This window comes from Spinacia oleracea, chromosome 1 (assembly GCF_020520425.1).
Source record: "Spinacia oleracea cultivar Varoflay chromosome 1, BTI_SOV_V1, whole genome shotgun sequence".
Classification (NCBI taxonomy): Eukaryota; Viridiplantae; Streptophyta; class Magnoliopsida; order Caryophyllales; family Amaranthaceae; genus Spinacia; species Spinacia oleracea.
The window spans coordinates 119,874,398-120,018,576 of record NC_079487.1 but is presented as its reverse complement, the minus strand read 5'-3'; the positions used below and the strand labels follow the sequence as shown (position 1 = coordinate 120,018,576).

At 35.1% G+C, this 144,179-nt stretch overlaps 7 protein-coding genes and 8 long non-coding RNA genes across 45 annotated transcripts in view; 7 read left to right on the top strand and 8 right to left on the bottom strand.

Annotated features, from left to right (window-relative positions):
* The first annotated feature begins 9,047 nt into the window (after nucleotides 1-9,047).
* On the top strand, nucleotides 9,048-10,398 carry LOC130471965 (uncharacterized). Its single transcript, XR_008932199.1, has 3 exons — nucleotides 9,048-9,577; nucleotides 9,671-9,829; nucleotides 9,914-10,398. It is a non-coding gene; the product is annotated as an uncharacterized lncRNA (long non-coding RNA).
* A 1,369-nt stretch (nucleotides 10,399-11,767) lies between these two features.
* Nucleotides 11,768-13,581, top strand: LOC130471963 (uncharacterized). The gene is made up of 3 exons (XR_008932198.1): nucleotides 11,768-12,504; nucleotides 12,602-12,900; nucleotides 13,448-13,581. It is a non-coding gene; the product is annotated as an uncharacterized lncRNA (long non-coding RNA).
* Nucleotides 13,582-15,828: 2,247 nt separating this feature from the next.
* LOC110779855 (uncharacterized) lies at nucleotides 15,829-21,820 on the bottom strand. Of its 6 annotated transcripts, none has more exons than XM_056842311.1 (5): nucleotides 20,867-21,820; nucleotides 19,708-20,661; nucleotides 18,941-19,460; nucleotides 16,256-17,421; nucleotides 15,829-16,101 (listed from the first exon to the last, which is right to left on the bottom strand). In XM_056842311.1, exons 4-5 carry the CDS (start codon nucleotides 17,416-17,418, stop codon nucleotides 16,092-16,094), a joined length of 1,173 nt encoding a protein of 390 aa, XP_056698289.1. In that variant the 5' UTR covers nucleotides 17,419-17,421; nucleotides 18,941-19,460; nucleotides 19,708-20,661; nucleotides 20,867-21,820; the 3' UTR covers nucleotides 15,829-16,091. The 6 variants fall into 6 exon arrangements, with proteins under 6 accessions (XP_056698289.1, XP_056698286.1, XP_056698291.1 ...); XM_056842308.1 differs by having other exon boundaries at nucleotides 19,708-20,866; nucleotides 21,014-21,820; XM_056842313.1 differs by having other exon boundaries at nucleotides 19,708-20,599; nucleotides 20,867-21,819.
* A 7,756-nt stretch (nucleotides 21,821-29,576) lies between these two features.
* On the bottom strand, nucleotides 29,577-31,603 carry LOC130471967 (uncharacterized). Its single transcript, XR_008932200.1, has 2 exons — nucleotides 31,547-31,603; nucleotides 29,577-29,951 (listed from the first exon to the last, which is right to left on the bottom strand). It is a non-coding gene; the product is annotated as an uncharacterized lncRNA (long non-coding RNA).
* A 1,385-nt stretch (nucleotides 31,604-32,988) lies between these two features.
* LOC130471923 (uncharacterized) lies at nucleotides 32,989-39,502 on the top strand. Of its 6 annotated transcripts, XR_008932176.1 has the most exons (10): nucleotides 32,989-33,518; nucleotides 33,642-33,706; nucleotides 34,344-36,542; nucleotides 36,677-37,166; nucleotides 37,280-37,391; nucleotides 37,487-37,667; nucleotides 37,763-37,930; nucleotides 38,143-38,243; nucleotides 38,914-38,986; nucleotides 39,207-39,502. It is a non-coding gene; the product is annotated as an uncharacterized lncRNA (long non-coding RNA). The 6 variants fall into 6 exon arrangements; XR_008932181.1 differs by having other exon boundaries at nucleotides 36,677-37,391; nucleotides 38,143-38,192; XR_008932177.1 differs by having other exon boundaries at nucleotides 36,677-37,391.
* Nucleotides 39,503-40,386: 884 nt separating this feature from the next.
* LOC130471921 (aminopeptidase M1-like) lies at nucleotides 40,387-45,857 on the bottom strand. Its single transcript, XM_056842280.1, has 14 exons — nucleotides 45,508-45,857; nucleotides 45,261-45,406; nucleotides 44,907-45,009; nucleotides 44,272-44,458; nucleotides 44,082-44,175; nucleotides 43,815-43,968; nucleotides 43,629-43,733; nucleotides 43,414-43,530; nucleotides 43,211-43,324; nucleotides 42,435-42,617; nucleotides 42,026-42,281; nucleotides 41,817-41,938; nucleotides 41,635-41,732; nucleotides 40,387-40,588 (listed from the first exon to the last, which is right to left on the bottom strand). The coding sequence occupies exons 1-14, from the start codon at nucleotides 45,733-45,735 to the stop codon at nucleotides 40,402-40,404; spliced, it is 2,094 nt and encodes a 697-aa protein (XP_056698258.1). The 5' UTR covers nucleotides 45,736-45,857; the 3' UTR covers nucleotides 40,387-40,401.
* A 15,099-nt stretch (nucleotides 45,858-60,956) lies between these two features.
* On the top strand, nucleotides 60,957-64,075 carry LOC130471916 (uncharacterized). Its single transcript, XM_056842275.1, has 3 exons — nucleotides 60,957-61,114; nucleotides 61,427-62,715; nucleotides 62,817-64,075. Exons 2-3 carry the CDS (start codon nucleotides 61,453-61,455, stop codon nucleotides 63,654-63,656), a joined length of 2,103 nt encoding a protein of 700 aa, XP_056698253.1. The 5' UTR covers nucleotides 60,957-61,114; nucleotides 61,427-61,452; the 3' UTR covers nucleotides 63,657-64,075.
* Nucleotides 64,076-64,737: 662 nt separating this feature from the next.
* On the top strand, nucleotides 64,738-68,542 carry LOC130471918 (uncharacterized). Its single transcript, XR_008932172.1, has 3 exons — nucleotides 64,738-65,327; nucleotides 65,993-67,734; nucleotides 68,282-68,542. It is a non-coding gene; the product is annotated as an uncharacterized lncRNA (long non-coding RNA).
* Nucleotides 68,543-70,665: 2,123 nt separating this feature from the next.
* On the bottom strand, nucleotides 70,666-73,152 carry LOC130471911 (uncharacterized). Its single transcript, XM_056842270.1, has 2 exons — nucleotides 71,093-73,152; nucleotides 70,666-70,938 (listed from the first exon to the last, which is right to left on the bottom strand). Exons 1-2 carry the CDS (start codon nucleotides 72,112-72,114, stop codon nucleotides 70,929-70,931), a joined length of 1,032 nt encoding a protein of 343 aa, XP_056698248.1. The 5' UTR covers nucleotides 72,115-73,152; the 3' UTR covers nucleotides 70,666-70,928.
* A 5,357-nt stretch (nucleotides 73,153-78,509) lies between these two features.
* Nucleotides 78,510-83,121, bottom strand: LOC130471913 (uncharacterized). 2 transcript variants are annotated; one of them, XR_008932171.1, is made up of 4 exons: nucleotides 82,313-83,121; nucleotides 81,007-82,165; nucleotides 80,240-80,759; nucleotides 78,510-78,720 (listed from the first exon to the last, which is right to left on the bottom strand). It is a non-coding gene; the product is annotated as an uncharacterized lncRNA (long non-coding RNA). The 2 variants fall into 2 exon arrangements; XR_008932170.1 differs by lacking the exon at nucleotides 82,313-83,121 and having other exon boundaries at nucleotides 81,007-82,294.
* Nucleotides 83,122-84,943: 1,822 nt separating this feature from the next.
* Nucleotides 84,944-87,281, bottom strand: LOC130471907 (uncharacterized). Its single transcript, XR_008932169.1, has 3 exons — nucleotides 86,491-87,281; nucleotides 85,973-86,036; nucleotides 84,944-85,161 (listed from the first exon to the last, which is right to left on the bottom strand). It is a non-coding gene; the product is annotated as an uncharacterized lncRNA (long non-coding RNA).
* A 4,681-nt stretch (nucleotides 87,282-91,962) lies between these two features.
* Nucleotides 91,963-102,811, top strand: LOC110795123 (uncharacterized). 13 transcript variants are annotated; one of them, XM_056842255.1, is made up of 14 exons: nucleotides 91,964-92,788; nucleotides 92,923-93,637; nucleotides 93,733-93,913; nucleotides 94,009-94,176; nucleotides 94,394-94,438; nucleotides 95,160-95,232; nucleotides 95,857-95,907; nucleotides 96,391-96,509; nucleotides 96,723-97,075; nucleotides 97,896-97,983; nucleotides 99,834-99,908; nucleotides 100,040-100,193; nucleotides 100,947-101,733; nucleotides 101,836-102,811. In XM_056842255.1, exons 13-14 carry the CDS (start codon nucleotides 101,665-101,667, stop codon nucleotides 102,670-102,672), a joined length of 906 nt encoding a protein of 301 aa, XP_056698233.1. In that variant the 5' UTR covers nucleotides 91,964-92,788; nucleotides 92,923-93,637; nucleotides 93,733-93,913; nucleotides 94,009-94,176; nucleotides 94,394-94,438; nucleotides 95,160-95,232; nucleotides 95,857-95,907; nucleotides 96,391-96,509; nucleotides 96,723-97,075; nucleotides 97,896-97,983; nucleotides 99,834-99,908; nucleotides 100,040-100,193; nucleotides 100,947-101,664; the 3' UTR covers nucleotides 102,673-102,811. The 13 variants fall into 13 exon arrangements, 10 of the variants coding, with proteins under 10 accessions (XP_056698211.1, XP_056698201.1, XP_056698233.1 ...); XM_056842250.1 differs by having other exon boundaries at nucleotides 94,394-94,489; XM_056842247.1 differs by having other exon boundaries at nucleotides 94,389-94,438.
* A 1,715-nt stretch (nucleotides 102,812-104,526) lies between these two features.
* LOC110795120 (uncharacterized) lies at nucleotides 104,527-111,081 on the bottom strand. Of its 8 annotated transcripts, none has more exons than XR_002535204.2 (9): nucleotides 109,922-111,077; nucleotides 109,801-109,840; nucleotides 109,248-109,297; nucleotides 108,463-108,548; nucleotides 107,944-108,133; nucleotides 107,758-107,847; nucleotides 107,516-107,608; nucleotides 106,444-106,931; nucleotides 104,527-104,926 (listed from the first exon to the last, which is right to left on the bottom strand). It is a non-coding gene; the product is annotated as an uncharacterized lncRNA (long non-coding RNA). The 8 variants fall into 8 exon arrangements; XR_008932151.1 differs by having other exon boundaries at nucleotides 107,944-107,993; nucleotides 109,922-111,075; XR_008932149.1 differs by having other exon boundaries at nucleotides 107,944-108,548; nucleotides 109,922-111,080.
* A 15,412-nt stretch (nucleotides 111,082-126,493) lies between these two features.
* Nucleotides 126,494-128,408, top strand: LOC110795119 (scarecrow-like protein 23). The gene has a single exon (XM_022000102.2). The coding sequence runs from the start codon at nucleotides 126,656-126,658 to the stop codon at nucleotides 127,844-127,846; it is 1,191 nt and encodes a 396-aa protein (XP_021855794.1). The 5' UTR covers nucleotides 126,494-126,655; the 3' UTR covers nucleotides 127,847-128,408.
* Nucleotides 128,409-135,432: 7,024 nt separating this feature from the next.
* Nucleotides 135,433-144,179, bottom strand: part of LOC110795118 (uncharacterized) — a 9,272-nt gene continuing 525 nt past the window's right edge. The window contains exons 2-7 of the mRNA XM_022000101.2: nucleotides 141,165-141,280; nucleotides 137,551-141,069; nucleotides 137,231-137,461; nucleotides 136,990-137,148; nucleotides 136,660-136,818; nucleotides 135,433-135,963 (exon numbers count right to left, since the gene is read on the bottom strand). Of these exons, the coding sequence (XP_021855793.1) occupies nucleotides 135,730-135,963; nucleotides 136,660-136,818; nucleotides 136,990-137,148; nucleotides 137,231-137,461; nucleotides 137,551-141,069; nucleotides 141,165-141,248 (4,386 nt within the window). The 5' untranslated portion in view covers nucleotides 141,249-141,280 and the 3' untranslated portion in view covers nucleotides 135,433-135,729. The remainder of the gene's footprint in view (nucleotides 135,964-136,659; nucleotides 136,819-136,989; nucleotides 137,149-137,230; nucleotides 137,462-137,550; nucleotides 141,070-141,164; nucleotides 141,281-144,179) is intronic.

The window sequence follows — 144,179 nt, the reverse complement described above, 5'->3', positions numbered from 1 at the left end:
AACATTGTTACACTCAAGTATTGTAATTTCTTATCTTTATGAGTGATTGATTTTAATTGTGAAAGAAAGGCAAGAAAGTATAGTGTGGTTTGTTTGTTGTTTCATCATGTGTTGAGTGGGAAGTTGTGGTTGTGGTCTTCATTTGTGGTTGACCATGGTTTTGCTAGGATTTATGCTCCCCAAAGCCAAGGCTTTAAGCTCACGTTTTACCCAAATTTACCGCACCTCTACCTAAGCCTATCATTACAAGCTTTGAAGACCTTCCGACCTTTGTGCATAGAGTCATATTAATGTGAAAGTAGTTGTTTATCAATGCAAGTTATGACATGACACATTCCGAGTCGACTACTAGGTTGAGTGCATGTTTTTCTAGACACACGAGTGTTGTGAGTTTGGGAGGGCATTGTACACATATATGTTGGGAGGGGAGCGAACGGGTACATTTTTTATCCGCCACATAAATGAGTGACGAGTGTGTGAGCACTAGTCTTGAATTCCATTGTACACTTGTGGTTCGCTTTGCGTGACGATTGTTGAGGTGGATTGGCGGTTGAATGAATTTGATTGGTTGACATTGATGCATGCTTGTTGGATTTTGCCTTGAATCGTATCCATTGTTTTTAGATGTATTTGGGGTGAAGTTGATTTATGTATTCATCGATGATTTCTTTTCTTAGGGGCAAGCAAAGATCTAGCTTGGGGGAGTTTGATATATGCGTTTTATATAGAGTTTTTTACCCCCGTCCCTTAGTACTTTTATGTATCAAACGTGCTCTTAGGAGCCGTTTCTAGTACTAATGTGTGTTATTGAGTGTGCCTTGAGTTTCAGGTTTGATTATGAGAAATTGGTCGTTTTAGACCCGTTTCATTGTTGATCAAGGCCACTATATGAGTCCGAGAAGTTCGGGACCTCCATCGTCGACTTTCGGGAGCCTTAGATGCTTATGGTTGAGCCCCGGGAGTTAGACTTGGTGATACGGGCGAAATACATTGAAGATTGCAAATCGCCCTGGAAGCTGAGGGCGAAATGCAACCATCGGGCGGAATTATAAGCAAGCCAAGTTCATCAACGCGCGCCCGATCGGGCGCAGCTCGCCCGATGCGGATCGGGCGGTCAATCTGGAGGCTTTGTGGAGATTTCGCAATCCGCCCGATCGGGCGGATTTTGGCCCGATCGGGCCGACTATCGAGTGATTCGCCCGATCGGGCGAAGCGTCGCCCGATCGGGCGACGCCAACCTCCAGCAGTTTTTCGCGTTTTTAATTCCGTTTTTAGGCCTTATTTTGGCAAAACTATATAAGCAAACTTGTTTTATTTTTGACGGACATCGTATTTTTCCAGCACAAAACCCTTAGTTTATTTTTCTAAGTTTTATTTTTCTCTCTACATCAATTCAAACACTTAGTTCGATTTATATAAAAACGCAAGCTTTCAATTTCCATTGTTCTTCAAGTCGGTATTGTTTCTTACTTTAATTTATTCTATTGCATTGATCATGTTTTCCATTATGTTAATCGCTTTGTTATTAGTTATCATGAGTGAGTAGTTTAATTTCTAGGGTTTAGGAGATCCATGAATGCATGATTGGGATTATATGTGGACTTGATTATTTGATTGATTGATTATAATTTCTATAGCTTATTATTATTGCTCGTCAATTCTGTTCGGCCGGACTATTTTGATTTGAGTTTGATTAACCTTAGATTATGCGCCGAGAGGTATAAATCTGATGTTTTTGGTCTGTGGCTATTAGATAGGAATTATTTCTAGTACGTAGCGAGAGCCCGCTAGTTGTTATATCCTAAGGAATTCATAAGATTCGAGAGATGCATGTTTTCCTAGTTATGATTGTTAATTAATTGTTATTGTCCGTTGTCCAATCCCGGTCTGCATTTATGGTGAACCGCTGCCCTAGATTCCCTTAATATTGTTATATTCCAGTTTGATTATTTGCCTTAGCTTAATATACAAACCAATCCAATTCTTTGTTACCAGTAGTCTAGATTAGTTAATTAATAGTGGAAAGAACATTGTTTCCCTGTGGATACGATCCCTGCTTCCCTTGCTACATTTTTAGTTGGTGAACGTTAGGTTTATCTTTGATAGGAGTGCGATTGAGCCTGTCAGCTAATTAAGTACGGAGTATTAAGCATCTATGAGTTTAATTCTATAACTGTTAATGGTGGAAAATATGTCTTGAGGAAATAAAGTTCAGGGTCATGTCTGAAGTTTTAGCCTTTTAGGGCAAGATTGCTGTAGAATATTTGCAATAGATGCTCTCAAGCTCATTGCGATTATAATACTCATCCAATACAATTGACATAAGCAGTCTAACATCACAAATTATCGCATTCATATCACGCTGTACTTGTGCAGACTTTCTATGTTCTTGTGCATAACATTCTTGATATACTGATTGCTGATATGATAGGAAATCACAGTTTTATTAATACAGAACGAGCAGATAACTTGCGGCACAAAATATTGTTTTGATTGAGCTACCAACTGTGATATGACATGGCTGGAGCTTATACTGCATGCTGTAATGAGATTATAATAGAAAAGCTTTGCTACCCTGCGTTGAAGCATTAATGCTCTTTTATTCTGTAAGGGCTTGAACTTTATTTTCTCCTTGTTAAAAGCTGTTGACAGTATCCTTGATAGTATTCGAGTTAGTACATATTGATTCTGCTGGAACATCATCTGATTGCCGATTGTGCATTGATAATTATTTGTTTTTTATTTTTCTCGATCCCCTCTGTTGATTCACATGTTGACAAATAAAACTTTGTCGGTTTTACTTGAGTACATCTTCAGAAGACATTTCTATTTCTTTTGTTTGCTCTAGGCTCACGTTTTGCGTTTGATTCAGTTTCTTCTTTGTCAAGGACAGGGGAAGGGGTGAAAAGTTACAAACACTACAAGAAAATGACCATTTAGCGACGGATTTTTGTAACCGTACAAATATTGGTTACTAAATTACTACCGGACAAGTGCCAGTCGCCAATTTGGTACGGAAGTATTTTCGATCCCTATTTAACTTCGGATTATCATTCAGTCACAACAATTGGTAACAAATTACCTACCAACCATACGTTGGTCACTAATTATTTACCGAAATAATTTTAGTCACTATTTAATTACCAACAAAATTTCAGTTACAAATTTCAGTCACTAAATAATTACAGAAATACTTTTTAGTCACTATTTTGATACAAAACAATTCCAGTCCCCATGTAACTACAGACACGATTTCAGTTGCAATGCGTTAGTCAAAAAACAAGGACTGACTAATTTTCTGTCACTTATTAGTTACAGTTAATTTTCTGTCACAAATTCCAGTCACAATTTTATTACTAACTAAATTTCAGTCACTAATTAAACACTGAAATACTTATGGTCCCTATTCCACTACGAACATAATATTGACTATAAATTTTCGATTGAAATAAGACATGAGTGTGCTTGTATGTGTACAATCAATACAAACATGAATTTAACCAAACAATGAACGTATGACACGGCAAGTTAACTATATGTAATCTTGTACTTCTCTGTTCCTGAAAGTTTTCCATTTCCTTGGGCACGTACACTTGCCAATGCATATTTTGTAGAGTTAATATCTCTAATTACATGTTAGGAAAAATATAAAATTTTGATATTGTTAAAATACTGGCCAGACGAAATAAACAATACCCCAAATGATTATATTTTTTTTCTTACATATTGGAAAGAAATTAAAAGAAATTCACCTACTATCTCACTTTCATCTTATTTTAATAAATTTAACTCGCTCTCTGAGCTATAACTAAATGTCGGTCAAAATGTATCTTTTAATTAAATAAGGAGGGAGTAATTTTCAAACATCTATATATACTCACTCTTAAATATAAGCTATTTGTTAATTTATTAATGGTTATATATATATATATATATATATATATATATATATATATATATATATATATATATATATATATATATATATATATATATATATATATAGTTCGAAGTATCATATTTAACTCCTTCTTAATTAAATTATTTATATTAGTTCTCCTATGAGATCGCTTACGCATAAGACTACTAGTCATATTATCATTAAGAAACATGACTATATAATGATAAAATGTAACCTTCATCCATAATATAATGTTTGTCATGTTTAATTATCATTAATTTATATGGTCAAACTTTTTTATGTTTAATTATTAGTATAAATCCTAGAAAATTAATTTGTGGGATCTCATTGGAATTATTTCAATGTAAATTTTCTAAATTTTTATTATTTTTGTAATTTTTACTAATGTCAAATTAAAATTATCGATGGTCAAAATAGTGCATTGGAGACCACATATTATAAAAAAGTGAGGAACATTATGGAATGTAGAGATTATTTGATTAGAAAGTATAACTAGTTAATAGATTATGATTATTGAACATAACTATTTAATCAGTATGTGTAATTAATTTGAAAGTATTACTTGGTAAGGTTGATTTATATATAAAACCATCAGAATATATAAGTTAATTTTTTTAAAAAATTCTTTAATATGTAAGTATTCACAAGTAATTCCTCCATTCGGTAAACTCTTTGTTTAATATCTAAGACCAAGATAATATTTTTATACTTAAGGAATATATGTTAAACTAATACTCCCTCCGTTCTTAATACTCGCACTGCGTTCCTTTTCAATTTGGGTCGTTCCTTAATACTTGCACCGCTTCTATAAATGGAAATTTTTACCAATATTATATTATTTCTCACACTTACCTACTAACCCACTCCCTAAAAAAATCATTTAAAAATTCACACTCCCACTACCCCTTACACATTTTCCACTTACTATATTAAAAAAATACCCCATTATCAACTGCCACCCATTAAATTAATAAGTCAATTCAAGTGTTTTAAACTCCGCACCGGTCAAACCAGTGCGAGTATTAAGGGATAAAGGGAGTATATGTTTTGCTACATAACCTAATACTTCATCCGTTTCGCATAGATGCATCATTTCTTTTTTCACGCATCCCAACATGCTTTTTTGAACATTAATATCTCTAATTGCGTGTAAGTAAAAATTATAAAAATTTGATATTTTGATGCCTCGCCTTGATACGAATTTAACAAGATCTCACTTGACTATGTTTGTTTTTACATAATGTGAAAGAATAATTGCCAAAGTTAGTTAATGAATAGTGTCTAAAAGAGAAACGATGCATCTATTGCGGAACGGAGGAAGTATATTATTGTTTATCTTATTTTTTTAAGTGAAATGACAATTGATTCAAGTGATCAATTTATTTCATTAAAGTAAGAAATGGGGATAAATACCACCTCGTATTTAATCACCTTTTAAGAAGGGGTTTGTTTTCTTTGTTCTACCTACTTAAACTTTGCTCTATTTTTAGTACTTCATATATTTATTTCACCATGTTACTCCTTTTACCTTAATAATTACACATTTCTGTCATATATCTTACGTTACCCACTATTGTCCATCATTTAACTACCTCTTTTTATCATATAAACACGAGACTATAATAATTGGGTACATAAAGAACCCGAAGGGAGTATAAATTTCAAAAGGAATTTTTTTTCGGGTAGGATATATGAGTCAAATCAAGACCATAGCTAACACAAAATATTACTACAAAGTACTCCGTATAAAGTAACAATAAGAAATAATTAAATACGAACTTCACAGATAGTGAAAACCCCTTAAAAACTACTCAACATAATTCCAAAAAGGGTAGCACATGATTTTTTTTTAAATTAAAAATAAAAAGGAAACAAGCAAAGTTTCCTGGAAGGTGGAACGCAATCACTCATCGGAAACAAACAGATCAATGCTAACCCACCCAACTTATGCTAACTCATCTTCCTTCTTTGGCACTCCTACTCAAGCAAGGAAGTAAAAAAATCTCATATCCCGTATTCTTCTCCACATTCAGTTGGAGATCTCCCGTAATCTTCTCCACGATTCTGAGAGGGAAACCACCAATTTTTTCCCTCCAAAAACTCTCTCAATATTTGCATTTATCAGGTTATGGAAACTGCAATTAGGTTTTATTATCTTCCCTCAATTAGTCTATCTCTCTCCTTCTACGCATCTATTCCCAAAATTATTCAAAGAAAGCACAAAAAATCACTCCGAGCAGGCGGCGCCGATACGAAGAACAACTCACGCATTGAAATTCAGGTACGTACTGTCATCTTTCTTAAAATTTTGCTGTAGTTATTTGTAAACCGATCAATTGGATGTTAGGATTAATTTCTCTCTGATTTCGACTATGTTCTTGTTGTTCTTGTTGTTATTGTTGGTTGTTATCTCACTAATTTAATCTGGGTAAGGATATTCATTGATTTTTTGGGTTTATTCAACTGGAGAATTAATCAAAATTCGGGAGTATAAGGCTCTTTAATTTATTGAAGTAATCGGCATTCAAGATTATTTAATTTTTGGCTGCATAATTAAAATTTAGAATTGTATAGAATAGGAATAGAGGGTTTTCAACTAGTATTAATTTCACTAATCTTAACTAATCGGATAGAATAGGAATATATGTTTTTCAACTAGTTTTGTTTTCAGTAGCAATTAGACCAAAATACGAGAGTCTAAGTTCCTTTAACCAGACAAACTGAACATATAGTTATTCCTTGGCTTAGTTGGTTTTGATGCTTTTCTTTTTTCTTTTGCTCTATTTTGTTGTATGCCTTGTATTAGGTTGCTTTAACATATAGCAGCTCTAACTCAAGTAATTTCTTTGTCGTTATTGTCATTTTGTGATGGTTGGTTATATTATCTCTTGTACTATTCTGCAATCTTGTGACTTTTATTGACTTAGGGGGTGTTTGGTTAGCATTCCGGTATCGGTTTGAAACAGGAATGAGACTGTTAGACCAGGTGGTATGGGTCTGGAAATTTATACAGAAAGAATACAACTTTGTTTTATGTCAAAATTGCAAAACTAGACCCAATGTTTAGTGTTGATAGTAAAAGAATTCTGTTGAATATACTTAATGACTATTTACATGAATGATTTGAAAGATGAATTTATTGTTAATAATATAATAAAGTAAAGCTTTTAACTTAAATTAAATTAGTATGTGGCATCTATAATGTAGAAACTGACATTCTTATTATGTAGTATATGTTAATAAAGTTTGTGTCTGACGGACAAATTTCCCTGAATCTTTTTTTGTTGTTGGTGTTATAATGTTCTGCAGGTTCTGACATCCTGGTATGCTTCTATACAGCCTTGTTTGTATCAGTGTGTATCACCATTGGTTGGTTTTGTGTTGACTCATTAGCTTGTTTGATGGTGTTTCACATATATGTGGGCTTGTAACAGGGGGAAGAAAAAGATGACAAATTCAATCATGTCATCTGCGATTTACATGGATGATACAGAGGTAAGATATGGAACATAGCTTGATTCAATATCTCGTTATTTTCTTTTATTTGTTAAAACAAAAGGACTTTTTTCTTGATTAATTATCCATCATGTTACAATGAAACTATGTATATAGCCAAGGTCCAATTCTTGAGTGTATATATTGATGAGCTTTGTACTTAAAAATTTAGCATCTGATTTTATTTAAACTTACCTATTTTATCAGTTGATAAGTTAGTGAATTTGTGAGTTAGAAATATGGGATTTTGTTTTGATCTGGATTTTTCAAGTAAAGGCCATTGAAATTATGTTGTCATTACCATTCTGTGGAATAATTTTGATTAGTTCGGTTCTTTTCCCATTCAGTTAGCTACATGTAGTGTTATCCCGAGTTTGCTAGGTTCTATTCCTCCAAAAAAGTAGAAGTCCCAACATGTTGGTTTGGTTCAATTTGTCTTGGCATTATTGCATTATCCTTTTCAAAGCGTGGAGTATAGTTCCTAGCCACAGTAGCCAAGAACTAATTTCCATCTTTATTTGTTGTGATTTTTCTATTGGGCTCTGCTGGAAGTTGTAATTACCAGGTATCTAACTGCAACAATGTTTTGACACTCATGGGGCTCATATAGATTCATACTGGTATTTGTAGCATCAGTTGTAAGTGTTTTGAATTCTGATAGCTAATCCGTATAGATAGTCATCTAAAATCCATAATTGATACTAGTAACATTTAGATTACCTGCCACCGAAGGTACTTCAGGAAAGACTTCCTGGTATCTCTGACTTTTGCCAGTTTTTCGGGGTTGATGTTACGTAGGAACCCATCCCAGTCTTTCTAACGACGTTTGATGGGGTAGTTTCTAACTTTAGGTTTTAAAGAATCATATTGTGTTTCTTAGTAATATTTTCTTATTTTTATGCTAAAGACTATAGTGAATCAGTTGGTGAAGCTCTAACCACAAATCCTTTCTGGATTGGAAAACTACTGCACTTGTTGTTAAGGAATTTGTAACAGTATGCGCCCCTTGGCTGATCATTCAATAAGTGCTGGGTTGTGGCTCTATTGATTATGCATTTGAGTTCTTTGCTGCTGGCTAACGTGCATATAAAGTTCATGATATTTATTCTAGAATTCTTTTCACTTCATTTAATTTACACGTCTACAACACTGCGATTATTAGTTTGTTATGGAACATAATGGTCTAGTTTCTTTTAGGAACATAGCTGAGGAAGAAAAAATGTTGATAGACGCAAATGGGAACCGACAGGTCTCTAGAATCACTCCCTTGACACTTTACTAGATAAGTAGGCTCCCACTCTTATGACAAAAAAATGTTATGAGGAATGTACTTGTAAGTTATACCATTTATTTTATTGCAAGTATCTTCAATTATCTTTCTATATGCATCTTCATATTATGGGCAGCTATTGCCTGATACACTCTTCGGGGACTTCTTTTGGGAACTCTGCATGATTCTACTTGCTTGTGCCTCTTTATGTCAACCAAAGACTTCACATGGATCAAAGGTATAACCACTTACCATGTTCTCTGTTGCTTAGTTTTGATTGGACAATAATGTTATTACTCCCTCCGTCCCTTAATACTCGACCCGTTTTGACTTTTTGCACTATTCACATAATTCACTTTGACCCTATTTTATTTATAGTGTATGAAAACAAATGTTAGTATACAATATATTGTTGGTTTCATCTTAATATATATTTTCAAAATATTAATATTTTTATAAGTTTTTATAATATGTAGTTAAAGAAATTGGTGGTCAAAGTTATGCGTTGGCAAGCGTGTCCGGTCAAAACAGGTCAAGTATTAAGGGACAGAGGGAGTAATCATTTTCATTAATAAACAACCAAATACAAAGCAGATCAAACATACAAGATTTTACCTGATTTAAATTCAAGTTGGTAGCAGGACATCTTATCAAGAACAATATGATGACAATTCTATCTATGGCTCTTGGGTTAAACCTTACAGTCTCTAGGTGTTCTTAATTACATAATAGCAGTAGTGACACAAGTGTAGTAGTGGCCTTACGCATCATGATTTGAGGTTAATTTAGTGGGGTTTTTGGTGCATTTGCAGGTCTGTATTGTTCTCTTTGCAGGAGATGATACAGTTGCTAATATGTTCCCTTTAGTCTGTTCGGTGCTAATACAGTTGGTATACTTTCAGTTACCCATGAAAATTTTTTAACTGGTAACTTTTCATCATAGTTACCCTAATGAATTTGAGAGCACACAAATTTTTTAACAGGACCAAATGTCGAGTTCAGAACAGGAGGGTTAAAACAACGACAAACTCTAAATATCTGGCCAAAGCTCTCAGTTCCAACAGTGAAAAATATCTCTCTATTTGTTTCAGGAAGTCTAGCTTCTCGATCTATGGAGTTTCTCAAAATTTTCTTTGCAGATGGTAAGGCCTCTTCAAGTTGTCAAACTTTTAAACTTTTCTTATCTCTCAATCAGTATGCTAAAGTTAATTTCTGTTGTACTTTAGGAAAACAGTGAACCTCTAAAGTAAAAGGATGGGGATTTCAGCTTTATACACTCCATTCACACTACTACAGCCCTATACTGGTTGTTAGCTTTGTACTTTGCAGCTGAAAGAAGAAGGCAACTGGTGGCGGAAGAAACAACATCCAAGAGTGGGCAATTTACTTTCTTGAATTGATTCAATCTAAGCACAAGTACATTAGCATGCCCTGTTAAGGAGAGTGTGAAGCTCTATTCTAACAGCTTTTAATTTGCTCAGTTAGCCAAATTAAAGCAATTCCATAGAGATTTTAAGCCAAATTAAAGTTGCAGGGAAGTAGGGAATTCATAGTAGTTGTTGAAGACTTTATATGTTTTCACAGTAGCTGAAGACCTTAGTTGAAGACCTTATCTTTTCTGTTTGAACTCAAGCATTTTTTTCACCATAATTGACTATGGTTAACTTTGCTAAGAGTTGTATTACCTTTATGGCTTTCAAGGTGTCGTTCTCTAGGTGTTTGTTTGTTTTCGCTTGTACAAACACCATTTTCTTTGAGTTTAATACAATGATTTTTTCACAACAAAAAGTAGAATTCATTGGGTTATATAGAGTAATATATATTGCAAATGTTATTATCCTAAAAATTCTTCGTCACCAATAAATTAAGAAAGTGGCTAATTTGCAACTGACTTTTTTAGTTAACACATTTAGTACCAATTAAGCGACTAAAATCACTTAGTCACTAAACTACGACGGAATTAGCCAGTACCAATTTAGCGACTTCTTAAACGTTGTTGGTAATTTGTCACTATATGATACAGTTACTAAATTGTCACGAGATCGTTGGTTGTTAATTTGTGACCACATGATACGGTCACTAAATTGCCGCGAAATTGGTGGTTGTTAGTTTGTGACTGCGGAATACGGTCACTACATTGTCACAAAATAACCATCACAAATTAGGCACTAATAAAGTGTCGGTCGCTACATAGTAACTAGAAAATCCGGTCACAAAATAGCGATGATTACAAATCAGTCATCAAAAAAGCACAGATTTAGTGGTTATGATTTGGTGACTGATAATATTGTCGGTCGCAAAACAAAGACAGTTAAAATTTTGCGACCAGGTCTTTAGCGACGGATCAAATCAGTCACAAATCCGTCGCTAAAGACGTTTTGTGACTGAATTTTGATATTTAGCGACTGATTTTTCCGTCACTAAATGCCTGTTTTCTTGTAGTGAAAGCTCCAAGCTCCAAGCTATTGCAATGATTTTGTTAGCAAATCGATTGTGTTTGCTGAATTTTACTCTTTCATAATTAACTTAATAATCGAAAGGATTTGTACAATTTTTATTGAAGAAATTTAAAATCTGGCAATTTTTTGTACTTGTTTTATTTGGAATGCCATTGTGGAACTGTATACTCTTTAATCATTTGGAATGCGTGGCTTCAGTTTTTCTTCATATTTGGTTTTTTGCTGTGTTGTATGCGAAGAAAATTTCCCTAATGTCGTCTTCTGTTTAAAGGGTCATATACATGTTACGCATGGGACATTAAGACTAGCATCATACAGAAAACTGAAAATCATAGAGTCGAGCAACGAACATGTCTGATGATTTTTGGTTCCCTTAATCTTCATTTAGATTTGTTTAATAAGTGTAGGCTTATAGGTATATACACTAATTTGTCTAATTCTGTAAGCCACAACTTTTAGTTCTCAGATGCATGTCTTTTTGACTTTTTCTTTGTTTTATTATCAGAGTGATCTGTCAGATTTTGGACTCTATTGATTTATTTAGGCTGGATTCATGGTCTCTCTTTGGAGTGAGGTGATTTTTTCCCTTCCATTTATCATTTTTAATCACTTAATGCTTAATCCACAACTTCATAGTGGAAATTATGGTCCTAGGGAGCTACAATTATTTTCTTTAAGGAGAGTGGTTAATAAATTTTTACTTGTGTGTTTCAGAGCTGTAATACATTATCAAATTCACTAAGTCCGACATGTTTTCACAAATGTGGTTGTTACTTGTTAGTCTGTTGGTAGAGTTTGTAATACCCTTATAGTCTATGCTTTATTTACTGTTTGAGGGCTACTTCTCATGGGTTGAGTAGCCTGCTTCTGCCTCTCCAATTACTGATAGGACAAAACAACACTTGGGCTCAACGAGAATACCTCACTGAAGAAGTCATGGCTGGATGACTGGGTCCATACGTTTAGTCTGATCGTGTTTTTTTTTCATCTTTAGCTGGGCTGATTGTTCTTTTCTTCCTAGTTCCTAGAGGCTAGAGCTGGTCATGGGCAAGGCCCTAAAATGCCAACCTATTTTGTCCCAGGTTATCTCCACTTGTTCAAGTTGAATAATATGCCCAATCTCAACTAATAGGATCAGATCTATTTCTTACTATTTACTATAACATTGTTTTTAATATCCTAGATAACAAATATCTATACAGGGTATATTGGAGAGTGGCAATCTGATGGGTGCATGAAGATTGAAGATCATTGATCTTATGAAAAACATTTTCAAGTTTTCACAGGGATAATATTATTTCACTAGTTCAGTTGAAAACTTGGAGAATACTTACTGTCTTGCCTCGGAAATTGATGCAGTATGTCTGATCTATGCTGCACATAAGAATAAGAAACTCTGTGGCGTCATTTGAATTATATAGTTTTCTTTGTTCTGAGCTCATCTATCTGTTTCAGATATAGGTTTATGGAAATAGCTTCCAGTCTTTCCTTGTTGTAGTTAACCCCAACAAGCGGGCTCTTGAATCTTGGGCTGAAGAATACAGTGTTGTATGTGATTTTAGTTCACTATGCCAGCATCCTAGAGCAAAGGCGTATTTGTTATGGAGTAACTGGTGTTATGGAGTAACTGGGTTCTGCTTCTGTTCTGGTTGCACTTGGCTTGATGCTGTTGTTGAGTGACAGATGCAGGGTTCCACTTTGAAGAGTAGTTAGATGTTCAGTCAGATGGGAAGCTGTTGTTGCAACCGCTTAAAGTTGAGTGGCTGCCTGCCTTTTCTTGCTGTTGATTCTTGTCAACGTTAACAGAGTTGACTTGCTGTGTTTGTGCCTTGTTTTTTTTCGTTTGCATGTGAGAATAAGGTCGAAGGGTGTGATTTCATTCTGGGCTTATTAATTGGTCCATTGTACTTGGTTTATGATCTATCTTAGTCTTTCATGTTTGTCTCTTCATCTGATTTTGGGTAATCAATATTCAATAGATCCTGGCCATTGAGACTCTGATTTTGTAAAGCCTTCTCCTCCTAGTTTGCTTCATCAGCTACAGCTCCCCTACTTCAAAAGATCCGGCCATTGAGAATCTGAGTGTTTTTTTTGCTTGTTTGCATGTCAAGGATAGACATAATTTCCCTAGTTCAAACACACAAATTGAATTTATTTGTGATGCATGAAATAGGAAAACCTTAGATCATGTTAGGCAAACATTAGAGTCATCTACTGAATCATAAACAACATGGTTGAACTGTTGAAGTAAATTATTTCAATGCTTATAATTTTGATGACAATTAGTTGTTTTTATTACAGGATGCTTCTTTTGGAGTGAGTTGCAGTTACATTATGACCACTTTTGGGGCATCAAGCTGGCCTAGTTGTCTAATCATGTATTCAAGTTTCAAGGGGATCCAAGGCATTGTAAAGCCAAGGGTACTTGTTTATATAACAAGGGTTATGACTTATGTAATAGTTTTGGGTCTTCTATACAAGTGATTTTGAGTTGAGATATAATTTTTTCTGTCTCATTTGTATTTGAACATCATTTTAATAAGAATCTTTACATTTATCTACGAAGTATATGTTATTGTTTATTGACCATTAAAGCTTTTAAAAGAAATTAAAAAGCTTGTTTCCCCCTTTTTCGGATACAAGTGCTTGGTGTTTTCTTTAAAACCCAAACACTTGATTCCTTAAAATCCAAGCACTCGACTTGTCAAGTGGGTTTTGATAAAATTCCAAGCACAATCACCATTAATTAAGGATATTTTCACCCAAATATTTAGCATTTTTTCTACTAGTGAATGTGATACTAAGTTAGCTTTATCAAGATAGACTGTAGATTGTAGACTGTAGTCTGCAGGCATACATTTCTACCTTTGTGTAAGAAAAACAAACTTTATGTAATTAGACGTTTTATTATTATTATTATTGTTTTTTTTACAAGAGCTACAAAGAACTTAAGTAAAGTTACTACCAAATAATCTACTCCCTCTGTCCCTTAATACTCACATCGTTTTGACTTTTTGCACGATTTACGTAATTCACTTTGACCCTATTTTATTTATAATATATAAAAACAAATGTTACATAGTAGTATATAATATATTCTTGGGTTCATCTCAGTATATATTTTCAAAATATTAATATTTTATAAGTTTTATAATATATAGTTAAAGATATTGGTGGTCAAAGTTGTGCATTAGCAAATGTGTCCAGTTAAAACGGTGCGAGTATTATGGGACAGAGAGAGTAAAAGTTTTAGCAAGATCATGTGCTCTTTGAATATCCCTTCTATCCACCTTCAAGATTGTGCTTTCTTGAAGTTGGCTTGCAATTTTCTTAATTTCCTTAAGTGTCAAGATGATGGAGATATCTCTGTTATCATTCTTTTTTAAGCTACTTTTGACGTGTATAAGAACAACGCAATATATGTAAATACTCTACTTATATTTTGCATATATTAAAAATGGTAGTATCTTACTTGACGGGTAACACACGTGCCTTTAGCTCTAGTTTTAGAACTTGGAAGTTTTTTATTCAATTTGTTGATTGCGTAATGGACGTACTAATAGGCAAACAACTCACAAGCACGGATAAAAGTAGAAAACTAATTTTAAACATAACAAAAAAAGACACGATATACATTCTCACCGTATTTTTGTAGGGTTAGAAGTTGATCTGGATAAGTATTAAATGCGGTGGCCACGTGGCCCACGTTACTTAAGTCTAATGTGTAAATTAGTCATTTAACTTTAAAATGTAGCAAATCAACCCCACAAGTATTTTGTAATGTGTAATTAACTATAATTGTTTATTTACTGGTCAAATCATCAGAAAATATATGATTTTCGCCGGAATAAAATGATGGCATAAATAATGTTTATAGTATTAGATTAAAGTTTGTGAGTTTTTTTCTTATTAAATTCTATAATGTTTCTTTCTAGCATAAATAAAAAATTTCATTTTTCTAGTTACAATGGCCGTTAGGTAATGGAGTCTATATATTCTTTCCCATCTTATTTGATGATAGTTGATACGAAGAGTCACCTATAGTATTTTTATAACACTACACTATTTCGATTTGTAAATTTTGGTATTTTAACAATTCAGATTCGAGGTTTTGGGGACATGATATATTTTATCGTACATATGTCACAATCCGGCAAAAATTATATAATTCCGATATTTGGTCGGCAAATTAACAATTGAAATTTATATACATCACAAAATACTTGTGGGGTTGATTTGCTACATTTGAAAGTTATAGGACTACTTCGAGCGTAAGACACAAGTAATGGGGCTAACTACCACATTCGCCGTATTAAAAAAGCATAGTTGGGATAGCTAACAAAGAAATAGAATAAAACAAAAATGAACTTGTAACTTTTAATATAAAAAAACGGCAGTAAGTAGTAATTGTAACTCCTAATAAAAATAAGACGAGAGTATCAAAAAAATGTTGTCGTTGTGCATAAATCTTTAATACTCTTTTTAATAAAATAAAATAAAATAATAAGATAGTTATACATATGTATAACTGTCTTATCTTATTATTTTATTTAGATGCCTATGAGCATATACGTTTGTGAATTTTACGGTAATCTATAGATCTGCGATCCGGATAACTTTTGCGATCTCGCATATTCTCTACCAATAAACCAATTTCTTGATAATCCACTAGATCTACGATCTTGGACAATAAAAATATGTATATATATATATATATATAATTAAAAAAAAGTCTCCATCAAAGACATGTAACAAAGGGAATAATATTCCTTCAATGCAAAATTATATGGTAAGACACTAAGAAACATGGAACATTCTACAATTGAAATCCAAGTATTTTGAAAATAACAACGTCTGACATAATTAGATGCAACTACAAACAAGCATCACTGTTTCTGCAAGAACAAAAAGCCACCTCCTCAAAAGCATGTTCAAAGCTGCTTTCTCACCCCTTACTGTAACATTAAAAAAAATGACTTGTTAATTGACAAATCTAAAAGATAGAACCAGAAAATTGACACCAGTTAAAAGTTCTCTTAATATAAAACAAAACAGCTACACCAGAAAGACATTTCAAAGAATAAAATAATGAAAAGATAAGAAAATTACCTTGAACTACCAGCAGCCTCATGTTGTTCTAGTCTCTTCAAAAGTGATTTCTCCATATTAAGTATAAATTCATAATGCTTTCTTGTACTATTTTCAACCGCAATCGGGTTTGCATTGTCCTCTGTTTTGGCAACTTCAATCATCCTTAAAACCTCTCTAGTCACCATATTTACCAAGATGTCTACCTCAACCTTTCCCACATCTCTCACTCGGCTCATAGTATCCTTTTGTAAAGACTCAATGCTTCCCAAAGTATATCTATCTTGGGGATATAAAATAAGACTCAGCATATCAAAAATCTTAGTGGGATCTTTAGAAGGATGGTTTTCATCAAAGCAGTCACGAGGAGGAGGGATATCGCTCTTATCATCACCAGAGTCACGGCGAATACTTAATTCTCTTATACTTTTCCAAGAATATCCAAGATCATATAATACCCAATTGCTGCTTAATGTTTCCCAATTGCGAATCAACCACCGTTGAATATTATTGAGTTCAACAACTCTATCATGATATTTCAAAACCGTATAAAACATCTCTAAAAGTTCAGCAAAACGGATACTTTCAGCAATGACAACAACTAAACTCTTAAAATGTTTCTCAGTGTTTGCAATCATTTTCCCATTGTCAATTCCCTTGAACAAATTCATCACATTATCACAAATCATACTAAAACTAAATATCCCAGGAATTTTAGTTCTATAATTGCCATCATAGCCTAGTGAATGAGCTCCTGGAAAATCCATAGTTGTATGCTCGGTAAAATCAGTCACTTTCCACCATTGTCCTTTAACTCCTACTGCCAATATATAAACTCTAGGTTTGAACACAAGAAACTCAATTTGAACATCACCAAAAACTACCAATGTTAAAATCATAAATAAACCTTGGTCACTCATCTTGTAATCAATAGGTTCAGCACATCTTAGTTTTTGACGAAACTTTAGAAGTTGACATTTCTTACCATTATATGCACAACAGTATCTCATCATTATAAGTTCAGACAAGAACTTCAAAGGCAACTTCAAATCCGATTCATCTAGATGAATAAGAAATCTATCTCTGTCTTGTACATCCTCTATATGAAATATATCACCCACTTTCACCTCTCCCTTCAGCTGCGCTTTAGGCTTATTCTTATCTTTAGAAATTTTAGGTGGCATTACCTGAAAACATAAGCCAAAACATTAATTTGAGACCTAACTGCAAAACATTCTCAAACAATATACAATTATCAATACACTAATTACGTGTTACATTAGAAAATTAATCCAATTGGACAAAAAAATAGAGCCTCTGTAACTACAGTCGGTCCCGTCCCTCCCCCGCCCCTTTTCTTTTGCATTAAAAAGTTCCCACTGTGTGGATCCAAAAGTTCAAACAACCAGAAGTTCCCACTGTTGCATTAAAGCGAACAAGAAATCTAACAACTACTACTACTAGATAGTAAAGCAATACATGAGCTGATGAGCAGAAGTTTCTCCTTAAAGTGAGAAGCATTCATTCATAACCAAATCCCCCCTCCCCCCCAAAAAAAAAATCCCAAACTTAAACAGAAAATTAACACGAAATTCTCCAAATTAACCCAATTCTGAAATAACCAGTTAACAATTATCCCACTGTGTGGATCCAAAAGTCCAAACAACCAGAAGTTCTCACTGTTGCTTTAAAAACGAACAAGAAATCTAACAACTACTACTACTAGATAGTAAAGCAATACATGAGCTGACGAGTAGGTGTTTCTCCATAAATGAGAAACATTCATTCATAATCAAATCCCCCCCAAAAAAAATCCCAAACTTAAACAGAAATTAACACCAAATTCTCCAAATTAACCCAATTCTGAAATACCCAGTTAACATTATCTACTGTGTGGATCCAAAAGTTCAAACAACCAGAAGTTCCCACTGTTGCATTAAAAACGAACAAGAAATCTAACAACTACTACTAGATAGTAAAGCAATACGTGAGCTGATGAGCAGAAGTTTCTCCTTAAAGTGAGAAGCATTCATTCATAATCAAATCCCAAAAAAAAAAAAACAATCTCAAACTTAAACAGAAAATTAACACGAAATTCTCCAAATTAACACAATTCTGAAATACCCAGTTATCATTAAAACGAACAGATCTTGCCTAGTTTAATTAAAACAATGGCCAGATAAACCCTAGAAGGAGAGAAAGACTTACTGCAGTTGTGAGCTTCTTAGGGTTTGATTTTTGTAGATAACCAAACCACAGTTGTGAATTGCCCAGCAGGGTTTTGATTTCTACTCAGAAATGGTGGTTTCAAGAGTAATTTTATTAGTAATGTGTGTAAATTTCATCGAGAGACTTGGAGAGTGGAGAGGCTGAGAAATGGTGTGAGATGTGAAAAATTCATTGCAGTGGAAATTTTTTCTTCTTTACTCCATATTAATTTACCCTACCTCTTTCCTCCATATTAATTTACACTCTTACACTCTCGCAGTAAGAAAAAGTAACTCAACAACTGCATACACTAGGACACGACTTGACAGTTGAAAACATTGACTTAGGTAAACAACCAAAAAAAATTACCCACATTGCTAATAAAATTTCGATTGTCAACCACATAATAGTCCCAATTCATTTCAATGAGCTAAAATTTCTAACAATCTCAACGAAATCGAAATTTACCAGATTGCTACCTCCTGTAATGCAACATACCTCAATCAATATTAGCAACACATTCTCAACTTATATTGACGTAACATTTGTAAGCAGCCCAACACAGGTTTGTTTGACGGTCCTTTGCACCTAGTTTTTTTTGCCAGCTATAGCCTACCTTGAGGCTTGCTGTAAGCGCATCCACCAAAGAGCTTACAAGTCCTCCTAATAAACCACCTCAACCCCGACCACGTCTTCTAAAACCACTAACTCTACCTCCTGTGCCGCAATATTCTCAGTATTATCAACAAATTGACTTGAGCCTTTTTTGATGCAATGTTATATTGACCACAACATAGCAGCATCAAGAAAGGCTCGAATCAATTTGTTAAAAAGTGGAATAAGCTGTTGATTGTCCTGTTAATAGCATCCTCCATCCTTATGGAATTGAACAAAGAAACTCTCCTAATACACTTGAAGTCGTTTATCAATTCACGGAATGGTATTAGCTCAACACCTGCATAAAACCATTCATAAGATCCCTTATCCGATGGCAATACATCTCCATCTCCATCTCATCCTGCATCAACAAAAAAGACTGTTAGTTACTACTAAAAAATTATAGAATATTACTACTAGGAAAAGGCCAGCCTCTCAATTGCTTTCTTTCTCATTTACAGTGAGTTTTATCCAGCATGACACGACCACCCAATCTGGATCCCCATCACTCCCATTATTACCCGGTCATCATTACTGTTATTATCATCATACTTGTACTAAATTTGCATTAACAAAAAATACAAAAATAATCAAAGAGCAGGTCAAACCAGCGATGACCAGGTTGAATACGAGAATCAGGCGAATCACTAGACTGGTACGGTTGGCACAAACTCTTTCCCTGGCGGGTCTGTTGCTGTTGCTTTTGCTGTTACTGGTGTTGGCATTTGCTCTGTTGCAGTCGAGTGAATGCTCTCTTTCTTCTTCGCCATCAATGACAGTTCCACCCCAATTACAAATTAAGTGAAACAGTTGGCACCAATGGTTTCGTCTTTGTGGTTTGTCCTCAACCTCATGAAATAACACTCCATTCATTTCATTATGAAGCTCCTCTTTACTCCCTCTCTCTGTTTACTCTTTACTCTTTTTTGAAAAAAAAAGGGAGCCTTGGTAATCTCACCGCTAAATGAGCAAAGGCATTCATCCTCAAGCAATAGATCCAAGGAAGTTCTTCCAAATCTGCCTGCATTCACAGGCTTCACTACGTTCAGTGCATCGCATTGGAGTATTACTTGATTGTAGTTCAATCTCTTAGCCAAATGGAGCTGCCATCGCCTCACCCATTCCCACCTTCCATCAATGGGTAGCAATCTAGCAGCTAAATGGGCCACGGTATTTCCGGACCTGCGTACATGAGTGCAAGAGAAAGAAACAAAACTTTCACTTAGACTACAGACATCTCCAATGATCAGATCAAAAGGTGTTGTTCCAATTCTTTTATCACACACAGCCATCACTATTTTGCTCGCATCACACTCACTAAGCTTCATCCCAAACCTTGCAGCCATTGCTTCTGTCAGCTCCACCCTCCAGCAGGCTTTGTATCTCCTCACCCCAACAGCAACAACCTCCCCGAATTACAGCCCCAAGAGCCACCATAATTGCTGCATAGCAGGAGCATGCCAGCAAGACCTCGAGCCCCCCACCTGTTCCTTTGGCTTCCTGAACACAGCACAAGCGTATTCCTTGTAGTCATTAACAAGTTTCAGAAATCCCACAATGCCCTGTTGCAGGATTCATTAAACACCACCGAATTTCTAAACGCCCACGCTACTGTCATACAAGCTAGCAGTTCATCTTTATTCATTTTTTAGGCAAGCCAAAAAAAAAAAGAGCGCTAGGAAAGAAGCCTTGGGCGCATCCAAAATCATAAGAGCGATTTCTCCCACACATCACTAGAGGGACACAAGAAACAAGAAGGAGAAATACCTGCATCCACACAATTTGCAGTATGTGATAGATGGTTTGAAACCAAATAGGATGTTCGTCCACTCAGCAACGTCACACGGCTTATACGGAAATGACAGCAACAAGTTAAATCCAGGGATGCCTCAGAAAACTATTTTTTATTCTTACCTTTTGATCTGAGCTTCAAGCGTCACTGCAAAAAGGAGAAGCTACCAAACTATGTAGTGATCGAGCCAAGATATATCGATTTGCTAGCATTGCCGGGAAATGATGATCATCCATCAATGTGTCAACAGGTATCATGATGCTTTCGATTCTTCCCCTTCTCCCAGTACCAACTACTCCGTACCAAGTACTATATGACAAAAAAAGAGGGAAACCCGATCCTCGTGACTACCTCTGCCAAATAGCACAGCCACCATAATGGCCGCAGCTGCAGCCGCGGCTAAAACACTAAAACTTCAACAAACAGACCACCAGAAAACAGAAATCGGTCAAGTTTATGGGATCTTAATTGGAATCTTCCATGGTGAAGAATGTAAAATTAAATAAAGGACACACAGATAATCGTAATCGTAATCGTAAACACATGCAGATCAAATAATTGCAACCATCATCTCTTTGCTGCCGCCGTAATACTTCCTCGCATCATCAGATTGTCTTTTCATCTCAACACTCCTTGTATCATCATCATCAGATGTCCTTCCATCTCATCATTCCATCATCAACATCGCGTAATCGTCGCCGCGGCAAAAGGATCGCCGGAGTTGAGAGGTCTTGGTGGAAGTGGTGGAGGTGCGTCATGTAACCCGCCACCTAGTCAAGGAGGTGAAAGCGGAGGATAGTCTCGACTTGACAAGATAGAACGTCGGCGGGAGAGACGGTAGAAGCAGCGGGGATTACGAGGGAAGGATAGCTTTGAGTTTTGAGGAAGACTCGTTCCAGATCTGAAATTTAGAACCCAATTTGAGCAAGTACAGTTTTCTACCTATTTATAGCAAAAGAATCTAGGGTTTTCTGCAACTAGGCCTCATTTTTATTTTACTTTTCTCCAAAATGCTAATGTGACGTTATCGTGTGGGGACACAACCATCCTCCACCTCCTAGTTTTTCCGGATCTCATATTATTGCGTCCTAATATCCGATTCGATGATCTATCCCGAAATATCCGATCCGATAAAAAATACGGTCGGCAAAAATATGTGATTCGTTTAATCCGGATTAAATTCGAAATTTCGGATGTCCAATCCATTTTTAAGGTTTGGATTATTCTTGCCTATACTTGGTCCACAATAATATTAGTGTGGATCCAAAATTAATAGTTTTCTCTAGCACATTTTTACACTCATAATGACCTTTATTATTTATACAGTAACTATAATAAATTAAACACCAAATTTAGACATAGTAACTTTTTTGAAGCATAGTAACCATATGTTTTTAAAAGCGAATTGTGACTTAAAATCACATTATTCAAGCACAACATGCATCAACGACACTAATTTGATATTTTTTTCACAATAATTCTAATAAAATGCCAAAATAAATTAGGAACAAGTTGTTGACTTTATTTTAAGACATGGTCCACAATCACTTTAGTGTTGACCAAGTCCATTTAAGAATTGGTGTTAAGGTTTCGAATATTTCGGATATCTACAAAAAATAAAATCGGATTTACGGATCAGATTCGGGTCAACCTTTTTTATTTTTGGATATCCGGAATATTTCGAAATTTAAAAAAAAAACAGTAGAAAATTCGAATAACTCGAACCAAATTTAAGGTTTTGGATATTTTGGATCGGTTATCCGAAAAAAATCAGTATAAACGTGATTAATTTTATACATTTTTTAAAATTCGTATAGTTTTCGAATTTTCGAATACCCGGTCAAAAAATTTCGGATTCGGATCACATTTTTCCTATCTGAAAATTTCGGATCGGATTCGATATAAGAAATTGAACACCCCTTGTCAGCATAAAATGGGACTGCAACATTTATTTGACGTTATAATATTGCAAAAATGGAGTTGCTTATTGTTTTAACGATTTTATTTATTTATTTTAAAATACATAATAGAGAACGGTTGTAACACCCCGTATTTTTAAGCCTGTTTTATTATTCTGTAATTACGATTATTAACGTAATTACGTCCTAAATTTTCCGAGCTATTTTAATAATCCTACTTATGTCTATCTATTTATTGTGACTTAATATCAATTATTTAAGCCCAATTTATTTTTCATACGATGAGTCTGCTCTTTCAAGCCAACTTTATTGCCCAAAATCTGATTTCTATTTCATCTTTATTTCTATTCTAAGTTCATAAATTACTATTTTGCCATTATATCAATTGAAAAACCAAAGACCCATTTTTCTTCTTGTTCCTTCTCCATACGTGTAACACCCCGACCTCTAAATCACTTATTTAATCATAATTAGCAGCGGAATTAACCTAATTCGGTCGGGACATCACCCGCCGTAACTCCCTCTTGGGAATTACAAGGCAACTATCGATCATAAGCTATTAAACTCCAAAATTCACATAATCATCCTTCTCAATTCCTTAATAAAAGTACGAAACTTAATCAAGAATCTTTACTTAAACTTGTTACAACTTAACATTAACTTAAGTGAACTTGGTAATAGTGAAATCCTCGCCACTACTCGTTTCCGTGGTCCCCAGCATTACCTAAAACGGAAAACAAAACGGTGAGCCGAAGACTCAGTAACAAGTTACCCTAGCATCGTAACATCATTTCAATTCATTTTATTTAATAAACAGGTAGAATAGAATATAGTAAAACATTTAATAAATCAACATTTCAGAAGCATCATTTCGAAAATATCATTTCAGGAACATTAAATTTCAGGAACATCGTTTCAGGAACATTATTTCAGGATCGTCATTTCATTAATCTTTTTCCTTTTAACATTATTATTCTGGTCGTCAGGACTTTACAGGAAAACATGGTAGGACGTCTCCTACTGTAATACCCCGTATTTATGAACATATTTTATTAATAATGATTAGCTTTATTAGCTTTTAAAGCATCTTAATTTGAACTTTTAAATTTTATTTTTATAAAACAAGTGAAGTATATTTCGTTTATATTTATTCTTTCGGTTATTTAAATTGATATTAAAACGTTTTGATTATAAATTATATTTAATTCCCTTAAATTTATCGATGAACTAAATTATGATTTTAAAGTGAATTTAACATTTTATAAGCAGAAATTATATTAAGTTATATTATTTAATGATTTTAAAGTTATTACGATTTAAGTTTAATTATTTTCTAAAACTATAACAAATTTTAAAATTATGATTTTGAAACTTAGCTCGTGTTAGTTTTATACGAGCAATTATTTTTCTAAAACTTGTTATTAATTAATTGGGCCAATTAAGATTATTCAAGTCCAAGAAAATTCCAAGCCCATGTGATTTAAATCTGAAATTTTATCACAAAAAGAAAAGGAAATATAAAATTGCACATCCATCCCCATCATCATCAATCTCACGCATCATCATCATCTCCATCACACCACTCCTTCAATTCCATGATGATACCTTGATGCACCATACATCTATGGAAGCTTCTTGCAATTTGCAAATTCACTACTACTTAGCTTCTTCTACGTGTAAACACCTAAATCAAACACCATCATCAAGCTCTCTCCACCATATGATGCACCACCCAAATCATCCAATCAACATTGATTTTCAATCTGATTTCTCACACCATTTCACCTATAAATAGAGCAAGAACTTACCCAAATTCATTCACCAATTCAATGTTATACTCAAAGTTTCAGTTAATTTAATTGAAGAAAAGAAAACCAAATAAAAATCTCCCAAATTCTTCTCTGCTTCTTGTTGTTCTCCTCCGCCGGATGCACCGCCGCGCCAACCACCGCAGCCAGCCTTGCCGCCCTCGCTCAGCCTCCTGCTCCTCCCTCCTGCTCGCCGTCCTCCCCCCACCACCATCGCCTTCCTCCTCTTTCTTCCTTCTCCTCTCGCAACCCCCAACTCCCTGCTCCCCTCTTTCTCCTCTCCGTCGGTCCCCCTCCTCGGGACTGCTTCGCTGCTCCGCCGCGTCAACCACCACCACCCTGCAACCCTCTCTCCTCCTTCTCTTTCCATCGCTCGCTCCTTCCTCTGCCTCTCCTCTCTCGTAACTCTCTCCTATCCCCTCCCTTCTCGCTTCGTTCCCACCGCAAACCACCACCAACAAAACCCGCCGCCATGACCACCTGTAGAACCGCGGCCACCTCCTCCCCTCCCGCCTGCTGTGCCGCCCAATCTAAGCCGTGCAACCACCCACGCAACTCCCTTTCTTCTCCTCTTCTTTGTCGTGCTCCTGCTATTGAGAGACCAAGTTGGTCTTTTGTTTTCTTTTTAAACCAATTCCTAAAACAATCAGTAAATGAGTAACCAAAAGTCCATTTTCTTGACCCATTAATGAGTAAGTTGGCCCATTCACCTATTCTCTATCTTAATTCCTATATTTTACTCATATTTATTTATATTCAAATATTTATTTAAGCTATTTGATTTGTTTTCACATTTTATTGTTTATTGAATTATTATTTCTAATAATGTTATATTAATTATTATTATTATTATTATTATTATTATTATTATTATTATTATTATTATCATCATTATTATTATTATTGTTATTATTATTATAATTGTTACAATTACTATTATATATCATTTTACTATTTTTAAAGTAAATAAAATGGACTATTCGTTATTACTTTACTTATTTGATAAAGTCGTTGATGTTTTATATATTCTAACGATGTTTTATTTATTCATTATTATTATTAATATTATTATTATAAAACATTTTCCTATTTTTAAAGTAAATAAAATAGATTATTCATTATTACTTTAATTATTTTATTATTATGAATTATATTTACAATAGGCTATACTATTTTCATGACAAGTTTAACATGAATATTTGTTTTCAGACTAAAGTAATTAATGTCGTATTTTACAAAATAAGCATATTTCTATAATATTAGTAACTATTTTAAAATAATTATATTAGGTAATTGTATTTGTTTTAAAAGAGTTTTCTTATAACATTATAAAATGTTTTCTTAAAGTGAATTCTAAAGTTGGTGATTATTTAGAATCTAAGGGTAGTTCGATGATAGGTTTTATTATAATTGGTTCGAATAACTATTAACATCGTGATTAAATTCTTACATTACAAGATTCGTTTCTCGGAATTCAAGGCGAACGATCCATTAAAGTTAATGAGTAAGAATTACTTATTGCGGTATAAGGTAACATCTATTGCTAACACCCACAATCCCCTTCGCAAATGCGTTTATGGAAATGATTTATGAATTTGAGAAATGCTTTATGATTTACAACCATGTTTATGATATAATTCTTGATTGGATTGTGGGATGCCTTTTGATTTCAATAATGATTTTATGAAAGTATTAATTATTTCAATGAGCTTTAGGAAGCATGATTTATGATTACGAAATGATATTCTGTCAACCCATGAATAAGAAACGAAACATGATAATGAAAAGTGAAAGACAAGGTTCTGGCAGTATTTGATCTGTTCTGTTATGTTCTGATTCTGATTCTGATTATGGTCGTGCACGTACCCTCGTACCCCGCTACCCCATGATGGGTAACGTCTGTTTCTGTCTGATTATGATGGTACGATCTGGTGGGAGACGTCCTACATTCTGTTCATACTTGCCAGTAACCATGAATGAATATTTTGAATAAATATAATGGAAAACTATTATATTTTATCTTAATTGTTTATCTTGAATTGCAAAAGATTTTATGAAATGATTTGCAAAAGGTTTTACAATATTCTACTCTCCTTCTGTTTGCAAATAAAATGAATTGAAATGAATTTACGTTGTTAGGGTAGTTGTTACTGGGCCTCGGCTCATGATGTTGCTTTTGGTTTTAGGTACCGAAGAGGACCACGGGATGGATTAGTGTGAGGACGTATCACTTAAAGCAAGGTTACTTAGTTTAATAAGTGAGCTTCACTAGTTAATTATGTACTAAAACACTAGCTTTAATTCTAAGAATTATTATGGTTTGTATTATGACAATTTAGTTAATATCACGAGTCTTTTATTTCATTAATCTTAGTTTAGATTAATATTGAATTATGCGCCTTGTATCTCTCAATAGAGAGGTACGGCATGTGACGCACCGACTAAACTAGGATTCCGCTGCTAATTATGGATTAATTAACTTAATAAAATTGATTAGAAGTCGGGGCGTTACACCTACGAACAGGGGAAGCCAGTGCTTCATAACAGGGGGAGTCAATGCTCCATAACAGGGGAAGCCAGTGCTTCATTTCAGGGGGAACCTTGGTTCCATATCAGGGGAAGCTAGTGCTTCTTATCAGGGGGAACCTTGGTTCCATATCAGGGGAAGCCAGTGCTTCTTATCAGGGGGAACCTGGGCTCCATATCAGGGGAACTTGACCAGTTCTTAAACTTTCATTTATCATGTTTACATTTCTTTTAGTTGAACATTAATCAGGAAAATCTCAATCATTCAGGGTGGTTCAATAAACCATTAAATCTCGTTATTTCATAAAATCGTTTCTTTCAGAAATTAATAATAATTCATTAAATCAATACCTTGCATAAAGCTGCATTATCATAAAACAATTCAATCAAATCATACTTGTAATCCCGCAATTCATAAAACATCATTATAAAACATCAATCATTCATAACATCATTCATAAATACATTTCGAAGGGAATGCGGGTACTAGCAATAACCGTTACCTCAACCGCAGTTTTTATACTTCCTGTCCGATGGATCGTCCTTCCTGGGCCCCGAGTCCAATTTCTTTCAAAATATTAAATTATCGAATTAGTATTAAATCGACAAATAATTATAAAATCGATATTTTATAAATATTAAGTTTATAAATAATGAATTTATAAATAACGTATTTTAATATAATTTCATAATTTAATGAAAATATTATTAAACGAAATTTTAATCGAAATATATTTATATATTTCGTAAATCGATTTTCATGAAAATATTATTTAAATTTCATATATTAACGAAAATATTATTTAAATCAAATTTTCAGTATATATATATATATATATATATATATATATATATATATATATATATATATATATATATATATATATATATATATATATAATCATCATTTAAAAATCCATTTTATTTCAAGGCTTAAGTAATCATTTATTTTCATAAAATATTAAGATTAGTAAGTATATGGACATGTTACCTAAATTCACTTGAGCTATTGGGCTAAAAGGAAAGTTGGGCTTGCTTGAATAATTAAAGGAACAAAGTTCCAATATTGGAACATGTTTCTCGCGGAACAGGGCACGAAGCAGGGGAGAACGGACGAAGGGGAAGGAGAGAGGGAAGGGAGGAGGGTGGCTGGCGGCACGGCGGTGCTGTCGAGAGAAACCCGTCAAAAGGCGACGGTGGAGGGTGATTTGCGGCGGCAGAGCACGAGGGGACGGAGGGGAAAGACACGAGCAAAGGCGACAACAGGGGAGGAGGTGTGAACCGAGGAGGAGATCGGGGAGCTTGAGGGAGGAAGTGGGTGGTTCTGGGCGGAGGCACGCCGGGTATTGGAGCGGATATTGGTTGGTGAAGGTGGTTGGAGTGGTGGTGGTTGCGGCGTGGGTGGTGTAGAATGGCAGAAAAGGGGAGGGAGACAGGGGAACGGGGCAGGGGATGCGTGCGGAGGAGGGAGAGGGTGAGGGAGGTGTGATGGTGGTGCTGGGTGGTCGGGAATGGGGCGCAGCAAGGTGGTGCAGCGAAGGGGAGAAGGGGACAGCAGTGGTGGCAGCCACCGGTGGTGGTGGTTCGATCAAACAGGAAAAAAAAGGGGAGTAAAATTGATTTTTAGTTTTTGAAATTCAACTTGAAATTGGAGCTGATTGAATGAAGAATTGGGGCAGATTTTTGCTCTGATTTGTAGTTTTAAGTAGAGTGAAAGAGAAGTTAAGGTCCTTGGGGAGCAAGGCATGAACAAGGACCGAATTGAGGGAAAGAGAGGAAGGAAGGAATTGCTTCCTTCTACCTGGTACACGTGAAGAGCAAGGAAAGGAAAAAAAAATGAAGTTTTTGTTCTTTTAAAGCATTTTGTTGTTTTGTCATTTTACTTTAGTTAGGCAAAAATTCAGAAAATTGATTTCTATTTTTAGGAAATTAATTTGAATAGAAATGTTTAAATAAAAATTTAGTTTTAAATAATCCTTTATATAAATATCGTTAACGAAAAATGAATTTAGTTTCCGAATAAATAAGAATGTTTTGAAATTATTAAAAATCCGAAATCAATTACGAAATAACTAATATTTAAAAAGTAGCTTAAACTCGTAAATTTGAAATTAAATCATACAATCTGAAAATTAATAAATAGTGTAACAATATTTAAAAATTCAAGCGAAATAAAACTTCGTTAATTAAAAATAAAGTTCGAACTTTAGGATTTAAAACGATTTTAAGCTAAATAAAAATAATTAAGCCTAATTAACCGAGTTTTAAAAATTCGGGGTATTACAATACGTGTAAATGGAGAGCTTTGCCACCAAGCCTTTGACTTTCCTTTATCTCCAAATTCTGTCCAAATGCATAGAAAAGCCAATTCATCCTTCTTCATTTTTGTGTGGTAAAATTTCGGATAGCCAAATGTCTAAACCATTTCTCAATTTCATGACTCACCATGTCAATAAAGCTTTATAAATAGCCTTCTAATTTTCAGTAATTTGGAAATTGCAATACCAAAACCCAATTAAAAAATGAGTAAGAAAAATAAATAAACCATTGATGAAACTTGAAGCTTTTCCACTATTTTCTCTCTCCTCCGTTTCACCACCGCGGCGCCACCTCCCTCGGCCACCGCTGCTACACTCCCTGCCGGAGACTGTCTCCAGTTGACGGCCGACCACCATCCTTATCCGGCACTATTCGTGGCCATTGTTGCTGGATGCGGTGCGGTGTTGTTGTTGTTGTTGTGCGGCTCCCTATTCTTTTCGCTGCTATGCTACTGCTTATTGCTTTATTGATCTTTTCCAAATAAAATCCTAAGTATAAAGAGGGGTTGTTAGTGGGCCATGATAATTTTAATGAGTTAGCAAGTTATTTTGTGGGCTTTGACTATGAATACAAGAAACTAGGGAAGGCCACGTAAGTGTAAGTGTCCTAAACTCCTAATCTAGTGGTCTTTCCCTTTATTTTGGTAGAATGAATTTTATTAATTCCTATGTTTACTTTGTATATTGTTGAGGTTTTTGAGTTTGATTAAAGGAATTGAAAGCAATGGTCAAGGATTATGGTATTTAAGTTGAGCTTCGTACTAAATTAAGCCTACGGAATTACGATCGAGGTAATTATTATGTCTAGCATTTTATTCTACATGTCCGTATACGTTATGTAATACTTATGTCCAGCAATTATGTTTATGTCCGTATGTGTACTATGTGAGACTACATGATTTTTATGTGATTTATGTGCTAAATGATATGATATATGTTTATGATTATGATCATGATGATATGTTAAAGTATTTTATTATTTTATGATGTTAAAGACGTTGTTCGGAAATAATTATGATATTTATAAAGTTATTTTAAATAAAGACGATGTTGCTTTTGTCGGCCTGGAAAAGTGAACTGAACTAGTAAATGGGCAAGTTACAGGTGGAGGCAAGTTAAAGTCAAAGTTAAAGTTAAAGGGAAACAGTTCCCCCCTGAAAAGATGTAAGAAAAGTCCCGCCAAAGCCTGTACTTGCCAATGAGCTGTAAAGGAAATGATTCCTTGCCGACACGGTTTTCAAGATAACGAGATTAAGTTAGTTGTTTCCGAACAATAAATGCTAATGATTGATATGTGCCAAATGATTTTCAAAATAAAACCGTTTTGACGGGTTGGAGTAATATTACTGAGTTTTCCGCTCATTTTTGGATTTTTCCTGTGTTTTTCCTGTTTTCTATTTTTATGATGATGTACAGGTTCGGTTATGGAGCTCAAGTTGCTCAAGAGGAGAGTTATTACTGGAGTTGGTAGTTTATTACGGGGATATCGAGATGAGAATTATTTATTATGGAAATCCTGTTATTGAGGTTGTTATAAGAATATTGATTTATATTTATTTATGGGAATATTGTATTGTTATTTAAGGATTATTTTATTTGTGGGCCCATACCCACAGGTCCCAGGATTAATTATGCCTAATTCCGCTGCTAATGATCAGTTAAATACGGTTTATTACCGCTAATTAAGGAGCCGAAAAGTCGGGGCGTTACAACGGTGGTTCATAATAACTGTGCTATATGCTAATGGAAACGAGGTAGTATATAGAGCAGTTGTCTACTGCAACTGTTACCTATTTTATTGTTTATTTAACGGTTAAATATGATAACCGCTCTATATTCCTTCTCCATTTATTGATTTTAGGCAGGGTATATAGAGAGCACCCTTCTCAAATTAACCACCGTAATGTATGACCAGACATATAAAGCGCCTCTTCCAACCGCTTTATAAACTTTATAAAGCGTTGAGCAGGAGAGCGCCTATAAGACGCTTTATAAAGCCTATTTTAACAGCTCTATATTCCTATTTTTGTAGTAGTGAATCCGTGAGTGAATATAACTCAACCATGTTTAAAATTACTTCTCACCTGAAATTAAGTAGAGAGAAAATTACTGGTGCAGATATGTTAGAAAAAACATACTCCCCTTTTCATGCAAACAATGTTGTCCTGCAAACACAGTATCGAGAAAAGGGTTTTAAGAAATATTCTGAATTGATATCTTGTCTTCTCGTGGCTGAACAAAATAATGAGTTGTTAATGAAAAATCATGAAGCACGCCCTATTGGCTTAACTCCATTCCCTGAAGCGAATATGACATCCTATAATGGGAAAGAATTACAGAAAAAAGACCATGCCATCAGCAGTGGTCGTGGCCAATGGTGAGGTCGTGGGCGTTGATCGCGGAAAAACTAGGTCGTTACTAGTCTCTCCTAATCAAACAAATTACCTAAACTAACCACTAAACACAAGTAAAGCGGTAAGCAAGGGTCGGAATCCACAAGGACTAAGGTGCGCTAATTTATGCTAATCGAACAACAAGCTAGGTCGAAACGAGTTGGAAAGTCAACTAACCAACTAAAACTAAATCAACTAAACTAAGAAATCAAAAGTAAACGAGATTAGGGAATGGGTCAAACAACAACAAATCATGGATTGAACCTAAGAGAATTGAAAACGGGGAAGATTCACAAGCACTACATGATAAGCGTTGAATTCACAAATAGCTCCAACCATCTTCCGACATGCGAGCAATTTTCCTAAGCATCAAGGATGAACTCCTGTTCTACCCTATCATACCCGGGGTAAATCAAAGTCCTAATTCAACTACATAATCAAGTTTAGGTCTTTAATCCCTTTTCAACCCAACTAGACTACTCCAAGCAATCATGGAACACTTAATTGATCAAGTTAAATGCAACATGTATTGAAAATGCCTAAACATGTGTAACACCCTTCATTTCTAAAATATTAATTAATTATTACTTATTATTTTTAGCGTAAAAAAATGCCAAATTTATTTATTTCTTTATTTATTTTACACCTAATATTATTAGTACGTAGTGTGGTTTTATGAACCATCTTTTACATAATAAGTATGTATTTTTGTAAATTGATTTCTGAAAACTAATCTTTAATATTAGTATAACTAAGACGTGAGTAACTAAGTCACAATTCAATCCTCTTTTACAATTCTAAAATCAGAAAATTGGGCAAAGTAACTGAAATTACAATTGTGCCCCTAAGTCAACCAATAAAAGAGCAAAGTCAACTCCTCCTTCTTCCCTTCTATGTCGTGTAAGCAGCTCAATGAGAGCATGAAAATACTTCACAAGTGTCACTTAGAAAACAATATTACTCATCATTCCATGCTTACTAAGCAAATTCAAGAGTATCCAGTTTTTCTTTTTACAATTTCCTACTCCATTTTCTTAATTCCCATGGTATTAAAGGAATTCTAAAACCACTAAAATGAAGTCATTGCTTACGTTTTTATGCTATTCCAATACCCTATAAATACCCATTGAAGCTGATCATACTCCTCACTCCATCAAGCCTCATTTGAGTCATTTCCCAGCAAATTAAACCAAGTAAAAGTATCCCCTTTAAACCCCACATTCCTCTCTGTTTCTACGCACCACCACCGTAACACCGCCTCCTCTGCAACCTACTTCCACCACATGAATGACTTGCTCCCACTCTCGATCACCATGTACGACCACTAACCTCCGATATCAAGCTTTAATTATAGCATTCCGTTGTCGAACCCGAAACCCGAACTCACTCCTCCCATCTCTTCTGGAGTACGACCACCAAACGTTGCTACACGGACCATCGCCGTTCTGCCTCCCTTACTTCTGACCACATGACCTCCACCTTAGAACTACCTTTGTACCGCCTCTCGCAAGTCCTAATTCCTAAACTACCTCCCTCATTTTTCTGTTCGTGGTGGTTAGAAAAGACCAACGTTGGTCTCTGGATTCTCCAATTTGGAAACATGTGCACCTAAATCCTAAAAAGTCAACTCTTGTGGGCCTTACTAACTAATAAGACATAACGTGTAAGTGTATTTCATTTTGTTTCATTTATTTTACGTAATGTTTTATCAAAATGATTTTAAACTAGTTGAAATATAATGGTATCTATAATTATTAGTTAACAATTTTACATTCTAAATTACAAGTATAAATGGTATTCGGAGCTCGGAAGAACGGTCCATCAAACGGGAAGTATAAAACTACGGTTGAGGTAACATCTATTGCTAACACCTACAATCCCCTTATGGAATGTGTTTTATGAGATTATGAAATATGTTTATAATGATGTGTTTTTATTGGATTATGGGATATGAAATGTATTTATGAAGTGTGTTATAAATGATGATATTTAAATATGTTTATGAATGATTTTATAAGATGATGTTTATGAGTTATTAATAAGATACGAAACATGATAAATACAAGTGTAACCGGTTCTGGCAGTTAGTGGGGTTACTATTTCTAGGTCGTGCACGTACCGCCGTACCGCGGGACACCCAACAAGGGAGAGTGCTCCTTGAGGGTTACCGCAAGCTAAAAAAAGAGAAACTAATTAGGTACGGGCGTATGTCCAACAAGGGAGAGTGCTCCTTGAGGACTATCGCAAGGTGGGAGACGTTCCGCAAGGCTAACTTGTCAGTTACCAGGTAAAATGAAGATTTTATGAAAGATAATGGAAACTATTAAAGTTTCAAGTTATAAATGAGATTTTATTATGCTTTTATGAAAGTGATTTACTATATTCTATTCTCCCTGTTTGCAAAGTAAATAAAATTAATTGAAATGAATTTACGTTGTTAGGGTAGTATGTTACTGGGCCTCGGCTCACGATGTTGCTTTTGTTTTAGGTACAAAGAAGATCATGGGATGCCTTAGAGTGAGGATGCAACCATCAAATTCATGATCGTTTTTTAGTAAAGATAACTATGTCTCACTAGTAATAATGGATGTATTAATTAAACTCTAGTTTAATTGCAAGAAATGAGTTAGACTTTTATATTAATATTTAATCAATGTTAGGAGTATGTATTATTAAAGTTTATTTAGTAACTTAAGAAGTATTTTTTCGCCTTGTATTCCCGCGAGGGAGATATGGCATGTGACGCTCCGACTAAATTAGGATTTCCGCTGCTAATTAAACATAATTAACCTAATTAATGGTGTTTAGAAGTCGGGGCGTTACAACATGTACTCCCTCCATCCCGGAATACTCGACCCGGTTTGACCAGCACAGAGTTTAAGGGACTTGAATTGACTTATTTAATTTAATAGGTAGTAGTTGATAGTGGGATATTATTTTAATATAGTTAGTGGGAAATGTGTAAAGGAGTGGGGTTGGGGGAGAGTAAGGGTTGAATTTTTAATTATTTTTTGTATGGAGTAGGGAGTAGGTGGGTTAATAGGGGTAGAGTGAGAAATAATATAATATTGTTAGAATATTTCCATTTTTAGAAACAGGTCAAGTATTAATGGACGACCCGATAAGGAAACAGGTCACGTATTTCGGGACGGAGGGAGTAATAATTTAATCATGAAAATCCCTAATTTCCATTCACAAGCACTCAAACCAATCAATGTTGAGTTTTCACCAAACCCTAATCAATAAACTACTCAATCAACATAAACACAAAATTTATAGAAATTAACAATTAAAAACATGGTTCTAAACAATAATAAGAACTAATCTAAATATGAATCATTAAGCTAAACAAAAAAAAAATTGAACTAATTAAAACAATAAATGAAAACAATAAATAAGGAGAGAGAGTAAGAAATTGTTCATTGATTAATTGGTTGATCCTTCCATACAAGTTGTCACCCTTGAATTTCAAAAGCCCAATTTTTCATTGATTTTCCCTCCACTTTCTCTCACCAAAAACTAATCTTATACCCTGAACCCTAAGAAAAAGACTAATTATGTACGGAGTACATTTTTTTTTGAAAGATAAGTTTTTTTATTTTATTTTAATAGGAAAGATCGTAGATTTCAATTCTACGACAAGAAAATCGGGTACCCAAGTGGGTGACTAATTATGTACATTGTAAGTTTTTTTAACCCAAATATTGGTATTTATACTAAGGCCTAAAAAAAAGGAAAAATAAATAAAGAGAAAAGAAAATAAATAAAGGAAATTAAAACAAAATAAAAGAAAAGAAAAGAAAAAGAAAAAGAAAAATCTAAACTAAAGTACTGTAAAACTAATTAAAAGAAGAAAATAAGAAATAAAAAAATAAAAAGAAAAAGGAAAAGCCTTAAAGCAACTCTAATGGTTACAAAATGGACCTGCTCACAAAAAAATGAATATGTGAGCAGGTAGCCCACCATTGGTACAACAATGACATAAACAACTCAAAAAATCTTGTAGCTATTTTGGGCTACGTAGCTCAAAAATAATATAGCTCAAAAAAATAAATTATTTAAAATAAATATTATAGGGAGCTACAAAGTATTATAGCCCACCAATATGATAAATTATAGTTTTAATCAATTATAGTTAAAAATTTAATGTGGCAAATTTAGCCACAACATATTGTAACTCACCATTTGACAAATGCTCTTAAACAATGAGAACCTCACAAAATCAAAATGTATCCGACATTTTGAACCAGAACCCCCTTTTGTTGTTTTGTCTTTTTTCGCCCCCTTTCCCCTTCGTCCATTTTCGTCCAAATTAATTGGGGTTTTCTTGCTCCCTGCTTCACTGCGCCTCATCTCCTCAATCATCATCCTCGTCCGTCATCATCTATCAATCATCAACCGTTCATCAGCTTCCATCATCAATCATCACAATCAATCATAGGCTTCCGATTTCCAATCACCCAACCCCAATTCGAAGAACAAACAATCACAACCTTTCACTCTTCAATCAAATCGCAGCCTTCAAATGGAGTTGTACGGCGAAAAATCGAGGGCACCAACAATGAACCACCAAGGCAAGCACGTGACCTTCATTAATTCCGTACAAGAACTCGACCGCCCAAATGTTCGGACGAACTGATAGTAGGTCCGGTCGAACTTAGTGGTGGTTTGGGCGAACTTCATTCAGGTTCGACTGAACCTCATACAACCAGGAACTCTAAATTTTCGGTTCGGTCGAACATAATTACGGGTTCGGTCGAACTCAATTCCTCTGTTTTTGCTCTGTTTTTCTGATGTGATTTTGTGCGTTTTGTTGCGTAGCTGGTGTTGTGCATGGTTGTGTTGGATGGCGGCGGTGATAACAGTATTGTTGGTGTTGCTTGGTGATGCGTGGTAGGTTGCGATGAATGTACGGTGGAGATTGGTGTTGGAGGAGCAGCGGCTGGGCAGCGTTGAGAGATGAGAGCTGCTCCGCGGTGGCTATTGTGTGGTTGAAAGATGATGGGCGCTGCAGTACTTTGTTTGTGTGGCGAGTAGTAGAGAAAGGAAGAAGAGTTGGGTGGTGGTGATGGATAAGACAAGAGTGGTGGTGTAGGCTAAGCTATGCAATGTTGCACCATTCTTGGCAGCAGTTTGGCCCAAGTTTTGAGGCCCACAAGCCACGAAGTCCATAATCCAATTCTTTAGTGAAGAAATTACTTCTCTCATGCGTGATTCAATTTCTTTTCCCTGTTATTGAAATATGGTGCTAATTATCACTTATCATCAGGTTGTGTGAAGGTGGAGAGTTGCTGGATCGAATATTATCTAAGTAAACAATGTTCTATTCAGCCGCGTTTTCATGATGTTATTTCCAGAAGCGTTAATGTCAAATTTTTGTTACATAAATGTTCTAATGTTAATTGCTTTTGTTATCCAAATCAGAAAGGATAGCTGGTATTAAGAGAAAGACGCAGCAGTGGTGGTGCGTCAGATGTTGAAAGTCGCTGCTCAGTGTCACTTACATGGTTTGGTTCACCGTGATATGAAACCTGAGGTAGATTTTCATCTACATATTTGAACTTTAAAATCCAACTTGATCGAACTATGACTGTTATTAATGTTTGATTCCGACGTGTTTCTTGTCTGCAGAATTTTCTTTTCAAGTCGCCTAAAAAGGATTCATCTTTAAAGGCCACAGATTTTGGACTATCAGGTTTCATAAAACCTGGAGAGTAGAAAAAATTAACATCAATTTTGGATAATTAGTTCTCTTAAGCCTAGTTCTGGAGGATCCTATGGTTCATCCTTTATGAGTGTTATCCATTTAAAGGTGTAAGAACCAGTGAAATACTCATCTTTGTTATGACTGCCATATGATTTGCTTCAAAGTTCTGATGCTTCTGGGCAAAACATTTCTTCTTGCAGGGAGAAAATTCATAGATATTGTTGGTAGTGCCTACTATGTGGCTCCAGAAGTACTAAAACGAAAATCAAGTCCAGTGTCCGATGTTCGGAGTATTGGTGTCATCACCTATATATTACTTTGTGGCAGACGCCCATTTTGGGATAAAACTGAAGGTGGTGTTTAAGGAGGTATGTTAAATGTGTATCCTTCTAAAATATTGAGTTATTTCTTTCTATATGGAGTACATCGAATTAGGGTTTTGTTTCTTGCTTTTAATTGGCGAACCCACTTTCTTGCTTACAAACGCTGCCTTTGAATTGGAGGCCGGTAAATTGTAATCAACTGCCAGAGAAGGTAGTCGTTCATGAGATTTGAAGCTTATTTTGTTAAATGTATGTAGGAAAGATTTAAAGTTGAGACGGCTCAGTAGTACAAGCTCGCTACTGGCAGGTATTTGGAGTCTTCATTTTAAACAGAGGAAGAATATTTGAACTCTCAAGGGTCAGTTGTTTCTCTTTAACCAAAAGTCGCTGATGTAAACTTAGCACATGAGTTCGACAAACATTGAGTCTTAGGTGAATTGGTGATCATAAAATCGACATAATAGATAGATGCCACAGTATTTGATATATTAATAGAAGACCTTCAACAACAAAATCATTCAGATATGAAGCAAAGTGAGAGCATCAACAATGATACCAAAAATCATTACTGCTACGTGATACGGGATTTGCAATCAATCTTAGATTTCAACATAATTGTCTGGATACACATTTGTAGCCTGAAATGAAGAAGGCCTGACATTTTAAATTTTAAGGCATTCTGATAGATGGACCTTAGATTTAACTCATATTTTTATCCTACCTGACTTTTAAGGTGTATCAGTTAGTGTCAAACTCTGTTTAAGTGCCCTCAACCAGAACATAGGCTGAGTTTGAGAGGATAGCAGACAATAGAGCGTCCACAAGTTTTCCCAGAAAATCTTTGATCTACAAAGGAAACTTGACATAAACAATGACTTACCAGAAAATCTTTGATCTACAAAGCACACACTGCCATATGATATGACTGAACTTTTTGCAAGATGCTGTTTGAAAGTATGAAATTACAGAACTTCTTCAGCAATTAATATTTACATTTAATGATCCTTTGATGTCGCCTTCTTTTTTAGGATGTCTCCAACGTTGGCAACAATACCAGTGCTGATAGGTCTTTACAGAGCCCTTTCATATGTTGCTAATGAGGTAATGCAGTATTGATCATGGGGTAGCTAATAACTCTCGGCTGTGATATTTTTCTTAATATTGTTAATTATAGCTACAAACCTGCATTGGCGTGCTAGCATTTTGAAAGTTAGCGCTTTACAATTAATTTTTCGGGCACTTGCATCTTCATTCCTACTGACTGACACTTCTGATCTAATCTTTTCTACCAACCGTGCAATGGATGATCACATCAAATCAGGGTCTTTAGATTATGCCCACCAACTGTTTGACGACTGTCTATGTGAGATGTTTCTTGGAATTTGCTAACTTCTGGGTACAAACGCTATGGAGATGTTGTTTCTTGGAATTTGCTAATTTCTGGGTACAAACGCTATAGATTACCAGGGAAAGCATTTGAATTTTATTCTGAAATGTTATTTCAAGGTTATAGACAAAGCCCATTAACGTTTTCATCTGTTATGAGCATTTGTAGTAACACTGGTTTTTTGTTTGAGGGGACTCAAGTTAATATATTGTATAGTGATTTCACTTGGATTTTGCGGGGATTTGTATACTGGAAGTTCTATTGTTCATGTTTGTACGCAAATGGGGTTTGTTTATGATGGGTTGAAAGTTTTGGATGAATGTCTGAGAGGTATGTTGCTGTTTGGAATTTGGCTTTTCGAGGATTTTGTAAATTGGGTACAGTGGGATGAGATTGTAAGGTGATTTCCTAGAGTTAAATTTGATGGGGTTAAGTAACTTATGTTGAATGATCTTATGGCATTGTGTAACAGATATAAAAGCCACGTCAGCATATTACCCATAGTAGCAGGTCATTGTCTAAAGAAGCTCTTTAAAAGAAGATATGTCCAAAAGGTTGTGATATTCTTAGTCAACAAAAATTCAGCCCTTTTTTAGCAGACCGTTTAAAGGTTGTATTTTTAGAATCAATTTTTCCTTTTTATTCTTACTTGTACATTAGTCAGCTTTTTTTTAATCTAAAACTAATAGGCTTTGGAGATGTCAAATTCCCTTATTTGCTAAAGGAGTTTCAGTTTTATTTTTAAGTTTGAAAGCTTTAGCATTGGTTGAACAGTTGTTTGAGAAGGGTAAAAGGTAGACTAAGGGTTTCCAAGTGCAATCTTTTTAATCTTTTTAACCCGGAGCTTGACTTAATTTTTGGTTTAGTACTTTCTCCCTCCCTCGACCAAAATGTGTTTTCTTACCTAACATAAAGTAGTTTATAATTGGATTTCCAAAATGTACTAAGGCGGAGTGATTGAAAAAGCAAATGATCCAACAACATTTTATAAAGCATCTTTTAGTAAAATTGTGTAAAAATCATTATTACAAGAATTGGGGCCATGTAATGCATATTTCAGGACACACAGAATAAATAATACTCCGTAAATGTGATGTATACATGTACAAGAGGAAGTCAGTTTTATGCGTTACACTACCTTTCTGGTATCAGGTGGTAGAAGCGGTGAATCCCTGTCAGCACAGAATGCGTCAAAACGCCTAATAGCTTCATTTAGGGTATTCTCGTGCCCAAGCTCAGCAAGCACAGTCAGCAGTTCCCCTCTCAACATGGCATCCAAGTGGCTCTCACCGGACTTAGAATCCCAGCCAAGTTTCCTGCATTATATTTAAAAAGAAAATAATCAAGAAGAAAATAAACAAAGTCGCAATTGGCTAAAGCAGAGCCAAAATCAAACTGTTAACAAATCCACAAGCATTGATGAGTTGACTCTTAATAAGCATGACATAAGCATAGAAAAGAAAAAAGACAGCCAGAAAACTAACAGATTCAGAATTCATATCAAACTACCCCTCAACAAACTAATGTAGTTCCACACTCTATGCCACACAAGCTCAAAAAAACCTTCAGCAGAAAAAGAAATAATCTTTTCCATGGTTGCTTAACTAGAAATGTCTCCTACTGCTCAAACAACAGTGTTAAGATCCATCAGAGTTCAATGCGCACAGAAATTTCTCACACGAAATGCTCCATATTGAGTTAAACTTCAAATTTGAAGTAATTGTCAATATACCACACAGCTCTAAGCAACACAGAGAGAAAGACCTCTATTCTTAACTACTGAGCCATCCATATCTGTGGTTAAATAAAAACCAACTTTTGCTGCTACAAGGTAGCATGGTTAACTCTGAAATTTCATGATAGAAGAAATGCTTTTTCGCCCTCGTTTACGACTAAAATAGTGTACAATGTTGAAGTTTTTTTCTATTTTGCATAGTTGTTTATTTTAGTGATTTAGTTCATTCATTTTAAAGCTCTCCAGTAAATTATAAATTGATTACTCAGAATACTACACTGCTACGCACCATTTAAATCCACTGTTTCCCACGTTTACCATTCTCTCGCATATTTGAAAAGGACGTATACTAGACTCTCTCTAAGAATTACTTAGAGAATCAATTTTAGTGGACAATGAGCCAAATGAACAACAATTTGAGGTCATTAAAATAAGCTTGCTTACATCGTCAAAATCTATAAGTAATAGAATAAGACCTAAAGTAAAAAAAAAAAAAAAACACAAAACAGACACATCTTGATTCAACTATTTGCATAAGATAATCATAAATGTAACTGTAGTGTGCTATGCATAAATGAATGAACTCATTTTGAGCTCATATAAATGGTAAACGTGCAGGATACTCACAGTGCAGGATTCTCAAAGAGGTTGATGAAGAACTTTCTGAGATTATCAACTAATTCAGGTGTGGCGTCAGCAACTATTCTCATAACTTTGTAGCTAATCTGAGGAAACGAAAAAAAAAAAAAAAAAATTAGCATTTCACACAATTGAGTTGCTTCAGTAAAAAAAAATGATGGTTAAATTACATTTATCAAATTGGATAGAACAGTATATTCGGTTTCCTCTCTGAATGATGCAATCAAAGTCAACAAATTTATCAGAGATTGCTGACCACTGGTACACAGGGCAAACAAATCATCCAGAACACCTGTTGGTAAGAAGTTTAATGTCAAACAATAACAGAACTATTTATATAATAGAAATGACACAATAAAGCCTGCACAAACAAACTTACCAAATCTATCAGTTGCAGACAATTGGCCACTCTCTATAGCATGTCGAAGTTTAGCTCCAAGTTCTTCATCATATTTCACTCTATAAAACCCAGTCTGGTCCACATTAAGCTTAACATAAGCAGCATCTTTGATACCAAGACTTCCAGACTTCTCTTTCAGGAGATAACTGTAACGGTTATCGTAGGATCCGCAACATAAAGTGATTGGGACAATCCATTGGCTATCACTAGGGGAACCGCTCAACAAAAAGTGTGACTGTCATCAATTACACAATGTTAGATCTAGAAGTTATATAAGACATTAACAAGGAAAAGTCCAAGTGGTTGGTAATTAATTAATTTCTTGTAGTGGTAGCGCACTAGACCGAAAGTAAAAAAAATTACGAAGTATAAATTAAGCGCATTGCACCTGTTCTAAATCGAGCTTCTCGTCTTTGACCCTCACGGAAACAACCGTATATCCTTTCTGCTGTGTCCATGAATTCATTAGTTCCTTTACTGGTTCACCAGATACCTCCTCAAGAACAGCCCATAGGTCTTCAGTCTTTGCATTTGAGCAAGCATATTTCTTTATGTAGCATGCCAGAGCTCTCTGGTAGAAGAATTTAGTTAAACATAAGTCAAACCATTAAACTTTGAAAGAAAATGAAGATAGAAGATACCAATATCAGGATGTCTAACCAAGCAAACATGTTAGGGAGACCAAAAGAACTTATGACGGAACAAAGCTACATTAGAAAGCCATGCAATGATGTGTGAAACTATTACAATGAAATCGACTTGCAATCAAAATTATTTCCATGGAATCAGCTTGAAAATTGTTTTCATCTGGGTATTTCGAGCATTTTACGAGCGAAGATGAAATTCTTCAACGCCAACCAATCCAATTCTATACTATGCCAACCCGTGTCAGTTAAAAAAAATAGAATTTAGAATTTTTCAAAGAAAAGGAATAAGTGAAGCTCAGATACTGGAAGTATGATGTTCTGAGGCACATGCACCAAACTATGCGTTCACTTGGGTGCATATAAGAATTTTCAGCGAAAAAAATAAACGGTATTTGAGTTTAACTGGAAACAACATGCAATTCCTAGAACAAAACAGAAAACAAGAAGTCAAAAACATATAGCAAATTCGGAAATTATACAGACACTCGGAAATTATACAGACACAACAGGAGTAAACCTGAAAAGTATCTGCCCCAATATAACTTTGAAGCATCCTGATGACAGATGCGCCTTTCCTGTAACTGATGGCATCAAATATTTCATCAATTTCACTAGCATGATTTATCTCCACCTGGAAATAAGACACAACTTTAGCATTATAAGTTGAATTTTTCAGATACTGATACACCTAAACAAGCAAACAATAAGTAAGAGTAAAACCTCAATAGCATGTGATTCAGAAAGACCATCCAGCCTAAGCCCATCAGTAGTCTGGTCAAGAAATTGAGTCCAAATATTCCATTCTGGAAAAATAGCATCAGCGGCTAAGTAGGATACCTGTGGACAGACCAATAATAATAAAATAATTTCAGTATTTAAAATGCTGAAATTTTCAGTTTAAACAGAACATTGCTTTGATTATAAATTAAAGTTACCCATGTTGCAAATCCCTCATTCAACCACAAATGAGTCCACCATTCCATAGTCACGAGATTTCCAAACCACTGATGTGCTAATTCATGAGCAACCACGATAGCAACCTTAACAGAAGAGAATTCCATTATTGAACAGACAGAACAAATAATTTAGTGATGCCTCAGCCAGCTAAGCAAACTAATTACCCTTTGCTTGTTAGCAGCAGCGGAGTGCTTCTCATCATACAGCAATGCATTCTCACGATATGTGACCAAACCATAGTTCTCCATGGCACCAGCAGCAAAATCAGGAATCGCAATCATATCCAATTTGGGCAAGGCGTAAGGCACATCAAAATACCTTTTAAAAGTGTGAACAGTATTATAATAACAAACAGATAAGAAGAAACATGGGAAAATATATACGTAGTAGTTTGGAATCAACAAAGAAAAGACAGTGTGAGAGCAAGTTACTTTTTATATAATTCAAGGGTCTTAACAGCAACCTCTAAAGCAAACTTCCCTTGGTCTGACTTGCCAACTTGACAATAACATCTAACTTTAATACCTGCACAATAAGAAAGAAATGTGGTCATATATAAAGATCCCCTGAGGCGTAGTTCATTAAAAAACAGTAGCACTACAAGCAGAATTCCAGGTATACCATCAGATGTGCTACTTTCCACAAAATCAAACAAACCCACAACTACAGCAACCAAGTATGTCGACATGATTGGTGACTCCTCAAAGTAAACAGTCTTAAGATCTCCTTCTTTCTTTTCTTCAATGACAGGCATGTTGGAGAGTGCTATAAGATTAGATGGAACATCCAGGGTAATCTTGAATGTAGCCTGAACAGAAAAGAGATAAACAAAATTCATACGATAAATAAGGAGCTGTAAACAGATTGGCGAGCAAATTAAAGTTTAAACAAAACTTGAACAGACTGCATCACTGCAAACAACAATCAAGAATTCCTAAGACTTGGTAATGTTAGCATTTTTGACAACTTAGTGTTTACCTACAAATCGATATCACTAGTAGCAGGAAAATCACCAAACAAATAGTTATGCGCATAATCACAGTGATGACACAACCCAACTCCATTATTTTCAAGGAATTCTTCTGATTATTGTTCTAATTGAAAATCTCTAACCCTAAGTTTAAGTGCTTCTGTTCCGAACAAAATCCTTGCATAACACGTGATTACATGAACACAGCAAACGAATTCAGATAGTTGTAAAGCTAATCTAAGCAACCCTAAATGAATCAGCAACAAAAGAAATAGAAAGTAAAAACCTTGGCTGCTGGTTCATCCCAGCATGGAAAACATCGCCGGGCGTCAGCTGGCTCAAATTGAGTGACTGCCATGTTCTTCTTCTCCCCATTGATCTCATACACACTGAACATAATTTCAAAAAAAAAAGCACTCAAGGATCAAACTTTAGCAATCCGGAAAACTAACAGTGTGACAATGTAAATGGAGTTCAATCGATACATTGCATGCCAAATCAAAGTCCATGCAAAAGGCCAACTAATCAATCCCTTACTTTTAATTTTAAAACTTTCTGCAATACCAAAGACACATAACAACAATAAAAAATTAAGAACCCAATTAAAACATTAACCATTTAATTGAAAAAAATCAAATACCTTCTATAAAATCCCTTCATTTGATCATTTAGGGTTCCTTGAAAGGAAGTATTCAAAACCCAAATTCCAAGCGGAAGCTCCTCCGCAAATTCAACAATTAATAACTCATCTTCTTCAATCAATCCCACTCCAGAAGCTCGAAGTTCCTAAATCAAATTTTAAAAAACAAATCTTTGTTATCCCAAAAACAAAAATGAAGATAACACCCAAAATTTTAAAACAATTCACATTGGAGAGCGATCATCACCTGAGAAGATGACTTGGGTTTGAAGGAAACAGATGAAGAATCAACATTGAGATCGGCAGCATTGAGTACAAGGTATTTAGTCGATGAAACGACGTCGACGTCGATTGAAACGATGCCATTGAATATGCAGGAATCAAGGTCGGGTTTTAGGCGGATATCGTAGCGTTTAGGCGTTGCGAATTTGGGGAGACGAGGTTTGCCTTTGAAGTCTGAGTAAGGAGATGCCATTGTTTTTTCCTACTTGTTCTTGTGGAGTTTAAGTTTTCTCTCTCCTTTGTTCTTCAAGTGAGTAGAGAGAGCAAGAGATTCATGTGAAAATTTGAGAAGGTTAATTCATTGAGTTAAAACATAAATTTGGGGGTTGCTTTTCCCATTTCTCACCGTTTGGATCAAACTTTTTTTTCACCCACCTATAAAACATTTTTTGTCAAAAATTAACTCATAAATATAAAAGATAAATCCCTTTGATTAAAAGATTAGACCCTTAGTTAAAGTTTTATATGGCTTGTTATAATTTGTTTCGCGTTAAACAAGATACTTGAGTCATAAAATGAGAAATAAGTGGATATTGTTACAATCACATACATCTCAATTGTACCTTAGACTTAAGAACAAATCGCTTGGAGGATCGACAAGAACACACATTTGAAACGAGTTTAGTGTACGAAAAGGCATATTGGGTTTTGTATTAAAAAAACAGAGTCGATACAAGAGTAGATTACAGAGTAATATAGTACAAACAACAAAGAGATTAAGGCTACGTTTGTTTTGACGAAAAACACTTTTCCGGAAATTTATTTTCTCATATTTGTTTTGTTAAAGGTGAAAAATAATTTTCTCAATTATTTTCTCAAAGGTGCGTGGAAAACAACTTTCTCTAGAGGAAAACCAACTTCCTCTGAAAAGAAGGAATGCCGCATTTTCACTCTAATCCCTTACATTTCCTTTTCTCTCATCTCATTCCCACTTTTATGTTATGTTTCTTTGTAATTTTTTCTTACCAGTAAACAAACAAATGAAAACTATTTTTCGTTGATGTTTTCCCTTGAACATTGTTAAAAGAAATGATTTTCCGTTGAAACAAATGAAACCTAGTAGGGAGAATGTGTTGAAGTGAGGTAGGAGTAGATCCTAGAAGAAGTATGAGTTATATGCGTGAATAGATAAGTGTATGATAATTAGGATGATAAAAAGGTATAGTACCTATGCGCGTAAACAACAAATGATTACACACCTAATTGCATGTAAGAGTAACTATTATTTCCACTTGGCTAATGACAATAGGAAGGAACCCCAACTAGTGGTAAGTGTGAGATTTGGATTAAATTTCCAAGAACCTAAGAGGTAAACCCGATGCAAATTGCTCTAGGTGTATTATGAGGCGCATTGAGGGATTTAAATAGATGACAAGTTGCTAATAAACAGATTGACATAAAGGAAATTTGATGCAATTTGAGGAAAATTTGTGAAATTAATTGCAGTTGTGAACCCTGAAAAAATCACGTAAGTAATGACAAATTGCAAAAAAAGAAAAAGAAGTTGACAAGTGTTTAGAAGAGGAGGATTTAAGGATATAATTCTAATTTACCTAAGGTATGAGCCAAATTAACTACTCCGTAAGAGTGTTAGTAAAACTAATCTAAGAACAAACCCTATACAAGTAGGGAAGAACACTCTCATTGTTTTGAGCTGGTTGCTTTAAAGAGATTTTTTGAGCTATATAGTTGCTTTCATTCTTACACAAATCTTTTAAATTTCCTCCTTCAAAAAAAGTCTTTTAAATTTCCAGATATCATTATTTGCTTTAAATTAGTTTTATTTATATTCATGTTGTAGTTAACGGTAAGTTAACTTGACGGGAAGTAGAGTTGAGGTACTAAGGGATGAAAAAAAGAAAATATAAGTTCTAAAGGTGAAAAATTAAAAGGTGAGACCCCAAACATTAGCTTAACTCTTAATTCATTTATAAATTTTATAAGATGGTGGCTAAGATAGAAAAAAGATCAAAAAATTATATGATGGAAAATATTAATTTGAAAATCAAGGAGTATGATGTCTAATCGGTCGGGTAAATACGAAGTATGATGCCTGGATCGTGAAAAAGCATGTTAGATCGATTTCCATGACAACCTAGCCAAGGACGCCTTAAACAATATAAAGGCCTTGTGCTAAATATGAAAGTGGACCTCGAAATTTTAATATGCCAAATTATATGTGTTAAATGCTTTTCTTGATTTGTAAGTAAGTAATTTTTTTTAATACACTACATTCTAACACAAAAACACAAAAAGAAATATACAATGAAATTTAATGAAATAGAAATACAAAAAGTAGCACACATAGAAAAACATAACTTATAGGGGTGAGGCTACCATTGGGCCTAAGTCGCCATCCCCCCAACCCTTACTCAGTTACTTGGGCCCTTAAAAAAAGCTAAGTCAATCAACAAAAGCAAAAAGCTTTGGGCTTTAGATCAGTAGCCCCCTTAATTACATGCTATAATAAATTAACAAATGATATTGTGTGCACTAAGTTTGTGAGATCTAAAGATTTAGATTCTTAGAATAAAGAGATTATGTCTTATAAAAAAACTCCACCTTCACAGTAATACAGAATATATGTTGATTATGTTTTCAAAATACACACCCATCGTCTTTAAATATACGGATTTTTCATGAAATACCCCTGAATTTTGGCGAAATTCACCAAATGCCCCTCGACTTTCAGAAATTCATAAAATACCCCTATTTCAATACTTAATGTATCAAATACCCTTATGACGTCATCAATCCTAATTAACCCATTTAACTCACCCATTAACCCATTTTTTTCCCAATTAATCCACTAAACTCCTAATTAACCCATTTTTTCTTTTCTCTCTCCCCCACTTTTTCTTCCAGTTTCTTCCATGGATCTCCCACCTCCACCAGGATGGTCGAATTTCCATCCGCCACTGTCGCCGCCAAGCAACAATAACAACATCAGCAGCGACGGTGGAAGCAGGCCGGCGACTAATTTTCTTTGTTTTTCGGCTGCACCACCAACTCATTTTCTCTCCTTCTGTCGCGACAAGTCCAACTCCATCTACCCCATCAACGCCATCAACAACTCCGACTAAAATTCCCAGAAAAGGGTGTAAGCAAGAGAGGCTCAAATCTGCATTTTATCAAAACAAAAGAGGCTCGAATTGGGGGAGAATTTTAAGGGAGAAACAACCTTTTTTCTGTTTGATGTTATTGTTTGCTCACTTTCTTTGAAGTTCTTCGTTCTTCAATTTTCTCTAAATCTCTTCTAATTTCTCTTCGAATTTTGTTTCAATTCTTCGAATTTCTCTTCGAAATTCCTCAAATTTCTCTTCGAATCTCTGGGGTTTGTTAAATTGATGAAATTCGTTAAATTCGTTCAATTGCTTTGACTTTTTTGTGTGATTAAATATGATGGAATTTGGTTTGGCTTCGATGGAAAAAAATGTAGTCATGATTTAATGGTGAGCTGATGAAAGGAGGAAGGAGGAAGGAAGGAGGAGAGAGAGAAAAGAAAAGAAAAATTGGTGGGTTAGTGGGTTAATGGGTGGGTTAATTAGGTTTGTTAATGGGTGAGTTGATTAGGGGTGTTAATTAGGGATTAGATGGGTTAATTAGGCGTTAATTGGTCGATTATAGGTATGATGACGTCATTAAATATATTTGTTGTATTAAGTTTTGAAATAAGGGTATTTGGTACATTAAGTATGGAAATAGGGGTTTTTTATGAATTTTTGAAAGTCGGGGCATTTGGTGAATTTCGCCAAAACTCGAGGGTATTTCATGAAAAATCAGTTAAATATATTTTGATGTTTAACTCTTCAACTTTTTTTGTGTACTTAATATTTACTCCGTTTAATATACTTCCTTCGTTCTTATTTAGTTGACATAATTTGACTTTAGCACTATTTATACTCTTTTTAACTGTTTTTTTTTATGCATAAGGTTAAATCTAGTCATGTGAGACCTTGTTAAATTCGTCTTGATAAATTTTTTGAAAATATCAACCTTTTATAATTTTTTCTTTTACATAATAAAAGATATTAGTGATAAAAAAACTATGCATTGACAAACATGACTAAAGAAATACTCTGTATGTCAACCAAATAAGGACGAATGAAGTATATACATAGTAAAAAGTACCACTCGTACTATTTGTGAAAAATATAAATTTATGCGATTGTTTTTAGTCAAATAACTAGTGTGTGGCCCGGGCGTTGCCCCGGGTTTTGACTTTTATTCGGATTAATAACCTTCCCAAGCTGAAACTCCACGCTCTATTACCCCGAATGCATGTAATATGTTCTATAATTATTCAACCACTTACTCGTTATTACGTTCTATTACCCTGAGTTTTTTTTAAGGCTTAATCTAGAAAAGTAATTATTGTACATTTATAAATTGAAAAGTAATAATTGTACATTTATAAATTAAAAAGTAATAATTGTACATTTATAAATTGAATAATCATTTCCTTTTTTTGCATTCACTTCTATTCGATTTGTTGTTTATTGTAAAAAAGATCATAACTGTTTAAATAGAATATATAACACAAGTTGTGGTTGGTTAAGATGGTTGGACGATGAACTTTTAACAAAGAGGTTTGGTGTTCGATCCTTGCTTACATGTTTTTTGGTTGTCAATGACATGTCATGATTCTGATTAGTGGTGACGTGGCGTAATAAGAAGAGGTATACGTGACACGTATACGTTCTTAAAAACGCCTTTTAATATATTAGTATAGATTGTTACTAGGAAAAACGCTAAAAGTGATTATATATAAATTCACAAACTTCTTTAAAAAAAATAGCTAAAAGTTTGTTAACAATCTTCAAATGGACCCCGTTAATGACCAAGTCTACCTACGTTCCTGGTAACTTACCAATGACCTAAGCCCCTCTAACGAAAAACTATTTACCAACTTTTAAAATTTATTAGCCACTCCCTAATCCACCTTATCATAATCCAATAACTTTCAATTAAAAAGAAAATGAATTGTTTTATATTTTTTTAAGGAAAAAAGAAAGAAATTTTAGAGAGAGATTGAATATTAGGCGCTTTGATTTGGAAATAATGAAGCATATTTAAAATAATAATAAAGAAAGTAAGATTGTTTTTCTTACAAAAATAGAATCATTTTTCTTAACTTAAGCAATGTAAGAGCAACTCCGATGGTTGTATTTAGGGACTTGCTTGCAATTTCCAAAACTTTCAAGCAAGTAATTAAATCATTGGAGCAATTTTGTTAAATTAGCTAGACAAAGCAAATTAGCTCTACCAATCTAATTAACTTGGGAAAAAACAACTTCTTTTTCCTAATTAATAGCAATGTAAACGTAAGAATTGAATAAAAAAATTAAAATAGGAAGTTAGACAAAAATCAAGCTACTTGCTAACCATTGGAGCATGTTGTAGCTATAAAATGTTGTTGCTTGAAAATTTGATGTGGCATACCGAGTTACAATGATATTAGCTAACCATTAAAGATGAGCATCTACAACGGCAATCTAATTTCTAAATTAGCTTGTCATGCCACATAAGAGCATCTCCAATGGTTGTAGCTAGGGACTAGCTTGCAATTTTTAGAAATTCTAAGCTACTAGCTTGACCATTGGAGTTCAAATGATGAATTAGCTTGGCCAAGCAAATTAGCTTAAACAAACTAATTTGCTAGAAAAAAATTGGCCAATGAAATAATATTAAATAAATTATATTTAAAATATTGATTGACAAATATGACTACATAATATAAAGCTAGTAGTTAACCATTGAGGTACCAACTACCTAAAAAGGAAAATAGCCAGATATATTATGTGGCATGACAAGCTAATTTAAAAGTTAGCTTACCATTAAAGATGTTCTAATATTTCAAGTTACTTCCCTTTCTAGCTAGTTAGTAACTTAGTACCCTAGTGGTTAGCTATTAGTTTGATATTTAATGTAGTCATATTTGTCAATCAATATTTTAGTTTAATTTAATATTATTATTTCATTGGTTTGCTTAGCCAAGCTAATTTATCATTTCAACTCCAATGGTCAAGCTAGTAGCTTAGAATTTCTAAAAATTGCAAACAAGTCCCTAGCTACAACCATTGAATATGCTAGAATGTTGGAGTAAATATTGCAATCAAGGATAAAAAAATGAAAAGAAAAAATGAGGCATCCCTCCCACATTACACACAAAAAAAAAAACTCTGTCTTATAATAACAGCGAAATCACATAAATTTCTAACCTGAAATAAACTAATAAATACTTCAACTTATTGTTACTCCACCCTTTTAGAGGGCGTTTTGCAACAAATTTTGGAATCATGTAAGGGTTCGGAATCATCTAAACCCCTACCTAGTGTTTGGTTTGATTTTTTTTCAAATCTGAAACTTAAAGGCCACCCCTAAACCCCCAAGGTATCTGTTTTTCATGCCTATGGGGAGTTGGGTTTGGGAGAAACATCCACTCTTGGAATTAGAGATGGCCAATGTGGTGGGTTGGGTGGGTTTGGTAAGTCTCATGGGTTTGGTGGGTTGGGTGGCCAGTTGACACAAGATCCGCCTCAGTCAAAATTAGGGTGGGTCTGGTCGTGGATTGTATTGGAAAATATGGACATAGTACGTGATGGGTCGTAGATTACGTGGGTTGTCACAGTCCTAAAGAATTGCGGGTACTACCAGAACATACTTCATAAAATGTACATATTACAAACACCAGTATTGCACGGTTGCACCCTATATATGTAGCAATGTAGCATAATACTCGTACTACTCGAAAGATCAAATTTACATTTTAGCCTAAGAATACGGAGTATTACATTAGTGGGTGCTACCAAGAATATTCAACAACACCATACAATGGAGAATATCCACAACTTGTTTAACCAAGTTTGAAAGAGTAAAGTGGAGATTGGAGAAGTGCCAACCAAGAAATAGCTAGCTATGTGACCTGTTACTTGTTAGCCAGCAACAATCCAGTCATTAACGTACAATTCAAAATATCTTTAAAGAAACACACAATCATATAACGCCACGCCAGCTGTACAATACCAATACCGACTTCCAGATCCAATTTCAAGTCGGTTACCCGCAACCTCGCTCCCTTTATAAACGCAACCCTCTTCTCTCTCTTACCTAACTGCCATCATTCACGTATAATCAAATCACCAGCCGTCAAATTAACAAATCTCTCACTTTCTCTCTCCTCAACAACAACAACAACAACAACAACAGCAACAATGGGTGGTTTTGAGAAGCAGGTCAAGGAAAGAGCTCAAGGATTGAAGGTTCTCTTCAAGAAAGGTGTCAAAGTTGTTGGCGATTACAGTAAGAAAGGATGGTACAAGGTCAAGAATCTTCGCAAGTGATAAAAATCAAAGAATTTGATGTTTTGATTTTGTTTTTGTGGGTGGTGGATTAATCGGATTATTGTAGTTTGTAGATTTTAGGGTTTATTGATGAGGTTGGGTGTTTTGGATGTTTTTGTACGGAGTAATACATAATTTGACATCGTATTAGATCTTATTGATTGAATTTGTTCTTGTTGAGTAATTGATTGAATTTGTTCTTTTCGAGTAATTGATTGAAATTGTTCTTTTTGAGTAATTGATTTTTTTTTATTTTTTTTGAGGGAAATTTGAGAAATTGATTGAATTTGTTCTTTTTGAGTAATTGAGATTACTCTTTTGCTATCTTTTATCTATCAATGTTCAATCTATGTACAAAATTACTCGCGGTTCACCCCAATCAATATTTCAGATATTTTGTTTACTTTGTTTGTTTTAGTAGAGAAACTGAAATCCAACCTAGAACACCAAAATCCATTGGATCAAAACCTTAACCACCATTCCAACAACCAATCACGGTTACTGAAATGGCGATGCGACGGAGCTGCAGTGTTGATAATTTTTTTTACTAAGGTCTATGACGTGTATCCGGGGTAGGGTCGGTCTGTCCTGTTGTAGACCTGTTAAACGGGTCGGGCCGGGTTGTCCAAAAAATCATTTTCGAGTTCGGGTTGAATTGAGTCGATTACTTTCGAGCTTGGGTTTACAAATAGTTCTTCAAGATCCAGAACTTTCGGGTTCGGGTCAACCCAACGATTTGAGAGATTTTAAAACGCGCATTATATTTTCATTAATTTAGGTGTAAATATAAAAAATATGAGCACATGTTAACAAAATTTCTACAGAAGTTTATATTAAATCAAATTCAACCATAAGATGGCGTATAATTCAAATTAAAATCATATTACACACTACAATAGTAAAAACGTGTTTATTATGCTTGATTTTTCTCATAATTTCATTTTGTTACTATAAATATAAGGAAAAATTACTTTAAATAATCCAACCTTTCGACGATTTTCCGTTAATAATCCAACATTTGAATTATTATCTAATAATCCAACATTTGCACCCCATTAACTTTTATTAGACCTAAGTGACCGGGAACCGGTAAAGAAGGTCAACTTTTTTCTTTTAGTTTTTTTCCCCTAACCTCCTTCCTCCTAATTCCTCTGCCTCCATAGCCATTTTCTGATATATCTTCTTCTTCCCTCCCAGCTACTTACCTAATCAAGATATTGGGTCAAATTTGGAACTTGCTAACTAGGAAAGGAGTTCAAAATTGAAACATGAGTTTCGGTGATTTTCACAAAGCAAGGAACAATGAGAAGAGGGTGGAGGTTCGTTCAATGGCGGCAAGGGTGGAGGTTCGTTCAATGGCGGCGACGCTCACTTTCTCCTATCTTTTGTGTCATGTCATACAAAGAAATTTAAGGGGGTAATTTGTTATCAATTTCTCAATGAAAAACCCTTAATAAATCAATCACAATGTTTTCTACCAAAAATGCAAAATTGCGTGATTCAAACTAAAATAGTCAGAGCCAAAGACTCCTAATTTTCGCCGACGAGGTGATTTCTTGTTGTTGAGTTTTTCTGCTACCTCGCACCACCAACCAAAGTTCAATTGGCGGCGAATTTCTACTCTTCACCCTATCTCTCATCTCCTCACCCCTGCTACAGCTGTTATTGTTGTTGGTTGTTGGTTGTTGGTGTTGTTGTAATACTTGTTTGTCGCTCATTGGTCTAATTACTCTTCAATCGTTCAATTGGAGGTGAAGAGAAAGGGGGTTGTGGAAGGGAGGAGATAGAAAGGGTCAATAGAGGAGGAGGGGTTTTTTGGTGTGTATAGGTTGTCAATGGGTGGAGGAGCACTAAGCAGCAACTGTGGTGCATGGAGGAGGTGTTGTGGTGGACCGGAGGGTAGGAGAGACGGGGTCTGTACTCTGTAGGAGGAGTAAGAGGATGAAGAATAAGAAAAATAAAATAAATAAATATTCTAAAAGGAAGAGGAAAGTAATAAAAAGAAAAAAAAACTTGTGACCAATGGTTTCTTGACATGTGTACAGATTACCTATTATTTTAGGTTGGTGACCTGTTGGGTACAATTAAAGTTAATGGGGTATAAAGGTTGGATTATTAATTAATAATCGATAGGTTGGATTATTAGCGGAAAATCGTCAAAAGGTTGGATTATTTAAAGTAATTTTTCCTAAATATAATGATTTTCAATCGACCGGGTCCAAAACGGGTTCGGTCGAATTTTGACCCATTACTTTTCAGGTTGCTCAGGTTCGATAAAATCGGGTTATGGAACGCAAAATCTTGTTCAAGACCCAGTATTTTCGTGTGAGTTTGGGCTAATTTTCGGGTCAGGTCAATTTTTGACAGATCTAACTATATGTAACGCCCTATAATATTTAATTTAAATAATTAAATTAATATTATTTCATTAGTTTTTTTTTTCCCAAACAAACAAGCTACCGAGGAATCAAACTAATGAGTCACACTATGTCCAGGATTGTGCCAACTACCGAGGAATCAAACTAACCAGTCACACTATGAAACTTTGGGAGTGGATTATTGAGCAAAGATTGAAGAGAACTGTAAAAATTTCGGAGAACCAGTTTGGATTTATGCCTGAGAGATCGACTATGGAGGCCATTCATCTTATAAGGCAACTAATGGATAATTATCGGGATAAGAAGAAGGATTTACATATGGTTTTCATTGATTTGGAGAAGCGTATGATAAGGTACCAAGAGAAATTCTTTGGTGGGTATTAAGTAGGATGTGAATTCTGAGGAAGTATATTGATATCATCAAGTACATGTATGAGGGAGTTAGTACGAGTGTGAGAACTAGCGTTGGTAAGACTGAAGAATTCCCCATTACGATTGGAGTGCATCAAGGTTCCGCACTTAGCCCGTTTCTTTTTGCTATAGTCATGGACGAATTGACGAGGTCAATCCAAGATGGTATACCCTGGTGCATGATGTTTGCAGATGATATTGTGTTGATTGATGAAACAAAAGAAGGAGTGGAAAGTAAGTTGGAGTTATGGAGACAAACTTTAGAATCTCGAGGTTTTAGGCTGAGTAGAAACAAGACGGAATATATGGAGTGTAAGTTTAGTGGAGTCCAAGATAGAGAGATAGGGACGATTACCTTAGATGGGAAAATTGTTCAAGGCTTTGAAATGTTTCGGTATTTAGGATCTATTATCCAAAAAGATGGAGAATTGGATGGCGATGTGGCCCGTAGAATCAAAGCAGGTTGGTTGAAGTGGAAAAGTGCCACGGGGTTCCTATGTGATTCAGGCATGCCTCAAAGATTGAAGGGAAAATTTTACAGCACGGGAATTCGAATGGCTTTGTTATACGGCACAGAATGCTGGGCAGTGAAACATTGTCACGTGCACAAGATGAATGTGGCGGAGATGCGCATGTTACGTTGGATGTGTGGGCATACAAAAAAGGATCGTTTGAGGAATGAGATTATTAGGAAGAAAGTAGGGGTTGCACCGATTGAGTTTAAGATGATGGGAAATCGTTTAAGATGGTTTGGACATTTAAGCAACAGATCAAATGATTCCCCGGTTAGGAGGTAGAAGGGTGGCAAAGGGATAGAATTGCAAGGGGTAGGGGAAGACCTAATAAAACTTAGAGGAAGGTGATTGAGCACGATATGAGCTTTCTTGGGATTGAGGAAAATATGGCGTTGGATAGGACAGAGTGGAGGGAGAGAATATACATTGATGACTTCATTTGACTTATAAAACTTCAATGTTTCTGATTCTCTTTATTTTTATTTTTACTTTTTTTTTTTTGAAAAGAATTTTTTTTTTTTTTCACATGCTATTTTGAAATGTACTTATTTTACTTATTCATTTATTTTAAATTTTACTTATTTTTTATTATCTCTTACAATATTTCTTCTATAATATATGGAAAATTTGTCAAATACAACCTAATAAAGTTCTTTATTTGCCAATTACAACCTCAAATTTTTATTTTTGCCAATTACAACCTTAAACTTATATATCCATTTTAAATTACAACCCGAAATTATTTTCCGGCAAAAATCACCGCAAGATGATGCCATAATGTTATTAAAAAATCAAAAGGTTGGACCCTAACCTTTATCCTGGCTTATTATTTGAGTGATAGTATGGTTAACGGTAGGTTAAACTATGATTAACTGACAGTAAAATAAAAACGAGGTCCCAAAAAGTGAAAAAGGGTTGAAGTCAGTTAAAAAACCAAAAGTTTGGACCAACCTATTTTAACTCCACAAAACCTCGTTTTATTTGTGTTTACTAGTTGAGTGTACGTGTGTTGCACATGATTTTTTTTAAATAAAACAATAAATATTTTTTGAGTAACATTGATGTTATTTTCACAAAAGTGATGTACTTCAATATTTTAGGAAAAAGAAACTAATTAAAGAAAATGAATATCTCTGGTATGAATTATTTATGAGATTAATCAAAACTTGACAATTAGGTACTCGATCCGTATATGGTCGTTACGTATAATAAAGTTCTAAAACTTATCGAAAGCTTGAATTACATTCTACATTGTGTTGCTCAATGCTAAAGCTTTAAGTGAACCCGAAATAGGCCTATTCAAAGTTAATCGATTCATTTTAATTTAATCGGTAATTCCATCAGTTTTGACAATTTGTACACGATGAATCCACTCCTTACTTAAATACCCTTAACTATACAGAGTAATAATTATATTCATTTAAATATTTAGAATTGTGCGTATATATTTGTGTATGATGTAATTCTATGCCAGACAAGCAAAAACAATGCAAAAGAATTATTAATCTGAAAATGTTTTTGACGCGTGATAATAAGATAAATCAATCATACACTCTTGATTCTTGAAGTCTTGATAATCATACTCTTACATCATAACTAATTTTTTTTAATATGGTTTAAAGTAATATGGATTTGGCCATATACTTATTATAAGTTTTTAAGGAAAGTGAGTGTCATAGAGAACTTTATAGGCATCCAAACAAAGCTAAGCATGTCATTACATTGACGAGGAGCAAAATTGGAAAAAAAAAAATACGCAAACTAGGGGTGAGTGTTCGACTTTTGTAAGTAATAGAGAAACGAAAAAGAATAAGTAATAGATAAAAGATTAAAAAACACAAGTGTTTATATTAAAAAAAGGCAAATTTGCCAAAAAGGACATTTTATAACTCAAATTTTGCGAGAAAGGACCTTATATAATTTTTTTTTTGTGAAATCACACCTTAATGTATTTTTTTGCGAGAAATGACCTAAGGGAAGATTCCGGCATTGACTGAGCTTTTCCGGATATTGACTTGCGCGTGACCAACACGTGTGGCTTAACTTGGACAAAGACACTGATTTTCCCGAGTCTTGAATTTTCAAATTTGATTTTATTTCGATTTTTTATCAACTTTAGATTTTAAAGCTTAGAACTTTGGAGAAAAATTGGATGTGGTTAGCAAAATAAAGCCACACGTGCTTCTCACGTGCAAGTCAATGGCCGGAAAAACTCAGTCAATGCCGGAAACTTACTTTTGGTTGTCTTTCGCAAAAAAAAATTAAGGTGTGATTTCAAAAAAATAAAATTATACAACATTCTTTCTCGAAAATAAATAAATTACATTAAGGTGTGATTTCACAAAAAAAATTATATAAGTCATTTCTCGCAAAATTTGGGTTATAAAATGTCATCTATATATTATACTAAAAGAGAGGAAATCAATGTGGTGATGACAAATGTCACTCATTGATTCGCCTCTCTTTTAAATAGAAAATAATAATTAAAACACTTAAATTAAGGAAAAAGTATTATTGATTTTCACTATAAATCTAAAGATTCTGTTGATAATAAACATACTAAAATATTTTCTGGCTCTTTTCCCCTTCCTAATTAAACAAATAAATTATACGGAGGATATACTTTAGTTCAACACCTTATTACGAAGTATATTTTTAAAAGATATTATTGCTAAACTAAAAAATATATTTTATAATTTATGTATTAGTAATTAGTAAACATTAAATGGAATTACTACGACATACGGATTATATGTGAACGCAACTGATATGCTTCATATTATGTCCATGCAAAACTAGATATTACGATAACATTAATTTGTGATATAACAAGATAAGACAGGTGAGCATAGACATACATATAACTTAGTAAAATTTTAATTTTGGATTTTACGATTTATATTAAGTACGATTTAAAAGTTGATGAATAAGATAAATTTTTAAATGGGTCAATTCAGTTAAGAGGGTGTAGTTTGCCATTTTTTAATGAATATTTGGTCGAATAAAGTTGGTAAGTACATTTGATCTACTAATAATATATCATATTGTATCATATTTGGGGTGAAGGGGCAAAGATGATTTTGATTTCTAACTCCATAAGCCAACATAGACTTTATAATGGTTATATCTTATAATTAAGGGTTTATTATATTGTACGTTGTAGTATTTTATATTGTAACAAAATTATTATTAATATGTTTGCAACGACAAAAATAATTTTTCTATGTTAATGTAAAGGATTGTAATATCCCTTATATATAAAATTTTGTGTAAAATTAACATTATGATATATAAACCATGCATCACACTTGATATGGGTGAGTCCAGACTTAATTAATTTATTCTAAGGACGAAGATAAAGATAGATTATTGACTAATATTGTCTAATAAATAGAGATTTGGTGTTGGTGAATAGATATGAGGATAACGTGTACCAAGCCACCTTGGTGGTGGGGCGAGTTTGAATTATTGGATTTGAGAACCCGAATCCTCACCCAATTCTAATTATATAGGTCACATTTAGATATTTTCATCAATATTATAGCTAATAAAATCAATTTTAATAATAAACTTATGTCAATATATTCAAAAGTAAGATGCATGAAAGAAAAAGTGACGTATTTAACGAATATAAGGACGAAAGGTTATCAGTGGGGCGAGTTTTTTTTGGGTTAAGAGGGTAACGGGACGAGGATGCATGAATTTTTTATTAGCCTCGCCCGCCTCCTCTTATCATTCAACTAATTTATCGCGAATCTTTCAAAAAAAAAACTATTAACCTACATATTATAATGTTTTGTTCATTTACTCTAATCAGACAATCAAATTATAGAAGACTCTATAATAGAGTTTTAAATTCATAATTCTCTTACCAAAACAAAAAATGTTGATTCTGGGGGTGGGTTTGAGGCTGGTGTAGATACACGGGAGGATGATTGAACGTGGATGAATTATATTGTTTACCCTTCAGGAAAGGGATTGGGTGGGGTGGCCCGGTTGGTACTATTGTTCCTATTGTGGGTGGCGAGGAGGGGGATAAGATCTTAGGTGGTTACGAGTGTGGAGGTCCCTCCCCGCCCCAAAGTCATCTCTATCTGAATAAAGTAAATGGTACGGGTATGCGTTAAATGATCGTGTAATGAGGTAGTTAATTAAGACGAACATGAATGAGATTGGGGTTTGGTACCATACCAACAGTTGGTGGAGGGGATAAAAGTTTTACGCGGGTACGGTTGTGGAGGCTCCGCCCGCCTCAAAGTCATTTATAGTCGAATAAAATAGACGGAGGAGGTAGGCGTTAAGTGATAGGCTAATGAGATAGACGGCGAGGGAGTATTAGAGGAGTATGACTACCGAAGTATAGGGTGGATGAGAATAATTTTATATTTGACACGGGTGATGAAATGGGACGAAAACAATCATATCTTTGTACCCTTATTTGTTTAATTTTTTTTTAATAAATAAGACATTAACAACGTATTTTATCCATCATTAATTTTTAAATAGAAAATATTTATATGCTATATTTTTTTTATTTATTATAGATTGTCTGCAAATACATTTTAGATTTCATGCAAATTTAATATTAGGATTATAAACTGTGCAATCGCACGGGCACTATACTAGTTTTTAACTAATTTTCCTTAAAAAGATAAAGGAAATTTATCAATGAGTTGTAAGATTATGGCAATATAGAAAATAATAAACAAACTGGGGGGTATAGTGGGGAAAAAACGATGCAAAACTTAAAGAAGAGTTGGGGCTTTTATATTTATACTAAGTAGAGGATCTATTAAAGAAAAACAATGAAGCAACAAATCGAATTCAGTATTTGAAACCCTAGAACTTTGAAAGAGTGAAAGGGGAAAACTTAAATTAATTCGACAGGAAGGAGGAGAGAGGAAGCTGATGCTCGTCTGAAACTGGTAAGCTTATTACTTTCTCAATTACAGTTTTTGTAATTCTTGTCGCACAATTTTGTGTTCCCCCTCACCCCGACAATTCTAGGGTTTCCGCCTTTCCCTGCGGAATTATATTTGTTGCTTGATTGATTTCTTTCTGGGTCTTTTGTTTTTGCTAGAATTTGTTGATTTTGCGAATATATTCATTTTATTGGGCTGGGGTTAGCTACCAAGAAATATATTCTTCAATAGAAACGATTGTTTGTACCTGAATAGATGATTATTCATTCCTATTTTCGCAATTATTTCATTTGTATGTTTATTTGCATCAATTAGGTGGAACTTGCTCTGTTTTGTTCGCCATGGGTTCAAGGGTAAAAAATCTAAAGAATTTTGGGGAATCAGTTTCTGTAAAAGACCCAGTTTTTGTAAAAGATGCAAATTCTGCAAAAGATAAAGTGTTGGAGAGAAGTGTTTCTGGAAATGGCATAGTTACTTTATTAGACAAAAACGAGGAGAATATCGAAATTGAAAGGGGATGCTGCAATCTGCAATTATCAGTGGGTATGAGCACAGATGAACAGAAGCCACTCACTAACAGAGAACAAGAGCGAAAGAACAGAGAACAAGAGCTAAAGAAAATGGCGGAATCACTTGAAGCCATACAAACTGATCCTTGGGCCTGCCATGGTTATGTGCATGTTAGAAGTGAACCAGTGTTTGAGGTTCTATCAGTGAATCTTCGCAACAAAAGCAATACCCTATCACACAGCAGCAATCAGTCATGGGAGCTCTATGGTAATATTGATGTCTATGATGCTAGTGAACGTAGTAATAGGTACATTCTCTTTGAACGCACTGAGCAAGATGAGCCAGAGCTTATCCCTTTTGTTGGTGGTACCTTAAGTCTAACAGGGCCTGATGATATAATGTCAATGGACAAACCAACTGTTCTTGTTAATATTTTGGATAAAGTTTCAGGCAAAAACCTTATCTTTGGGGCTGCTCCTTTGCTCAAGACAACTGATATAGTCAAACAGGATCATCAGTTTGAACAATTTCGGAGCATTACTCTATCTGGTACTGGCTGTTCTGCTGAGGTGGAGTACTTGGCATTGACTTTTGGTATGTTTGCCCAAGTTGAGGTTAGACTTTTTAAGTCGCGATTTGTGGGAAGTGAGAGCGATGAAGAGGAAGAGGTAGAGGAAGGGGAAGGTGAAGAGCTTGATGTATATGGGAAAATTTCTGCTGAGTATAAACTTTATGGCTCTGAAAAGCAAGTCCATAGCGTTACTCTTTTCGAGATTAAGAAGGGTTCTAATAAGCTTGGACAAGTAATATTGGGGTCTCCTATTTCCCTGTCTAGATCAGTGGTGGCTGTTCCTGCATATTCAACTCTCACAATTTCTGTAGAAGTATGGGATGGTGCTAAGAATGAGATAGTTTTCGGGGGAAGTTGTGAGTTTGAAACTGATAACTATAGCAGGGAGCAAGACATCATTCGTGGTCCAGATTGTTTACATGCTCAAGTGTTTACTGAATGGAGGGAACCATTTATGCTGGATAAATCATATAACAAAATGGATAGGTTGGGATTGAACAATGTACGTCACTTCTCAATCCCGGTATGTTTTTTTTTCACTTGTGCTTTCTCATTTTTCTTAGTATTTGATGATGTACTTTTTTCTGCTTTAAATTGACCTTTCTTTGTCACTTGTATGTTCAGACCAACCCAGGAGAGTTCACGGCACATCGAGAAGTCGAGGTGTTCTCTATATTTATAGGTCGGCCAAATGAGCAGAAGTTAAGTCTCCATGGCATGGTTAACTTTTACGGCAGTTGGCCTCCGATTAATATCTTTGAAAGGGACAAGAATGATCCCTATATATTGTACCCTGGCTGCAACTTATTACCTCTAAAATTCCCCAAGTATCTTCTCTCACCGGGGGACTTTTTTGGTATGTCAGTAAACCTTGAAGATGTTGAGGGTCATGTGTCGATCAAGGGAGACGTGGCGTCGAGTACTGCATTGAATTACCGTTTGAGTCCTTGGCAAGATTGCCTCTTGTGTTCTGTTATTAAAGGTGCAAATCATCATTGCTTTGCATCTGTTCATTACACAGTCTTCTCGTTTGCAGTTCACTGTGTACTTAAAGTTGGTTTCCTTTTCAAGGATCATCAACATTTTTCTGATGCTGATGCTGATGCTTGTAGCAAACTTCATGGGAGTATCGTTGCTCGCTATAAAAAGTATGGTGACAAAACATCTTATGAAAGATTATATTTCAGGAGTATACTTTTTGAGAGGACTTTGGAAAATCCTTTAGAAAAGACATGTAAGGATTTTGAGATGGAGCTTTCGAAACCTGTGGTTGTTGTTCCGTATGATTCTTCCTTGTTTATAGACGTAGATTTGAGTTGCCGATATGGTGGTTATACTCACCTTATAAATGGCACTAGAGAATTTCAAATTGGCATTGGTGTTGGTGATGGTGTAATAATTGAGGGAGATAAAGTTGGCATCAATATCACTATGGCATGGAGCCGACCTAGATTTGTTGCTTAATTTATAGTATTAGTTTTGTTTCTCATGTCGTTTGTAATAACTTTCTTTGTACGATGACTGTAGTAATATGATATTCTGACATTGGGCTTGCTGACATTTGGAGAAGGATGTCAAGTGCAAATGTTAGGGAAGACTATGAAAAAGAGATGGTGCCTCAACAAGCTGCTTGATTGCTATGGGTTGCTTTTGGACAGGATGAAGTACAATGACTATCATGCTAACTGCTCTAACTCCACCTATTTTGGGTTTGTATTATATAAAGCTACTAGGCTAATTATCTTTTCAGCCATAGCTCTGTTTACTGGTTTTTGGATGCTAGCTATGGGCTGCTTTTGCTGCTTTGTAAGACTCTTATGTTTGGGTTGTGAGGTTTTTAATACCTCTTAATATATTTCCTATTTCTGCGTAAAAAAAAAGAAGTAATATGATATTCTTATGAATCTATGATCACTGAAGATCTCCTATATATATAATATATATTAAAAAAACCGCCAAGTCTTTCATTTTGCGTAATTTTATACCCTTTATACACCTACTCCTTTGCTATTTGCATGGTTCTTCATTGACACTGCCAGATTGCCTTCCATGTGTTTATTTTCTTGAGTTTGACGGTTAGGTTACTTGACACTATCAATTCCTTCTTCCTTCTCAAGAATTGGTTAGTTCTTTGTCGCCGACCCAATTAACCGGCTAATTACCTATCTCTGTTGAACTCATCATATTGTCTGAAATCAGTAAATCCTCTTGCCATAAAACAAAGTTATTGTTTTGGGTTTGGTCCGATTTCATCAATTTTATCTTACTATATGTTTGTTTTGGGTTTAATCCAATTTATCAAGTTTATCTGATTTTGTGCAAATTTATTTGTAGGATTGTTTCATAAACGTAAAGTGATAGATAAAAATTGTGAATTTTGTTAGATTGAGTTTTGGGGTTATTAGTACGAAGTATATGTTAATTATATGATTTCTAATTTTTTTCCGCTTTGTCTCCCTTTGCATGTGAAATCCAAAGCAATTTGCATACTATACTGGCTCAAGTGCTCAACAGGTACAATTGCGTTGTTTAACAATTGGTATACAATTTAATTTTTGTTACATTTTGAAGTGATCAATTTTTTTTTGCTGATTGTTTGCTTTGGAATCTCTTTCACGTAGCATGATTTATGGGTTTGTTATTTATGGTTTCCTGGGTTCATACTTATGTCATGCAATTATGCAAGTATTGGGTGAAACAGGGAATTCGGAAATAGCTTTTGTTATCGTTGGAGTAATGTTGTGTACATTCGACTTCAGAGCAGGGTAATTGGAAATAGCCTCTGTTATTGTAGGGCTAAGGTTGTGTACAAATGATTCGCCTTAACCCGGCCTAGGCGAGAGTACATTAGTGTAATGGTGTTGGAACATTGGGTTGAGCTAAAGAGTGTGTGTTTTTTGATTGGTTGTAATGGTGCAGATATTGGCTGGCCTCTTGAAAATAAATGATGGGAATGTTTATGTTAAGAAGCCAAAAAACTTTGTATTCCAGAACCCAGATCATCAGGTCATTTGTGGGTCTCATGGCTGGCTTCTTCTGTATGAATAAGAGTTGTGATGTTTGTGCTTGGTTTTGTTGCTGCATTAGTTAATGACCTCATCTTCGCGAATTCGCCATTTGATGCGTGATCATGAGGTAATCTGCATGAGCCTTATTATATGTTAGTACTTGAATTGGCTAATCTCTATGTGAAGAATCATAACTATAATACTGGGGAAAGTGCATGTCTGGTTTTAGACACTAAAATATGTTACACTTGAACTAAGACCAAAGATTTACTTGACTTCCTGGATTTACACATACATCTGAAATCTGATACTGCATTGTGATGCCTCGTGTTTTCGAGGTTGAAGGTTGTTTATAGTTTTCATAGTCTTCTTTGAGACATATATGATCTTGGTAAATGGAACTTTGGAGAGAATTGGAAATTGACTTGGGCTTGTTAATGAGGTTTATGATCTAGGTACACCTTTATTTGATTGCAAGTTAGGAAGAGAAAATAAGCATAAAATATTTTGCTTAGAAATCTTTGAATACAGTAGTAGTTGAAATTTTGAAAGTTGTCATTTCAAGCCAATTCTAAAAGCAGGGACAGATTAACATGGTCTGAACTTGTGCCATGACATAGTGGGATATATGATCTTGAGGCCGGAGTGAAATTTTTTCCTTCACCCGTTAATTGCTTCCCTGAACTTCTACTACAACTTATTACCTTTAATCTGAAATAAATTTCTAATGCATGCCTATATGGATCATTGCTTGGCTGATTAGAAATTAATGTTCATCATGGAATTTTGCAGGAAAATCCTCAAGTTGGTGGTGTTAAAATCTCGTGAATAACAGGTACCAAGTATTTGTCACCGTCTTTATTGGATTGGGATTTGGGATTGTAATACTCTGTGATATGAATGCGGTAATTTGTGATGTTAGACTGCTTATGTCAATTGTGTTGGATACTCTTTAATCATTTGGAATGCGTGGCTTCAGTTTTTCTTCATATTTGGTTTTTTGCTGTGTTGTATGCGAAGAAAATTTCCCTAATGTCGTCTTCTGTTTAAAGGGTCATATACATGTTACGCATGGGACATTGAGACTAGCATCATACAGAAAACTGAAAATCATAGAGTCGAGCAACGAACATGTCTGATGATTTTTGGTTCCCTTAATCTTCATTTAGATTTGTTTAATAAGTGTAGGCTTATAGGTATATACACTAATTTGTCTATTTCTGTAAGCCACAACTTTTAGTTCTCAGATGCATGTCTTTTTGACTTTTTCTTTGTTTTATTATCAGAGTGATCTGTCAGATTTTGGACTCTATTGATTTATTTAGGCTGGATTCATGGTCTCTCTTTGGAGTGAGGTGATTTTTTCCCTTCCATTTATCATTTTTAATCACTTAATGCTTAATCCACAACTTCATAGTGGAAATTATGGTCCCAGGGAGCTACAATTATTTTCTTTAAGGAGAGTGGTTAATAAATTTTTACTTGTGTGTTTCAGAGCTGTAATACATTATCAAATTCACTAAGTCCGACATGTTTTCACAAATGTGGTTGTTACTTGTTAGTCTGTTGGTAGAGTTTGTAATACCCTTATAGTCTATGCTTTATTTACTGTTTGAGGGCTACTTCTCATGGGTTGAGTAGCCTGCTTCTGCCTCTCCAATTACTGATAGGACAAAACAACACTTGGGCTCAACGAGAATACCTCACTGAAGAAGTCATGGCTGGATGACTGGGTCCATACGTTTAGTCTGATCGTGTTTTTTTTTCATCTTTAGCTGGGCTGATTGTTCTTTTCTTCCTAGTTCCTAGAGGCTAGAGCTGGTCATGGGCAAGGCCCTAAAATGCCAACCTATTTTGTCCCAGGTTATCTCCACTTGTTCAAGTTGAATAATATGCCCAATCTCAACTAATAGGATCAGATCTATTTCTTACTATTTACTATAACATTGTTTTTAATATCCTAGATAACAAATATCTATACAGGGTATATTGGAGAGTGGCAATCTGATGGGTGCATGAAGATTGAAGATCATTGATCTTATGAAAAACATTTTCAAGTTTTCACAGGGATAATATTATTTCACTAGTTCAGTTGAAAACTTGGAGAATACTTACTGTCTTGCCTCAGAAATTGATGCAGTATGTCTGATCTATGCTGCACATAAGAATAAGCAACTCTGTGGCGTCATTTGAATTATATAGTTTCTTTGTTCTGAGCTCATCTGTCTGTTTCAGATATAGGTTTATGGAAATAGCTTCCAGTCTTTCCTTGTTGTAGTTAACCCCAACAAGCGGGCTCTTGAATCTTGGGCTGAAGAATACAGTGTTGTATGTGATTTTAGTTCACTATGCCAGCATCCTAGAGCAAAGGCGTATTTGTTATGGAGTAACTGGTGTTATGGAGTAACTGGGTTCTGCTTCTGTTCTGGTTGCACTTGGCTTGATGCTGTTGTTGAGTGACAGATGCAGGGTTCCACTTTGAAGAGTAGTTAGATGTTCAGTCAGATGGGAAGCTGTTGTTGCAACCGCTTAAAGTTGAGTGGCTGCCTGCCTTTTCTTGCTGTTGATTCTTGTCAACGTTACCAGAGTTGACTTGCTGTGTTTGTGCCTTGTTTTTTTTCGTTTGCATGTGAGAATAAGGTCGAAGGGTGTGATTTCATTCTGGGCTTATTAATTGGTCCATTGTACTTGGTTTATGATCTATCTTAGTCTTTCATGTTTGTCTCTTCATCTGATTTTGGGTAATCAATATTCAATAGATCCTGGCCATTGAGACTCTGATTTTGTAAAGCCTTCTCCTCCTAGTTTTCTTCATCAGCTACAGCTCCCCTACTTCAAAAGATCCGGCCATTGAGAATCTGAGTGTTTTTTTTGCTTGTTTGCATGTCAAGGATAGACATAATTTCCCTAGTTCAAACACACAAATTGAATTTATTTGTGATGCATGAAATAGGAAAACCTTAGATCATGTTAGGCAAACATTAGAGTCATCTACTGAATCATAAACAAGATGGTTGAACTGTTGAAGTAAATTATTTCAATGCTTATAATTTTGATGACAATTAGTTGTTTTTATTACAGGATGCTTCTTTTGGAGTGAGTTGCAGTTACATTATGACTACTTTTGGGGCATCAAGCTGGCCTTGTTGTCTAATCATGTATTCAAGTTTCAAGGGGATCCAAGGCATTGTAAAGCCAAGGGTACTTGTTTATATAACAAGGGTTATGACTTATGTAATAGTTTTGGGTCTTCTATACAAGTGATTTTGAGTTGAGATATAATTTTTTCTGTCTCATTTGTATTATGAACATCATTTTAATAAGAATCTTTACATTTATCTACGAAGTATATGTTATTGTTTATTGACCATTAAAGCTTTTAAAAGAAATTAAAAAGCTTTTTTCCCCCTTTTTCGGATACAGGTGCTTGGTGTTTTCTTTAAAACCCAAACACTTGATTCCTTAAAATCCAAGCACTCGACTTGTCAAGTGGGTTTTGATAAAATTCCAAGCACAATCACCATTAATTAAGGATATTTTCACCCAAATATTTAGCATTTTTTCTACTAGTGAATGTGATACTAAGTTAGCTTTATCAAGATAGACTGTAGATTGTAGACTGTAGTCTGCAGGCATACATTTCTACCTTTGTGTAAGAAAAACAAACTTTATGTAATTAGACGTTTTATTATTATTATTATTGTTTTTTTTTTACAAGAGCTACAAAGAACTTAAGTAAAGTTACTACCAAATAATCTACTCCCTCTGTCCCTTAATACTCACATCGTTTTGACTTTTTGCACGATTTACATAATTCACTTTGACCCTATTTTATTTATAGTATATAAAAACAAATGTTACATAGTAGTATATAATATATTCTTGGGTTCATCTCAGTATATATTTTCAAAATATTAATATTTTATAAGTTTTATAATATATAGTTAAAGATATTGGTGGTCAAAGTTGTGCATTAGCAAATGTGTCCAGTCAAAACGGTGCGAGTATTATGGGACAGAGAGAGTAAAAGTTTTAGCAAGATCATGTGCTCTTTGAATATCCCTTCTATCCACCTTCAAGATTGTGCTTTCTTGAAGTTGGCTTGCAATTTTCTTAATTTCCTTAAGTGTCAAGATGATGGAGATATCTCTGTTATCATTCTTTTTTAAGCTACTTTTGACGTGTATAAGAACAACGCAATATATGTAAATACTCTACTTATATTTTGCATATATTAAAAATGGTAGTATCTTACTTGACGGGTAACACACGTGCCTTTAGCTCTAGTTTTAGAACTTGGAAGTTTTTTATTCAATTTGTTGATTGCGTAATGGACGTACTAATAGGCAAACAACTCACAAGCACGGATAAAAGTAGAAAACTAATTTTAAACATAACAAAAAAAGACACGATATACATTCTCACCGTATTTTTGTAGGGTTAGAAGTTGATCTGGATAAGTATTAAATGCGGTGGCCACGTGGCCCACGTTACTTAAGTCTAATGTGTAAATTAGTCATTTAACTTTAAAATGTAGCAAATCAACCCCACAAGTATTTTGTAATGTGTAATTAACTATAATTGTTTATTTACTGGTCAAATCATCAGAAAATATATGATTTTCGCCGGAATAAAATGATGGCATAAATAATGTTTATAGTATTAGATTAAAGTTTGTGAGTTTTTTTCTTATTAAATTCTATAATGTTTCTTTCTAGCATAAATAAAAAATTTCATTTTTCTAGTTACAATGGCCGTTAGGTAATGGAGTCTATATATTCTTTCCCATCTTATTTGATGATAGTTGATACGAAGAGTCACCTATAGTATTTTTATAACACTACACTATTTCGATTTGTAAATTTTGGTATTTTAACAATTCAGATTCGAGGTTTTGGGGACATGATATATTTTATCGTACATATGTCACAATCCGGCAAAAATTATATAATTCCGATATTTGGTCGGCAAATTAACAATTGAAATTTATATACATCACAAAATACTTGTGGGGTTGATTTGCTACATTTGAAAGTTATAGGACTACTTCGAGCGTAAGACACAAGTAATGGGGCTAACTACCACATTCGCCGTATTAAAAAAGCATAGTTGGGATAGCTAACAAAGAAATAGAATAAAACAAAAATGAACTTGTAACTTTTAATATAAAAAAACGGCAGTAAGTAGTAATTGTAACTCCTAATAAAAATAAGACGAGAGTATCAAAAAAATGTTGTCGTTGTGCATAAATCTTTAATACTCTTTTTAATAAAATAAAATAAAATAATAAGATAGTTATACATATGTATAACTGTCTTATCTTATTATTTTATTTAGATGCCTATGAGCATATACGTTTGTGAATTTTACGGTAATCTATAGATCTGCGATCCGGATAACTTTTGCGATCTCGCATATTCTCTACCAATAAACCAATTTCTTGATAATCCACTAGATCTACGATCTTGGACAATAAAAATATGTATATATATATATATATATAATTAAAAAAAAGTCTCCATCAAAGACATGTAACAAAGGGAATAATATTCCTTCAATGCAAAATTATATGGTAAGACACTAAGAAACATGGAACATTCTACAATTGAAATCCAAGTATTTTGAAAATAACAACGTCTGACATAATTAGATGCAACTACAAACAAGCATCACTGTTTCTGCAAGAACAAAAAGCCACCTCCTCAAAAGCATGTTCAAAGCTGCTTTCTCACCCCTTACTGTAACATTAAAAAAAATGACTTGTTAATTGACAAATCTAAAAGATAGAACCAGAAAATTGACACCAGTTAAAAGTTCTCTTAATATAAAACAAAACAGCTACACCAGAAAGACATTTCAAAGAATAAAATAATGAAAAGATAAGAAAATTACCTTGAACTACCAGCAGCCTCATGTTGTTCTAGTCTCTTCAAAAGTGATTTCTCCATATTAAGTATAAATTCATAATCCTTTCTTGTACTATTTTCAACCGCAATCGGGTTTGCATTGTCCTCTGTTTTGGCAACTTCAATCATCCTTAAAACCTCTCTAGTCACCATATTTACCAAGATGTCTACCTCAACCTTTCCCACATCTCTCACTCGGCTCATAGTATCCTTTTGTAAAGACTCAATGCTTCCCAAAGTATATCTATCTTGGGGATATAAAATAAGACTCAGCATATCAAAAATCTTAGTGGGATCTTTAGAAGGATGGTTTTCATCAAAGCAGTCACGAGGAGGAGGGATATCGCTCTTATCATCACCAGAGTCACGGCGAATACTTAATTCTCTTATACTTTTCCAAGAATATCCAAGATCATATAATACCCAATTGCTGCTTAATGTTTCCCAATTGCGAATCAACCACCGTTGAATATTATTGAGTTCAACAACTCTATCATGATATTTCAAAACCGTATAAAACATCTCTAAAAGTTCAGCAAAACGGATACTTTCAGCAATGACAACAACTAAACTCTTAAAATGTTTCTCAGTGTTTGCAATCATTTTCCCATTGTCAATTCCCTTGAACAAATTCATCACATTATCACAAATCATACTAAAACTAAATATCCCAGGAATTTTAGTTCTATAATTGCCATCATAGCCTAGTGAATGAGCTCCTGGAAAATCCATAGTTGTATGCTCGGTAAAATCAGTCACTTTCCACCATTGTCCTTTAACTCCTACTGCCAATATATAAACTCTAGGTTTGAACACAAGAAACTCAATTTGAACATCACCAAAAACTACCAATGTTAAAATCATAAATAAACCTTGGTCACTCATCTTGTAATCAATAGGTTCAGCACATCTTAGTTTTTGACGAAACTTTAGAAGTTGACATTTCTTACCATTATATGTGTTATTGGTCGTTTTGTACGACGTGAGGTCGACGCTGGAACAAGTCATCGCAAGTCAGTCCGTCCTCGGATCCTATTAAGGAAGCAGTCAAGGTTGGTTCCTATATTCAAGGAGCCATCATCTCCACTATATGCTTGTTGGACAAGGTCAAGGAAGCTAGCAAGGGTCAAACAAACAGTTAGAGGAGATCAAGGGATCAGTTGAGAGTATCAAGGAATAACTAACGGCATTATTCTGTCTTCTATGCTTGACCTAGTACTATATAAAGACCATGAATCCGCAATGAGAGGCCACTTCCAATCTCCATCTAGAACGCCTACAATGAAACCCACGCTTCCCATGTTCTGCCATTTACTCCACTAACACACGTTATCCGAACGGCTACGGTATATATATATACTATCCCTTCATGCTCCTAGGATCCGATGGCTTTTCCCGTAGCTCCTACAACAAATATAAGCTAGCCTTCCTCTTATCTTCCACATGGGTATTCCATCAAGATATTAACCATTGTCGTTCATCTTTAGCCAAGGTATACTAAACCAATTACACTCTCTTTATACACCTACCCTTGCATTAAGCCTACTGCCCTATTATAAAGCTCTTTCACAACGAGTCTTCCCTGAATGTCTCGTCCGCTTACGTACTCCCACAATATTTGCCACACCTACTTGTGTTTACCCTATTATATTAGCTATATTTACGTTCTTGCGAATATACAATGTAATTGTACTCAGTAAGGCTTTTTACGCCTATTACTTAGTGGATTGGTGGACTCATGGCCACCCGCGGTTTTTATCCCTTTCGGGTTTTCCGCGTCACCATCTCTTGTCTTGTCTCTCTTTATTTCCGCCCTTTATTTCATGTCATTTACATACTTTATTTTATCTAGTCGTCTATGTCCCAACCAAAGGTCGTCCATACGAAATTTGGCATAAACAGTTTGGCGCCGTCTGTGGGGAGATGGCTAGATTTATCTTCAAACACATATCCACAAATATCCTCTCAAACACAATATCCGACCCACTTGGGTTCACCAATAAAGTTGTCGCCAGGCTATGGATTGTTGTCATACTTTGTCGCCACCATGAGATGGAGCTACGTCAGGGCACATGTCGTCAACATGACAGGTGTCGTCGACGGGTCAGGTGCCGTCGACGGGTCAGGCGTCGTCGACGGTCAGGTGTCGTCGACGGGTCAGGTTTCGTCGACCGGTCAGGTGTCATCGACGGGTCAGGTGTCGTCGACGGTCAGGTGTCGTCGACGGGTCAGGTGTCGTCGACGGTCAGGCGTCGTCGACGGGTCAGGTGTCGTCGCCAGGCTCGTTAGTCGATGGAATATAGAATGACGTCAGGGTACATGTCGTCGCCAGATCAGGTGTCGACATCAGCAGGTGTCATCGCTAGAAGTGACGCGTCTGAGTGGTCGAATTCAACCTAGATGATGCATATCGTGACAACAACGACACCAACGCTTGATGACATCGAAAATAGGTACTAATATTTATAATATTCAACTCTAATCGTTTGGCCTCGTTTTCGAATACGTGACAGGTTTCGGTCTAGACGTCACGGACCATCATGCAGATGTCACCACAAACAAGATACAATATGAGTTGTCTCGTACCTTGATAAGATCTCGAGACGATTTAACACTTGACGTCGCGAGAAGTATGGTATAAAACTCAACCCCAGTGATTTTAATTTAAACTAATATTGTTTCTAGTCCTTGTTGTCACTAAAACAGATGCGAACACGTGACGTCATCCACCAATGACATGACGTCAACATAGTTTCATCCGACGTGACCTCCACATCAGTCGACGACGTCTCCAAAAACGAAGGCGACAAATGGAGATTCAACAACAAATTGTCGGCAATACTAGATTTTGTGGCTAACTTCAGTCCAAGTATCAAATAGGAGAATTTGTAGTTGTCCTGAAGTCGCCACAGGGGAGCATATAGTATACTCTATCTCATTTAATTTTCATATAGTATACTTGATTTGCTTTTTATATAGTATACTTTGCTTGTTTTAATTTCCAAAAGCACTTTCAAATATATGCTATAAGTTGTTATCCTACTTTTTGTACTAACGTCGTCACCACTTGTCGTTTGATCATGTCGTGTCGCCAAGTATTGTCTTGTTTACAGGTATTGACGTGTCGCTTGGCTAGGTCATGAATACATCAGGCGACCGACGTTAGAATGCAGGTGACAAGGTACTGTCTTGTCTACAGATACTGACGTGTCGCTTGGCAAGGTCGTGAGTAAAGTAGGCGACCAACGTTAGAAGTGTTACACGAGGTCACGACACAACATGAGGTCACGACGACACAACATGACGCCACGACAGCAAGACGCGACCATTCTGGTTACCCCTGTGACGACAAGAAGTTTCTCGGTGTTAAACATGGTACGTAGAAGTGATTATCGAACATCTTTATTTTAACAATATATTTCTTCGTAAGTTCGCCAACAGATCGTTGATTGATACATGAATATCAATGGGGGCTAAAGGTACGAACATACTTTCGAAGTGAGTTATCTTTTATTTATAATATACACGTATTGTCGCTGCCACGTACATCGCAGATCGTGAGGGTCATCAACACAATCGAATGGTATGAGTGACTCAATTCATTTATTAATGACGTCAAAATTTTATAAACTAACACCTCATATCCTATTGAAATTTTCTCATATATCATCCGTGATAACTATTTTTCATTTACTAACGACATGCCGCGACTATACGCGTTAGTATGTATATTAATGACAACAGATTACCTTGATCATGACGGTATGCCCCGACGCCACGAGATGGCAATGACCGATGACACGACGCCACCAGACTACCGAGAAAGCTAAGGAAATCGGAATGTCGAATAATCATCATCAATGACCATGATGACACATGAGTAACTTCTAAACTATTTTTCACACACTTTCTCATTTCAATTCATTCATTGTTGTTCTCTTGTATTAATATGTCTCGTATCCAACGTTCATCAAGTTAAACTAATAAATTTTTGCATCGCACCATGAATGTCTCAATTTTTCTAATGACTAAACCATTTTATCAAATCGTTTTGAGGTAATTTGACTTGACACATGAGACGTTTAGAGGTTGCATCATGCTGGCACGCATGTACGAAGTCAAATATAAACGAACGTCATCATATCTGTGGCCGACTTCAGTCATGATATCTTCCTAAAGCCGCCACAGGGGGGCAAGATAGTACATACTCCCGTTCAGTTTAATATACTTGTTACAACTTTGAAGTTTAACTGACGATGTGATACAATTTATTTTCATGATGATCTTGTCGTAAGATTTTGGTAACAGGTACGATGCTAAGACAAATGTACGAACACTGGGGGCTCAACCACTATCACATGTCGAAATAGGCGGATAAAGAAAATTCATTGGGTTTCCCAAAGACGACAAGTGATAAGACGTCAACCGATTAACAAGAAAGGTAATTTATAAAGAGTTCACATGTATTTGAATTTACGACATATTGTAATGTAAGTTTGTCAAATGATTTTACCAAAGACGTTAAGAAAAAGTCCACTTCTTAAGACAGTATAAGGAATTCACATTAACCATATGTTCTTTCTTGCGCCACATTGCGAGGATCAACCAATAAGTCGACCAACGTTGGAATGGACAATGTCAAGACCAGCGATGCGTCATCATTCAACATGACGGTACGACGCCAGATGTGACGACGATGGTACAAGCGATGGCAATGATCTCAGGAACGAAAACAAGATCGGCGACGAGAGGTGTCAAGACATCAGGACAATGCTGTTGATCGTAGAATCGTCATCAAGGGACAGTCAACGACTCGACGTAATTTCGTTACATGAGCCCATATTAAGTAATATCTAACACTTACTTCGTGCGTTAATTAATTTATTACATTTTTTACTACACTGCGATTAAAGTTCAATTTCAGTTTTCGTTATTTGTCGCATTGAATATATCTTTCCAAACGCAATTATATTATATTTATGTTTCATCTTATTCATTTGAAAATCAACGCTAACATCGCATCAAGCGAACGTCCACCTCTACCTTTTCTATCCTCAATAGATCACTTGTTGACGATATCACCAACGACAACAGCAACGAACGACATCATCAGAAGACGACATCAACGAACGACGCTATCAACTACAAGCGACGACGTCTCCATGGTCATAACCCTTAAACTTATTGGATCCCAACGACGACGTGTCTCTTCTAAGTGCGACCACTACACACGACGCAGGTACTATTTATGTGCACATAGCTTCGTTCTTTGAGTACCTTACAAGTGACATTTATTCCACAACGAATAATAGATATAGCATAAACAACATTTTAAGCTAACAACGTGTATGCACCCCCGACACTCGTCCAAACGGCTAACCAATCGCCAAATATAAAATAGCAAACTCACGTCTTTCCTCCTCAACACTGACGAAAAACAAAGCAAACCCAGAATGCTCAAAACCTACTTAAATTGATGTTCTAAAAATCCCATAGGCTAAAGTCTTATGCCATAGACTACACCATCAAAACATCTTATCCCTTGTCCCCATGTTATAGGAAACCTCACAACCCTTCGAATATTCTTGACATTCGTCATAAGGTTGCTTCAAATCATTCACTCCATTCACCTGTAACTTCAACTTAGTCTCCTGCTACCTACCCTCACACGACATTACATCCGACTAAAATAATTCGACATTATGCCCAATCGACGCAACTTCCTTCTCTAAATTCTTCGCATGACTACGAACAAACGAAAAGGCTTATATCGCCTGCATACGATAGATGTCACACAACAGCGACAATAGAGGCACGCCTGTAAACATCAGATGACCGACTGAGATACAACAGTTAGCCATGGCGCCTGTAAACATTAGACGACAGACTAAGATACAATCGTTGGCCATGACGCCTGTAAACATCAGACGACAGACTAAGATACAACAGTTGGCCATGACGCCTGTAAACATCAGAAGACAGACTAAGATACAACAGTTGGCCATGACGCCTGTAAACATCAAACGACGGACTAAGGTACAATAGTTGGCCGTGACGCCCGCAAATATCAAACGACAGACGAAGATACAAAAGTTGGCCATGACGCTAGATACCTAACTAACGTTGTGTCTCAACATATATGTTTTCGCACAGGTTTTTTGAGAATTACATTCTGTTGTCTCACGCTCGTTAAGAGGAACGATTCTTTCACAAGATGTCAGGTTTACGTCTAATTAAGCTAAGGACACCAACGCCAACATGAAGACGCCAATATACGCATGATGACGTCAAGTGCTGTCAAAAATCATGGATGACACCAAGTTGCGACGCCACTGATCAAGATTAAGTATGGAAGACGACGGACAAGACGAAGACAATGACAGATTAGCATCGACATCAAATGAACGCGGTGACAGACTTTGAAGATTATTTTCCTAACTTTCGACTCCCTACAATTATGAAAATGGGGGCTATTGTTATTGGTCGTTTTGTACGACGTGAGGTCGACGCTGGAACAAGTCATCGCAAGTCAGTCCGTCCTCGGATCCTATTAAGGAAGCAGTCAAGGTTGGTTCCTATATTCAAGGAGCCATCATCTCTACTATATGCTTGTTGGACAAGGTCAAGGAAGCTAGCAAGGGTCAAACAAACAGTTAGAGGAGATCAAGGGATCAGTTGAGAGTATCAAGGAATAACTAACGGCATTATTCTGTCTTCTATGCTTGACCTAGTACTATATAAAGACCATGAATCCGCAATGAGAGGCCACTTCCAATCTCCATCTAGAACGCCTACAATGAAACCCACGCTTCCCATGTTCTGCCATTTACTCCACTAACACACGTTATCCGAACGGCTACGGTATATATATATACTATCCCTTCATGCTCCTAGGATCCGATGGCTTTTCCCGTAGCTCCTACAACAAATATAAGCTAGCCTTCCTCTTATCTTCCACATGGGTATTCCATCAAGATATTAACCATTGTCGTTCATCTTTAGCCAAGGTATACTAAACCAATTACACTCTCTTTATACACCTACCCTTGCATTAAGCCTACTGCCCTATTATAAAGCTCTTTCACAACGAGTCTTCCCTGAATGTCTCGTCCGCTTACGTACTCCCACAATATTTGCCACACCTACTTGTGTTTACCCTATTATATTAGCTATATTTACGTTCTTGCGAATATACAATGTAATTGTACTCAGTAAGGCTTTTTACGCCTATTACCTAGTGGATTGGTGGACTCATGGCCACCCGCGGTTTTTATCCCTTTCGGGTTTTCCGCGTCACCATCTCTTGTCTTGTCTCTCTTTATTTCCGCCCTTTATTTCATGTCATTTACATACTTTATTTTATCTAGTCGTCTATGTCCCAACCAAAGGTCGTCCATACGAAATTTGGCATAAACAATATGCACAACAGTATCTCATCATTATAAGTTCAGACAAGAACTTCAAAGGCAACTTCAAATCCGATTCATCTAGATGAATAAGAAATCTATCTCTGTCTTGTACATCCTCTATATGAAATATATCACCCACTTTCACCTCTCCCTTCAGCTGCGCTTTAGGCTTATTCTTATCTTTAGAAATTTTAGGTGGCATTACCTGAAAACATAAGCCAAAACATTAATTTGAGACCTAACTGCAAAACATTCTCAAACAATATACAATTATCAATACACTAATTACGTGTTACATTAGAAAATTAATCCAATTGGACAAAAAAATAGAGCCTCTGTAACTACAGTCGGTCCCGTCCCTCCCCCGCCCCTTTTCTTTTGCATTAAAAAGTTCCCACTGTGTGGATCCAAAAGTTCAAACAACCAGAAGTTCCCACTGTTGCATTAAAGCGAACAAGAAATCTAACAACTACTACTACTAGATAGTAAAGCAATACATGAGCTGATGAGCAGAAGTTTCTCTTTAAAGTGAGAAGCATTCATTCATAACCAAATCCCCCTCCCCCCCAAAAAAAAAATCCCAAACTTAAACAGAAAATTAACACGAAATTCTCCAAATTAACCCAATTCTGAAATAACCAGTTAACAATTATCCCACTGTGTGGATCCAAAAGTCCAAACAACCAGAAGTTCTCACTGTTGCTTTAAAAACGAACAAGAAATCTAACAACTACTACTACTAGATAGTAAAGCAATACATGAGCTGACGAGTAGGTGTTTCTCCATAAATGAGAAACATTCATTCATAATCAAATTCCCCCCAAAAAAAATCCCAAACTTAAACAGAAAATTAACACCAAATTCTCCAAATTAACCCAATTCTGAAATACCCAGTTAACATTATCTACTGTGTGGATCCAAAAGTTCAAACAACCAGAAGTTCCCACTGTTGCATTAAAAACGAACAAGAAATCTAACAACTACTACTAGATAGTAAAGCAATACGTGAGCTGATGAGCAGAAGTTTCTCCTTAAAGTGAGAAGCATTCATTCATAATCAAATCCCAAAAAAAAAAAAACAATCTCAAACTTAAACAGAAAATTAACACGAAATTCTCCAAATTAACACAATTCTGAAATACCCAGTTATCATTAAAACGAACAGATCTTGCCTAGTTTAATTAAAACAATGGCCAGATAAACCCTAGAAGGAGAGAAAGACTTACTGCAGTTGTGAGCTTCTTAGGGTTTGATTTTTGTAGATAACCAAACCACAGTTGTGAATTGCCCAGCAGGGTTTTGATTTCTACTCAGAAATGGTGGTTTCAAGAGTAATTTTATTAGTAATGTGTGTAAATTTCATCGAGAGACTTGGAGAGTGGAGAGGCTGAGAAATGGTGTGAGATGTGAAAAATTCATTGCAGTGGAAATTTTTTCTTCTTTACTCCATATTAATTTACCCTACCTCTTTCCTCCATATTAATTTACACTCTTACACTCTCGCAGTAAGAAAAAGTAACTCAACAACTGCATACACTAGGACACGACTTGACAGTTGAAAACATTGACTTAGGTAAACAACCAAAAAAAATTACCCACATTGCTAATAAAATTTCGATTGTCAACCACATAATAGTCCCAATTCATTTCAATGAGCTAAAATTTCTAACAATCTCAACGAAATCGAAATTTACCAGATTGCTACCTCCTGTAATGCAACATACCTCAATCAATATTAGCAACACATTCTCAACTTATATTGACGTAACATTTGTAAGCAGCCCAACACAGGTTTGTTTGACGGTCCTTTGCACCTAGTTTTTTTTGCCAGCTATAGCCTACCTTGAGGCTTGCTGTAAGCGCATCCACCAAAGAGCTTACAAGTCCTCCTAATAAACCACCTCAACCCCGACCACGTCTTCTAAAACCACTAACTCTACCTCCTGTGCCGCAATATTCTCAGTATTATCAACAAATTGACTTGAGCCTTTTTTGATGCAATGTTATATTGACCACAACATAGCAGCATCAAGAAAGGCTCGAATCAATTTGTTAAAAAGTGGAATAAGCTGTTGATTGTCCTGTTAATAGCATCCTCCATCCTTATGGAATTGAACAAAGAAACTCTCCTAATACACTTGAAGTCGTTTATCAATTCACGGAATGGTATTAGCTCAACACCTGCATAAAACCATTCATAAGATCCCTTATCCGATGGCAATACATCTCCATCTCCATCTCATCCTGCATCAACAAAAAAGACTGTTAGTTACTACTAAAAAATTATAGAATATTACTACTAGGAAAAGGCCAGCCTCTCAATTGCTTTCTTTCTCATTTACAGTGAGTTTTATCCAGCATGACACGACCACCCAATCTGGATCCCCATCACTCCCATTATTACCCGGTCATCATTACTGTTATTATCATCATACTTGTACTAAATTTGCATTAACAAAAAATACAAAAATAATCAAAGAGCAGGTCAAACCAGCGATGACCAGGTTGAATACGAGAATCAGGCGAATCACTAGACTGGTACGGTTGGCACAAACTCTTTCCCTGGCGGGTCTGTTGCTGTTGCTTTTGCTGTTACTGGTGTTGGCATTTGCTCTGTTGCAGTCGAGTGAATGCTCTCTTTCTTCTTCGCCATCAATGACAGTTCCACCCCAATTACAAATTAAGTGAAACAGTTGGCACCAATGGTTTCGTCTTTGTGGTTTGTCCTCAACCTCATGAAATAACACTCCATTCATTTCATTATGAAGCTCCTCTTTACTCCCTCTCTCTGTTTACTCTTTACTCTTTTTTGAAAAAAAAAGGGAGCCTTGGTAATCTCACCGCTAAATGAGCAAAGGCATTCATCCTCAAGCAATAGATCCAAGGAAGTTCTTCCAAATCTGCCTGCATTCACAGGCTTCACTACGTTCAGTGCATCGCATTGGAGTATTACTTGATTGTAGTTCAATCTCTTAGCCAAATGGAGCTGCCATCGCCTCACCCATTCCCACCTTCCATCAATGGGTAGCAATCTAGCAGCTAAATGGGCCACGGTATTTCCGGACCTGCGTACATGAGTGCAAGAGAAAGAAACAAAACTTTCACTTAGACTACAGACATCTCCAATGATCAGATCAAAAGGTGTTGTTCCAATTCTTTTATCACACACAGCCATCACTATTTTGCTCGCATCACACTCACTAAGCTTCATCCCAAACCTTGCAGCCATTGCTTCTGTCAGCTCCACCCTCCAGCAGGCTTTGTATCTCCTCACCCCAACAGCAACAACCTCCCCGAATTACAGCCCCAAGAGCCACCATAATTGCTGCATAGCAGGAGCATGCCAGCAAGACCTCGAGCCCCCCACCTGTTCCTTTGGCTTCCTGAACACAGCACAAGCGTATTCCTTGTAGTCATTAACAAGTTTCAGAAATCCCACAATGCCCTGTTGCAGGATTCATTAAACACCACCGAATTTCTAAACGCCCACGCTACTGTCATACAAGCTAGCAGTTCATCTTTATTCATTTTTTAGGCAAGCCAAAAAAAAAAAGAGCGCTAGGAAAGAAGCCTTGGGCGCATCCAAAATCATAAGAGCGATTTCTCCCACACATCACTAGAGGGACACAAGAAACAAGAAGGAGAAATACCTGCATCCACACAATTTGCAGTATGTGATAGATGGTTTGAAACCAAATAGGATGTTCGTCCACTCAGCAACGTCACACGGCTTATACGGAAATGACAGCAACAAGTTAAATGCAGGGATGCCTCAGAAAACTATTTTTTATTCTTACCTTTTGATCTGAGCTTCAAGCGTCACTGCAAAAAGGAGAAGCTACCAAACTATGTAGTGATCGAGCCAAGATATATCGATTTGCTAGCATTGCCGGGAAATGATGATCATCCATCAATGTGTCAACAGGTATCATGATGCTTTCGATTCTTCCCCTTCTCCCAGTACCAACTACTCCGTACCAAGTACTATATGACAAAAAAAGAGGGAAACCCGATCCTCGTGACTACCTCTGCCAAATAGCACAGCCACCATAATGGCCGCAGCTGCAGCCGCGGCTAAAACACTAAAACTTCAACAAACAGACCACCAGAAAACAGAAATCGGTCAAGTTTATGGGATCTTAATTGGAATCTTCCATGGTGAAGAATGTAAAATTAAATAAAGGACACACAGATAATCGTAATCGTAATCGTAAACACATGCAGATAAAATAATTGCAACCATCATCTCTTTGCTGCCGCCGTAATACTTCCTCGCATCATCAGATTGTCTTTTCATCTCAACACTCCTTGTATCATCATCATCAGATGTCCTTCCATCTCATCATTCCATCATCAACATCGCGTAATCGTCGCCGCGGCAAAAGGATCGCCGGAGTTGAGAGGTCTTGGTGGAAGTGGTGGAGGTGCGTCATGTAACCCGCCACCTAGTCAAGGAGGTGAAAGCGGAGGATAGTCTCGACTTGACAAGATAGAACGTCGGCGGGAGAGACGGTAGAAGCAGCGGGGATTACGAGGGAAGGATAGCTTTGAGTTTTGAGGAAGACTCAGTTCCAGATCTGAAATTTAGAACCCAATTTGAGCAAGTACAGTTTTCTACCTATTTATAGCAAAAGAATCTAGGGTTTTCTGCAACTAGGCCTCATTTTTATTTTACTTTTTCTCCAAAATGCTAATGTGACGTTATCGTGTGGGGACACAACCATCCTCCACCTCCTAGTTTTTCCGGATCTCATATTACACAAATTCTTATTTACAAAGGGTGTACAATAAATATTGTACACCGGAGTAAAAGTTAACTCAAAATGTTTAAAAGTTAAGCTTATATATGTAAAAGTTATCTATTTTTTAGTGATAAATTTTTTCATTTCAGTAAAAACATATTTCTTTAAAACCACTAATAATGTATAAAATTAATCATTTAATCATTTCTATCAAATTTTTTTTTACTAATATTAAAGTTAATCAAAGCTAGGTTAAAGTTACGAAAAAATGGGTAAAAGTTATCTTAGTGTACAAAAAATTTATTGTACACCTTGTACGCGCAAGACCTTTTGCTCATATTATTGCGTCCTAATATCCGATTCGATGATCTAACCCGAAATATCCGATCCGATAAAAAATACGGTCGGCAAAAATATGTGATCCGTTTAATCCGGATCAAATTCGAAATTTCGGATGTCCAATCCGTTTTTAAGGTTTGGATTTTTCTTGCCTATACTTGGTCCACAATAATATTAGTGTGGATTCAAAATTAATAGTTTTCTCTAGCACATTTTTACACTCATAATGACCTTTATTATTTATACAGTAACTATAATAAATTAAACACCAAATTTAGACATAGTAACTTTTTTGAAGCATAGTAACCATATGTTTTTAAAAGCGAATTGTGACTTAAAATCACATTATTCAAGCACAACATGCATCAACGACACTAATTTGATATTTTTTTCACAATAATTCTAATAAAATGCCAAAATAAATTAGGAACAAGTTGTTGACTTTATTTTAAGACATGGTCCACAATCACTTTAGTGTTGACCAAGTCCATTTAAGAATTGGTGTTAAGGTTTCGAATATTTCGGATATCTACAAAAAATAAAATCGGATTTACGGATCAGATTCGGGACAACCTTTTTTATTTTTGGATATCCGGAATATTTCGAAATTTAAAAAAAAAACAGTAGAAAATTCGAATAACTCGAACCAAATTTAAGGTTTTGGATATTTTGGATCGGTTATCCGAAAAAAATCAGTATAAACGTGATTAATTTTATACATTTTTAAAAATTCGTATAGTTTTCGAATTTTCGAATACCCGGTCAAAAAATTTCGGATTCGGATCACATTTTTCCTATCTGAAAATTTCGGATCGGATTCGATATAAGAAATTGAACACCCCTTGTCAGCATAAAATGGGACTGCAACATTTATTTGACGTTATAATATTGCAAAAATGGAGTTGCTTATTGTTTTAACGATTTTATTTATTTATTTTAAAATACATAATAGAGAACGGTTGTAACACCCCGTATTTTTAAGCCTGTTTTATTATTCTGTAATTACGATTATTAACGTAATTACGTCCTAAATTTTCCGAGCTATTTTAATTATCCTACTTATGTCTATCTATTTATTGTGACTTAATATCAATTATTTAAGCCCAATTTATTTTTCATACGATGAGTCTGCTCTTTCAAGCCAACTTTATTGCCCAAAATCTGATTTCTATTTCATCTTTATTTCTATTCTAAGTTCATAAATTACTATTTTGCCATTATATCAATTGAAAAACCAAAGACCCATTTTTCTTCTTGTTCCTTCTCCATACGTGTAACACCCCGACCTCTAAATCACTTATTTAATCATAATTAGCAGCGGAATTAACCTAATTCGGTCGGGACATCACCCGCCGTAACTCCCTCTTGGGAATTACAAGGCAACTATCAATCATAAGCTATTAAACTCCAAAATTCACATAATCATCCTTCTCAATTCCTTAATAAAAGTACGAAACTTAATCAAGAATCTTTACTTAAACTTGTTACAACTTAACATTAACTTAGGTGAACTTGGTAATAGTGAAATCCTCGCCACTACTCGTTTCCGTGGTCCCCAGCATTACCTAAAACGGAAAACAAAACGGTGAGTCGAAGACTCGATCAGTAACAAGTTACCCTAGCATCGTAACATCATTTCAATTCATTTTATTTAATAAACAGGTAGAATAGAATATAGTAAAACATTTAATAAATCAACATTTCAGAAGCATCATTTCGAAAATATCATTTCAGGAACATTAAATTTCAGGAACATCGTTTTAGGAACATTATTTCAGGATCGTCATTTCATTAATCTTTTTCCTTCTAACATTATTATTCTGGTCGTCAGGACTTTACAGGAAAACATGGTAGGACGTCTCCTACGAACAGGGGAAGCCAGTGCTTCATAACAGGGGGAGTCAATGCTCCATAACAGGGGAAGCCAGTGCTTCATTTCAGGGGAACCTTGGTTCCATATCAGGGGAAGCTAGTGCTTCTTATCAGGGGGAACCTTGGTTCCATATCAGGGGAAGCCAGTGCTTCTTATCAGGGGGAACCTGGGCTCCATATCAGGGGAACTTGACCAGTTCTTAAACTTTCATTTATCATGTTTACATTTCTTTTAGTTGAACATTAATCAGGAAAATCTCAATCATTCAGGGTGGTTCAATAAACCATTAAATCTCGTTATTTCATAAAATCGTTTCTTTCAGAAATTAATAATAATTCATTAAATCAATACCTTGCATAAAACTGCATTATCGTAAAACAATTCAATCAAATCATACTTGTAATCCCGCAATTCATAAAACATCATTATAAAACATCAATCATTCATAACATCATTCATAAATACATTTCGAAGGGAATGCGGGTACTAGCAATAACCGTTACCTCAACCGCAGTTTTTATACTTCCTGTCCGATGGATCGTCCTTCCTGAGCCCCGAGTCCAATTTCTTTCAAAATATTAAATTATCGAATTAGTATTAAATCGACAAATAATTATAAAATCGATATTTTATAAATATTAAGTTTATAAATAATGAATTTATAAATAACGTATTTTAATATAATTTCATAATTTAATGAAAATATTATTAAACGAAATTTTAATCGAAATATATTTATATATTTCGTAAATCGATTTTCATGAAAATATTATTTAAATTTCATATATTAACGAAAATATTATTTAAATCAAATTTTCAGTATATATATATATATATATATATATATATATATATATATATATATATATATATATATATATATATATATATATATATATATATATATATATATATATATATATATATATAATCATCATTTAAAAATCCATTTTATTTCAAGGCTTAAGTAATCATTTATTTTCATAAAATATTAAGATTAGTAAGTATATGGACATGTTACCTAAATTCACTTGAGCTATTGGGCTAAAAGGAAAGTTGGGCTTGCTTGAATAATTAAAGGAACAAAGTTCCAATATTGGAACCTGTTTCTCGCGGAACAGGGCACGAAGCAGGGGAGAACGGACGAAGGGGAAGGAGAGAGGGAAGGGAGGAGGGTGGCTGGCGGCACGGCGGTGCTGTCGAGAGAAACCCGTCAAAAGGCGACGGTGGAGGGTGATTTGCGGCGGCAGAGCACAAGGGGACGGAGGGGAAAGACACGAGCAAAGGCGACAACAGGGGAGGAGGTGTGAACCGAGGAGGAGATCGGGGAGCTTGAGGGAGGAAGTGGGTGGTTCTGGGCGGAGGCACGCCGGGTATTGGAGCGGATATTGGTTGGTGAAGGTGGTTGGAGTGGTGGTGGCTGCGGCGTGGGTGGTGTAGAATGGCAGAAAAGGGGAGGGAGACAGGGGAACGGGGCAGGGGATGCGTGCGTAGGAGGGAGAGGGTGAGGGAGGTGTGGTGGTGGTGCTGGGTGGTCGGGAATGGGGCGCAGCAAGGTGGTGCAGCGAAGGGGAGAAGGGGACAGCAGTGGTGGCAGCCACCGGTGGTGGTGGTTCGATCAAACAGGAAAAAAAAAGGGGAGTAAAATTGATTTTTAGTTTTTGAAATTCAACTTGAAATTGGAGCTGATTGAATGAAGAATTGGGGCAGATTTTTGCTCTGATTTGTAGTTTTAAGTAGAGTGAAAGAGAAGCTAAGGTCCTTGGGGAGCAAGGCATGAACAAGGACCGAATTGAGGGAAAGAGAGGAAGGAAGGAATTGCTTCCTTCTTCCTGGTACACGTGAAGAGCAAGGAAAGGGGAAAAAAATGAAGTTTTTGTTCTTTTAAAGCATTTTGTTGTTTTGTCATTTTACTTTAGTTAGGCAAAAATTCAGAAAATTGATTTCTATTTTTAGGAAATTAATTTGAATAGAAATGTTTAAATAAAAATTTAGTTTTAAATAATCCTTTATATAAATATCGTTAACGAAAAATGAATTTAGTTTCCGAATAAATAAGAATGTTTTGAAATTATTAAAAATCCGAAATCAATTACGAAATAACTAATATTTAAAAAGTAGCTTAAACTCGTAAATTTGAAATTAAATCATAGAATCTGAAAATTAATAAATAGTGTAACAATATTTAAAAATTCAAGCGAAATAAAACTTCGTTAATTAAAAATGAAGTTCGAACTTTAGGACTTAAAACGATTTTAAGCTAAATAAAAATAATTAAGCCTAATTAACCGAGTTTTAAAAATTCGGGGTATTACAATACGTGTAAATGGAGAGCTTTGCCACCAAGCCTTTGACTTTCCTTTGTCTCCAAATTCTGTCCAAATGCATAGAAAAGCCAATTCATCCTTCTTCATTCTTGTGTGGCAAAATTTCGGATAGCCAAATGTCTAAACCATTTCTCAATTTCATGACTCACCATGTCAATAAAGATTTATAAATAGCCTTCTAATTTTCAGTAATTTGGAAATTGCAATACCAAAACCCAATTAAAAAGTGAGTAAGAAAAATAAATAAATCATTGATGAAACTTGAAGCTTTTCCACTATTTTCTCTCTCCTCCGTTTCACCACCGCGGCGCCACCTCCCTCGGCCACCGCTGCTACACTCCCTGCCGGAGACTGTCTCCAGTTGACGGCCGACCACCATCCTTATCCGGCACTATTCGTGGCCATTGTTGCTGGATGCGGTGCGGTGTTGTTGTTGTTGTTGTTGTTGTTGTTGTTGTTGTGCGGCTCCCTATTCTTTTCGCTGCTATGCTACTGCTTATTGCTTTATTGATCTTTTCCAAATAAAATCCTAAGTATAAAGAGGGGTTGTTAGTGGGCCATGATAATATTAATGAGTTAGCAAGTTATTTTGTGGGCTTTGACTATGAATACAAGAAACTAGGGAAGGCCACGTAAGTGTAAGTGTCCTAAACTCCTAATCTAGTGGTCTTTCCCTTTATTTTGGTAGAATGAATTTTATTAATTCCTATGTTTACTTTGTATATTGTTGAGGTTTTTGAGTTTGATTAAAGGAATTGAAAGCAATGGTCAAGGATTATGGTATTTAAGTTGAGCTTCGTACTAAATTAAGCCTACGGAATTACGATCGAGGTAATTATTATGTCTAGCATTTTATTCTACATGTCCGTATACGTTATGTAATACTTATGTCCATCAATTATGTTTATGTCCGTATGTGTACTATGTGAGACTACATGATTTTTATGTGATTTATGTGCTAAATGATATGATATATGTTTATGATTATGATCATGATGATATGTTAAAGTATTTTATTATTTTATGATGTTAAAGACGTTGTTCGGAAATAATTATGATATTTATAAAGTTATTTTAAATAAAGACGATGTTGCTTTTGTCGGCCTGGAAAAGTGAACTGAACTAGTAAATGGGCAAGTTACAGGTGGAGGCAAGTTAAAGTCAAAGTTAAAGTTAAAGGGAAACAGTTCCCCCCTGAAAAGATGTAAGAAAAGTCCCGCCAAAGCCTGTACTTGCCAATGAGCTGTAAAGGAAATGATTCCTTGCCGACACAGTTTTCAAGATAACGAGATTAAGTTAGTTGTTTCCGAACAATAAATGCTAATGATTGATATGTGCCAAATGATTTTCAAAATAAAACCGTTTGGACGGGTTGGAGTAATATTACTGAGTTTTCCGCTCATTTTTGGATTTTTCCTGTGTTTTTCCTGTTTTCTATTTTTATGATGATGTACAGGTTCGGTTATGGAGCTCGAGTTGCTCAAGAGGAGAGTTATTACTGGAGTTGGTAGTTTATTATAGGGATATCGAGATGAGAATTATTTATTATGGAAATCCTGTTATTGAGGTTGTTATAAGAATATTGATTTATATTTATTTATGGGAATATTGTATTGTTATTTAAGGATTATTTTATTTGTGGGCCCATACCCACAGGTCCCAGGATTAATTATGCCTAATTCCGCTGCTAATGATCAGTTAAATACGGTTTATTACCGCTAATTAAGGAGCCGAAAAGTCGGGGCGTTACAACGGTGGTTCATAATAACTGTGCTATATGCTAATGGAAACGAGGTAGTATATAGAGCAGTTGTCTACTGCAACTGTTACCTATTTTATTGTTTATTTAACGGTTAAATATGATAACCGCTCTATATTCCTTCTCCATTTATTGATTTTAGGCAGGGTATATAGAGAGCACCCTTCTCAAATTAACCACCGTAATGTATGACCAGACATATAAAGCGCCTCTTCCAACCGCTTTATAAAGCGTTGAGCAGGAGAGCGCCTATAAGACGCTTTATAAAGCCTATTTTAACAGCTCTATATTCCTATTTTTGTAGTAGTGAATCCGTGAGTGAATATAACTCAACCATGTTTAAAATTACTTCTCACCTGAAATTAAGTAGAGAGAAAATTACTGGTGCAGATATGTTAGAAAAAACATACTCCACTTTTCATGCAAACAATGTTGTCCTGCAAACACAGTATCGAGAAAAGGGTTTTAAGAAATATTCTGAATTGATATCTTGTCTTCTCGTGGCTGAACAAAATAATGAGTTGTTAATGAAAAATCATGAAGCACGCCCTATTGGCTTAACTCCATTCCCTGAAGCGAATATGACATCCTATAATGGGAAAGAATTACAGAAAAAAGACCATGCCATCAGCAGTGGTCGTGGCCAATGGTGAGGTCGTGGGCGTTGATCGCGGAAAAACTAGGTCGTTACTAGTCTCTCCTAATCAAACAAATTACCTAAACTAACCACTAAACACAAGTAAAGCGGTAAGCAAGGGTCGGAATCCACAAGGACTAAGGTGCGCTAATTTATGCTAATCCAACAACAAGCTAGGTCGAAACGAGTTGGAAAGTCAACTAACCAACTAAAACTAAATCAAATAAACTAAGAAATCAAAAGTAAACGAGATTAGGGAATGGGTCAAACAACAACAAATCATGGATTGAACCTAAGAGAATTGAAAACGGGGAAGATTCACAAGCACTACATGATAAGCGTTGAATTCACAAATAGCTTCAACCATCTTCCGACATGCGAGCAATTTTTCTAAGCATCAAGGATGAACTCCCGTTCTACCCTATCATACCCGGGGTAAATCAAAGTCCTAATTCAACTACATAATCAAGTTTAGGTCTTTAATCCCTTTTCAACCCAACTAGACTACTCCAAGCAATCATGGAACACTTAATTGATCAAGTTAAATGCAACATGTATTGAAAATGCCTAAACATGTGTAACACCCTTCATTTCTAAAATATTAATTAATTATTACTAATTATTTTTAGCGTAAAAAAATGCCAAATTTCTTTATTTCTTTATTTATTTTACACCTAATATTATTAGTAGTGTGGTTTTATGAACCTAATTAATGGTGTTTAGAAGTCGGGGCGTTACAACATATACTCCCTCCATCCCGGAATACTCGACCCGGTTTGACCGGCACAGAGTTTAAGGGACTTGAATTGACTTATTTAATTTAATAGGTAGTAGTTGATAGTGGGATATTATTTTAATATAGTTAGTGGGAAATGTGTAAAGGAGTGGGGTTGGGGGAGAGTAAGGGTTGAATTTTTAATTATTTTTTGTATGGAGTAGGGAGTAGGTGGGTTAATAGGGGTAGAGTGAGAAATAATATAATATTGTTAGAATATTTCAATTTTTAGAAACAGGTCAAGTATTAATGGACGACCCGATAAGGAAACAGGTCACGTATTCCGGGACGGAGGGAGTAATAATTTAATCATGAAAATCCCTAATTTCCATTCACAAGCACTCAAACCAATCAATGTTGAGTTTTCACCAAACCCTAATCAATAAACTACTCAATCAACATAAACACAAAACTTATAGAAATTAACAACTAAAAACATGGTTCTAAACAATAATAAGAACTAATCTAAATATGAATCATTAAGCTAAACAAAAAAAAATTGAACTAATTAAAACAATAAATGAAAACAATAAATAAGGAGAGAGAGTAAGAAATTGTTCATTGATTAATTGGTTGATCCTTCCATACAAGTTGTCACCCTTGAATTTCAAAAGCCCAATTTTTCATTGATTTTCCCTCCACTTTCTCTCACCAAAAACTAATCTTATACCCTGAACCCTAAGAAAAAGACTAATTATGTACGGAGTACATTTTTTTTTGAAAGATAAGTTTTTTTATTTTATTTTAATAGGAAAGATCGTAGATTTCAATTCTACGACAAGAAAATCGGGTACCCAAGTGGGTGACTAATTATGTACATTGTAAGTTTTTTTTAACCCAAATATTGGTATTTATACTAAGGCCTAAAAAAAAGGAAAAATAAATAAAGAGAAAAGAAAATAAATAAAGGAAATTAAAACAAAATAAAAGAAAAGAAAAGAAAAAGAAAAAGAAAAACTAAAGTACTGTAAAACTAATTAAAAGAAGAAAAGAAGAAATAAAAAAATAAAAAGAAAAAGGAAAAGCCTTAAAGCAACTCTAATGGTTACAAAATGGACCTGCTCACAAAAAAATGAATATGTGAGCAGGTAGCCCACCATTGGTACAACAATGACATAAACAACTCAAAAAATCTTGTAGCTATTTTGGGCTACGTAGCTCAAAAATAATATAGCTCAAAAAAATAAATTATTTAAAATAAATATTATAGGGAGCTACAAAGTATTATAGCCCACCAATATGATAAATTATAGTTTTAATCAATTATAGTTAAAAATTTAATGTGGCAAATTTAGCCACAACATATTGTAACTCACCATTTGACAAATGCTCTTAAACAATGAGAACCTCACAAAATCAAAATGTATCCGACATTTTGAACCAGAACCCCCTTTTGTTGTTTTGTCTTTTTTCGCCCCCTTTCCCCTTCGTCCATTTTCGTCCAAATTAATTGGGGTTTTCTTGCTCCCTGCTTCACTGCGCCTCATCTCCTCAATCATCATCCTCGTCCGTCATCATCTATCAATCATCAACCGTTCATCAGCTTCCATCATCAATCATCACAATCAATCATAGGCTTCCGATTTCCAATCACCCAACCCCAATTCGAAGAACAAACAATCACAACCTTTCACTCTTCAATCAAATCGCAGCCTTCAAATGGAGTTGTACGGCGAAAAATCGAGGGCACCAACAATGAACCACCAAGGCAAGCACGTGACCTTCATTAATTCCGTACAAGAACTCGACCGCCCAAATGTTCGGACGAACTGATAGTAGGTCCGGTCGAACTTAGTGGTGGTTTGGGCGAACTTCATTCAGGTTCGACTGAACCTCATACAACCAGGAACTCTAAATTTTCGGTTCGGTCGAACATAATTACGGGTTCGGTCGAACTCAATTCCTCTGTTTTTGCTCTGTTTTTCTGATGTGATTTTGTGCGTTTTGTTGCGTAGCTGGTGTTGTGCATGGTTGTGTTGGATGGCGGCGGTGATAACAGTATTGTTGGTGTTGCTTGGTGATGCGTGGTAGGTTGCGATGAATGTACGGTGGAGATTGGTGTTGGAGGAGCAGCGGCTGGGCAGCGTTGAGAGATGAGAGCTGCTCCGCGGTGGCTATTGTGTGGTTGAAAGATGATGGGCGCTGCAGTACTTTGTTTGTGTGGCGAGTAGTAGAGAAAGGAAGAAGAGTTGGGTGGTGGTGATGGATAAGACAAGAGTGGTGGTGTAGGCTAAGCTATGCAATGTTGCACCATTCTTGGCAGCAGTTTGGCCCAAGTTTTGAGGCCCACAAGCCACGAAGTCCATAATCCAATTCTTTAGTGAAGAAATTACTTCTCTCATGCGTGATTCAATTTCTTTTCCCTGTTATTGAAATATGGTGCTAATTATCACTTATCATCAGGTTGTGTGAAGGTGGAGAGTTGCTGGATCGAATATTATCTAAGTAAACAATGTTCTATTCAGCCGCGTTTTCATGATGTTATTTCCAGAAGCGTTAATGTCAAATTTTTGTTACATAAATGTTCTAATGTTAATTGCTTTTGTTATCCAAATCAGAAAGGATAGCTGGTATTAAGAGAAAGACGCAGCAGTGGTGGTGCGTCAGATGTTGAAAGTCGCTGCTCAGTGTCACTTACATGGTTTGGTTCACCGTGATATGAAACCTGAGGTAGATTTTCATCTACATATTTGAACTTTAAAATCCAACTTGATCGAACTATGACTGTTATTAATGTTTGATTCCGACGTGTTTCTTGTCTGCAGAATTTTCTTTTCAAGTCGCCTAAAAAGGATTCATCTTTAAAGGCCACAGATTTTGGACTATCAGGTTTCATAAAACCTGGAGAGTAGAAAAAATTAACATCAATTTTGGATAATTAGTTCTCTTAAGCCTAGTTCTGGAGGATCCTATGGTTCATCCTTTATGAGTGTTATCCATTTAAAGGTGTAAGAACCAGTGAAATACTCATCTTTGTTATGACTGCCATATGATTTGCTTCAAAGTTCTGATGCTTCTGGGCAAAACATTTCTTCTTGCAGGGAGAAAATTCATAGATATTGTTGGTAGTGCCTACTATGTGGCTCCAGAAGTACTAAAACGAAAATCAAGTCCAGTGTCCGATGTTCGGAGTATTGGTGTCATCACCTATATATTACTTTGTGGCAGACGCCCATTTTGGGATAAAACTGAAGGTGGTGTTTAAGGAGGTATGTTAAATGTGTATCCTTCTAAAATATTGAGTTATTTCTTTCTATATGGAGTACATCGAATTAGGGTTTTGTTTCTTGCTTTTAATTGGCGAACCCACTTTCTTGCTTACAAACGCTGCCTTTGAATTGGAGGCCGGTAAATTGTAATCAACTGCCAGAGAAGGTAGTCGTTCATGAGATTTGAAGCTTATTTTGTTAAATGTATGTAGGAAAGATTTAAAGTTGAGACGGCTCAGTAGTACAAGCTCGCTACTGGCAGGTATTTGGAGTCTTCATTTTAAACAGAGGAAGAATATTTGAACTCTCAAGGGTCAGTTGTTTCTCTTTAACCAAAAGTCGCTGATGTAAACTTAGCACATGAGTTCGACAAACATTGAGTCTTAGGTGAATTGGTGATCATAAAATCGACATAATAGATAGATGCCACAGTATTTGATATATTAATAGAAGACCTTCAACAACAAAATCATTCAGATATGAAGCAAAGTGAGAGCATCAACAATGATACCAAAAATCATTACTGCTACGTGATACGGGATTTGCAATCAATCTTAGATTTCAACATAATTGTCTGGATACACATTTGTAGCCTGAAATGAAGAAGGCCTGACATTTTAAATTTTAAGGCATTCTGATAGATGGACCTTAGATTTAACTCATATTTTTATCCTACCTGACTTTTAAGGTGTATCAGTTAGTGTCAAACTCTGTTTAAGTGCCCTCAACCAGAACATAGGCTGAGTTTGAGAGGATAGCAGACAATAGAGCGTCCACAAGTTTTCCCAGAAAATCTTTGATCTACAAAGGAAACTTGACATAAACAATGACTTACCAGAAAATCTTTGATCTACAAAGCACACACTGCCATATGATATGACTGAACTTTTTGCAAGATGCTGTTTGAAAGTATGAAATTACAGAACTTCTTCAGCAATTAATATTTACATTTAATGATCCTTTGATGTCGCCTTCTTTTTTAGGATGTCTCCAACGTTGGCAACAATACCAGTGCTGATAGGTCTTTACAGAGCCCTTTCATATGTTGCTAATGAGGTAATGCAGTATTGATCATGGGGTAGCTAATAACTCTCGGCTGTGATATTTTTCTTAATATTGTTAATTATAGCTACAAACCTGCATTGGCGTGCTAGCATTTTGAAAGTTAGCGCTTTACAATTAATTTCTTCTGTAATCATCTGTGTGCTTTATACAGATTTTTCTTGAGCTTATTTTGTAATGGTAAACTTTTGGTTGTCTATTTTATGTTGTCAATCATCCTTTGTCTTTCCATGAGTAGTATCATTAGTGGTATCATGCGTGCCGATCATGGAGATATAGGAAAGTGTTAGTGCTGATGAAAATATGATATAATGGTATGATATAATGGACCCAGTTGTTGATAGTAATCTGAAGAGGGGACTGCAAGAACTTAGAAAACTATTTTCATTTGCATTTATTGTGTTGACCAAGAAAACTATTTTGGGCTGTGGGGGATAAAAAAAAGACGCTCTGATATGCCTCTTGTACTTTGAATCGTGCTATTCACATATGATAGTGGGATTTCAGTCCTAAGATTGTTACCGTGCAGTAGACTATCATGGAATCAGTTCAATGTTAACTTAACAAAATAAAGTTTGATTTTATCATTGTTTATGAATTGTAAGACATTTGATACAGAAATGTGCTTTCATGGGAAAAAGGCATTGATTTCATTGGCGCCCAAATCAGGTTAGATTATGTGATTATTGTTAAGTTATTACCTCTTCTGTATGTTGTTTCCTTGCCCCTCTTATTATATGTTGTTGTCCTTTTTTCCCCCTCTCCTATGGTTGATTGGTTTTTAAGCAATAGACAGAGGTTTAGACGTTTAGTTTCCTTCTCTACTGGTATAGGGTTTTATTTCGGTTATTTTAATAGCAATGTTTTAATGTAGCAATGTTTTATTTCTGTTATTTTAATAGCAAGGTTTTATTCCTTCTCTACTGGTGATCCATAGTCTCAGGATCCAGTTGTGCACGATAATGGGGTTATGTACATGTTTATGCAACACAACAATGTGTATTGTATTATTGTTCGATTTTGATTTCAAGAAGAAAAAAAACAATGTGTATTTACTTATTATTGTTCACCAAGATATTGTGTATTATTGCTCGATTTTCATTTTAAGAAAAACCCTGCTCGGGTTTTTGATTTGAACTTGTTTGTGTGTAGAAAACTATGGGGGGAAATTTTGCGTTTGTGCTCACCACCATTCTACTCGATCTCTTGAATCTCCATTCTGGAGCTCTTGTGTGCTGAATCTCCATTCTGAAATGCTCACCACCATTGATGTAAGGGTTCTGCTGCTTGGTCAAGATAGAATCTTATAGTTGTCATTTGAATATTCTTTATTCTGTATTGGAACTCGCAGTAACAGAGATGAAAATTGAAAGACCTACCTGTGTGGAAGATGTAGTTTCCTGCAGATGTGCTATTAGCTTGTGATGGTTGATTAGTTGTTATTTTCCCCAGAGATGGCTCATTTATTGTTTGTGCATTTACAGGTTTCTTCAGTTCGTGCAAGCAAGTCAGGTGATAAAAGACTGAGCATATTTACTGGAACAAAGACTCTTCACTTACGCTGTGTGTCCAAAGAAGATAGAGCAGCATGGATTGAGGCACTGTTAGCTGCAAAAGATCTTTTCCCCAGGGTGCGCTCAAGCAATGATTTTTCTCCTGAAGACATTGTTCTGCCAACAGATAACCTTCGACGAAGGATGTTACAGGAAGGTGTTGCCGAGCCAGTGATTAAAGATTGCGAGTCTATTATGCTCGTAGAAGTCTCTGAGCTGAAGAATCAATTTACAGCTCTTCAAGACACACACATCTCTTTGCTGGAGACTTGAGACGGTTAGAGGTATGTAACAGAATCACCCAACTTTAATAAAACTGTCAGGTTATTTGGCTATTATATGCAGTCTAAGAATTAAAATTCTCCGTAGTAGGATTTTGCAATTCTGTGGAAATAAATGGTGTGGTACTATGACAATATGACATGATTACTTTTAAAGTGGTACAAAAAACCCTAAAGATTTATATTTTTCTTTTATAGACAACGAATCCTCTTACGAAGTTACCATGCATCTCCCTTTTCCTTCCTGCGTTTGTGTTTTAGCTATATTCTTTTAACAACTGCTACTATCTTCATATGTGAGCTTTTTCTTTTGTGGATCAACCTACCAGAAAATACTTTGCTTAAGAGATCCTCTTTTGACTAATAGTTGCAAGTTCATACGTATATCCTTATTCGCTTACATTATATCTTCCAAAGTATCTTGAGTTGTGGATAGTTTATTCAGTGACTTTTCTTTCCCGTGTTCTCTTTTCCATGATGTGGATTCCACTTATTGGGGTTTGATCTTTGAGTTAGTTTCAATAGTGCATTGGTCTTCTAGGGTAATTAAATTGTTATCGAGGTTACTTTTCTCAATCATCACTAATCCCTAACTCTGATATTTATGTTTCTGGCCAATATCACCCAGGCATTAGGAGGCATTAGGAGTATGTTTTTACTGATTGGTGAATTCAAGTAGAGTAAAAATTCTCAAATTTAACACAGTCTAACTTTCGTCTTCATCATTTTGATGCAGTTAAGCCATGTTGCAAGTTAATACTTTTTTTGTTTGTTTTCAAAATGGTATCTTAATGTGAGATATTTGTATTTCTCTGGATTTCAGAGCGAGAAGATAGAGTTGGAGACAACTGTTGTAGATGAAACAAAGAGAAGAGATTCTAGTTGCGGGCAAGGAAATAGAAGATTTAACGGTTAGTTGTGCACTTGTGCTTTTACTCTATTCGCCCCCCCTTCCCCTTAATTATTCTTCCTTCCAGTCTCACCTGTGACTCCAGCTGGGTGAGAACTGAGACTTGGGACAGCCAGCAGTAACTCTTACTGTATTGTATTCTTATCAATTCTACAATAATTGCATGTATCTCTCCTTGTTTTTTGTGAAATATCTTCTGAAACTACCAGTTCTCGGAATTTTTTGCCGTTTGCACCTACAGTTTTATGGTTTATTGTTATATGTTTTACAATATTCTTATATGTTTTTCTGCCTTACTATATTCTTATATTTTTTTTGCTAAACATGTCCATACTGTTGCATAGACTTTCCTTTCAAGTTTTAACTACCTGTTTAAGAAGGTTATACAAGAGTGATCTGTCTGTGTGTATATGGGTATGACAGTAGGTTGAGACTTTTTAGCTTTCCCCAAGAGTGATCTTTTATGCCATGATTTATGCAGTTGGCTTCATGTAGTTTGGAAAGATTTATGTGCATGCCTTGGTTAGGTTTTGAGAGCCATTGTGACAAAGAATGTTAAACTACAGAAAAACAAATGAGAAAATGTAGCATTGGTTGTACCTTGCAAGTTGCAAAGTACGACCTATTTTTGATGAAAATAACTCTATATATAGTTTGAATCAATGCAAATAGATTTTTTTTGCAAAATAACGATTAGTAGAATCACACACATTTACAACATCTTTAATTATTTTACTACAACAACTCGTGAGAGACTGAAAAGAAGCTAGAAAACATTATAGGTACTATATTGCTTGCTGACATACTTTCACTCTTTACACATTTTGTGCTCTCTAAGACTACCAAAGTAAGCAGCCTACATCTATATGCAGCTATGTGTTCAGAAAGTCCTAACATAATTTGGCACCTTATCTGACATATAAATTACATCACATCAGATTCACCATGACAACTAGTGATGTAAAATGTGCATTGTAAAATGTGAGAAATAGAAACTTGAATATCATTATGGAACAGAGAAGTATGTCATGAGTTGAAATACTATCCCTCATGACAGAAGGAAAGGTTAATATATGAAAATTGGGCTCATTTCAGAGTGCTGAAGGCCTAGAAATGTTGCACTTGTTTTATTCCATTGTTTTCTTGTTTGGAAAAGCTTCTTTGGATAGAGAATGCTGATTCCATCGGTCAAGTGTTGGAGGAGGTTAGAGCTCTTTATGGCCTTCTGATAAACCCCGCAATATCATCTTTTCTCCAAATGCAGCCTATGTTTAGATGTTTATTGCACGTAATTCCCATATTCTTGGGGCCACGAGTTTTGGGAAATATTTGGGGCAAGTATTGTTAAAATAAGGAAAAATGATTAGGTTGAGCTCTGAGAAAATACCAAGGACAGGATTAGAAGGTGTAAAACTGAATATATTCTAATCAATTCTGTCTTTAACACCTTTCTTATGTATGCTAAGAAACAAAGTTGCTTCCTTTGTCAACTTTGAAGGACATTGAAAAAACAGAACTTCTAATAAACCTTTCTTCTTCCTCTAGTGCTCTTTTATATCCGAATACCTTGTGGTAAAGCAACCTTCATATTCATCCACTGTAAGCCAATAACAAGAGTCAATCTATTCATATTTCTTACATTGTAGTCTTTATTTTCTGAAAATCTGAGTCGCTCCATATGATGAATATGACAATTAAATCCAATACTCATATTAAATTAGCAATTTGACCACAAATTGGTTGATAACTAAGATTTTCAATATGAACATACTTTCTTTTGTTTTTATTTTTTTTTGCCTAAAAAGTACTTTCTTAAAAGTAGTTTGATAATTTGGCTATATTTGGTTACAGGAAACAATGTTCATGCTCAATCTTGGAGACCACAAAGAGTCGAGGAAATTTATTTCGGAACAAAGGGAATACCATGTGAACTTTCCTCCCCTTTTCTTATATGTGAATGCTATAATATTTTCCTTATCTCCAACAGAAAGAAAGGCATTTTTTGTTTGTAAAAGTTTTTTTTATCATTCCCGTAACTTTTTGTCTATTGTTTATAGTTGTGAGGGTTAGTGAGGCTATAAGTTGGAAGTGAAGGTCCTGGAGTAGAGGACAGAAGGTCAGAGGTTCTTGTCCATGCAACCTAAGAACAATATGTTCGCAACATTCGAGTACTACTTTGTACTTTTGAAGGCTCTGAAGTAGATTCAGTTGGTAAGTAGTGTAAAAGGCAATATTCCATCGCGTATTATTTTGTTATTCTGCACAGCCTTTATTAAAAATACCGCCCTGTGTATTTTGATCACTCTTCTCATTTGCTGCTTCTGATTGTGGACAATTAACTATAAGGGCATGTTTGGATTGGGTGTAATGGATTATGGGGGTAACAAAAGTCAAACCACCATAATAAAAGGACAATGAAGGTGAATTGAGGTGGTGGCAAGGAGGGAGGTGTGGTGGTATTGTGATGAGAAGTTGTGGTAGTGGTGGTGTGGTGAGGAGAAGGGAGGGAGGGGGAAGTTATTACCTCCCAAATGAGGGTAATAATCACCCTAGTGGGATGGTGGGTAACTATTCCTCCCATAATGAGGGTTTTTGTTTCCCCTTTCCTTTAATTTTCTTCTTGCCAAGACTAGCTTGTTCTCTTTGCCACCACTTCATCCCCTCATCATTACCTTCAATTACCTTATTTTTTTAGTTTGACTTTTATTACCCCCTTAATGCATTACCCTCAATCCAAGCATGCCCTAAAAGGGAAAGGTACGGCTTAAATGCAAGTATCGACAATCTAGCTTCCTTGATTGTCTTCTATTACATTCTTTCACCATCATTTTGTTCCTGTTACTTTAGTAGCCTGGTTTGTAAAGGCTACCAGGTGTCGAGGACGAAGATGATATTGTGCTTGCAATTGATTCTACCCTAACAAACTTGTAATATCACTGCTTTTTTTTCTCTGTATGTGCATAGGGAAGGCGGTAAAAGAGGCCTGCTGATTGCATCTTTAATCTCTAGAACATATGGACAAACCAACTGATGATATAATGTCAATGGACAAACCAACTGTTCTTGTTAATATTTTGGATAAAGTTTCAGGCAAAAACCTCATCTTTGAGGCTGCTCCTTTGCTCAAGACAACTGATATAGTCAAACAGGATCATCAGTTTGAACAATTTCGGAGCATTACTCTATCTGGTACTGACTGTTCTGCTGAGGTGGAGTACTTCGCACCGACTTTTGGTATGTTTGCCCAAGTTGAGGTCAAACTTTTTAAGTCACGATTTGTGGGAAGTGAGAGCGATGAAGAGGTAGAGGTAGAGGTAGAGGAAGGGGAAGGGGAAGGGGAAGGTGAAGAGCTTGATGTATATGGGAAAATTTCTGCTGAGTATAAACTTTATGGCTCTGAAAAGCAAGTCCATAGCGTTACTCTTTTCGAGATTAAAAAGGGTTCTAATAAGCTTGGACAAGTAATATTGGGGTCTCCTATTTCCCTGTCTAGATCAGTGGTGCCGTTCCTGCATATTCAACTCTCACAATTTCCGTAGAAGTATGGGATGGTGCTAAGAATGAGATAGTTTTCGGGGGAAGTTGTGAGTTTGAAACTGATAACTATAGCAGGGAGCAAGACATCATTCGTGGTCCAGATTGTTTACATGCTCAAGTGTTTACTGAATGGAGGGAACCATTTATGCTGGATAAATCATATAACAAAATGGATAGGTTGGGATTGAACACTGTACGTCACTTCTCAATCCTGGTATGTTTTTTTTTCACTTTGTGCTTTCTCATTTTTCCTAGTATTTGATGATGTACTTTTTTCTGCTTTAAATTGACCTTTCTTTGTCACTTGTATGTTCAGCCCAACCCAGGAGAGTTCACGGCACATCGAGAAGTAGAGGTGTTCTCTATATTTGTAGGTCGGCCAAATGAGCAGAAGTTAAGTCTCCATGGCATGGTTAACTTTTACAGTAATTGGGGTCCGATTAATATCTTTGGAAGGGACAAGAATGAACCCTATATATTGTACCCTGGCTGCAACTTATTACCTCTAAAATTCCCCACGTATCTTCTCTCACCGGGGGACTTTTTTGGTATGTCAGTAAACCTTGAAGATGTTGAGGGTCATGTGTCGATCAAAGGAGAAGTGGTGTCGAGTACTGGATTGAATTACCGTTTGAGTCCTTGGCAAGATTGCCTCTTGTGTTCTGTTATTAAAGGTGCAAATCATCATTGCTTTGCATCTGTTCATTACACGGTCTTCTCGTTTGCAGTTCACTGTGTACTTAAAGTTGGTTTCCTTTTCAAGGATCATCAACATTTTGCTGATGCTGATGCTGATGCTGATGCTTGTAGCAAACTTCATGGGAGTATCGTTGCTCGCTATAAAAAGTATGGTGACAAAACATCTTATGAAAGATTATATTTCAGGAGTGTACTTTTTGAGAGGACTTTGGGAAATCCTTTAGAAAAGATAGGTAAGGATTTTGAGATGGAGCTTTCGAAACCTGTGGTTGTTGTTCCGTATGATTCTTCCTTGTTTATAGACGTAGATTTGAGTTGCCGATATGGTGGTTATACTCACCTTATAAATGGCACTAGAGAATTTCAAATTGGCATTGGTGTTGGTGATGGTGTGACAATTAAAGGAGATAAAGTTGGCATCAATATCACTATGGCATGGAGCCGACCTCATTAATTAGTACTAGATTTGTTGCTTAATTTATAGTAGTAGTTTTGTTTCTCATGTCGTTTGTAATAACTTTATCTGTATGATGAATGTATAAATATGATATTCTTATGAAATCTATGATCACTGAAGATCTCCTTTATGTCTAGATTTCCTTGTGAAAGATGATCTGATCTGTGTAATCGTGCTGGGACTTTCCGTATAAACAGTGGCGGATCTTATAGGAGGGCCTGTAAAAAAAGTTAAGAGGGGGCAGAACGAAAATTACACTATAAAATATTTCGGCCGCAGGGACAAGGCCACTCCAAATGTAGGGAAGATCCACCCCTGCGTATAAAGACGTAGTACTACAGTTAGAGCTGTCAAAACGATTACTCGAGTCGGGTCCGGGTCTGGTCATCTCGGGTCTCGGGTCATGATTTGGTCGGGTCGTGCCGGGTCATTTTATCACCGGGTGTAGGTCGGGTTCGGTAAGGTTGAAAATTTGTCGGATCATGTCGGGTTATTTTTCCATTTCGGTATAGGTCGGGTTCGGTTCGGGTTCGGGTCGGGTCTTTTTCTAGTAGGGTAGAATTATGGGTTCGGGTCTTAACGAGTCGGGTCAAATACGGATCGGATGATTACCGAGTCGGTTAAAATTCAGGTCGGGTTCACTATCGAACACAGGTTAAGACCGGGTACGATAGCTATCAGGTCTAGTCAAGTTTTAACCTTATAATTAGCTTTTATAAATTTGGTTTAACGCTTTTCACTTGTTCTAGATTAAGTAATTATAAAAAAAAAATACTAACTTGATTTATGTTATTATTTAGTTAGGTCAATGAAAAACCGGGTTGTCAACAGGTCGCGTAAATTCAGGTAACGGGTTGTCACGAATTAAGTCAATAACAGGTTCATCGGGTTATAATCGGTTTCGGGTTGACATCGGGTCGGGTGTTGAATCGGGTTCGGGTCATTTTTCGGTCGGGTAAGCTGACTCAGTTTTGTTATCGGTTATCTTTCGATCGGGTGTCAGGTTCGAGTCCGGGTCATGTATTAACGGGTCGAAATCGGTCGTCGATTTTAACGGGTTGGATACGGTCGGGTTACGGATTTCCTATTTTAACAAAATTTCAGGTCTCGGGTCAGGGTCCTTAAAAATACAGGTCGGTTCAGATTGATTTCTCGGATCGGGTCAATTTTTGACAGCTCTACTACAGTACTTGTGGAACTGACATCAGAAATGCACCCTGTGATCTTTCTGTATGCATGATCTCGTGTCTTTGAAAACAAATCTCAGTTTGAGACTTTGTGCAAAAGAAAACATCACGTTTTGTTGTATTCACCATGGCACTTTACAATGTATAGGAAACAATCACAATGAAAACAAAATCAGTCGACCCTGAACATCATTGTGGAAGATTTATGTTCTGTCAAAAAGAAAGTTGCTGTAAACTTACAAATTTGGATTCAGTTAATAATAATAATAATAATAATAACTGGAAATACATATGTAATGTCACTGACTGACTGTTTGATTTTGCATAATGTAAACCAGATGTTACAACAATTAATACAGTAGTGATATGTGTGATAAACTATACTTGCTCCATAAATAAATAACCAAACCAGAAATCAGTTACAATCAGTACGCCAACTCATGCAGGACTCATTCCATAGTGATATTGATGCCAACTTGATCTCCTTCAATAATAGTCACACCTTCACCAACATCAGTGCCAAATTCGAATGCCTTAGCATCCCTTAAGAGATGAGTGCAACCGCTTGATTGGCAACTCAAATTTACTGCAACTAGTTGTTGGGCCGTGCGCTAGTGCGCACGGTACCCCAAGGTATGTAAAATAGTTTTGTAAAATCCTTACGTGAAAGACGAACACTTATGTTTTAAGGTAAATGTTATGTTAAAGTTGGATTTACATGTAATAGATAATAAAGTTGGATTTACATGTAACAGACAATACAAAACCATAAATATGTTGACAATGTAAGCCATCAATTTTAGAGGCACGATAAACACACATAATTCGAGCAGTCTAGCACAGAACCGAAATCAGTCACTGTAGCTTAACTACTGTCATTACAACAACAATTCGAGTCAGTGTCGCGATCCCCGTGTCCCTGCCAAGTTCCTTGCATCCCTTTGTGGCTCTACCGACAATTTACAACACCCCGTAGCAACATCTCTCTCTCCCCTCCTTCCTCCCACCTCCTCCAAGTACTGTGACGCAAGTAAGCCCTGTGTCCTGCGAAGTTCCTTGCATCCCTGGATTGCATAGTCAAACCATACTGCTAAGACAACACCATGACACTTTTGATAAAACAAAAAAAAATCATTTATTTTCTACATCTATGCAAGAAAACTGCAAGTATGAGAACAACTCATAGATATCTCTCACAAACCAGCCTAAAATTATAGCAAAGATTCTGATAACATAACATATGGAATACTCCACCTCACAGCATCACTAAACAATTAATTATAAAATAGGTAGCGGGTCTATAGCTTCACAGTCAAGAACATGATCAATCAAGCCTCGCCATAACTAATGCAGACATGAGACAAATGATCCCTCACCCCGCTTAGCCGTGACCCTCGTGTCAGACACTCGGCTAGGATTTTACTTTTACACAACTACTAAAACAGGACCATAAACTTCAGTTTAATTTATGCACAAACTTACTAAAAGATTAGAGACATCCAACATTTACCGAGAAGGTCTAAGAGTAAAACACAATCAACGAAAGATCATTGCATAGATTCTTGAACTAAGTTCTACCATCAAACCGCTTAATTAGGCAGAAAATCAGTTTAACTCCCCTCAATTTCTTAAACTAATTTTTACCACCAAACCTCTTATTAAGATAAGAAGACATTCATATTAACAGACAATTCAGTTTCTGGACTTCCGAAACAAAAGCTTCACAAGTGACACAAAAAGGAACACAAAGCAACAAAAAAACAAAAACTGGGAAACTTAAATCAACTCAAAATCTCTTTAATTTAGAAAGATATAACCAAAAGTAGAATCTATTCAAATCAAAATGATCCCATCTATGATAAAATTAACAAATTCGTACAACAGAAACAACTATATTAACAAGTGCTCTCCATCTCGTCCTTCCTCCTCACTCCCTCTCTCTCCCTTTCACTCGTCTTTTACGGCTTTGTAGGTTTAGAAAGTCTTTCCCTACTTGATCTTTTACCCTTCCCATAACTCCATCTCACACTGAATATTTATGGTTTGCGTATTTCATAAAGTCTCTTTCTACTTGCTTGTGTTTCTGTTTATCTCTAAAACAAATCGTACTTCTGAAATAAGTCTCTTAAAAGTGCTCTCTAACTCCTCATCCCTCTCCTATGTCCCACATTCTCTCCTCTCTTGCTTGTCTTCTATGGTTTTAGAAGTTTTATGAAAACTCTTGTATGTGTGACATGTTTATGATACAAATCCAAGTGTTCTAATTTTCTTTACCATTAACAAAAACTTCAAGCAACTTAACTGAAACTATAAACAGAACTGAACTCTTAACCCTGCATGATGGCATATAATCATCAAAGTAGCCATTTACCAAATATGCGGTGAAGTAAAACTTCGCAAAATACAAAGAGAATTCTGCTTAAAGAAAATTCTAAGTTCTTATGAGTTATTTACATTGAGTGACATCAATCATATTCTACAGACAACAAAGTATATAAATCCAATTATATTTTTAAAAAAAACCTAAATGCATCTGAGCTGAAAATAAAATGGAAAAGAAACGAGGAAGGGAACAGTTTACCTTTTAAGACCCTGGTTGCACTCAACAGAAAGCGACTTGAGTTCCTTGGGCTTCTGTGCAATGGCTGCAGGGAGATCCTAAGACGCCTCTTCCCGAGAGCTTCTGCTGGCCTCGATCTGTAATCTCCCTCTCCATGCAGCTCCCTTTTCATTCTCTCAATTCAATCAAGATATTTTTCCATTGAGTGTTGGTTCTTGATGAAGCAACTGCATCAATTGATAATGCAACTGACACAACCTTCAGAAAACAATTTGAACGAGTTTGCTGGCTCCATTGTGATCGTTGCAGCCACAGGATACCAGCCGTGATAGACTGCACTACATTTCTTTCCATTGGTGATGATAAGTCTTTCTTTCCTTTCAACTTTTCCAAACTGGTTATCATTTTTTCTTCTGGCTCTTCCGGTTTCTCTTCCTCTTCTTCCTCTTGATTTTGTCATTTTCAGGTTCTTCACTTTTGTTTGAGGATCCATCATTCTCTGGATACTCCTGCACTTCAAATAAAGCTTAGTTTTAAAATCTGAAAGTATCAGATGTGTCATAGGCTCACACCATGACTTAAACGTAAAAGACACGTTGAACATCAAATTGGAGTTATATGAGTTTTATTTTAGCAATAGACTATGAAACAAGGTATTATGATAATTGAACGGCGGCTGCTACGGGCTCTTGGAGTTCTAGGGTTGGGGAGAGAGTAAAATGGGAAAGCGAATTGAAATAATTGGAGGGTCTGGGAATTAGTCAAGGAGACTTTGAGGTGAAGTGGAAAAGAGAAGAGGATAAAGGGAATGAGAAATTTAGCCAAACAAAAAGCATCAAAGGGAATAAGACCTGCTCATAAAGGGATGTAGGATTCGTCAAGAAAAAGTAGGTTACAAGTTTCTGGATAGAAGTTTAAACCAGGTCCACTAAATTAATTATACCATTATTAGTCTTTCTTTCAGCACCTGATGTTGAAGGCCTGTGGTAAGACAAACTAAGCCAACCACGATTTTCAGTAATCAGACTCCGGACATGCATATAAGTGTTGGAAACTAACAAGTATGAGATTCTAAAACAGAATCAATTCTTACCTGACAACACATCAACCTGGAAAAAAGCTGTTGGAGGGCTGGCCGTTGGTCCAGTAACTCCTCAGAGGCCCATAGCCGGGTTATACCGTGTACCTGATAAGCAACTAAGCTAATTAAGCACTATTGTCATTTTGTGATACTCTATTTTCATAATAACTGTTCTTCAAGTAAAACACACATAGTAAGAAGGGTTAAAAATGACGTAGGGACATGATCAAAATATACTCAACAAGTCTTCTTACCTTACTTGCACCCGCTCAAGATCTTGTTAACCACGCTGCACTCTTTAAGGAAGAGTGCATATTTACGAACCCAATCAGAACAACCCCAAGCTGCATTGAGATTTCCATATCATGGATGCTATCTTCCAAAGTAATATATATGATCTAAAGAAAGGAAGTGGGGATGGTGTGGGAAACAGAGGGTACCTAAACGGCTTGAATCATCCTTAAAATTCGAAATTCGAAGAACATGCCCCCTGTGTGAGTAAGCCAGGACGGTGATTTAATGAAATGAATGATATACAAAGATTTCCCCAAAATTGTGAATAAATTTCACCGAGCAAACGACGAAGGATGAGAAGTGACTAATCCATTCAATTAAGAAGCCAAGTATCAACTACAGAACAAATCAACCACAAAAGACAATCAATCAAACAAACCAATAATAGCCAACTCCCGTGGGATAGATCTGCAAACCAGAAGGAAAGATAAAGGACGGAATACAATGAAGGAAGCCAAAACACACAAAATTGACAGGAAAGATATAGAAATGGTTAGGAATTCATTGGCAAGAAGTTTCAGTCCACTCAAATCCACATTTCTACCACAAAATCAAACATTTTAACCCAAATTAACAAAATTCCAGAAATCATAAATAATCAAGAAATACATCCTTTAATCAAAGATCGGAATTTAAAACCGTAAAGAATGAGAAATGGGGTATACTCTGTAGGAGAGGACATTGATGATGACCCACTGAAAATGTTCAAATTACCGTAAAGCCCCAGATTCAGAGAACTTGTGATTTGTATCTGTAGTGAGCACAGAAAGAGAATCATTCACTAACTATTATAATTAGAAGAAATCAATGCTTAGCCAAGATAAATGCAAGAAATAGTTAGTCCCAATCCAATCTAATTGTGAAGTTCTGCTACTATCCACTTGTATCTTAAAATAAATACAAATTGAGCTGAATCGAAGAAGAAGAAAATTAATACGGAGTAATAATAAAATATTGTAATCAAAACTTGAAATATACTCAAATCGATGAAACACTAAATACCCAGATGATTAAAACATCCGATGAGGCAGATCAAACATACCCACATGAAACTAAACATCGATTTCGTTATCATCTTCACCACACACATCATCAAAAAATTTGCATGCCCAAATCAAAGAACCTTAAATACGAATAATCTCATACTTCCTCCATTTTTTTTATTATTGCACCATCTCTATTGGGCACAAGAATTAAGAAATGAGGTAAAAGTTGAGAGATTGACAAAAATACCCATGTGATTTAGTACAAGTTTTGATGAAAAGAACAAGTTGGGTTTGGTCCCCACCACACATATAAGGATAGAAATGTCATTTCATGGGGTAAACTTACTAAAAAAAAAGGAAATGGTGCAATTAATATGCAACTTCCGAAAAAGGAAAATGGTGCAATAAAAAAAAAAAATGGAGGAAGTATACAGTAAAGAAGAAGATTGAGATATTAAAGATACCTTGAAAGAATTTTATTTTTGTCTCTGTCCATTGAAGATACCAAACCAAACTGAGGAGAGAGAAAGAAAATGGTTCACGGGGAGGAAGGAGATAAAAGAACAGAAAGGAAGTGAAGAAATTAGGTGGAGAAGGAGGCGGGCAGAAATGTGGGAGAGGGTGGGGCGGTAATTCCGCTCTTCTTAAGAGAAATTAAGAAGAAATGTAAGGGTGGGACAAGCACTGCGATGTTTCGAACATATCTGGGCGACATACAAAATGTCATGCCTTTAATATCACAACCAACAACAAAAGTGATTACATTCAGCAAACATAAAGCCAAGAACAATAAGCTTTTGTCCGCATAATTAATAGTCAATTTGGTTCAATAGAACAATTACAAACAGACAATTGCAGGTAAAACATGGATTTGAAAGAATCAACAATGGCATTACAATTTAAATACACCGAAACGATAATCCTGATTTTCCACACAAAAATTTTAGAAACCAGAAACAAATCGTACAAAAACTTCAAAATAAATGAATACATTCAAGTGAAAAATGGAAGAAATACCTTTAGCAGTAGGCGCCATTGATGCTCGAACTGATAAACCCTAAAAAATGAAGAAACAAAAATCAATAAGAAGATGCAAACGATTGAAAAAGAAACCAAACCTTGAATGAGAAACACGAACCTTCCTCAACGCCATCCAAGTCAAATGAATGCGAGCCCCGATCCATCACATTTTGAAACCCTAATCTTTCGCCTCAAACTCTCTCAAAGTCATTTGAATCAGCAAATTAGAGTATTTGCGGAAATCGATTTGTGCAATAAAAATGAAATCAAACCCAGAGAAAGATAAAAGAAAGAGAATTTTTTTTGGTACCAAAGCCATGGGAGAGAAGAGGGCGGAGGTACCAATGGCATGGGAGGGGAGAGAGGAAAGCAGAAGCACGAAGAAAGAAGTAAGCATTTTTCTTTTTGCAGACAAAGTCATAAGGTTGAGGTCGTAATTCATGAACGAATTCAAGGGCAGGCTCGTAACTCCACTATTCTTTAGGAAAATTGGAAGCCATCTCTTGCTTTTAAAAGGGTTAGGATACACAGCAACGAATTACGCGGAACACCAACCACATTCCTTAAAAGTTCCATGTCAAATTCCTTACATGGCACTTGTAAATAATTTTCTTCAAAAAGCACAATCCGGTAATATAATTTCTCATAAGACATTTTACGCCCATATTTACAATAGCTAGCAACAACATTACCATGAATTTTGCAAAAAGCATCAGCAAAATATTCACCATTGAAAAGGAAACGGATTTTTAGCGTGGCTTTCAATCCATAAGAGAATACAGTGTAATGAATAAAAGCAAAGTTATTCTCTTTTGCACGTCTAATAACGGAGCACAAAAGGAGATCACGCCAATGAGTTAAACCTTTATCTATTGCAAGAGTTGACCAAATTATCCCTTTATCTATTACATTGTCAACTTTGTAAAATCCTTAACTTTCCACCACTTACCTTTAACTCCCATAGCTGTTAAAGAGCAAACCGTAGTTAAATTTTCTGAATCAGGTCAAGGAGAATTCCATCCAAATCAGGTTACTAAAAAGAATACTTATCTTCTGAATTTAGGGCATGTTAATGTTTCTTTTAAGTATTTGGAATTAATCCTCTTTTCAAGGCACTCTATTGCCTATGAAGGCCGAAAAGTGTGATGTTATAACAAATATGCCTAAATTGAAATGTGGAGAAGCCGGTGATTGGCAATGATTTTCTAATATTCATAGTAATTTTAGATGAAAATTTGGAAGTAAGTTTTTTGATTTACAAGCCAAATATATATATATATATATATATATATATATATATATATATATATATATATATATATATATATATATATATATATATATATTAGTTATGGGAGTTGAAGGCAAGTGGTGGAAAGTTAAGGATTTTATGGACCATATAAAGTTGACATTCCCAAGTGCTAAAGAAGTTCATTTTGAGAGCAAATACACATCTATTCCGTCTGAATATAGTATAGACATCATTTGGGATAGTGTGAGCAATATTTTGAATGGGAAATTTAATGAAATGGTTGATGTAGAAAATCATTTCAAAAGATTATGTGTATTTTTTTGCGAGAATATTAGATTTGATATATTATTGAAGTTGATGGTTAATATTTTAACCATCAACTTTAATAATATATCAAATCTAATGCTATCGCAAAAAAATACACATAATCTTTTGAAATGATCTTCTACATCAACCATTTCATTAAATTTCCCATTCAAAATATTGCTCACACTATCCCAAATGATGTCTATACTATATTCAGATGGAATAGAATTTTATTTGCTCTCAAAATGAACTTCTTGAGCATTAAGAAATGTCAACTTTGTATGATCCGTAAAATCCTTAACTTTCCACCACTTGTCCTAAACTCCCATAGCTAACATGTATATATTTGACTTATAAATCAAAAAACTTACTTCCAAATTTTCATCTAAAACTACTTGAATGTTAGAAAATCATTGCCCTTATAATCCCCAGCTTCTCCAGATTTCAATTTAGGCATATTTGTCCTAACATCACACTTCTAACCCCCATAGGCAATGGAGTGCCTTAAAAAGAAAATGAACTCCAAATACTTAAAAGAAACATTAACATACCTTCAATTTAGAAGATAAGTATCCTTTTTAGTAACATGATTTGGACGGAAGATGCCTTTCTTTCTTTCCGAACTTCTACTCGTCTCTCCTTCATTTTCCTTGCCAAGTCCCATAACCTGTTACACAAGATGATTAACACGGTTAAATGACAAAGTAGAACCTGAAAGCATAAGAAACATGGTAGGTCAGCCTGTTTCTATGGTTAAAATCAACTGCTGTAACTCTGTGTACACAACAATTGAACTACTGTTTCCTCTTTGACAAAGAACAAAAAGAGGTCTGGACTACTTTACACCAAAGAGAAGACCAACACACAAAAATTATCTAGGGCCCAGTTGGAGTAAATAACCCACAATAGGTGAAAGTTTTCTTGAAACTTAAAAGTACTGACTGATTCATAACGTTAAGCTATCCCATCCTACATCCTATTTAAAACTTCACTACTACAACTTCCATGCCTATTGCATGCAAAATGAAGTATAACATATCGAACACCAAAACTTGCAATTCATTCCAAATCACCGCCAACACTCAAAGGCTCTAAGCTAATTGCATTCGCCCTATATAGTTCTCCATCTCTAAATCAAACATTATAACCAGCAACCACATCTCGGAAAAAAGACAGAACTATTGAACCATCATTGAAACAATAAACAGAAATAGCAACTATTCGCGGTATAACAGATAAACCACCCAGAATTGACAATGATAATGCTATAATAAACGTGATTTATGTGAAAATCTATGATAGAAATATATTACGCCAGAAAAAAAAATTACAATATACCCAATTCGTCCAATTCACTAAGGGCAGCTGTATTAGAAACTCAAGTGTACAATATTGAACAAGTAATGGAACACACTGCCTTTGTACCACCAAGACATGTAGCAGAAGAGGATGAGTACAGGGGAAATGTTGCTAGCTTAGACGAGGACGAACTAAGAAGAGAGAACAGGATTGGTCGAGAAAATGAGGGATAAGGATAAAAATGGTCAGAAAAAAAAAGTAGAAGAAAATGAGGAATCTGGAAATGTGTCGGAAATATCTGATGAGATCGGACTACTGTTATTCCTGAGAACCTGAGCCAAGCATGGGTGATAAACACCTCAAAAGTGATGGGAATTTCGAAAATAATGGCAAAGGTAACTCAGCAATACTACACAAGTGAAGATCTGCAAAAATTATAGCCAAAGAATCCAGCAATAAAGGAAGACCAAAACACAAAATTATCTAGGGCATTTCGTCGAACAGTCGGAGTGCACTAACAAAATCACAAATTTCAGCAGTATATTCTGGAGAATAGTAGAACAATGGAAGCAAAACCACTAATTACCAAGAAGAATATCATTTCAAGGCAATTCATTGGATTATAATTGAAAAATTACCAAGCAACAGCAGCAGAACCAACAACAACAACAATATTTCAAGGCAATTCAGTGGATGTATGGATTATAATTGAAAAATTACCAAGCAACAACAGCAACAACAACTGAAGGAGAGAGACTTACTGGGAAATTGTGAGGAATCGACTCCTTCAACTCAAGGAGAGAGCTGAAGAGTGGAGAGGCTGAAAAATGGTGTGGGAAGTGAGGAATTAATTGCACCGAGAAAAGAGTGCAATTTTGAATTGATTTTTTCTTTAAAATAAATTTACCCCATATTAACAAATAACAAGTACGGAGTACTCTGTAGTCCGTATTCCGTACTCCAGCACTCCACTTCTCCACTCACTAAAACGTGAAAAATGAAAAATGAAAAATGAAAAATGAAAAGCTAAACAATTGCATATTGGGACACGAGCACACAAGACTTGCACAATTGTAACATCAAAAGAGCACAATTCATTAAAGAAAATTTTATGCACAATTGCCCACCAAATTATAATGTCAATTCATTTCAATGAGCTAACAAACAATTACCTAATGAAATTTACCACATTGCTACCCCACTAGTAAAAATTTATTATTAACCCACTCATACAAATTGACATATAACCCCAAATTGCTAGCCCAACAATTCATGTGATTGTGCTTTGTTTTATTTTATTTTTTCTTTTTGTGATTGTCATTATTTTTGCACATGTTATAAAACAACAACCATATTCTTACTTTCAACTAGACTCACCAAATTGCAACCTCTACTAGGGGTGTTTATGAGCTCACAGAACTCGCGAGCTACTCGAACCCGACTCGGTCAAACTTCGGTCAAAACCCGACTCGAATCAGCTCGACTCGAGCTCGAGATCAACTCGAAAATTTAACGAGTCGAGTCGGGCAACTTGATAAGATAAAGCTACTATATATACTAACTGGTGTATTTATATATTAGATAAGATAAGTGGTTGATTTTGGATGGAGTTGTATATACGTAGTATTCGTAATTAATTAATAAAAATATCTACGTGGCACTCGATTTTTTTAATTAATAAATAATCTTGAAAATCTTATTTTTCAATCGCCAAAACCATTTGATTTCCTACGTGGCGCTCTAATATTGGATTAATGTTTAATTTTGGATTGAATTTTATTTTAGATTAGTGTTTGATTTTTGATTGAAATTAATTTTAAATTAGTGTTTGATTTTGGATTGAAATTTATTTTAGATTAGTGCTTGATTTTGTATTGAATTTTATTTTAGATTTATTTTTTAATTATTAGAGTGTTTGGTTTCGGATAGAGTTGTATATATTAGTAATTAATTAATTAAAATATACATGTGGCACCTAACTAATTATCTACATGGCACTTGATTTTTTTAATTCAAAAATGAATTATAAATCTTATTTTTCATTGGCCGAAACCATTAGTAATCCTATGCGGCGCTCTAATAGTTCAACAAATATATACATTAGTGTTTTATTTTGGATGAATTTTAGATTTATTTTGTAATTATTAGAGTGTTTGATTTTGGATGTAGTTGTATATATTAATAATTAATTAATTAAAATATCCAAGTGGCACCTAATTAATTATCTACGTGGCACTCGGTTTTTTTAATTCAAAAATAAATTAGAAATCTTATTTTTCATTGACCGAAACCATAAAATTTCCTACGTGGCGCTCTAATAATTCGGCAAATATGCCTCCTTTATATATGTATAATATTAGATTTCAAAGTTATAAGTTATAATACATGGAATAATCAAGTGAAATATGTTACTAACTGCCGGTGTAAACCTCCAAAAAGTATTAAGGCACATCGTTGAATAATTTAGAAGCATCTACAACCTAGCTTATGAAAATATAATTATGAATGTAAACAAAGAAGGAAACCAAGACCTAATGTAACACCCCGTATTTTTAAACTTGTTTTATTATTCTGTAATTACGATTGTTAACATAATTACTTCCTAAATTTTTCCGATCTATTTTAATTATCCTATTACGTCTATCTTTTTATTGAGACATAATATCAATTATTTAAGCCATTTTATTTTTCATACGATGAGTTTGCTCTTTCAAGTCAATTTTATTACCCAAAATCTGATTTGTTTCTATCCTAAGTTCATAAAATTACCAAATTGCCATTATTCAATTGAAGAATCAATGGCACAAAGTAAGACACTTTTGTGTTATCTGACTTCTTTCTTCCTCCTCATACATGTTAAATTGTTAATGAAGGAGTTTGCCACCCAAAACTTTGACTTCTCTTTGTCTCACATTTCAATCATGTACATTGCAAGCCCATTTTTTCTTCCTATTCTATGTGTGGCAAGTCCGCTGCCGGTGACTGGAGCCCACTTCCCTAAACTTTCATCTTCTGTCAAAATCCAAAAGGAAAACAAGGGGCTAGTTGAAGTGGGCCATAGGATTTAAGTTGAGCAAATTTCATTTGGGCTTTCTCAAGGAAGTTTTGAATAAGTAAGTTATAATGAGCAAGTATGATGTTTCTTTTAAATGGACATTTAATTAAAGATTCATGTAAGCAAAAAGTTGACTTTTATTGTTGGTACAATTTTGAGGTTTATGTGGAATTAACTACAAAGATTGAGGATTACGGTTTTTAAGTCGAGCTTCGTACTAAATTAAGCCTGCAGATTATCGATCGAGGTAATTTTTATGTCCAGCGTTTATATGTTTATGTCCGTATTTCAAAATATGTATTATGTAATCTTTATGTCCAGCATTTATATTTATGCCCGTATATGAAAATATTTTAAGGTGTAATGTTTATGTCTAACATTTAAGCCTATATGCTCGTATGTGTGATTATATGTATATTATGTGCTAATGACATGATGCATGAATGTATGATTTAAAGTATTAGGAGTATGATTATGATAGATATGTTAATGTACTTCATTATTTTATAATATGTAATGATGTAAAAGACGTTTTTCTGAAATAATGATGGTGTTTATAAAGTTATTTTAAAGAAATACGATGTTTCTTTTGTCGGCATGGAAAAGTGAACTGAACTAGTAAATGGGCAAGTTACAGGTGGAGGTCATGTTAAGTTAAAGTTAATGGGAACCACTTCCTCCTGAATGATGTCAGAAAAGTCTCACCAAAGCCTTACTTGCCAATGAGCTGTAAAGAAAATGATTCTTTGCCGACACATGTTTTCAAGATAACGAGTTTAAGTTATTTCCAAACAATAATGCTAATGATTGATGTGTCAAATGATTTTTAAAATAAATCTGTTTTGACGGGCTGGAGTAATATTACTGAGTTTTCCACTCATTTTTGAAAATTTTATGTGTTTTTCATGTTTTCTATTTTTATGATGATGTACAAGTTCGATTAAGGAGCTCGAGTTTCTCAAGAGGAAAGTTATTACTGCAGTTGTTATTTTATTGTGGAGATATTTAGATGAGAACTTATTTATTATAGAAAATCTGTTATTGAGGTGATTGTTGAACTATATTTATTTTGGGAATGTAATTGTATTATTAAAGGATTATTTTATTTGTGGGCCCATACCCACAGATCCCATGATTATTTTATGCCTAATTCCGCTGCTAATGAGAAGCAAAGTACGGTTTATGACCGATAATTAAGGTACCGAAAAGTCGGGGCATTACACCTAAACTAAAAGATATAAAGAAAGAAACTAAGTGAAGCTTGTGGTATAATTGCAAAATGTTAAAAGTCACTCGGAAACAATGCTACATAGTTCATTTCTCTCGCGGTCTCGCCTTACCATTATCGAACTCTAAGAAAGACTTTTGTGTTATGTTTATTCATTTTTAGTTCTCAGTTTTTTGTGCGTGTGCCCTTAGCAAGTTAGAGATGTAGACTTTAGACAATTATTATTATTATTTATTTAGTTTGCAATTTAAAGGTCAAATAAAGAAAGGAATATTTTATATGCATTCCCCTTAACATCCATTGAAAAGAAATATTTGGTATATCAACTTTTAAAATAGTGATTAGATTTATCACCGCAACAAAAGGAAACAATGATATATATAGTAAGAGAAAAAGGGTAAAAAAAGAAGTTAACTCGACAAATTTCATTCAAAGATACCATCTTATAACAAATACACGAGCAAATGAAAATAAATTTCAGTTAGATATTTTTGATTTAGGGTCTTGCTAAGTGGTTTTCTTTGTTAGGATTTTTTTTTCTTCTTTGTTACATGTACAAATTAACAACTACTACACAATAGTGCATATGGTTATGGTCTTTACCTTGTTGGTGTTTTGCATTCATGTATTAATAGTTTAAGAATCTACTCCGAATTTTAGACACATAAATACTGCAGGTTTTGTCGTAGTAAAAATTGTAATGGATTAGCTATTGATGGTTGCATGATTTTATTAAGTAGTATTATCATGGTGCTTTGCAATGGATAGAAAAGAAGTCGAGGTTAACAGTAGGAAACATGGTAAACCTTGTTACGTTGGGATATACAGTAGCCAAAATTTAAGTTCCTTTGCATCTTTTGTCTCCTTGAGCACAATTTCACGCTGTAATATTTCTTACAATAATTGCTCGGCATAAGCTGTATACGTGACACAAACAATAACGGTACAAATTTAGATGTATAAAATTATTTTGTTATATCATCTACTTAAGTCTATTATCCGGTAACATCCAATGCAGTCCTAGTGCAGTGTAGACTCAATTTGAGTTCAGGATCAATGCGGACAAGTATTTCTAGTACTCCGTACCTGATGCGAACAAAGTATTTCTAGTACTTTCTTAGAAAACAAATTGAATTCCCCAAATAATACCACTACGAATTCTGATATTAGGTTAATGAAGTCCCCAAATAAAAACAAATAAGATAACAAAACAACATTGCCAGTTGTTGTATGCGCTTTGCATCTTCTTTCAATATCTTCAGTATTCTCTTCTTCTTTTCCATCACATAACTTCTTGCTGCTCGGGTGTTGTTTGCAATTACTGATGCATTTCCATCTTGTCCTGCCTTTCTGATGTCGTAAATAATCTATCTTTGTACAAGCTTTTCCAAAACTTCTATGCATTCTAATCCAAATAACATTTTCCCCTCAGCTCCAATCTCCTTCCCCTTCCTAGTCTCTTCCCAAACTTTCCACAGCATTCAATATACTCATAGCATTAGGAAAGTATAAAAATCCTATCATCTTATAAACTTCACCAGGATCATTAGTTTGGGCCAGACTTTTGGGTACCTCCAGTGTATCAGAGTTCCACTCGTAACTCATGTCATATATTATCCAAATTCTACTCAACTTCTCCCAGCCGTTTATGATCCACTTATGTATGTCTCCGAGGGAATAAGCTCTTATGAACATCATTTAGTCCAACAAATCTATTATGAGATTTCGTAATTTTATGAATTACCTCTAAAATTCAGTAAAACATATGCTTTAAGCTATCACAACAACAAAACATTTACAATGTGTCTCAGTTTCAACCATTTATTTTTTTTTTTTATAAATATCACAACTATTATTAACAAATTTTGGGAGATCTTTGACTCTTTGAGTAATGATAGTTTACGAGAATTCAAATCATAAGCGGATTAATACTCGAAAGAGAGAAAATATTTAATAAATTCTTCCCCGTAAATTATTAATACTCAAAATAGAGAAAATATTTCATAAATTTTTTCCCGTGAATTATTAATACTCAAAATAGAGAAAATATTTCGTAATTCTTCCCCGAAAATAGTTTCATGTACTTTTATTTTGGAAACTATATTCCATAAATGATTTCACAAATTTTATAATGTTCGTTAATACTCCGTAAATGTTTTAATAAATCATAATTTTAGCCTCATTTTCTGATTATAATAGGTATTCAAATACAAGGTTTAAATCTGGTTTTAAATTAGGTTTGAAGATTTTAGTTGTTCTAATGTTGGTATAATTGTAGTTAATTACTCAATTGTTGTATGGTTTAATGTTCAAGAGAAATCATTAGAATAATTGAGATCAAGTTCTTTTTAAATTTCAGAATTATAATTGCTTAATGTTCTAGACAAATCAATTTTTTTTAGATTCAGAATACTTAACATTCACATTTCAATGGTGTTATGCATCTATCATGCTATAATATTTTCCATTGAGCCAAAATAAAAGTGTATTTGTTACCCAAGTGAAGTTCTAAGCATTCGGGAATTCCAATTTTTTTTTTTTTTTTTTGTGAAATCTTTAACTTTTCACCAGTCATATCAACTCATATTGCTTCCATATATTTATATATTTGGTTTATAGATAAAAAAGTTAACCCCCAGATTTTCTTCTAAAGCACCGTGATTATTTAAAAAGTATCGATCTTATAATCTTCATTTTTTATACACTTCAATTTGGGCATGTTCTTCCTAAAATCGCACTTCTAGACCTTATAGACAACGTGCCTTGAAAGATGATGAACTCCAAGAAAATGAAAATGAACCACTATGATGCCCTAAATTTGAAAGACAAAGGTTCTTTTTAATAATCCGACCTTGCATGGAAAACATTTCATTATTTCTGAACTTTTACTCGTATTTCCTTCTTTATCTTTGTCAAATCCCATAACAACATGGACTTGAAATCATAAGAAAGATGGTAGTCACCATGTTCCGATCCAATAGCTAAAATCAGATTGTGTATGTAACTTTGTGCACCAAATAATTGAACTCCATTTCATTATTTATTACTATTGTATGTCCGTGCTAATGCACGAGACTTTGTTAATACATAAAACCAAAAATATTTACAAAGTTAAAGGGATTAAATTGTGCAGAAAGGTATTTTTACAATAATCAATCATCAATCAAACCTTTAACCAAACCTTCACATTCACTCCCTCCAAAGCCCAATTTTCAATATTTAAAAATCTGTCTCTTTTTTTTTTTTTGAAATAAAATTAATTCATTAATAAAAAGTCATACGACATCTACAAGAGAAATCTGAATCTGTTAAATACATAACAAATTGAATCAAATAATACTCGTTTTCTGCAAAACTACGATCATCGCGCATCGAATATCTTGTATACCCTCTAACACATCGTTGTTTGATACAACCTTCAACGAGGGGGTCTTTTGATCTGTTGTAATTTTGATATTGAATTAAATCAGATTCAATTGATTGTAGATGTAGAACTGACATCTGCTGCGACACCGCACATATCTTCATCGCTGAATTAATTTCTCCTGTGAAATTAAATAATATTCTCCCTCGTACACCAGAAATTTAGGATCCTTTAACCTAAGAAAATTCTCCCTAAAAGGAGAAGAAAAACCCTATCTTTCGAGGGAGAACAATCCTCGCACAAAGAGGAAGTATTATTAAAACCCTAAAACTCAAACAAATTAAAAAAGAACAACAAAATAAAAAGATCGGGGCTTTCCACCGATAAAATCGATGGAAGCCCCTTCAAAATTCACTAAAGGAGGCTAGGGTTTGAGAGAGGGAGAGGAGGGAGAGAGAGAACGATGCAAAGTTTAAAAATCTGTCTCTAATTATTTGTGAAATGTACAAAGTTTACAAAATAAAACGTTGGTTTTCTTCTTGTAAAAGAAAAAATTAAAAAAAATTACCTGCTCTTTAGTCTTTACCCCTACTAAGTTTGCGAGTAACCTCCTATCAAAAATAAAAATCCTCAAAATTGTCTAATAAATAACTTCCTCTAAAAATTGCTTACTCGTATTGTTGGATCTTTTACCGAAATGGCTATTTTTACAATTTTATTTATCAAAATGGCTACTTTTGAATTCTATTCCCCAAACTAACTATTGTTTTGACTAATTTGAAGTAAAAACCAATGAATCAGTTTGAGTTTTTTGTTTTAATAGTGAACCGGTTTGGATTTTTTAATAGTAAACCGGTTTGGTTTGAGTGTTTTTTTTTTTTTTTTTAAGAATAGTGAAACAATTTGATTTTTTTAGGGGACTCCCCTTTTTATATATATGTTTTTGGTTCTTTTATTTTCCTCCATGCTTTTACCGATTATATCCTTCATTTATTATATTCATTTAAGACATGGACAGATAATACAAAATACCACAATATTACTATACCTAACTATCACTATTATGCGCAAGTGTGCATGAACATGTCGGGATTAAATAACGAGGGATCCATATCATTATCTCTATAATTATTAAAACTTGATCATGAAAAAATATTAGTTATAGGTTTTGAACATAGGATCTCTTTTGTTAGTCACATATTTAAACAACTATATCACAACTAATTTTGTTGTTTCATATTCGTGTAAAATTGTCTTATGTTTGCACGGTACTTTATTCTAAGTATAATACAAGTTGTTTTTTCTTTAAAAATAAAGTAGTTATTCTTTGGTTTATAATTTATGTTTTCTAGTCAAAAATAAAAATAAAAATAAAACGAAAAAAAGCCGGTTCACTATATACATATGAAAAAATGTTTATAAAAAAAAAACGTTAAAAAAACCGGTTCACTATATACATATGAAAAAAAACCCTAACCAAACCGGTTCATTGGTTTTTTTTGGGTTCAAAGTCAAATGTTTTGGTAAATAAATAGTACTCCGTAGTTAGTTTGGGAAATAGAATTAAAAAATAGTCATTTTGATAAATAAAATTGTAAAAATATCCAATTTGATAAAAGATGGATCCCGTATTGTTTTATCACTATTGCCTTTTGATAATGTATACGTTGTTTTTAATTTATACTAGCTTGTAACAAAAATATCGTAAGAGAAAGATTCGTATTGCGGAGGAATGATGTAAAGTCGTATCATTTTTGTAGGTAATCTCGAAGTTGCTTTCATGCTATTACCCTGTTACACGTATATTTTATCTTCATTCTTTCGTAATCATCAATTTCAAACTTATTTTTAGAGGTTATTTTGTTTGTGGATGAAACCCTAGCAAGTCACCACTACCAGTCACCAATTTCCTCAGAGCACCATCACAGTTTTCAAGTTTAAAGACATAGCTAGCTAGCTCAATTATGTGTTTACCTTCTTAGTTATATATGGAGACATGTGCATGTTATCAACTATAATGAAGTACTCCGTAGTATGTATCTTTGATTATGCTTCTTTGATCATGTGTAGTGTATTGAGTTACTTCTTCATCATGGTTGGTTTACTGGCAAGTTAATGTATTATTGGATGTGAATTGGTTTATTTCGTCTCGCTTTCTTTGATTATTTGTCGTATACGATGTTGGTTCATCTTTAGCTCTAAATGTAAGTAAATTGATATGAATCGCGTGTGACTTCTTCGGGCGGCTATGTGAAGTGATCAATGACTACCGGCCCCTGCTAAATTAACCAGTCTAACTATTTAAAAAGAATTTTCATTATGTCATTTTACGACATTTTTCAGTTGTCTCTAGATTCGATCGTGGCGACCAACGCGAGGAAGGGTGACAAACGTACAACAACAACAAAAGCATTGCGGTGGACGTTTAAGGGCGCAGCGCAATTTGATAATGGTATAAGTGGAAGTGTTTTTAATTATGACATCTACGAAAACAAACTTTTAGAGGTAATACACGTATGTCTTATCTATAACAAAATATACATTTTTTTTTTATTTTGAGATGAGGTTACTTACCATAAAAGACGTAACGGATTTCGTGTGTCTACATGCGCTACTAGAATTTTAGTCACTAATGACGGGCTAAAAAGCCGTCGCACATGTCTTTTGCGATGGGGTTAACAACTAAATAAAGACGGGAACAACTATCGCTAATGTCTTTTACGATGGGGTAATGACAAGATTTACATCAACGACCAACCCCTTTTATAACTCGCAACAGGAATTCCTGTCAATATTGACCTTTAACGACAAAAATTTCCGTCGTCTACAATTTCTTATAGTGATACTTACTTTTTTCTTAAGCTTTTTAGTGTTGTTAATAATATTGCATATGAGTTCATTGTAGCAATATTGTTTTTTTCTAAAGTTTTCCTGAACACCGATGTACAATTATGTTAATTCAAAAGATATATTAATCCAACAACTTTCATACGCAATTTAGAAGGTGGACCATGGTACACATAGAGCATGGTGCACCTTAAGAACACTAGTATATAATTGAAAGAACATCGGGTTACGAGAAAAGAACATGAGTATTTTTTTATTTAGGTTTTTAATAAATAGTAAAATAATATATTATTTTTATAACATAAAAGTGAAAAATTATATCGCATGTTCTTTGCCGCAGTTTCATGTTCTTTTGCTTATGCACATATGTTCTTTTGGTGCACCATGCTCTATGTGCACCACGGTCCATAGTCCACGGATTAACTTTCATAGTTTCACATATTTATACATCTTCCGTGCGTGAGCACGGGGAACAATCTAGAGGTACTTATTCTTATTTGAAAGTATATATGTTGATCATAGTTTGAAACCTCTTATTATCTATTAAAATCGTATTACCCTAACTTTTTTTATATAAACTCATAAGATACGATTGAACTATAAGACATCAAAGAAATAATTAAATAATTGATTATATGCTTTTGAACAGACCATATTCAAACATTTCAAAGAAATCGATATATACTTGATGCCATGTTCCGTTTGTTTTTCGACTTTATTTTAAGTACAATGATGTACTACTTGCTATTCCTAAGTTACTTAATTCATTTCTTTCAAAACCATATTACCTCCATTTCAAAAAGATCTTTACACTTACTATTTGCACGGACTCCGGTGTAATGTTTGACCGTTAATATATCAAATTTTGTATGGCAAAAGATTATAAAAAGTTGATAATCATAAAATACATTTCGAGACGAATCTAACAAAATATCTCATGATAATTTTTGATATATATAATAGTGATAAGTTATGATCAAAGTTTTGATTGTTGGACACATTTATCAAAGCGTAAAGAACTTAATGAAACGGAGGTAGTATAATATTTTTATAAATGATCTATTAATAAGGACAATGATCTATTGATGGATTTTAGGAGTGTTTATTTGTAATTATAATCGATTCAAAATTGACTTTATACTTTTACTTTATATGCTACACTCTACATATTCCGTGCTTATGCAAGGGCACATTCTAGTACCCCTAAATTAAAAGCCGGTACACCGACTTGACTCGACTCGACTCAGACTCCATTCCGTAGTGATGTTGACGCCAACTTGATCTCCTTTAATAGTGACACCATCACCATCACCAGTTCCAACTTGGAATTCCCCAGCGTCTCTTAAAACCTGAGTAGAACCGCTTGATTGACAACTCAAATTTACTGAAATACGCAAGAAGGAATCACTCGGAACACCAACCGGATTCCTTAAAAGTTCCATGTCAAATTCTTTGCATGACACTTGTTAGCAATTCAAAAGACTGTTGCTTATCTCATGAATTAGGGAAAAAAGTTGGAAACCCTAGAATTATGAAATTGAAATTATGTGACAGAAATTATCAAATTCAGATGGGTGTATTGATTCGCTGCTCGATTGTATCGCCGACGTGCTAACCGTCTGTCTCCGCATTTCTATCCAGAAAAGTTTGGGGCTTCAGACGACAAGTTTGGAGCTTTTTTTTTTTTTTTTTTTTTTTTTTGCTTTTTGGCAATAAGTATAAAAGTTTGGGGCTTTCGATGGCTAGTTATTTGTTTTAACGGAGTGGCTATTACAATTTATTTTATCTTTTTGGAGGGAAATTATAATCGTTAACCACTAGTAATTAGGGTGAGCAAAAATTTAGCTACCATCGATCGAAATCGGAACTTGAACATGTTAAGGGTAACAAGTTAAGAACCTGTTACGATAGGTTATGATTCTCAATTTTCTTGAACGAATATCTTGTTGGTACCTTAATTATAAACATCAATTTCAAATCAAGTACCATAAATTTGGGATGGGAGCAAATAAAATGCTACATAAACCCTAAACATAACTCTATAGTTAAATATTGAAAAATATTAATATAAAATAATAAAATTGCAATTTCAGCCTAAACTATAAAACAAACAAAGCCCAAACTATTATTAATCAAATCCCAAACCATTCATTAGATTGTTTTTTAAAATAAGTTGGTAGTTTCTCCATCCCATATTTTTTTTCTTCTTATTTTCTTATATGGTATCTCAAAATGATTTTTCCATTTCAATTACTTCGTATTTCCTTTGAAATTAAGGTGGTGTTAATAGTTTCTGATGATGTCTGTTCAAGAAAGGAAAATCGGAGGAGTAAGAATACCAACTAATTACTCCCTCCGTTTCTTTTTGTTTGTTACGTATTCCTTTAAGGGTGTTTCAAAATGTTTGTTATGTGGGAGAATCTTTCCTTTTATAAACTTATTATACTATCATTATTTGTGCCATCTTTTAATTTTAATTGGTCCAATTTTTTCAACTCATTAAATATCTTTGCAATTTCCCAAGCATGTTAAGTTAGCAATCTTTATGCTTTTCCATTATTTGTTCATTTTGATAAATAAAACAATCTTATTGGTTGTTATAATGATTAGTGGATTGATGTTTTACTTGGGTTTATTTTTTTAATAATAATAAAAAATCTTTATTATACATTAATAAACGTGCAAAAGTCCAAACGTAACAAAAAAAAACAAAAAAAAACGGAGGAAGTAATTAGTTTTGTACTTTTGCAAAAATAAAATGTTATTATTATATTTTTTAACTCAAGAACTTAACATTTTTTTAACCAACATAGTTAACTTTGACCATAAAAATAATAAGATAATCCTAATTATTGACCGAAAAAAGGTAAATTGCAATTGGTAAAAAACTTAGAGCATTAATACTAGATAACTCTTAGCCCCCTCTTAAGGAAAGAGAAAATCTAAGAGCTAACTCTTAGCAAATAAGATGTAACTCTTGGCTCCCTCTTATTTAGAGATTGATTATGACATCCTCTAAATAAGATGTAGCTCTTAGAAAATAAGAGGGGGTGAGGTGGAATATTGTGGGGGCATTGTGCTTATTTTTGATATTTTTGCATTAAAAATAAAATAAATAAATAGGAAAAAGTTACATAAGAGATAGTGTATAAGAGTTAGTTATTTCTTGGATTTTTTTATAGTTAACTCTTATTAAGAGTGGTAATGAGGTGGATGAAGAGAGAGACTAAAAAGGGGCAAATAAGAGATAACACTACAATTGATGCTATTAGACCTTATGGAAAACCCGATAAACTTCCATATGAAAACAGAACGATCTCTTGTCGCTTCCCCACAGATTAGTCAATTTTGCTCTCCAAAAAGCCACTCTCCTGTTGCTAACATACAATCTCTCTATACCATCAACACCTCCTTCTCTCTCTTCTCTGAATCAATCATGCTCTTCACCTTTTCCCTCAAATTCCCCAAAACCCAATCACCCTTTCTCCAATTCCCCTCTCCATGCTCACCACCGCACCAACCACCTCCCTCCACCTTCTCACCCTCCTCCTCAAATGCGCCGACCATATCTCCGCCGGAAATCTCACCTCCGCCGGAGACCTCCTCCCTGAAATCTTCGAACTCTCCTCTCCTTTCGGCTCGCCTGCAGACCGCGTCGCCGCCTTCTTCGCTCACTCCCTCCACTCCTACCTCCTCCTCCATTTTCTCTCTCCTCCACCTCAACCCGTCAAAATGCTCACACTCTCCTCCCAGCTTCGGAGCTTCCACTCCGCCTTACAGTCCTACAATTCCCTCACCCCCTTCGTCAAATTCTCTCACTTCACCGCTAACCAAGCCATCTTCGAAGCCCTCGAAGGCCACGATGGTGTCCACGTCATCGACCTTGATATCATGCAGGGCCTTCAATGGCCTGGATTGTTCCACATCTTAGCTTCCCGCCCAAGAAAGGTTAACTCGGTCCGAGTCACCGGGTTCGGCCCTTCCTCCGACCTTCTCTCCCAGACCGGAGCTCGACTAGCCGAGTTCGCCGCCTCACTCGGGCTCCCCTTCCGGTTCACCCCAATCGAGGGTAAAATCGGGAACTTATCCGAGTCCCAGCTGAGTCAACTCGCGGCAGTTGCGAACGAGGTCACCGTCGTGCATTGTATGCATCACAACTTGTACGATATAAGTGGGTCCCATGTTGGGACGTTAAGGGTGTTGAATGCGGTGAGGCCTAGGCTAGTTACCATGGTCGAGCAAGATATCGACGTCTCTCAAACGACGTCGTTTATGGAGAGGTTTGTGGAGGCGTTGCATTATTATTCAGCCTTGTTTGACGCCTTAGGGGAGGGATTGGGTAAGGACAGTGTACAGCGGCATGTGGTGGAGCAGCAACTTTTTGGGAGTGAGATTAGGAACATCCTGGCCGTTGGTCATGGTAGGAAGAGGATCAACGGTGACGATGGTATAATCACCCGATGGGGAGACGAGCTTATTCGGGTTGGGTTTGAACCGTTTTCTCTTTCGGGTAGCCCGGCGGCACAAGCGAGTTTGTTGTTAGAGATGTTCCCATGGAAGGGATATACAATGATGGAGGAAAATGGGTGTTTAAGGTTAGGGTGGAAGGATTTGCCTTTACTCACTGCCTCTGCTTGGCAACCGTGTGATTATAGTTGTGTTACTAGTAATGGTAATATCTTGAGGAATTAGATTCATTATTTTTAAATTTAAACGAAAGAATGAAAAAATTAACGTTTTTTCTTTTATGGTACCTCATTATTAGTCTAAATGGTAAATATAGAGTCTACTCAACTCATAATTCGGATTTGAGCCGAGTCAGACTCTAATTGGAGGACAATCCCGATAAATATTGTTGCGTTACTAAGATTTAAAGTCTTTAGACTAAAGAGACATAGGTTATGTACTTATGTTGGAACAACTTGGTTACCAATTAGTCCAAACGTACTCCAAACACTTGGTGGTGAAAAAACCGGGTTGAGTAGATGATTTTAGACAACTTTTTGGATTGATGAGGAAAAAATGCAGTATTTGGATGTAATAATTGGTGATGTGGGGTGAATATTGAGGAGTATGAACTATGAAGAGATAGATGGTAAAGTAGTGCCAGTGTTTGGGGGGAAATAATTGAGGGGTAAAGAAAAAGTACATGCTACCTTTTTGAAGAAATTGGATTCTTTTTGTGTACTCCTGTATTAAAAGTTTGTGATCAAAAGTTGTAACGCTTTTCAAGTTTATATTTTGTTCTCAATCATTCTTTTGCTGAGAATTTTACATTTTGGGTGATTACAGTTATTCTACGTAGTTCTAATAGTTCAAACTTCTAAGCATATATCTTCGAGAAGAAGTATTGGGAGCAACCGAAAGAGAAATTGACCAATTTGTGTTCTTGCGAGTCCCCAATTATCAATCTTTGAAATGAAAAGATAGTTTTTCAAGTCAGTATATTCCTGTATGTAACCAATTGCGGTTCTTAGATATGGTCTGGGTGGGCCCTATGCATCATGCCAAAAATTTCGTAATATAGTTTTAGTTCAAGCCTCCTAATTTTTTTTATTTTTTTTGGTGTACCACCCGGTTCACCTTTATGGTTAATCCAGATTTGGGGTAAGTTCTGAGTGGATAGGTTTAAGTCCCCTCCCAATTGTTGTTGGGGGGATCGACCACAGGGTCCTCCCTACCAAGTCCAGCCTCAATCACCATTGAACTAACAGACAATTTAAATATAATTGTATAATTCCAATCTCATATTGTATTGCTTAAATTTTCTACAGACCCCTTCATAAAACTGTTCAACATCTACCACAGTATATATTAGACGTGTAGAGTTTAGAGTGTGGAGTCCGTAATTGGTATTATCGCTTTAAGTTCTGGTAATTGATTGTTTATTTATTATCCACATTTATATTATTATTGGTCTTGGAAACATTGTTTCTTACCGGGCATTTGGTGATCACAAGTTAACAGTAGAATGAGTTTGTGATATAGTTGTCTGCCATAATTTGTGATTAAGTTGTCCGCCATTACTTTTGAGATGTTCTAGCTATTTGTTACTCAAATGGAAGTATGTCGGATTGAAGGACTATGCAACATTTTTTGTTTAGTGGGGAAACTGCATGGGAATGTGGGATGTCAGCTAATCGTACCGTACGTGAATGAAGACTGCATGTCTATCTCTAACTTTTGTTGGTTTTTGTATTAATTAGGGGTACAATATATAGTTTTTTTAACTAATTTATCGATGGTGGACAAGAATGCACAATAATCACTATACAAAGAACATAAATGATCGAGATGCATATATATTGTAAAGAACATGCGATATTTTATTATTTATTACTGCGATAAACATAAAAATATTTCATTTTCTTTTATCATATTCTCGTGTAGCCGTGTTGTTTTACACATAATTTATATTCTTTAGGTGTCTCAGACTCTTGTCCACCATCAATATAATGATATATATACTTTTACGGCCTGTTTGGTAGTCGGCTATAAATGGCGTCCATGCAATGGCGGATCTTTGTTGTGGCTGGGGTGGGCCTGACCCCCCCCGGCCGAAAAATTTTGTAGTGTATTTTTAGTTACGGCCCACCTAAAATTTGTGTATAATTGTATAATCGCAATTTGGATTATACACCCAGGTGCACAGTGCTTATGGTGCACCCTAAAGAACATTTGTTGAGTATCTAAAGAACATGAAGAATGATTTCAATGTACATATACAAATGAAATATTTGCAATATATGTACTATGGATTTGAACTATATGTTCATTTAGTATATGTTCTATGAATATGAATGATATGTTCTTTGCATTTGAACTATATGTTCTTTTAAAAATAGGGTGCACAGTGAGCATTGTGCACCCGGGTGTATAAACCATTTTTTGTTGTATAATTACATAGTATATTGCTTAACTTTTATCTACCGAGCCCCCTCGTAAAACCGTTCAAGGTCCGCCACTGCGTCCATGGGAATGAATTTGTATGTAAATTTGTAAAGAAAATCAACTTGCATTCCCATGATAATGCTAGTTCACTCAAAATATTCTCTTTTTCTTTATAAATTTTCATTACCATCCATTACCATTTGCGGAGTGGTATTAGGTGGGAATGCAAATTTATGAAGAGAAGCACCAAGTGTGAGACAAAATTTTATTACCATGGACATCATCATGTTCTTTTCTTGTCAAATAACACTTAAATTTATTCTCATTTCCACCATTTAATATCAGCTACCAAACAGGCCGTTAGGTTTTTTTTAGCAGGTGAAGGGAAGCGTCAGATATTCTAATTCTCACAAAATGAGGGAAATTGGTTCCTTTCTCCGAGGGAGTTCTTTTGTGATTCCTAAGAAATATTTACATGAATATTTCAAAATCACAGGCCATGTAGAGCAAATTTTCATGTGTTGCCAAATGACGACTTAATTTCTTATCAAATAGTCGAGGAATATAATACGTACGATTGACATTTTCCTTAAACGAATACTCCACATCTTAAGCTCTTAAACTCACTTAGCTTTATCCTACATACTTTGTATAAATCAGCCACAAATAAAACAGTAATAAAAAATCGGTAATCTTGTAAGTTGTAACTACTTAGATTTCCTTCAATATTTTTAAAGAACGTCAAATTTCCAAAATACGCCACTTTTTAACTTAATTCCCACCATACCGTCCACGTCAGCATTAAAACCGGTCTCTTTTTTTTTTAACGAAGCGACACTAAACCGCTATCTCAGATAGCGGTTGACTTAAGTAAACCGCTATATGAGATAGCGGTTTATAATCACGTACTATTTATAAATGGTAAAAAAAAAAACTGCATCAGCTAGGGGTCGAACCCACGACCTTTTGCTTAGGAAACAATCACTCTATCCACTGAGCTACAGACACTAATGTTGATAAGTTAAATTTGGAAATGTTTATAATTAATATTAATAAATGGTTAAAAAGAAATAAACACATCATGTAGGATTCGAACCCACAACCTCCTGCATAGAAACAACACACTCAATCCACTGAGCTACAGACACAATTGATGTCACAAGAGGTTACTTCTGAATTATATTTCTATTTAAACTGTAATTCATGTTAAAAATAATTTACAATTAAGTAAACCGCCATCTGAGATAGCGGTTTTGTTTTAATACAAACCGCTATCTGAGATAGCGGTTTATAACATTGAACCGCCATCTGAGATGGCGGTTTGCTTTAAAACGAAACCGCTATCTCATATAGCGGTTCAATGCTGAACCGGAAAAAAAAAATTACTTCTCTTTCTCCCTTGCTTACGTGGACGGTATGGTGGGAAATAACTTAAAAAGTAACGTATTTAGGGAATTGTTGGATCTTTATGCAATATTGAAGGAAATCGCTCCTACTACTCCGTAGTATATATACCTCAATTTTTTTTTTTTTTTTTGTGGTGCAAATGAGTCACAAGGGCAGGGATGAGAATCGATCCCAGGTTCACCTGGAACCGAGATGGAAGCTCTAACCAACTGAGCTATCCATCACTCTCTATATATACCTCAAATTAAGGAACGTAACTTGTGGATAATCTTTCACATAATAGATGATTAATTAGTCTAAACGTGGAATAACAAAGTTCAATTATATAAAAACATCATCATTATGATAAGAGTGAACATACAATGAATGTTAATGAGCCGGATTTAAACCAATCGAACTAATTGCCACCTCTAAGGCTCAAAGCTATTTTAAGTCTTGTTTTTTATGATTGTCATCGGCGTTCGAATAGGTGGAACGATTCCAAGCTACCACAACCAAGTATAGATTTGTGGTTGTTTGTTTGAGGACAATTTTCTCAAAGTTGGCTTGTTTTGTTATGTGCTGTATTTACTTGGATGTTTATGGTCTAAGAATCCTAGGATACATAGACTTGATAGTAGTAACGTAACATCCCTTATTAGGTTAACTCTACGACACCACATTTGCTCGTACTCTCGTAGTGAATAGTCATGCAAGTGTTCAAGAGATTGTTGAATATTTTAATGTAGTGTTTGTTTGTATGGCTCCACTATACGGTTCAATTATTTGAATGCGACAACAAAAGAAAAATTTAACGGATAAATATAAAATTTTGGATACTTATCTGTACTTGTATTTCTCTGTTCCTTTTTACTCGCAATAATATAGGTCACTTTTATACACGACGATTTACAATTTTGATCATCAATATCTTTAATTCTCTTTAAGCATTTTTTTTAAAAAATATAATATTTTGAAAATACACATTGAGACGAATATAAAAACGAACGGATGAAGTATAAGCTAATAATGGTCTCATTCATAGTACGGTACAATCATCCCCCGCAACAACAATTGGGAGGGGATTGGAACCTAACCACCCAGAACTTGTCCCGAATCCGAATTAGCCATAAGGATAAATCGGATGCTAACACCAAAAAGAAAAAATAGTACGGTACAATCAGCACTATTAGGCAAAAGATTGAACGAGAAAAAAAATATAGTCTTAACTGTATAATAAAAAATTGTCGTTAATAATTTGGGAGGGGTTTGAATTTTTTTATCTACACTAATATATTAAAAAGCGTTGAGAAAAATGTATTATGTGGAACGTAGTACTCTTCCTTTTGCACCACATCATCCACTCACCAAATGAGATTCGAACTCTAAACCTCAAGTGTAGAGGATAACTCTCATTACCATCTTAACCAACAACCATTTGTGGTTTATCTCTTCACATTCATTTATAAATGAATGTACATGAAGTTTACAACAACTAAACTTTTATGTGACTTTTTATTTTCTATTGACTATTTTGGAAAATAATAATAATTAAAGAATTAGTACAACCATGAATAAACATGATGTCATAAGTCTCATAATCATCAACTACAAAAATGGCTTGCATGACTGCATATGTCTAATTTGGTGTTTGTTAATTTTGAATCACTTATTTTTTCCACTAGAAAATAAATTATACAACTTGAAAGATGATGCAATTGAAAAATTATTTCTCATGATAAATGACTTAGTGTGTTTGTGTAGTTGACGAACTTGATGAATGTTTTCACTTAATGCTATATATGTATCTTATCAAATATTTTGCTCAAAAAAAATCTAAAATTTTAACTATTCAATGTAGCAATCGGGGTATCGCCCGAGGCCACACACTAATTTAGAATTAAACATGAAATGTATATATGCGGTTGTCGTTAATGATTACTACATACGAAACGTACCAAACGTGTTACGTACGATGCTCTTTATAGCTAGGCGATGGATCACTTCATCAAAAATTCACTCGACTTTCAATTTCAGCCATCTTCAACAAATTCTTGAGTTTCGGCAGATTGTACAAAATCCTTTTCAGTTCTATTGGAGCATATTTGTGTTAGTTATTGTGAATACTAGTTTAGGGCCCGTGCAACGCACGGCTATTACTAAAATCATTTATTATTTTAATAGTAATTAAAAGACTTGTGATATTAGGAAAACATGAAAGTAAAAATGATATATGAAAAAGTATAAATTCAAAGTTGTGTAAAAAAATATTCAAATGAACTAAATGTGCATATTATTATACAAAGTTAAAAATTATAGTCGTTTACTTGTATGTAGAAGGATTTAACAACGTTAAACAAACCCGAATGACTCAAGACTAATTTTCGAAAAGACCTAAGCATAACCGAGTTAGTCAAATACAACATATTTTGAATTGAGTAAAATCTTGATAAATAAACTTATATTTTAGTCTACTTACCATGTATTATTATTTTAATAACATTCTTACTTACCAGTTACCATGTATTATATTATTAATAGTAGACTAACATTAGAAGTTCATTTATCAATGTTTTTTATATTTCTTTAAAAAGTTATAATATATAAATGAAATTATATCATAAGGGAAAAAATAATACTCCGTATTGATTTAGCTTTACTCCAATAATATATTTTGCAGTACACATCTATGATAATTAAAATATATTTTTATATTAGTTTCCTAAAAAAACGTAATGTAATTTATTTATTTTAAAGTTAAAAAATAAAAAAATATTTTGGCGGGAAAAAATCGCACCATGTAATGACACGTGTCATTCATGATGTCTCTTTTAGTATATAGTAATAGATAGATGCGTTGTTTCAGTTTTTTTTTTTTTTTTTTTTTAAGATCAAAGATCAGTGCATCAATCGAAAGTTCGTGCATGAGGATATACGAGCTAACCTCTCACAAGGACTATGCTTAACCCACACTTGTTCAATATCAAAAGACATTAATCTAGCAAGGTGATATGCTACACAATTGCGTTGTTTCTGTATAGCTAGCTTATTAGAGCATCTCCAATAGTAAGCTAATTTGACAATTAGCTTGTTATGCCACATAAAATTTCAAGCTATTTAATTGTCTAGCTAATTTGCGCTCCAATTGCTAGCACTAGCTTGTTATTTAAATTAATCTCACTTGTCCCACTTGTCAATTAATTATTTGACAAATTTGGGAGCTAGTTGTCAAGCAAATTAGCTTAAACAAGCTAATTTGCTTGGCCAAGCTAATTTATTATTTTCACTCCAATGGTCTAGCTATTAGCTTGAAACTTTATAAATTTCAAGCTAATCCCTAGCTACAACTATTGGAGATGCTCTTAGGAAGTTTTCTTGTAATTATTCAAGTTAGTTTATTCTTTTATTCTTTTATTTTTGTTTATTTTTATGGAGTTTTTAATTTTCTATATATGGGTAAAGTTTAGACAGTCATCTTTGGTCTTCAAGTTCGTCTATGAAGTCGAAGGGTTTATCTTTTATCGCTCAGCTAATCATTCGCCAAGTTCTCTTGGAATCGGGGCTGAGTAGTTTAAAGTTAGAGCATAGTTTCTTTATTCTTTTCGACTTCATTGTTTATCTCGGAGTCATTGTATTTCATACGAAGGAATGGGCCGCCCAAAAGGGTGAGCTAGGTATTATAAAAAAAAAAAAAAAAAAATACAAGCTTGTTACCAGATGTGTTATGATTCTCTCTATTTCTTTTCATTGTTTCTTATTTTAAGATGTTCTATTTTTCTCCTCCTACATTCACAACTTGTAGGTACTCCGTATGAGAAATCTACCATGCGTTTTGTCTAGAAAATGGAGAGGTTCCCAACTTCCCATCTAATCTTACTTTCAATGCTTTTTATTAGGGGGGTTTTCATTACATCTATAAGCATATTTCACTTTAAAAAATAAATGGAAAAAAGAAACTCTAGCAACGTTGAATAATAATGAAAAACTGAAGTAATCTTAGGTACAAGTTGAAAACAAGAGAACTTCTTATACCAATAAACAGCCTCACTCCCAAAATTCATAATTTTACAACCCAAAATTATATTAAAAAATATAAAAAAATAAAGAAAAAGAAAAAAGCAACACCATCAGTAAATAATCAAGTGATAATTACATCAACAAAAAACTGCTTCTTGGTGGACATAAAACTAAAATTCAACTGTCACCAATTTGAAGACTTGAGTTATATAAACAACATCAAAATAATATCACTTCACCAAAAATTTAAACCAGAAATGAATCAGGTAAGAAAGATTAAGTTAATATCTTTTCCCTAGGATCACGCCGATAATAATGGACACCACTGCAATTCCAAGGATAAACTTGATGTTCATGGAGGAAGAAGCTTCACTTGTTGGAGTCTGAACCACTGAGGATGGTGAAGTTTGTGCAGATAATTTTTCTGATTTCTTGCTCTTACGCTTTGTCGGACTAGAAATCATTGATCCGATATCTCTTGACCTCACTTCTGTTTCGCCTTCTGGGGCATCAGCCTATAAATCATACAAACACAACACTTGTATAAGGCTGCAGTTTTGTATTACTTATATTGCATTCTTATTAGTATAAATATTTACTATTCTGGAATGTCCTGAAAATAGTTGTCATATTTCTTAATATACTCCCTCTGTCCCGAAATACTTGACCTGTTTTCCTTATCGGGCCGTCCCTTAATACTTGACCTGTTTCTAAAAATGGAAATATTCTAACAATATTATATTATTTCTCACTCCACCCCTATTAACCCACCTACCCCCTACTCCATACAAAAAATAATTAAAAATTCAACCCCTACTCTCCCCCAACCCCACCCCTTTACACATTTTCCACTAACTACATTAAAATAATACCCCACTATCAACTACTACCTATTAAATTAAATAAGTCAATTCAAGTCCCTTAAACACTGTGCCGGTCAAACCGGGTCGAGTATTCCGGGACGGAGGGAGTAGCAATGGTTTATGATTGTATTTCCTCTTTTACTATTCTGAAATCATAGATGATATTCATTTTAAGTTATAAGCATTCCTGAGTGAAGTTTACTACTCATAAGAAAATAACAATCAAGTTGGTAAAAGTCAGTTCTTAGAAATGTATGCAAATGCAAAAAGGCCACCTTTTCCATTAGATATATTTAGGCGAAAAAACCCTATATTTTAAAGCTTATAAACAGGGGGAAAAAGACTGACCTTTTGTTTTGATACTGCTACAACCTTCTGAAGTTTTTCCTCAACTTCCTCGATTTTCTTTCCGAGAAGCATGATTTCTTTGTTTTTGGCATCAAGCTCTTCAGCCGTATGACTCTTGGCAGCTTCCAATTCAGAGACCTTTGCCGAACTCTCCTCTTTCTGTTGGACCAGCAATTCAGATGATTAACATTTTTCAGTAAAATTGCTAACATTCGTGTTTGGAGTTTACGAAGATTGGCAACAAATTATTCTCAAGGAAACTTGTGTCTGAAATTATTGTCATGAGCATTTTGTATAAAAGAAGGCGTGAAGGGAAAACGATTAACTAACCAGCTTAGTTACAGTGGTCTCTGCAAGCTGCAGCTCTTCTTCAAGTTTCACAACCCTTTCATTCAACGAATCACGATCTTGGAGTTTTTGCACATGATTTTCCAACTGAGAAGTCAAATCAACCTCTCTCGCTGTAGCAGATGTTTGTACATTTTTAACCTGCAAAAATTAGAGTTAAGTGTCTTTTCTTAAGACGGACAAACTAAACTGAATTAAGATTCACAGTTCATTTAACACCAACCTCTTCTTTCAATTGAGCCTCAGTTGCCAGACATTGCTCTTCAAGTTCCTTCAACCTTGCTTGCAGGGAAGATTTCTCAGTAATTTCAACCTTAAGATTTTCAATCTCAGCCTTTGAAGCATCTTCTTTTCCTCTATATTCTTTTAGTTGCTCTTCTAATTGAACCACAATTGCTTGAAGTTCTTTTATGGTTCCATGAAGCTGGCTGCTCTCTTCTAGAGATTCAGATATCTGTAGGAGGTAATTTATTGTTAATCATGTTTAGTAAAAGAATTAAAAAATCACTTCGTATATCGTATGAAATTGTTTGAGGTACAAACCTCAGACTGGAGCCTTTCCTTTTCAGAAGTTAACTCCTCAATCGCCTTCTCTGACAAGAAACATTTTGCAGCAATTTCATCCTTCTCATCAAAAGCATGTGACAATTTAGCTTGGAGATCACTTTGTTCGGTCTCAGCCAAAGCTAGATCCTGAGTGAGTTTCATATTTGCCTCAGCCAAGGCTTCGTTACGTGTCTCAACTTGACCTGCTTCAAGCTGCAGTTCATCAACCATTTTCGTCTTCTCCTGTAATTTCAGAATAATATTTTCAATTTCAAGTTTACGAGATTCAGCAATCCCTGACACCTCAAGGGTCTCTTCCTGGTATTTCTTCAGCTGGTCTTCAAGGGAACTTAACTTGTCATTTAACTCCTTGATTTCCAACTCCCTTTGAGCTAATGCTTCAACTGAAACCTGCAACTGTTCAATCTCAGATTTTCTTGATTCAGCGATCCCAGAGGCTTCACGGGTTGCTTCCTGGTGTACTGTTAGTTGTCCTTCAAGAGAAGTAAGCTTTTCATTCAATTCCTTCACTTCTAACTCCTTCTGTCCTAATTTTTCAGTCATGTTTTCGATGTCAACTTTCTTAGATTCAACAATCCCGGAAACCTCATGGGCCTCTTCCTGGTATTTCTTCAGCTGGTCTTCCAGGGAGCTTAACTTCTCATTTAACTCCTTGATTTCTAACTCCCTTTGAGCTAATGCTACAACTGAAACTTGCAACTGTTCAATCTCAGATTTTCTTGATTCAGCGATCCCAGAGGCTTCACGAGTTGCTTCCTGGTGTACTGTTAGTTGTCCTTCAAGAACAGTAAGCTTTTCATTCAATTCCTTTACTTCCAACTCCTTCTGGCCTAATTTTTCGGCCATTTCTTGGATTTCAACTTTCTTAGATTCAACAATCCCAGATACCTCATGGGCCTCTTCCTGGTATTTCTTCAGCTGGTCTTCGAGGGAGCTTAACTTGTCATTTAACTCCTTGATTTCCAACTCCCTTTGAGCTAATGCAACAACTGAAACCTGCAACTGTTCAATCTCAGATTTTCTTGATTCGGCAATCCCAGAGGCTTCACGAGCTGCTTCCTGGTGTACTGTTAGCTGTCCTTCAAGAGAAGTAAGCTTTTCATTCAATTCCTTCACTTCCAACTCTTTCTGTCCTAATTTTTCAGTCATGTTTTCAATTTCAACTTTCTTAGATTCAACAATCCCGGACACCTCATTGGCCTCTTCCTGGTATTTCTTCACCTGGTCTTCAAGGGAGCTCAACTTTTCATTACAATCCTTTATTTCCAACTCTTTTTGAGCCAACATCTCAGCTGTTCCTTGCAACAGTTCAAGTTCCGCTTTCCTTGATTCCGCAATCCCAGAAGCTTCAAGAGCTGCTTCCTGGTGTACTGTCAACTGCTCTTGAAGGGAAGTAAGCTTTTCATTCAACTCCTTCACTTGAAACTCCTTCTCACCTAACTTTTCAACCAGGTCATCAATTTCAACTTTTCTAGATTCAGCGATCCCGGATGCTTTACCGGCCTCTTCCTCATAAACCTTTACTTGACCTTCAAAGGAAGCCAGCTTCTCATTCAATTGCGTGACTTCAAGCTCTTTATGTGATAATTTTTCAACCATCTCTCCAATTTCAACTTTTTTCGATTCAGCTATTTGCTCTGCTTCATGAGCCTCTTCCTCGTACTTCTTTACTTGGACTTCAAGGGCTATAAGTTTTTCACTAAGTTCCTTGATTTCAGCTTCTTTATCAGCTAATTTAGCAACAGTCCCCTTCAACTGTTCTATCTCCACCTTTCTAGATTCTGCTATCCCAGATGCTTCACGGGCCTCCTCCTCATATGCTTTCACTTGGCTTTCAAGGGCACTAAGCCGTGCATCCAACTCCACGACTTCCTTCTCCTTATCAGCTAGTCTCTCACTTGTTTCTTTCACCTGTTCCTCGGCCTGCAAATGAAGAGCTTTAGCAGCAGAGTGTTGCTCAGAAGATCTCGAGTGTTGCTCTGTTAACTCAGTGATGGTGTTCATGTGAGAGGCAAGTTGAAGAGAGGTGGCTTCTTTTTCTGCATCAGCAGAATTAAGCAATTCCTGAAGCTCATCTACCTTGTTCTTCAGCTGGGAGTTTGTTTCAACCAAAAGTTCGTTCTCTGAAAGTGATTGTGCCGCTTTACCTTCAGCTTCCTCAATTTTCCTGCTAAGCTCTTCACTAGAGCTTTCTAAAGAAGCTAGCTTTGCAGTACTGTTATGCAATTCTTCTGTCAGAGATGCAACCTTAAGAGCTGATTCACCAACCTGTTCCTCATAACTTTGTACCTTATCTTCAAGAATCTTAAGTTTCTCAGACAACGATTTAGCCTCAGACTCCTTTTCGCTGAAATTCGCCATTGTTTCTTGCATTTTCACCTCAAAATCCCTACTAGAAGACTCATGTAAAGATTCAAAATGCATTTTACTCGCAGTAGCTTCCTCTATTGCTCTCCCTTGCTCCTCTAATTGATTCTCAGCAGATTTCAGCTTTTCCATAATATCACCCTCTCTTAATCCAGCACCCTTCAGATCATTTTCGATGCTTTCAAGTTTCTCTTGTGTAAGAGACAATTCACCACGCAATGATTCAAGAAAATTTTCAGCTTCCTGAAGCTTTTTAGTGGAATTTTCCAATGCTTCGTCTGAAGTATTTTTCTCCTCTTTCATTACATTCAAAGATTCTATCAAACCCATTTCCTTTTCACTTGCTGTCTGGAGTGCACTCTCGAGGTTTGACATTAAAGATCGGAACTTCTCGATTTCTCCAGTGAGTTCAGATACCATGCCTGAATATTTTTTCGACTCAGTTTCAGTATCTCCGCATTTTGATTCCAGCGAGCTTATATTCACTTCAAGTTCTTCAACTTTCTGCTTCTTCTCATCCAGCAGTGATTCAAGCTCACTCATTTTTCTCTCAGCATCCTCAATTTTGGAGTGAGAAGATTTGACTACACTTTCCAGTTCTTCTGCATGAGATTGTAATTCTTGCTGCAACTCCACTATTTTCTTCTTTGAGTTCTCAGACTCTAGATTAAGAATTTCAAATGATTCTTTGATGCCTGAAAGTTCCTTGTGCTTAGTTTCATGATCATCCAAAGCATCTTGCAGAGATTTCAGCTTTTCGTTGAAGTTACTTTCAGCTTCTACCATCTCCTCCTGCAACTTCTTATGTTTCAGTTCAAGCTCTTCATACTTCTTCCCGCTTCCTTGAAGCTTTTCTTCGGTCAATAAGGCCTCATCTTTTAACTTTGCATTCTGTGACTCAGAATCCTTCAACGCAGCAGCAACTCTTACTAACTCGGTCTCAAGCTCGTTTATATTCTCCTGCGCTTCAAGGAGTTCTCTGCTAGGTTCACTAACAGATGACTTGCTTTCTTCCACATTTATGTCGACATCCCGTGAGTTTTCTTTTGTTTCCAGTGTTTCTTTCTCCACCTTAATGAACTCTCCATCATCCAAAGAGTTCTCATTTTCCTCTTTATTTCCATTTTCCTGTTGCCAAAAAAGATCCAAGTTTTAGCTTTACAAAATGCAAAACAAAATTGAACATATAGCAAAAACTTGAGCTAAATTTATCATGTATTAACCTGAATTGGCTCCGTAACACTAGCAAGTTTCTCCTTGACTTCCGCCACTGGCACCTCTATATTTGTTTGAGTTTCTTCTTCCATTTCTAATCACAATATTTGACTTCGAATCTGAGGTAAACAAGTAGAAGCTTAGACCACAAATCGACTACTCCTACCTTATCACACGCTGGTCAACCAAAACACTTACAAAAATGCACTATATGTAACAAAAAGACTAAAGAGTGCAAAGACAACCAAAAATACAGGGCAAAGTTGCTGTATATTGGTGTTTTCTCCCCTTTTGAACATCAAGAAAGTAACTTTCACAGTTATGAGGTCTATTTTCCATTATCATGACACTAAAAGATGCACAAACACAGGTTGTTCGGACACAGAGCCCTTGGAGAACAGATCTACAGCTGTATCCCCCAAGGAAATAACCAAATCTAACTTGCACACATGATAAAAGTACTGAATTCTTCAGCAAGTTTATAGTCTTGTCTCTTGTTATTCTTCCCATGCGTTCTTAAAACTAGTAGTCTAGTAGACAATATTTTGTCAATAATATAAATACACACTTCAAAACTATCTCTCTTGGACTAGCATCACTTAAAATAATCTTTTATAGACATATGTGATAATAAACTATTGATGAATTGCAAAACTAACAACCCACATGCTCTGACTGTTTTACAATAACCTTAACATAGACAAAATGACAGGCTCGTTAAAATTACTTCCCACTGCTTTATTGGGTCCTTGATAAAGACGGTAATCGCTTACTAAAAAAAGATTGTTAACCTTAACCTAAAGTGTTAGTATACCGTGAACACGGAGGGGGTAACATTGATTCAGATAACAGATCTTAAAATCGAAGCAATGACCAATTATTTAAACATGTGTTACAGCATGAGATGCCTGTTTTAAGCATCAATGTGCATTACAACAAACGTCCAAATAACAGAATCATAATTGATTTTAGACAATAATACGGACATTATACTTTAATCTAGGTAATCTAATATGAATAATGCACATATATAAATCTGTAAAGTAGGCCTATAATTTTTTTAAGCTTTCTTGCTGTCCATTAAAAAGATTAATTGAGTTTGTCAGAAAAATGAGAATAGTTTTATGCTTATTTTTGTGTATCGCGTACTCTTGTTTGATGACTGCACAAAAGACATAATAGACAGGTAAGCAGAAAGAGCAACTTATGAGTGTTAGTACCCATATATAAAAATGGCAGCAAGCTGAGCTTGTTTTTATAAACAAATACTGAATCTAAATCTGTCTTTAGTGTAATAGTCTAATAGATCTAAATCTCAACACATCGTAATTTCTCATTTAACAAATCTCCATTACCTTTCATATACACTTCGTAGTTCTTAGATCACAGTTAGTGTTACAAATATTAGTCTTTGGGTCGAAATTTAACAAACTCGAGTTACCTATGATTTTATACTGAACATCGTCCCTAGTCCCCTACTGATATGCAAGACAAGATTACGGAAACTACCTAAATAATCTAAATTCTATTTAATGAGAAAAGAAATCCACAAAACAACAAAACGCGAAAATAGTGACCGCCTAAAGCAGTTGCTGAGCAAGGTAAGACGGTCCAAACTCACAATCCGCAACTGCTTGACCGCCCAATGATGGTCAGTGAACTCTAAGAAGCAAAAGTGTAAGACGACGACTATTTTCATAAAAATGATGGGAGTAAAAACCAAAATCTAGAGTCTGATTCGGAGAACAGGGAAAAGAAATACACATAAGTTCCACAACCTCCCAACTGAGTTACATCAGCCACTATGATGGATTTGGAGAATAATATAGTAGTACTCAATAAATGGAGAAGAGATAACAATAAATAAATAAAGTAGAATAAAATAAAGGGAATTTTAATTGTCAACATAATGTAGGTGACTGAAAGCAACTGAAAGGGAGTTGCAACAAGAGTTGCATTTAAGATCAGGTATAAAAATGCCTATCTCATGTATGATGTAACTGAATGCACCGCCTTCAGTAACATTGAATCTTCCATAAATAATGAATCTAAATGCATAACCTTTCTACCTTCAGTATTAGACAACACTTTAACATAGAACTTTGTATATTAGCTAGCCTAATAAGCATACCAGTAAAGTTTAGAAGATGAGATATCCTAGACCCAATTAGTCTACTTAGAATCGCGCACTAATACTCTTAAATCTTAGCTGCAGATGAGTGTGTCTTTTTTTCTTTAGTTAGAAATTGCTTTCAACTTTTATCTTTTTCACAATAATAATAATAGAGATGGATTTCAAACAAACTAAATGAACTAGTGTCGTACCGAGTTTTAAAATTAACACAACCTCCTTACACCAAAATAATCTACTACCTTTGTCCGGACATAGTTAACACATTGATAGTTCAAGTTAAACAATCGAACATGACTATTAAATTCGGACAGAGGATACATATATACGTGAAAGGAACAAAAATGTACAAAATTGGAAAAGGAGAAGGAAAGGTTAGGTAAGCGGGTCCTTCCTCTCGACATCATTCATAATCATCATCTCAAAAACGCGTGACCAGACATCCACACACTAACATTTTCTACTCCATTCCTTCTTTTTATTTCTATAATTCTTTTTTTTTACCCTTCATTTTCAGTAATCAAAAGACATAAGTTGCTTTAAACACCAGAAAAGCTAAGAAAATGGGAAAAGCCAAAAAAGACACTCAATTTTATACAATGAAAATGATGTATACAACCCGCCAACCGGAACCAACTATGGAGTATAAGAAGTTCAAATTAAAATAGTACGGAGTAATTACTTACTCCGGAATATTAACTAAACACTAATAACACTGATCGACACGTGATTAATCTGATTAACTATTCTGTACCGTTTTAAAAATGTGTTACTCATAACACTTGTAATTACGCTTTAATTACACTTTAGGGTTGCATATATCATGAGCGATTGACGGTCATACAGTTCTGCACTAAAATAAACTACTTGTAAATTTTAGAGGCAGAACATT

Excerpts from the sequence above, each read along its gene's own strand:
- LOC110779855 (XM_056842306.1), bottom strand. The coding sequence starts at position 17,418 with ATGCCACCTAAAATTTCTAAAGATAAGAATAAGCCTAAAGCGCAGCTG.
- LOC130471921 (XM_056842280.1), bottom strand. The coding sequence starts at position 45,735 with ATGGCATCTCCTTACTCAGACTTCAAAGGCAAACCTCGTCTCCCCAAA. Across the intron at positions 45,407-45,507 it reads AACCCAAGTCATCTTCTCAG|GAACTTCGAGCTTCTGGAGT; the intron begins GTGATGATCGCT and ends AATTTGATTTAG. Across the intron at positions 45,010-45,260 it reads ATGAAGGGATTTTATAGAAG|TGTGTATGAGATCAATGGGG; the intron begins GTATTTGATTTT and ends AATTATGTTCAG.
- LOC130471916 (XM_056842275.1), top strand. The coding sequence starts at position 61,453 with ATGGGTTCAAGGGTAAAAAATCTAAAGAATTTTGGGGAATCAGTTTCT. Across the intron at positions 62,716-62,816 it reads TACGTCACTTCTCAATCCCG|ACCAACCCAGGAGAGTTCAC; the intron begins GTATGTTTTTTT and ends TTGTATGTTCAG.
- LOC130471911 (XM_056842270.1), bottom strand. The coding sequence starts at position 72,114 with ATGACTTGTTCCAGCGTCGACCTCACGTCGTACAAAACGACCAATAAC.
- LOC110795123 (XM_056842223.1), top strand. The coding sequence starts at position 101,665 with ATGCTGGATAAATCATATAACAAAATGGATAGGTTGGGATTGAACACT. Across the intron at positions 101,734-101,835 it reads TACGTCACTTCTCAATCCTG|CCCAACCCAGGAGAGTTCAC; the intron begins GTATGTTTTTTT and ends TTGTATGTTCAG.
- LOC110795119 (XM_022000102.2), top strand. The coding sequence starts at position 126,656 with ATGCTCACCACCGCACCAACCACCTCCCTCCACCTTCTCACCCTCCTC.